Genomic DNA, 129,325 nt, shown 5'->3' with positions numbered 1-129,325 from the left:
AACCACCTAGAATGGTATCCAGGAGGTCTCTCTTCTTACGTCTTGGTGTCTGTCTGCTAGCCCTGTCCAAGCTCATCTGCAGCTGAGACTTGGCCCAGTCTCTAGCGTCGGACACGTTACCACATTCAATATTTAAAACAGACAAAATAGTAGATACATTATATACAATCCTCTGTGTTACCAAGTGGGAGTTTTGAATCATACGCTTCCTTGTGGGTTCTATAATAATTCCATGGTCAGGTGATGGGACTTGCAAGGGGCACTCGGAAAGTTTATGGGGGCCACAGGTAGACAGGGTAATACACCCATCAACATTGGATGGAATGTCTTTGTAATACTGTCTGTCAGTGAAGCTCCTACGGCTCCGGCAGTATATTCCATCGTGGCTACATTTCCACATCCAGATCCAGGAATCGCAGTTGGCACATTGGTCTATTAGGTAAGAATCTGTACCCCAGCAGGACCTGGTGTGCGTTGTATTTAGAGGAATATGCACTAGGACACCGGGGAAGGTATACATATTTTGGGAGTGGTCCCTTGAGTCTTTTTGGGGTTTCAGGTTTCACATCTGTGACGAACTGATAGGAGGGGCGACAGTGAGGCAGTTCCTCACCCTTTACCCATTTTCCAAGTCCCAGACCTCCTCCACCCCGAAGGTCAGGAGTTTCAAGAATGCTCCCAGTATGTTTCTCCCAGTCCCATACACACTCTGAACAGTATGAGACATTTTTACATACAGATATAGGGGTCAGTCTGTTAGACTCCATGCTCCAGGGACATGACGTCTTGTCTGTGGGCAGCCACATTCCTTTGGAGTGATTGTTGTATGGAGTCAGTGTTACCCCTCCCCAGCATTCCTGAGGTCCCTCTCTCTTTGGCAATCGAATGTATTGTCCTTCTTTGAGGCATTGTGTATTTGAAATCCTGCTGACCCTGGGATACCACACATGAATTCCCTGGGTTGCCTGGAACATCAGGGCCAGAAGCGGGACAGGTAGTTTCATCCTAGAGCTGAGGGTTTTTCCAGGACACCTGAAATGAAATAATTTAGACACCGGCTATCCGCCCTCCTGTTGGAAGAAACAGAACATGGTTTATAAGGTTTGATCTGTGTCCAATGTTTCCACCTACTACCTCCCGGGAGATCTAAACATACGCATGTATCACTGGTAAGCAGTACCGTGTGTGGGCCGGTCCATCGTGGTTCGAAACCAGTCCTTTGATGTAGGGTTTTTACTAAGATTGTATCCCCAATTTCTGGAAGACTAAGAGCCGAGGCTGACTCTGAAATTCTCTGATCTTCCAGTTTTTGTTGTTCTTGTGCTATGTCTTTCAGACTTTTCAGCTGTTGGCAGAGCCTAACCAGATATTGGCGCAACCTGTCTCGGAAGGGGCCAGTTTCTCCTTGGGCTGTTAGAATGCCTTCTGGAAGCCTCATGGCCCTACCTGTCATTAATTCAAATGGGGTGAGCTTAGTTATGCGGTTCATGGTAGCTCTGAGCCGCATCATGATGGCAGGCAGGGGTCAACCCAACCCTTGCCAGTTTCTGCAATGGCTTTAGCTAATGCTGTTTTTAGTGTTCTGTTCATGCGCTCCACCATCCCTGAACTCTGTGGATGGTATGGGACATGAAAACGCTGTTTGACCCCAAGCAACTGACAGGCTTGCTTCATCACTTTACCAGTGAAATGGGTGCCCTGATCTGAATCCATTTGAAGGGGGACACCCCAGCGCGGAATTAGTTCCTCTGCTAGAATTCTGGCTGCTGTTTGTGCAGTACAATCCCATGTTGGGAAAGCTTCCACCCACCTTGTGAAATGATCTAGAATTACCAGACAATACGTTTTCCCCTTATCCTTGGGTAGAGGACCCGTAAAATCTATCTGGATATTTTCCCATGGTCCCTGAGGACGTGGTTGGTGTGCTAATTTGATTTTAATAGGTTTCCCAGGGTTATGTTGAGCACACGTTAGACAAGCTTGGCAAAATTTTGCCACATCCCTCCCCATCCCTGGCCACCACCACTCCTGTTTGATCCTGTTAATCATGACTTCTCTCCCCTGGTGGCCAGGTCCATGATAGACATCTAAGAGTCCCCGTCTGATGCTTTTGGGAGCCACGACCCCATTGTTGATCGTGTTTCGCCAGATTCCCTGAGAATCCTGAATAGCTCCTTTAGCTTCCCACTCCTGTTGTTCTGCATTCCCTACTCGTTGTTGCATGTCTCTTATGTTGATTTCCTCAGTCTCTATGGCAGAGGCTAGAGGTATACTCCCAGGTGAGGCAGCTGTTTTAGCGGCTTCATCAGCGTGTGTGTTCCCCTGCTGTATCCAACTGTCTGACTTCTGGTGAGCTTTTACTTTGATAACAGCTACCTCAGAAGGGAGACGGGTTGCTTCAGTCAAAGCCTGGATTATTTCTAGATGTTTAATGGCTCCCCCTCCTGTTGTCAGGAACCCTTGCCGTTCCCACGCTCTCATGTAGTCATGCACTACTCCAAAGGCATAACGACTGTCAGTATATATATTTATTCTTTTTCCTTTTCCTTCCCTCAGTGCTTCAGTCAATGCCACAAGTTCGGCCACTTGTGCTGAGAAAGAGCTGGGTAGAGACCCTTGTCTAAGGATTTTGCCTTCAGGGCTCACGACTGCCCACCCAGAATAGGGAGACCCATTTATATAGAGTCGTGACCCATCGACAAACAAGGTTTGGTCCGGATTGTCTAAGGGTATCTCTTTGACATAATTCTCGGGTTCCTCCTCTAGTGATATTAGACAATCGTGAGGTTCTCCCTGGTCTAGTAATCCCACAGCTGGATTTGTTCCTGTATCTCTGACTATTTTAACTGATTTATCCTTTGGGATGAGCAGAGCTTCCCATTTTGCTCTACGGCTGTCTGAGACCGTCCGTAGTCGTCCGGTATTCAGCAGCTCTACCAGTGTGTGTGGTGTATGGAGGATGATTTCTCCAGACATTGTGACAGGTTCACACACCTGTATAGCCCATGCTGCACAATCTACTGCAGTTAGGCATGAGGGCATTCCTCCTGCTACCACAGGACGGGTGGTTGAGTAATAAGCTACTGGTCTCTTATGGTCCCCATGTTCCTGTGCTACTACAGCACTATAGTGGTTGCTTTCACTATGGCAGTACAGATGGAAAGGTTTCTGAGGATCAGGGAGCCCTAGGGCGGGAGCCCCGGCTAGTGCATTCTTAATTGTAGTGTAAGCTTGCTCTTGTTCTGGTCCCCATTCTATTTTATCAAGTGGGGCTGGGCTGCCCTTTATCAATTGCTGGATTGGGGCAGTGACCTGTGAGAAGTTTGGTACAAAGTTTCTACAGTAGTTTAATAGTCCCATAACCTTCCTTACACCTCGAACATTTGCAGGCCGGGGCATCTCCTTGATAGCTACCTTATGATCACTGGACATGGACTTGTGCCCTTTTGAGATCACGTGCCCTAAGTAATGTACTTCAGTACGACCGATCTGGGCCTTTTTGGGATTTGCCTTCAATCCTGCAGTGCACAAAGCCTCCAATAGGAGTATCAAGGCCCCTGTATGTCCCTTCATGTCCTCGGATGCTAACAAGAGGTCGTCTACGTATTGTAGCACAGTGCTTCGGTAATGGCTCAGGTCAAGGCCTGCAACAACTCTAGCCATTGCCTGGTGAAAAATAGCTGGGCTGTTATGGAATCCCTGTGGTAATCTGGTTCATGTATATTGTCGGTCCCCAAAGGTGAATGCAAACTTATTCTGGCTGGAGGGGTGCAGTGGTATGCTCCAAAAGCCATTGGAAATGTCTAAAACTGTAAATAGTTTATGTTTTGGTCCCAGATTGTTAAGAATAGTTGTGGGGCTAGCTACAATGGGGTGAAGCCGTGGGGTTACTTCATTGAGGGCAGTGTAGTCTATAGTGAGTCTTCAAGAACCATCAGGTTTCTTTACGGGCCACACAGGAGAGTTTGTCGTGGAGTCAACAGGTCGGAGTATGCCCTGCTCTAATAAAGATGCATCTGCCACTCCTGTTTGAGCCTCAGGCTTCAGGGGATATTGTTTGTGTGGCTTGTGCAGTGGGCCTGCGACAACCAAAGGTTCCATGTTCCTACTGAGGGGGGCCGCAGAAGCCACCCAGGCTGTATTCTGTACCAGTTTTCTAGTTACAGTGTTTTTTGTATTGCCGTGAGCATCACGCCATTCTATCCCTAAGCCATTCGCATGTATGACAGCACCAGCTTCCCTAAGCAGATCAATCCCCATAATCGTCCCTTCATTATTGGGGCATACCCAGAAACGTGTAACCAGGTATAAGCCTCTAATTCTAACACTTGAGGTGTACTCAAGTGTGCCACAATAGTTTCCCCCCCCACCCCTGTGATCGGGAGCTGTCTTTTAGTGATGGGGAGGGGTAGGTCTGTGATCGATACTGAAGCTCCTGTGTCCACTAATATGTTGCACTGCTGGCCCCCTAACAGTGCTTTAATGTGGATACGAGGATCAGTACCTAGTCCGGGTTGCGACTTGGTTAGTCCAGTCTCTTCAGAGTCTGGAGATGATTTAGGGAATGCCTTTCGTGGGGGGCCCTGTCCTTCCATTCCCCCTCCTTTTGACCAACACTGTGATTTACTGTGCCCTATCCTTTTGCAATTTAGGCATTTTACTTGGCCTTTTCCTGGGCAGTCTTTCTTGAGATGCCCGTGTTCTCTGCACTGGAAACAGAACAGTTCTCCCCATAGGGGCACTGCCTGTACTGCTGTCACCTTTACACGAGGCTTTATTCTGGATTCCACATCACTTGCCCATCTAATAACATCTCCGTAAGTATCTCCTACTGGAATGCCCATTTCTAACACCTCTTGGTGTTTTTTGCTCAGACCCTCCTTTAATAGTTTTAAAAATATTTGATTATCTCGGGCGGGGTTTGGTAGACCTGAATATTCCCTGAAGGCAACGTACTTCCTATCTCCGTACTCTAGTGCGCTTTCTCCCAGTCGCTGGTTGACTTGCATTATAGCCCCCCAGTTTCCTTGGCCAGCACCCAGAGCAGCAGAAACGGCATTTTTAAACATATTTAATTTCTGGTTCACGGTCTGGTCCGGGACTTCAACCCATGCCCCAGTACGTATATCGACAGGCAGGGTTTCCCATATATCCCGGGGGCATTTTGCTTTTACTAAAACATGCACGTCTCTGAGATGCATAACATGAAGTTCTTGTAATTCCTCAAGTATTTCCCAAAAGTCTGTATTCCCACATGCTGGTTTTAGCCTGGGAAGGTCTGATAATATTGCTTGTTTCTCCCCGGGGATAAATGGTCTGTGGACCCGGGTATTGAGAACTATCATTGCCCCTGTGTTCGTACGGAAGTCGCGTTCCCGAATTTCCACTGGGGCCATCGGTACTCCCACCTGCACGCCCCTGTCTGGATTATACGGAGGCGGGTGACAGTCTCCGGATTGTTCATTTTCGTACTCTAGTGTTTTCCTGTCTAAATCATCCCATTCTAATTCTCCGTCCTCTCTACCTCTCACATTCTTCCCCACCATTGCCGCTAATCGTAGCCCAATCCTGCTTGCCCTTTCTCCTTCTTTCATTAATCGCATCACCTCTTCCTTTAACTCACTTATTTCTTTCTTAAAATGCTCAACTTCATTCTCTTTCTGGCTAAGCATCGCCTGTGACTTTATATTTTTTTCTTGTTTGCTTCTCATTTCGTTTTCCATATTTTCGAAACAACTCAGCAATACTCCTACCGCTTTTTCTGTTCTATTCTTACTTTATTCCACCACTCTCTGTGTTCTCGAACAGAAGCCTCTGGCTTCCATTCTCCTTTACTCATCTTTTCTCTAGTCTTTGAGAATTTCTTTTTAAGGTGATCTAAAACGGATCCCGTTCTATCCGGACAAGATGCCGTGTCCCTGTATATTAATGCTACCTGTGCCGGCAGACTTGCAAATACCCCAGGCGAAACGGTCAGTCACTTCTCGTGACACTAACTCTGGCGCCAGCGTACGGAGTCAATTCTCCGCTTAACATTCAACTCAGCAGTCACGAGAGATCAGACCGTTAACACCCCAGGATTATAATACTGATTATTATTATTATTTTTATTATTATTATAAGCTTTTCCTTAATTTGCCCGCCCGGACTCAGAGGGAATCTTGCTGGCACAATACCGTCACTCAGCTCACCTTGTTCCATTTAGGGACTTTGACTCGCTCCAGGTGGAAAGCGCCCTGGTTTAGAGACCCGCCCCGAGCTCAGAGGAACCACGTCTTGTCTTAGTTTCGAAACCTAGCTCAGAGGAATCGTGTCGTGTCTCGGTTTAGGGATTTTTACCCTGAATCTCACAGAGACGTGTCCTTACTCTTTTCCCTATAAACGATTCTTTATATTCTCCGTTTTCGGTCCTTCCCTTACGGCAACCTAATTGGGTGGTAACATAAAAAATATACTCACCCTGTGTGCCATCTGGGAATTACCAGAGACATGGAGAATCCTTGCCGACTACGCCAAATTGTTGTGGGAAATCCTTCATCCAAGGAGCAGGACACAGTCTTTGTGGATTCAGTTGTTTTATTGAGCTCAATAATGACATCAACGCGTGTCGGGTCTGCCCCGCAGAACAGACAACACTGCAAGGGTTTCCCAGCTCTTATATACAGTATGATCTCAGGAAGATGTTTTGTTTCACTGCTTCATGTGTATTCGTCTTGCCCTTTTGATATGTAGCATGAGTTGACCAGTTGGTCCTGTCCCGAGTCCTGTCCTTTGATGTGTAGCTGTCCTTTGATATGTAGCATGAGTTGACCAGTTAAGTCCTGTCCTTTGATGTGTAGCTGTCCTTTGATATGTAGCATGAGTTGACCAGTTTGTCCTGTCCCAAGTCCTGTCTTTTGATGTGTAGCTGTCTTTGTTGGAGCTGCTTAAGATATGCTAAGACAGCCGACACATTACACAATGTGCTTGATTTAATACAGTAGTGTCGAATACAGATAAATTATATATATATATTTTCCATCAATAATATATATATATAAGTGTTTTATGTTCCACTTCACTTGTGTATGCACTTTGTGTTTGTTAGAGCCATTTTTTTAATTGTTTTTGCAATTAAAGATTAAAGACAGCTGTTGCATTCATCTTTGTCACTTCACTTAATTGTGCATTCTTGATTCATGATTGTGGTGATCATACTGAAAAAGAAAGCATTAAGCAGGCATCTTGATTCTTGCATATGCAAGATGTTTAATTACTAAACTAGGTGTTATCATTGTTTGTGACAATGCTGTATGAATTATAATTACATGCATCATAATTATATACACTGACAATAATTAGCCCCTTGAAGCTGGTCTTTTAAGTGTACATGTATTTATCCAGAAGAAGTGTCAATGTACTCATGGCCAGATGAGTTAAAATCATTACTCTAACCTCTTAGGCTGCATCCTTGATATTTCAGGAAATGTATCAGGACCCAGGATCACCCTTGACATTGGATCTCATCTTCCCTCATCTCTCAGTGATAGACTTATTTCTTTTTGGAGCCTCTACATTTATTTACCAATTACATCTTTTCACACCTTTTCCCCAGGACACTCTTTCTCACCTGCTCTGACCACTGATCGTCCTGTTCTCTCCTGTTCGCCTGTTATTGTCCTTTCTTTCCCACACACCTGAAGAAGGTTTAATCACTTTTCCTTTGCTGGCTGCGTGTGTTCATCGGAATTGAAAAGCAAACTGAATGAATTCCAATTCCATCAGTGAATGGGTCAAGTGTAAACACTCGTGTTCAGCTAGGAATGTTCAAGAACTTGAAGGTACAGAAAGTAGTCATATTCCTGATGATTAGCTTTTTAGGTTTCCCTTCATCTTTCTCGTCTGCTTCAGCCTCCAGAGGAGCCTGCAGCTTCTGTTCCTGCTGGAAAGCAGGCGCTTGCTCTGGGCATCTGGAACACATTTATACACTTTTAACATACCTAAAATGTGAATCAAATATTGCAAACAAAGCTTTGAAAATAAACTAAAGAAGCATTTGAAGTTAATATCTCACCAAGCTGGTTTGTCTTCCCGTTTCCCAAGTACAAAACAACCCAAGGACTCCAACAGTCTCACAGCCAGTTTCATATTCGCCTCATTGAACACGATCTCAATGTAATCCATGATCTGCCCGTTCCTCAGGTGATTCAACATGTCCTTCCTGGACTGGCGAGAGGCCATCCTGATCTCCTCTGGTGTGTCTCGCTTTATTCACACCCTCTTCAAGTGAAGAGGAAGCTTGTCAAAAGCCCCCATATTTTGCACACCAGAGTGTCACGACTACCAACCTGCCCAGACCAGCCCCCAAGAGAACTAATCAGTACCAGCAGCATGGCGATAATTACAAATGCCGCTGCATTATCGATTACCCTTTTAGCCTTCAGTTAGCCTTCCGCTACTTGTTTCGGATTGTTTGTTGCCGTGCCTCCCTCCTACTCCTTCGTCTGCACAGGATCCCTATCTCCTCTTCAGAGTATCCTTACACAGAGGGATCCTTGTGGAATCTCAGTCATGGGTTCCCACTATGGTATTAACAGGAGACACTGGGCACTGATTTGGGCCGAACTGGCCTGTCTCCCAGTAACTCAGCATTACTGTGGAAAACTGCACCTGCTCTCCAGCAGGATGGATTAGAAATGCCCACAGGGATTGGGCACAAAATGATTCTATGATGGCTACTAGAAAACCAACCTTGTGGGATAACTCAGCAATGCACACAAACGGATACTAATACACGACATAAAATGTGCATATAAACATAACAAATCTTAAGAGTGAGGGTTAGCAGAATACAAAATATATATATTCAATAACGAAGAGTAACAAACCAAGAGAGACATTCATTCAGTATACCATTCATTTATACCATTTCGTTAATGAGCTTTAATTACAACTTCTACACTAGATACTCAAAGGCAAGTACATCACTCATAGGAGGTAAATTGATATCAACTGGGGTTGAGGTAACAATTGAATTCTCGAGCTGTAATGTATAATGTTGAATGAACTCATCCAATCTGTGTGGATTCAGATCTCCCGCGGACACAAGGGAACTGGGACAAGCTGTTCCTGCGTCCAATCGGAATCCTCTGGCTCGGTGCCAGGCAGTCCTGTTTCGGCGTGAAGTGGGAGAGAAGGAGGGAGAGATTCCTACTGCGGCGCACTGGCAGTGACTCTCTGAAGACCAGCTAGTTAGTCCTGGCTGAACTAGCAAGAGTTTGTGCACATGAAAAGTGACAGTGGGTCCAAGCAAGACCCACTCTTAAACGGGAAGAAGACCGACCGTAGTTCACTCATTGATCAGGCGAGCATTCTATGGTTACGCACGGGCGACCTCCGGTCTCGACTCTTAGAACAAAGTAAATTCTGGCCGTCACGTGATTGTCCGAGATGAGTCAAATGTCCTGGAGGGGCACCTTCTGGGCCCTGTGCTGCCTTCTTTATCTGGAGGAATGGTCGTTCATTGGTTGAAAGTTTCGCAGGCATTCGAGACCCACATGGGGTTACCCTGCCCTACCAGTTCCTGGCTGATCGAGGTGGAGGATGAGTAACAGTGCTCCCTGACATTAGGGTTGTAAACAACCTAGGGAGACTCTACCAAGGAATCTCCCAGACAGTAAGGCACCAGAGATGACCATTTATTAGGGTGGCTGGAGAATCTCAGCCTTGGGAGTTGTTCCTTATCAGGAAACTCTATCAGATAGAAAAACACCTTAAATCTGAACCAAATGGAATGGCCTCTCACTTTGTGTCCAGCACCACTGAGATGAGGGAGAGAGGGACTGGGAAGGGAGCAGCAAACTTAATTCCTGTATTATTAATAAGCCTTGCCGCTACAACTCTGTGTTGTTGCTTGTTCTGAGTTGCTCTACAGTTTTTCAAGTTCTATTACCGTAACAACCATTAGCATCGAGTCAGCTCATGCAAGCAAAAGGCATCAGTACAATATACTACAGTACAAACATAAAACCAATAATAACATTCCCACATCACATATTACCCTAACACACTCCAGTAATAATGTATTTATTTAATCTACATTATAGAACTGTGTTCACATACCTCACAGTCTCCGGGCAGGTGCTGTTACAGAAGGTGCACTCCTTATCTTAACAGACCTAAGTGTTTACTAGTGAGGAGGAGAGTAAACATACTGTAGGCTGGGCAGGGTGGGAGCAGTCAGGGAGGATCTTTAGAGCTTTGTGTTTCAGTCTAGAGAAGTGGAGTGAATCCACAAAGGGAAGGTGAGTTTTAGAGGTGATATACTCCCTTCTCTAGCTGTTCCATTTACTCTCCCTGCTGACTAACTCATCGGTGTTTGTGATGAGCCCTTGAGAGCAGTATTATCAGCGAACGTGAACATTTTGTGAAATTCAGTCACTTGTATACATTGAATAAAGCACTGAGGAGCACTGGTGCTCTGGGTGAGAGACTGAGTGATGGTATCCTTCAGCTTCACCACTACTTCCTATCAGAGAGGAAGTCCAGTAACCAATTATGCAAATTAAGATTAATACTCATCTCGGCCAGTTTATCAAAAAACTTGAGAGGGATGATCGTGCTAAAATCTGAACTTTTAATTCTGTTAAAAGCAGAACAACAAAGTGGAAGCAAAACAGAACTATAATGAACAAGCAGGATGCAGACATTCGTGGTCGGTGATTCTAGAAATGTACTGAAATACATCATGGAGCCAAAGGAAGACTGCATCATCCACTGACCTGGGTCCAGGCAAACTGACGTGGGTCCTAGTGCTCTTTGCACAGAAAAGTGTCTATGATTTGCTCAATTAACTCCATGATAACAGATGTCGAGGCTACCAGTCTGTAGTCATTGAGGCGGTTCACAATGCATTTCTTAGATTCCACTACTATATAAAGGAACAAGTAATAGGTTTATTCCATGCTGAAACAAGAATAAAGAAAACACAACGTTTTGGCTGTGGAGCCTTCTTCAGGTTTTTTTCTCTTTTTTTTTTAGAAAATAAACTTTGAAAAAGGAATCCCGCGTGAGTCCCTCCTGCGTACCGAGGGACGACCAGTTGTAAAGCCGCCAGTCCCGGACAGTAGTGTGAAACCAGCAACTTTAAGCGACACTAACTTGCTTCCTATTGGCTGTACCTTTCAAAATAAATATACCTTAAAATAAATAGATCTTTCAAAATCCAAATAAAAGTGCCCCTTAAAACATTCTTCTGAAAAATAGAAAAATAACAATCTGTGTATCCTCATAACTGGGTGGAAAGTGATAAACAGACCCACAGCTACTAGGAAATTACCGTTCTTCATTCACTTTTGCTAATTCTTTTGGCGTTTTTATATCACTTCCTCTTTGTAAATTAGCACAGTGCTGTGCAGTGCTAGACAGCGAAAAGTCTCATTCCTGACTCCACATTCCGTTACTTCTGGGCCCTTTAACTTCAGAGTCTCAAGTTCACCCTATTCTTCCTGTTGTCCTCACTGCTAGGACCCTGCTGCTCCCAGACTTCAACACAGAGCCTCCTGCTACTACTCCATCAGGTCACTGTTTCACACACAATCAGTACCTCAGACTCCCAGGTCTGCCTCCAGCCCTGATGTCCTCTTCCCAAAACCACCAGGTTGGGTTACACAAATACACACTACCTACATCACCAAGTCTATTTGGCACTACACACCGTGCCGAGACCCAACACACTGTCCCTTTCTAACACACACTCAAAACCTCTCTTGTGCCTCACTCACGCCCTTAGGTTGTGAATTCACAGCTGCCAGCGCACCTCAAATTGTGTCCTGCCATCACTATGTTACACCATGCAGCCACCAGCACACCTCACTGTGCCCAGCCACCACTGATCTATTTCCCAGAGGGTGCAGCAAGATAGACCCCACTCAATTCCCTGATACCAATGTATTGTTACGGGGAGGGTCCCTCTACCACAAAACCCACTCTGGTCCACACACACTAACTCACTAATCAAATCACAACTCACTCATACAGCGGACAAGACACTCACACACTAGCAGGATGCTGTCCCTTTAAATCTTTAGACGATCTCATAAACCTCTGCTTCTTCTGTCAGTCTCCTCACAGACTGACGTTTTCACTCTCGCAGGCCATTCCTCTCACAATCCCCTCCGGAATTGTTGTTCTTCTCCAGCCCCTCACGGGGTTACTACAGCGGCTAATCAAGACTTTGCTCACTCATACTGTACTGTACATGGCGGCACGCCCTTCTAACATCACCCCGACTAGTAGCATCTCACACCCGCTACTGTCCTGCTTCAGCCTGGCTCTCACAGCAGAGCCTCCACATTTGTTCTCTCACCACTGCAGCCTCAGCAAGGCCAAGTTTCTGCTGGATCTTTCCCCCTTTAAACCACATCTACACCTGCCGTTCATTTACTTAATCATGTCAGGTATGTTTTCCACGGCAATGAGTCTTCTTTAATCCAGGGCTCCGCCCCCCACACCAGACACTCCCTGCATTGTACCACAACATGTTTATGGTAGTTGTAGTTCTTAAGCCAGCGCTATTTCTGGTAACGATCAGAGCCAGTTTTTATACCCGGCTGCCCTTAAAATAGGGTTGCACATAGGGACATAAATGGTGTGTGTCAGAAACAGAGATCTCCAGTGCCCAAATATTGTGAACCCATGGGAGGCATTGCTACTGTTCATCCTTTTCAGAGGGTTGTAGATAAGGGTAAGTGCAATGTACTTGTGGTGGAGGACTACTTTACAAAGTTTGGTAATCTTTATGCTCTTCCTGACCAAAAGTCTACCACAGTAGTTAAATGATATTACCACTATATCAGTGAAACAAAACATACCTACCAGGGCAGGCGGTGTGAGTCTGGTCTGACATGCTAAGAAATTTGGGCATCAAAAAGACACATACGTCACCATATATTGCAAAGTCAGATGACATAGTTGGATGATTTAATATGGCCCCTGTTGTTTTGTTAACAACACCTCAACACATGCTAGTACTGGATATACACCCTACTTCCTCAGACATGACACGAGGCTAGGATACCTTCGAATGTCCACATTGGTCTACCTTCCCTGGGTGATCATTTCCAGAATGCTGAGTTGACTGGAGACTACCTTTGACTTTACGAAATAATTTTATTGCAAGTGATGATGCACAAGTCTGAATGCATCATGAACCCTACAGTATGGGGGTTAAGTATGGCTGAGTATTTGCTTCAGACAGCAAATTCAAACTTGCTCCTCACTGCAGGGGGCTGTACCAGATACAGCATCGCTCGGACCTGGGGGATTGTGAAGCTTCCTATCAGATTCCCTGCACTCTAGGCCCCGATAGCTCTGCTCAGGACGTACACTACAACAAGCTCAGACCATACACATTACCCTTGTCTCCAATGTCTGAGATCGGACCTTTTGACCTTTTATCATCATCTCCCCCGCCCAGCCTGCACTCTTGGATGGGACCCTGCTCAGACATGCCTGTGTCAAATGTCTCAGCAATCAATGATTCAACACAGGACACAACAGCTACTGGACTGTTGGGGCGACAGGCCTGTCACTGGCTGACCTGCCTCATACACTCTTTCAGATTGGCAGATTGGAGGATCTGCGGGCCTCTTAGACTGCCTCACCATTTGAAGGATTTTGTGATTTGATTGTTGACTTCATGTAGGTTTCAAGCAATTTACAGTGTGTCTAAAAATTAGGGTGACTAGATGTCCTCTTTTTCCCGGACATGTCCTCTTTTTTGAGACCTAAAATATCGGTCCGGCGGGAACTTATAAAGTTTTGTTTTGCTTGTTACTCAGACTGTGTAAACAAAAATAAGCCTTCATATTTTCATTTGTTCCATGCATTACCGGTAGATGTTTTGAACTTACTGTACATGCAGCGTATGCAGCATACCTGTAGCTTGGAACTGTGTGTACTGCATAGCAGACATTGCTAGGAAACGCAGAGGGGTTGATTTAAAAAACCATTGCAACTGCATTGTAGTTTGACCTAGTTCACAGCTTGGAGGATTGGGCAGAGCTGTGCTATGATTGAAGACTAGATCATAAGTACAAAAGACGCCCAAACAAAAGGGTAAATTTACAGATGAGTTAAAAAATAAATACCCATGTTTTCAACCTGGACGTGATGAGTGGGAAGCCGAATGTATTATCTGTAGAGCTGGCACGTAGGTGTCAGTAGCAAATAAAAGCGTTAACGACTTAGAAGCCCACGTTCACTTTACAAAGCACAAAACTGCTGTTAACGGAGAGAGCCCGTCAGCAAAAGTGACAGACTATTTTGTAAGACCAGGTAAAACAAAGGATGCTGTAACTGCAGCTGAAGGTGTTTTGGCATTTCACATGGTTAAGCATCACAATTGTTACAGAACAATGGATTGTACACCTGCCTTGATCAAGAAGACATTCCCAGATTCTGACAAGGCCCGAAAATTGTCAGCAATCATTAATGCTGTGTTGAAACTGCACTCTCTTGAAACAGCTCTAAAAGCACTTATAAGATACAGATGCAGCCATTCAAAGTGCGCGGCACAAACACGTACCGCAGGCATTTCCCTACGTCATAATGCGTCATACCGCGGTATGTGATTGGTTGGCCAAAATGACCGACAGGAGCACTCGTGGTGCGTTGGTCGGTCGTGGAAAGATTTAATCATTTAATGTCTTTGCTGTGCACGTTTTAGTATTGAATATTTATATGGAATTTTACCACTGAAGGGAAATTTTAGTAGCTGAGCATAAAAAGAATAGGAGCGTAACGCATCTAAAGTTCATAAACGATATTAATTTGGAACATAAACATTATGTAAACTGTAGAAAAAATACACACCAGTATTCCATTTCTCACTAAACATTTTAAGCATCAAAGTCTTACATGTGGTTATTTTGGAAACGTTTTTACGTGCTCCTTGCTCCTTCTGACCATGTCACTGTACGTTTAAAAGCATACTTTTAGAATTTGATTAATAGGGAATATAATATGGAATTGCATATCTAAAGAAATAACGGTATAACTATATTCATGCACTGTTGCACAAACAGTAGTATAAGACTTTCCATTGAGATGTACTTGTCACATGCCTGCCTTGGTGGTGTAATAGCTTGTGACTGACTTGTAATCCTGACATTGAGTGTTCAAACCCAGGTGTCACCATCAGTTTTCTTTTAACATATAAAAATTTCTTTGAAAAACTAAAATAGCTAATATTATTGCCATTATATTGACATTTTTTATATTTCTAAATATCACATGTTCATACTGTATGTACACAGCGATAGGGCGCAAATTCACGTGATCCCTATTAATAAAGGGTATTAAGGGTATTAAGATCCCTTTAGATCTCCCTTCAGATTTAAAAGGTTATTAATAATATCTTCGGTGTTGCATCTTCCCAGTTTAGCTGATCTTTTGCTGCCCGCGCATGCTTACACAGCTCCCTGGGTAAACTATCATGCTTGACTGAGAAAACTTTAGAGAACTTAACATTTTTATTATCAACAAATTGTAAATACGACGTTTACATTGGCGTTATTAATTTTTCACTTGAGTGTATGGAGGAGTGTCAGCTGTCAATGAGAGCAAACCCCCCCTCTTAGGCTGGGCAAACAATTTTTTTAATTTTTAAAAAAGAAATAAAAAAACAGATATAATGATATAAACATTTACTGCAATACAATACTGATACGTTTTGGCTGTGAAGCCTTCTTCATGTGTGAGGCTGAAACGCTTGGAATTTGTAATTTAGGGTGCTCTGGACGTGTTAAACTTTAATGCAGGAAAAATGTATTTCCCAGAAGCCACAGTAAACTGATTCTTATGGAATGTGTTTTCTTTCTTCTTTTTACAGCATGGAATAAACCTATTACTCTTATTCTATTACCTACAGATGCAGCCATTCAAAATGCGCGGTCGATACCGCATTATTTTCCGGTACGCTGTACGCAGTCTACCGCAAGTTACCGTTAAATACCGCAAGTTACCGGTAAATACCGCTAGCAAAATAATAGTATCCGGAATTTCCGCAAGGTGGAGCTAATAAAGCTCAACCTCTCGTGTTTGAGCTGTAGCCATCAAAGTCTTTAACGAAGATATTACTAATAGTATTAATAATAAATGACCTTGGACAAGCTGTAAACTCAAAGTATTGCCCTGGTCCACATTCTTTTTTTCATTGACCGTCTTTGTAAAAGTAACACCACAGCATTTCGCAATCATGCATTTTTTTCCAATCATGCAAAGTACAGTAATTTTTGAGAATCGATTCACCATGCCTTACACATGCTCATAAAAGAGATTGATTTAGGAACATAAACATATTACTGTATGCAAACTGTACTGAATACAGTATGTATATGTATATTTAATGTCTTAACTGTGCCCATTTAAATATTGAATATTTATATGGAATTTTACCACTGAAGGGAAATCTTAGTGCCTGAGCATAAAAAGAATAGGAGCATACTGCAACGCGTGTGAAGGCCATAAACGATATTAATTTTGGAACATAAACATACAGTATATGGCTGGTCTCAGTACTTTAAAGAAAACATACACGAAACATGGTTTCATTATGACCAGAATCGGTCTTGAGATATTTTTAACTTGATTTACAGTATTTGAGAGGTATGTCTTGACACCGATACTACGTAAATACTGCTCACGTACTGTATATGTTTCTAGGTTTATATTATGCATTTCATACGGTCAAATTACTTTTGAGGAACTGATAAGAAGCGCGAAACGGTATGTCCAGGGCGTTTTAGTTTCGTTTTGTGCGGCGACTGCTTTAACTATATCGCCGTGGATTGATTAGAGATATCAAGTACATACAAGTCAATTTTTAAATGTTGTAGTTTGTCTTGTAAAAATGTTACGAGTACATCATCTGTCAACAATTACACAGGTTCTGTTTCCATATTGCGGATTTTGGTTACGTAATATTATTTTCTAATTTAACGTTGTGAATATATGATTTGGGCAAACAGAGCCGCAAAGAAGTACATTATGGGTTGTTGTTTTTTTTGCAGTTTTATCTAGAACAAGCAGTGCTTAAACCTTTGTCTGATTCTTGTGAAACTATCCACACGACAGTTACCCACAGTAGGAGTTGACTTCAGTGATGTCACTGATGGGATGTTTCTAAAAATCCATCCTCTGTAAAACGTCTTCTCTAGTTGTCCTGCATATGTATTCGCTAATGAAGCTGTGTGTTCTGACCCTGGATCTCTACATTTCTGTATGAACCAGCTTAGAGGGCTAAAGACAGCTTGTGTTTAAATTGAGTGTAAGGTAATTTATGCTTCTAAAGTCATGGTCAGCATTTATTATTGTACTGTGCTGTAAACTTGTTCTGTGCCTAGTCACATTATTTTATAGCGTTTTTATAGTGTTATCAAATCTGGTGGCGCTGTGTGTTAGTTTCCTGACTCCCATGTCACATGGTCTGTGATTGAATCCCATGGAACTACTGTACAGTATCACTATTTTTTAACAAACATTTCTTTGAAAAAATGAAGCGTTTCCCTTGGTCAGAGATTAAATAAAACCTCACTCGCACCAAACAAAATTATATTTCTAAATATCACAACATGATCGAATTTAAGTCTTTTTAATAACAATGAATAGTCACCTATGCGTTACAAAATAAACATTTATATTGATTTGAATCGCGTTTTGATTTAAATCGTAAACGCGTGTTTAAATATATGTGTTTAAAGGCGATTTACTGTATAAAAGCACTGATTCTTATGGAGTGTGTTCCGCCGGGGATTCAAAAAATTTATTTTTTTTAATCGCGTATCTAAGGAAAATTGCAGTATAACTTTGTTAATGCACAAACAGTGGCATGTTACATTATAATTTGGGTGTCTCCCCTTGCCAGAAAGCTCTAAATTGCATTTTGAGTGCGGTTTTTGACTTTTTCTAAATTGCAACCCATAAATAAAGCTGATAAAGCTTAGACTAACTGTATTCTAAACTGTATTACAACGTAAATTGCAAAAATGCACTTGGAATCTGTCCAAGCCCTCCTACGAAAATTATTTAAACTGCGACACTGATCATTCATCTCTAAATAAACTTTATTTTATATAGCGTTTTAGGCGAATAGGTAATTAGATTGCTCATAAACCTAATCGCTTTTTCTACATAAACACAGCGTGATTGCTCTCTGAAAATGCTTTTCCTTTATATTTAGGCTCAGATTTCAACTATAGATCGCATTTTTATAAACTTTCTTGGAAAAATGTATTTTATGTAAACCATGTTTGCTATTAATTCATTTAGGGCTAAAATACGTTCATTGTCTTCCTATCGAGTCGAGTTGACATTAGAAGCTTGCCACTCCCGGACTGTTACACCAACGCATTAGCATGTTAAAGCGACTTAATTGAGGTGCCCAGCTACCAGTTAACACTGTACTTCCTACTTTAAAAATACTTGTGAAACCGGTTTAATTCGTCACAGCCAGCTCTCCTGCAGAGAGGGGGTTGTACTCGTAAAGTAGAAGCAGGCGAGATTTCCAGCGAAAGACACCTCCCCCCCTCAAAAACCCAGTAAGCAGCAAGGCTTTATGTTGAAAATTGAGGTGGATTTTGTTTATGATAAAGAGGAGAAACTGGGATGGGAGGTGGGTTTGGTTTTGCATAAGGGGCGGGATTATGATAATTGGAAGAATTTACGAGAGTATAATGGTTTGATATATTTGATTTTGTATTGTGGTCGTTATCTATGTTTTGGTTGGTATTATGTTTATATGGTTGTTTTTGTTGGTTGGTTGTTATTATGGTTATTAATAATACGATCTATAGTTGAAATCTGAGCCTAAATAAAAAGAAAAAGCAAGTGATTAGGTTTATGAGCAATCTAATTACTTATTCGTTTAAAACGCTATATAAAATAGTTTATTATTAATTTGCTGGACAGAGCGGTGAACATTATTATGCATAAGAGAAAGATAACGATCCTGATCAGTTTAGAAATCTGTGTACGCTGTAAGGTTTTTACTTCTTAAACTTTTAAAATACACGTTTCGAATAGAAAGAAATCCTCTTCCTGGTACAGTCGCATGAAGAGACAGGCGAAACAGCCCTACACAGCCCTGTCGCAGTACACGAATATAATCATATCGTTATTAAATTCTTTAGATACGCGATTCCATATTATATTAGCAGAAAAGCTTAAACTACCACTTTTTCACACGCTATTTCACATGTTAGTTAAATTTAATTTATTTATATATTATATATTTATATCTCTGACCAAGGGAAACGTCTCATTTGTTCAAAGAAATGTTTGTTCACAACGGCGACTGTCAGAAGATAGGACACAGCGGCTCAGACACCCGCTGAATGGAAAAGGGGCACTTTAATGTTCTGTATGGCTAATACTAAAGCCAATACTAATATTCAATACTTTAATATCCTTTTCTGTATGTTTAACAATAGTGGGTACTGGCCTAATTCGTCCCTGCTCCCGTTGTTAGGTGTTAATGTGTTGTTAAGTGTGAATTTGTAGCTGTTTCCCTGGGGTCTGGCTTTTTTTCTGGAAAACCATAACTGGTCTTGTCCAGATTGACTGTCGGCGCCCAGGTCTGACAGTGCTGCTCCAGCAGTGCCAGGTTCTGGCCTAGCCTCTGTTCTGTGGGCGACAGCGGGACCAGGTCGTCTGCACAGAGCAGGAACTCGATTTCCATAATTAATGCAGATCAGTAAATCAAGGGACAAAACAATTATTGCGCCCGGGTCCTCAATGGGCTTTGACGTGCTAATGCGTTGGTTTAACAGTCCGGGTGTGGCAAGCCTCTAATGTCTCCCGACTTTGAAAACCAAGTAATAACTTAACTATATGTGCAAACGTTTCATATGTTGCTGTTGTGGATGCCTGTGGAGTGTATCTTATTTGCCGCATGCCCTCCCCCCCTCTTTCCCTCAATTCAATTCAATTCAAGGTGTTTTATTAGCATGGCAGATGGGTTCAATCAGTGTTGGGTATTTACTTTGCTTTGAGATTCCACTTTTAAAGTTGATATATACATTTTTTACTAAAATAAATTGATATCTTTGTCTTCTAAGCTCTCTGTGTACAGTGGAGCCTCCTGTCCAGCCAGCACATGTCCACAGACATTCACAACAGCGACATATCATAAAACGTTTGTACATATAGTGTGCAAAAATGCACTTTATTTACTAAAAATAAGACAGAGATACTGTATCAATTTATGTTGCATTAGCCTGATTATGATTAAAAAACACATATAATTAAACCCGATTTAAATCAATATAAATGTTTATATTGTATCGCATACTGTCCAGCCTCCATTTCTCTATAAAAATTTACTCTATTACACACACACACAATAGAAGCAGGAAGCAGAAGCATGGACCGTTGTCAGAAGGGAAGAAGGTGACTATTCATTGTTATCAAAAATGACTTAGAATCGATCATGTTGCGATATTTTGAAATATAAAAGTCAATTGATTGTCCATAATATCGCTATTCTATTTTTTTGAAGAAATGTTTGTTAAAAGAAAAGTCCAGCACCAGCTGGATGTGAACACACAACCTGCAAGTTGTTAATCAGGCACGTAGACCAGTAGGCTACAAGACAACTCGCATGAACAGGGAGGCGAAACAGCCCTACACAGCCCTGTTGCAGTACACGAACATAATCATATCGTTATTAAATTCTTTAGATACGCGATTCCATATTATATTAGCGGAAAAGCTTAAAACTACCACTTTTTCACACGCTATTTCACATGCTAGTTAAATACTTCGATGCTTGAAATGTTTAGGGAGAAATTGAATACCGGTGTGTATTTTTCCTTTAAAGTACCGATTCCTGGAATCTGACTGGCTGACACCCTTCTGAAGTGGTTCCATAAAATCTGGAATAAGGAAAAGAAAGCATTGATAAAAAAAGCCTGGATTCTCATGTATCTCATACAAGTATCTTTTAATACAGTCTTTGCTGTGCTCTTGAGGATCCTTGTGATGTTTTGAGCTCTAGTTGAATGATAAGTGTCGCATTTTAAATCATTTTCGTAGTTAGAAATTATGAAACGCCCTGTTAAAAGCAAGGGAGTTTTTATGCCCGTTGAAGTAAAACAAAATGCCTGACAAAGTATGGCTTGGACAGATTCCAAGTGCTTGTACAAATGTGCTAAAGAAATTATACTTTGAGTATACAGCTTGTCCAAAGTCATTCATTATTAATACTATTAGTAATATCTTCGGTAAAGGCTTTGATGCATAAATATTTCTGATAAAGGTAGGTTGTGTACTTTTGTCCAGCTGAGCAATCTTGCTTTCATAAAATATATACGCGATTCAATATTATATTCCCTTTTAATCAAATTCTAAAAGTATGCCTGTTGACTCCGGTATCTCTTTAGTTAACGACTTCGATGATTAAAATGTTTAGGGAGAAATGGAATACTGGTGTGTATTTTTTCTTTAAAGTACCAAGACCAGCCAAATACTGTATGTTTATGTTCCAAAATTAATATCGTTTATGGCCTTCACACGCGTTACAGTATGCTCCTATTTTTTTTATGCTCAGCTACTAAGATTTCCTTTCAGTGGTAAAATTCAATATCTACAACGGGCACAGCAAAGACGTTTACTGTAAGTCTTTCTACGACAGACCAACGGACCACGAGTGCCCCTGTCGGTCAACCAATCACGTACTGCGGTGCCTCGCGTCATCTTGCGTCACAATGCGCGACACCACCTGCAGTACGTGTCTGTAACGCGCACTTTGAATGGCTGCATCTGTATTACCTATTATTTTTATGGAAGCCTGTTTCTGCCAGGGAGTAAAAAAAAACACACACTTTTTCATTGACAAAAAGTAACGCCACACTCTCTTGTTTAAAGCACCACGTCTCTTCCCGTTAAAAAGAGGGGACACTTTACACTTTCACTCTTCAGTTCACAGAGAAATGTCACCAGAGCCCCCCCGCCAAAAGCCCTTTTTTTTTTGCTTACAGTAGTACTTCTCACATTAAGAAAGTTAGGTGTTAGCATAAACTATTAGTAAGAGGCTCTGGTGAAATTTCTCTGTGAACTGAGGAGTTAAAGTGTAAATTGTCTCCTCCTTTTAACGGGAAGAAAGGTGATGCTTTAAACAAGAGAGTGTGGCCTCATGTAGGTTATTGCTGGGAAGAGAGGGAGAGAGTTACAAACTGTAGGTGATTGCATAGGCACAACAAGTGCAGCTGATAAGTATCTCCTACTGCAGCTATGCCTACTAAACACCCTGCAAAGATGCCATCCTGTCACAAACCTATCCTTTTAGAATAGGTCCACCTAGCACTAAAATTCAGAACAGCATGTACCATTAAAGGTGTTGGAGTCTTGATGAATCCCTCCCATTGAAAAATGGTCCAACACCAGTATCAACTCAAGGTAATTGTGGAGTGCTCCCATATACACTTAAATGTCGGGGTACTCCTTTGCAATTATGCTTCAGTTCTGTACCAAGTGCAACACTTTTTGACAGAGAAAAGCCACCAGGTGCTGCTATAACAGACATGCAATAGCTTTTAATAAGGCAAAAATTAACTATTCTATGACACCTAATGTTATAGAGGACTAGAGCCTTACTTTTTATTAGAATGGTTCCCCAAAACACAGGACACTTCAATTGGGTGAACAACAATAGTATCAATGACAATGAAAGGACAGAGTATTCAAACCTACCGTGTTTGTTTTCTACAGCAAATATATACATACAGAGAAAATTTTGGATATATTATGCAGTAGTCTTCTCTTTCACTTGGCATTTCAACTAAAATAAAATGCATTCACTACAAAAGGGATAACATACATTTCCTTTTGTGAATGAAAAGACTGTAGGATAAAGACTTCACAACAAGAAAATGAGAAATTTACATAATAAGAGCAAGTACAGATGCAGCCATTCAAAATGAGCGGTAAAAACCCGCGGTACAGTAACCAACCCGCAGGGCACCATAGGGCACCGCGGTAAGTGATTGGCTGGCCAAAATGACCGACAGGGGCACTCGTGGTGCATTGGTTGGTAGTGAAAAGATTTAATCATTTAATGTCTTTACTGTGCACATTTCAATCCGCTTAGTTTTGAATATTTATATGGAATTTTACCACTAAAGGGAAATTTTAGTAGCTGAGCATAAAAAGAAGAGGAGCATAACGCATCTGAAGGTCATAAACGATATTAATTTAGGAACATAAACATTACTGTATGTACATAAACTGTACTGTGTATGGCTGGTCTTGATAGTTTAAAGAAAAAATACACACCAGTCTTCCATTTCTCCCTAAACATTTTAAGCATGAAAGTTTTATGAAACGGTACCCAAATATGTGATTGCTGTATAGAATGAATTTTAATTTTTAAAAATTATTTAACACGAAAATTAAGCTGTTTACATCTTCTGCCTGAGAACAGTCACCCGTTGCTACCCAACACAGAAACACAGCCACTAACTAGCAAAGAGAGGACATTAGCTAGCCAATATGATATGAAATATGAAATAATAATATGAAATAAATGATTATTTTGTTTATTTCTTTTGCACATTTATTTGAACATTTCCATCGATTGTACAAGCACTTGGAAACTGTCCAATCCCTAGTTCATCAAGCATTTACCGGTCTGGTGCCGGTCTGTGTCTTCTAGGATATAATGCCAGCGAACTCTTGTTTTTATGTCCACTATAACTACGCTGGGCAAACGTTCCGAGGTCAAATTCTTCCAGCACGGGGGTACCTTTAAAGCGGAGACGACGGCACCGACATTTTTTGGCGCCTTCTCTTTAAAGCCCTGGCCAAATATGAAGACAGTACGTACAGTTATAATTCAAACGGAATTAAAAACTACACATCCCAGTTACCATGGTGGTGCTTGTGATCATTGCGTTTAACCAACGAAACAGGGCGAAAAATCAGTCACATGACTTTGGGGCAGAGTTTCAAAAGCTTAACCTATCAGCAACAAAGCGAAATTTACACGATAGGCTACCTCAAACTGTCAGTTACACGACTGTGTATGTCGCTTAAGCCACTCCTATTTGGCATTTTAGTTATGGAGGCGAGAAGACGCCCCCCCCCCCTCTCTGGGTGTCTGATTTGCCGCCATCTTTAACTGTTCGGTGTCCGAATCGGAGTAGCTACGTGTACGAAATAAAGTTAATCCCAACTACAAAACATATATTTTTGTGGTAAGAGGGCGCAAAACATCAGTATTTACTGCTATTAATTACTGTACGATTTATAGTTGAAATCTGAGCCTAGATATAAAGTTAGATATAAAGTTAAAATCTCGACAAAGCAATGTAGGAAATACAGAGAAAATAAATCCTTTCTGACATCTAAAATCAGTTTCGATCAAGGTCTCTAAAACGAACAAGAAAAAGAGGATTTTCGGAGGGCAATTACGCTGTGTTTATATAGAATAACTGATTTATGAGCAATCTAATTTCTTGTTCGTTTAAAACAGTGAAATGTCAGCTGCAAAAGATCGCAGCAGAAACAGCACTCTCTGCCTGTCATAGACGTTCAGGAAAGGCTGAATGAAGTCATGTCAAGTACAATAATTCGGTGATCAATAATAACAGTTGTAGGACAGAATATAAGGAGGATAAGGATTTTGAAGTTGACTCGAAATCTGATAGGTAACCAGTGCAAGGACTTGAAAACAGGTGTAATGCATCCCTGATAGGATTCTTGCTGTCATATTCTGAACATACTGAAGATTGCTCAGTGTGGATTTAATTTCCCCAGTGAACAGGATGTGCATTTATTAATTCTAGAAAAAAAGCCTTTCTTGATTTCTCTAGTTCCCTTTAAAATAAACTATTATTCCACAATGCAGAGTATTACATGGCCAGTATTTACACATGATATTTGTGATTTAAAGAAATTAACACAAGCAGCTTTTGGAGATTAAAGTGTTAGCTGATTTATTGCAGGATAAAAGACTAGAGATGTTGGCAAGAAGAAGATAATTTGGGGAAAGCTGAGGAATACATTTATAACAAGATCACTTCCTAATGGGGTTAGGCATACTTTTGATGAAGATGATGAAGTTAACAGACTATATGTTTACATAGATACTGAAATAAGGATTGTATTTTAGATTATGTGTAGTTGCTGGCATTGAACTGTGTGTTGGATGCACATGAATTGAAGGAATGGGCAAACATAGCTGATGCGGATCCACAGAGCCAGCATATTAAGATGTTTATAATTAGAGGCAATTTGTTTAAATAACTAGGTATGGATACTGATGTGCAAGAGAGGTGGAAAGGCTGTTTCCTTAAGCCAGCACCATAAAATATTTTATTCTCATTGAGATGGTGCCATTTCATAGTGGGTTTCTAACACTGTGTATAGCTCCATCCACACAGTGCCTTTACTTCCATCCATTTCTAATCTCTTTATCCAGTACAGAGGATTTGGAGCCTATCCCAGTAAGCAACGGACACAAGGCAGAATACACCCTGGACATAGCGCCAGTCCATCACAGGACAGACAGACACAAACACACACACACCAGGGTCAGTTTTCCCATAAACCAATTAACTTACCAGTATGTTTTGGAGTGTGAGAGGGAGTCATATCACACATATGGAGAAAAACCATGTAACCCAGAGAGAACATGTAAACCCCACACACACAGGATGGCAGGAATTGAACCTAGGACCCCAGTGCTGCAAGATAGCAATGCTAACCACTTCGCCACCATTATAAATGGATGGATATCTTAGTTATCTTTCTAGTTCACAGGTTTGCATGCATAATTTAATTTTGAAAGCCACTGAGACATCAGGTACTACTGTTGTATTTATGAAAAAGAAACAAAACAAAAAACATACTAACAACTGTGCCATCCTACTCCTTAGTTAATACATTTTATTATTCATAAACAGTTAACGTTGTTAGCAAAATATTTTGAATTATATTTAACCCTATTTTTTCTTTAGTTTTGTATTTAACTTATTATATGATAGTCAGACTTAATGTATATTTGAACAATGAAAATATATTTTTACAAGATGCGGGGGAAAGTGCAACAGCTTATTACAGTGCTAAATTTAATATTATTGATTGCTAATAGTTTATGCTAACACCTAACTTTCTTAATTAGATGTATTTAAAACAGTGAACTAAGTGTAACATACTATTCAGAAATACAATCGAAAATAGTTTTGTGGTGTTTGTATGGATGAAACGTTTCTAAAATGTATAACGTAACAAAATTAAAGACGATTAAAATCTGTAATCTTTCCACTTGTAATGTCATTAGACAGAACAACACGTTTCTGGTTTGTTTTAATTAGTTAGTATTAGTTAGTAGTTAGTAGTTTTAATTTAATTAGTATTGCAATTCGCACTGATTCCCTTGCGAAGATATGGACTTAAGAATATTCGTGCCTGGTCAAAAAATGGCATTAAGCACTTAAAATTAATATGGTTAATAATAGTAAACTGTAACATGCTGTAACAAGATTGGTTAAACTGCGAAGAAAATTCTTTCAGAGAAAATGTTTCAGGTGTGAAGAACATAGATCTCCAATGCAATTTCAACCAAAGCTGTTCCCACACACCCTGCCCCCACTACCATTAGAATATACACAAAGCACTGAAATCTTTCGAGCTAATGATCAGGTGACCCGAGAGAGAGCGAGAGAAACACCAAGGGGTGCGGAACCAGGGAACTATTTACATGGAAACCGGGCAATCTCCCCAGACTGTCCGCCCGTTTCACTGTTACCTGGATACCTCTTTATTTAGAACTCACTAACACTGATTTTTAGTTTAGAAGGATTCAAGTAGGGTTTTAGATGAAAGGCAGCAACCTTAATCAAGCCCAAATCATAATTGAACCCATTCAAAGCCTACATTACATTTTAGCGTTTCATTCTGAGCAGAAGACCCTCACACCTGAAGAAGGCTTGCGTTTTCTCTCTTCTCTTTTAAGCATGTGTACAATGTGTAATACAATTACAATGTGTAATTACAATGCTGTAATACAATTTGAATCGTATGAGGGGGAGGTGTCTTTCGCTGGAAATCTCGCCTGCTTCTACTTTACGAGTACAACCCCCTCTCTGCCGGAGTGCTGGCTGTGACGAATTAAACCGGTTTCACAGGTTTCAATCACAGACCATGTGACATGGGAGTCAGGAAACTAACACACAGCGCCACCGGATTTGATAACACTATAAAAACGCTATAAAATAATGTGACTAGGCACAGAACAAGTTTACAGCACAGTACAATAATAAAGGTGGGTAGCTGCGTCAGCATGCGTAGGCTGCAAAGGAACAAGTAATAGGTTTATTCCATGCTGAAAAAAAGAAGAAAGAGAACACAACGTTTCGGCCGTGGAGCCTTCTTCAGGTGTGAGCTCACACCTGAAGAAGGCTCCACGGCCGAAACGTTGTGTTCTCTTTCTTCTTTTTTTCAGCATGGAATAAACCTATTACTTGTTCCTGTACAATAATAAATGCTGACCATGACTTTAGAAGCATAAATTGCCTTACACTCAATTTAAACACAAGCTGTCTTTAGCCCTTTAAGCTGGTTCATACAGAAATGTAGAGATCCAGGCTCAGAACACACAGCTTCATTAGCGAATACATATGCAGGACAACTAGAGAAGACGTTTTACAGAGGATGGATTTTTAGAAACATCCCATCAGTGACATCACTGAAGTCAACTCCTAGGTACTGTAACTGTCGTGTGGATAGTTTCACAAGAATCAGACAAAGGTTTAAGCATCGCTTGTTCTAGATAAAACTGCACAAAAAACAACAACAACCCATAATGTACTTCTTTGCGGCTCTGTTTGCCCAAATCATATATTCACAACGTGAAATCTAGAAAATAATATTACGTAACCAAAATCCACAATATGGAAACAGAACCTGTGTAATTGTTGATAGATGATGTACTCGTAACATTTTTTCAAGACGAACTACAACATTTAAAAAATGACTTGTATGTACTTGATATCTCTAATCAATCCACGGGTCCCAGCACAAAACGAAACTAAAACGCATACCGTTTCGCGCTTCTTATTAGTTGCTCAAAAGTAATTTGACCGTGTGAAATGCATAATATAAACCTAGAAACATATACGTGAGCAGTACTTAAGCACTGTAGTATCGGTGTTAAGACATACCTCTCAAATATTGTAAATCAAGTTAAAAATATCTCAAGACCGATTCTGGTCATAATGAAACCATGTTTTGTGTATGTTTTCTTTAAAGTACCGAGACCAGCCATATACTGTATGTTTATGTTCCAAAATTAATATCGTTTATGGCCTTCACACGCGTTGCAGTATGCTCCTATTCTTTTTATGCTCAGCTACTAAGATTTCCCTTCAGTGGTAAAATTAGATATGAATATTCAATACTTAAACGGGCACAGTTAAGACATTAAATATACATATACATACTGTATACAGTACAGTTTTCATACGGTAATATGTTTATGTTCCTAAATCAATCTCTTTTATGAGCATGTGTAAGGCATGGTGAATCGATTCTCAAAAATTACTGTACTTTGCATGATTGGAAACAAATGCGTGATTGCGAAATGCTGTGGTGTTACTTTTACAAAGACGGTCAATGAAAAAAAGAATGTTGACCAGGGCAATACTTTGAGTTTACACTTACAGCTTGTCCAAGGTCATTCATTATTAATACTATTAGTAATATCTTCGTTAAAGACTTTGATGGCCACAGCTCAAACATGAGAGGTTGAGCTTTATTAGCTCCACCTTGCGGAAATTCCGGATACTATTATTTTGCTTGTCGTATTATAGGAGAATTTACGGTAACTCGCGGTATTTACCGGTAGCTTGCGGTAGACTGCGTACAGCGTACCGCAAAATAATGCGGTATCGCCCGCGCATTTTGAATGGCTGCATCTGTACATATCTCTGCACTCTACTAAAGTAAAGACTACATAATCCAATAGTATCCCTCCATCAACCCAATTCAACAGACACAAGGCAGGGTTTAACCTGGAGAGTATACCAGTCCATCCAAGGGCACTCATAGACATACACATTCTCATATTGGACAACATTCCAGTGTGTTTTTGGCAATACCAGTATGTATTTAGAGTGTGGGAGGAAACTTACACAAACATGGGGAGAACATCCAAACTGTATGCAGAGAGACCCCCAGGTGCAGAATTGAACACAGGGCCCTATTGCAACAAGGCAGCAATACTAACCACTGCACCACCATGTTACCCCTAATCTATTACTGTCTAATTATCCAACCTTTTCCTGCATGTGATTCATAGCAGTTTTCACAGAGATAAATAACACTAAGTATTTTTTAAATTACTTCTGTTTCAGAACAGCCCAATGAAAAATGCAAGCTTCTAAGAAGGTGTTCACTATATTTAAATAGAATTAATTCCAACAGAAAACTGTTTGAGATCTAAATACTGTATGTGTAAAAACTAAAGGTCTTGTTAGCAGGATTGCTCACATAAAAGTGCTTTGCAGATCATTCTAGAAGTAAACAACAACCAGGTTTACCCACACAACCCAAAGCAGTCACTAAAAAGATAAACATGTTCTTGGTTTTCCAAATGCTACTCAGCTGGCAATTATTTTCACAGGTGAAAACCAATGACACAAAATGTGCTCTCTCTCAAGACTCCTTAGGCTTGAACAAAGAAAATCTACCTCCTTTTTAAGTTTGGGCCACACTAACTGCTATTACATCTGATAACGATATTCACATGGAATCAACAACATGCTGTTGCTGTTCCTGAGATGTTAATTGTAGCAATAGGTATGGAGTGTAAGGTCTTTAAAGGTGTGGTGCAGTTTACTGTATATACTGAACCTGAATTAAATCAACTGAAGGAAAAAAAGGAAATGAAAAAAGGCACTGCACCACAATGCTTGCCAGCTACAGTACTATATATACAGAGATTACTCTATGCCTATAACCATTATAGCTATACATCATCTTCAAGAGGTGAGAAAGGTCAGGACAGTGCAACACTGGGACTTGGCAGAATTGATCTGTAATAGTCTGGAAAGCAGTAGGGTACTGATCCATCTTCTAATCTGTGTCTGGGTTACCTTTTGTAGCGAGTTCAATGACAGTGGCCCAGTGGTGGTGATGTAATTAATAAATCTTTAATAACCAGTGAAGAAAGATACAAGATATGAAGAAGGGGTTAATTAAGTCCTTTCTGCATGAAGATTAGACTTCTAAGGCTGGAGTTCATGGCAAGAAAGGGATAACTGATAAAGATTCCAGATGCAGCTAGGGAACCCCCAGGGAAGGTAATCTAACTCACCATTTGGCCAGAATCCGTAAACTGTCCAAACACCATGACCCCCCCCCCGCCCTTTACCATAATAAGGAGCGACGTCAGACGCGGCAGGAAAACCCTATATAAACTGAAAGTTTGAACAATACTTTGGTTTTGTTGTCTCTTGCGGGAAACAAGACTTCGGCTTTATTGTTCCTTGCATGCAATAAACTCATCTGTTTAACTTCATCTCGGGATTCAGAACTTATTCCTTCTGTTACAACACCAGTGAACTCCAGGAAACCCTCAATGTCCTTTTTGAACTTTGGAAGACAGTGGCTTCTTGAAATGTTAAGCATCGTCAGGGCTTAAGGTAGAGACAACCACCTGAGATTCCCCTGTGAGGTGGGGTCTTGCCCAAAGAGATTTACAGATCAAGAGAAATGCTTCAGGGAAGTCTTCTAGATCCACTAGGAGATGGGAGATGATCAATCCTGCTTATGCCCTGCTCCCACACTCAAGCTGCTTGCCATTTCTACTGAGTTGTGTATTTCCAGCATTCTGCAATTCACTTCCAGTGTCGCACCCCAAGAGTTATCAGGTAACCTACAGGTAACCCTTTCTCATGTCATCATGTTTTTGAACATTCATGAAAAAGTTGCCAGCTGTGGATATGTGACCTAAAAACATCCATATGGCTTTATTTATGGGTTGCAATTTAAAAAAAGTCCAAAACTGCACTCAGAATGCAAGAGTGCCTTAAGCGCTTTCTGGCAAGAGGAGACACCCAAATTAATAATGTAACAAAACCGACTAAAATAACAAGCTTATAAACTAAACACTAGAATTAAAACGTGTCATTTTCTAGGGAATGTTCAAGGCAGTGTGGTTCTCTCTGTTATTGTTTTTTTTTTCACTTAACATGATGGAGTGTTCTTGAAGAGGTTGGTAGAAAAAGATAAAGAATAATACAGATGGAGGTGCAGCGTTACTGAGTTAAGGAGAGCTGACAAACATCTCCTGCTGCAGCTCTGCCTAATCAATATCCCAGAAAGACACTGTCCTGTCCCAGAGGGATTTCACAAAAATTCTCAATCTTAACATTACATTTATTGAACACTGACTACAAATTTATTTTTTTATTTTACAAAATGCCCTTGAAAAGGTGTCCACATACCCATAAAAATTAAGATAAAAAATTTGAATCTGGCTATGACAACTGCTTGCATTTGTACTATATGGAATTCTCTTTGTTATATTTGAGGAAAAAATAATTTATTCAGTTGGAATTAGCAAGCTAATTCCAACAAAGCAAGCTCTCATAATGAGAATAAACAGCCACCTGAGGATAGTAAATTAAGTGCATGTATTATATAAAAACCTATGTAATCTATCTACTTCCTTTTCTTATTACAATGGAATATTTCCACCCTTTAGTAACAGATAAGAGCTGTTACAATTGCTGTTAAAAGCCACACCTTCATGCATATTGCAAGCAGAATATCTTTTCCTGAACTGATAATAGCGTTGATTGATGTGGTATTGATGGATATCTATAAATATTGAGAACAAGTGACCATGCAAATTTTACCAAGCAAAGTGAAATATACTGTAGTATAAACTGAGTTGCTTTCCGTTTAGGATAACGACCAGAGTCCCTTATCATAAAATGGGATTTCTAACCATTACCAATTTTGAATACTGTAAATTTTTACTAGAACCTATTAGTCCTACTGTATCATTATAGAAAAGCACATATTCAATTTGGGAAATTTGGTTTCAAAAGTCCTCATATCAACGATGCCTATACTGTTTTCCTCTACAGTACTGTATGTTAATCTATCATTCTGTCCATCGAAAACCTGTTTATGTGACCATTCAGAACACTTGGCTGTTTTCTTCCTAGCACAATTTATGAGCACTGTGTGATTAAATTAATTCTCATTACATTATCATTCTCACTGTGCATAACAAGGAAGATTAATAAACATAAAGTTGTTTAATGACAATCTATTGTATATCTCATGGCTAAATAGTCAAGTCTAGCCAAAAGACGAAACATCAACTTTATTCAAACTTCAACGAAAGTATTAATGATTTTTAATTACCATACTTTTAAACATAAAGCAAGCTTCATTAGCAGATGAAATACAAAAACAAAAGCTGTGTTTCCAACTTTCAATGAAATTCACTGCCTGACTGAGGGACCTTACGGAGATGGGTACATTTATTCTGAAATCATGTAAACCATTATTGTTACACACAGACAGAAGCCACTAAACTAATCGGTATTTTTGTGCACCTAAATAAAATTAGTTTTGACAAGCAAAAGGCTTGGAATACTTATGCAATCTTGACTTTCCCATTTTTTCTTTTCTGTTAATTACCTATTTACATCTATCTTTTTATTTTTTTGCTTTGAATGTGTGGAGTAAGTTGTGTATGTAAAAATATTAATTGCTACTTCAAAGCCATGATTGCAAGCTTTAAAGTACCATAATGTGAAAACAAGGTCTGAATAATTTTGTAAGAAACTAGATGATTTGTCAGTGTTATCAACTTTGGCAAAATTAATTTCAGTCTTGTGAAATGAATAATGGAATAGATGAAAGGTGAACACTGTTCTGTATTCTCACGTTGCAGTGGCTCATCAGTATCTTTTATTCTAAATTTTTATGTACATAAGAGGTGGTAAATAAGAGGCGGCTATTTGGCTCACTTGGTAGTTAGTAGTTACTTAAAATACAAGATTCTCATACATTTTTAGTGCCCTTAACATACTACATACCATATCCAAAAAAAAAAAAAAACATTTTTAGACTCACTGATTTAATTCACTCTTGACAAATTTGCTTGTTATACCAATACTCACATTGGCTTAATATGGTCTAAATGAAATGTATTCTTTGATTAAATAGACTGTACAACAAAACTGTGGGATAAAGCACAATAGCAATGATTTTTTAAAGCAAACCTTACTGTGAAGCTTTTGTATAGACACTGACTAAAGAAATGCAAAATTACCAGATTCTTGTTGCCTTAAATACAAGCCATTCACAATACCTCATATTTAAAATTCTTTACTTGATACAGTAATAAGTCTTTTTTTGGGGTTTGTCTATGCTTATGCATATGAATCATTTGGTTACAATAACATGGATATCAGGCGTGCTTATGTGTCTTATGAGTTATATCCCTTTTCACATTTTTTCCTTTTCTTCCTTTCATTCTATATATACTGTATGTGTAATATTTCATCATCACAGAGAAAGACAGAATGTCTTTCATCCATTCACATGACATGCAAATAGCAACAGGAGACTGTGAAATTCCATATTGCCATCTTTTGGAAAACCTCCCAATTATCTCAAATGCAAGTGTGTCATCCCTCGGGAAAAAGTCTGCCAACTCCCCTTTGTGTCAGCATGCCAGCTGAAGATTATATGATTTGACAGAACTTTTAACACCCAATGATTTAAAAAGGCAGCCATTTCTAACCTCATTTCCATTGCTTTCCAACAGGGCACTCATCTTTAGGCAGGAAATAACACCTGAGCCTGCTGACATAAAAAGTGTTGTTTTTTTAAAGTGGTGACCCTCCCCCAATGTCTTGCAGCTTTCACCAGAGCCTCTTACTAATAGTTTATGCTAACACCTAACTTTCTTAATGCGAGAAGTACTACTGTAAGCAAAAAAAAAGGGTTTTTGGAGGGGGGGCAGTATTTCTTGCGTTGTACAGCTTTTCAGTAAATATATTTAATGCTTACGCCTGACATTAGAGGTGCTTGCCTGCGCGGTGATTTTCCCTCTGAATAGCTAATAAATAGGCAGTGAAAACATTTGTCTGTCTTTCCGTGGGGGGAAGGGGGACTGTCTTTGACTGGAAGGTACGCCTATTCTACTCTGAGAATGCCCGTGGTCTTTTCACTGATAAAAATGTCGTAACAAAAACTACAGTATGCTTAAGTATGCTTAAGAGTTGTTAAACTGGTTTTTATCTATTTTTCGGCACAGCCTGCCGGCCGTCAATTGGTCACCGCGCAGGTGGGCACCTCTAATGTCAGGAGTAAGTGTTAAATATATTTAGATCTTTGAATTAATATCGTTATTGATTTCTTTAGCATCACAACATTGTCCAATAATAGTTCAGGTGGGTAGCTGCGTCAGTATGCATAGGCTGCAAAGGAACAAGTAATAGGTTTATTCCATGCTGAAAAAAAGAAGAAAGAGAACACAACGTTTCGGCCGTGGAGCCTTCTTCAGGTGTGGCACCACCATGCTTTTTGACCACGCTCGAATATTCTTCTGTCCATATCTTTGGAAGGGAAATACAGAAAGCCTTCAAATCAAATGCATTTTAAAGACCACGACATGTGAAAGTGTTCACAGCCTCCACATAAAACTATCAGTGAGCTAATTCTCTTTTTTTAAACATCCGTTTTTTCATTGATGCGTAATTACGCACTAACTGGAACCCGGGGGGACCGCTGTGTACACATGTTCACAACGCAAGAAATACTGCCCCCCCTCCAAAAACCCTTTTTTTTTTGCTTACAGTAGTACTTCTCGCTTTAAGAAAGTGTTAGCATAAACTATTAGTAAGAGGCTCTGGTGAAATTTCTCTGTGAACCGAAGAGTTAAAGTGTCTCCTCTTTTTAACGGGAAGAGACATGGTGCTTTAAACAAGAGAGTGTGGCATTTCTTTTTGTCAATTTAAAAATTGTGTGTGTTTTTTTACTCCCTGGAGGAAATGGGCTTCCATAAGAATCAAGTAATAGGCTTATTCCATGCTGAAAAAAAGGAGAAAGAAAACACATTTAACAGGATTCAGTTTACTGTAGCTTCTGGGAAATACACTTTTCCTGCATTAAAGTTTAATCCGTCCAGAGCGCCCTACATTACAAACTCCAAGCGTTTCACCCTCACACGTGAAGAAGGATTCACAGCCGAAACGTAGCAGTATTGTATTGCAGTAAATGTTTATATCATTATATCTGTTTTTTATTTCTTTTTAAAAATTAAAAAATCGTTTGCCCAGCCTAAGAGGGGGGGTTTGCTCTCATTGACAGCTGACACTCCTCCATACACTCAAGTGGTAAATTAATAACGCCAATGTAAACGTTGTATTTACAATTTGTTGATAATAAAAATGTTAAGCTCTCTAAAGCTTTCTCAGTCAAGTATGATAGTTTACTCAGGGAGCTGTGTAAGCATGCGTAGGCAGCAAAAGATCAGCTAAACTGGGAAGATGCAACACCGAAGATATTATTAATAACCTTTTAAATCTGAAGGGAGATCTAAAGGGATCTTAATACCCTTAATACCCTTTATTAATAGGGTCACGTGAATTTGCGCCCTACCACTGTGTACATACAGTACGAACATGTGATATTTAGAAATATAAAAAATGTCAATATAATGGCAATAATATTAGCTATTTTAGTTTTTCAAAGAAATTTTTATTTGTTAAAAGAAAACTGATGGCAACAGCTGGGTTTGAATACTCAACCGCAGGATTACATGTCAGTTACTTAAGCAATCACGCTACCGAGACAGTCAGGTGACAAGCACATCTCAATGGAAAGTCTTATACAGTACTACTGTTTGTGCAACAGTACATGAATATAGTTATACCGTTATTTCTTTAGATATGCAATTCCATATTATATTACCTATTAATCAAATTCTAAAAGTATGCTTTTAAACGTACAGTGACATGGTCAGAAGGAGCAAGGAGCACGTAAAAACGTTTCCGAAATAACCACATGTAAGACTTTGATGCTTAAAATGTTTAGGGAGAAATGGAATACTGGTGTTTACTTTTTCTTAAAAATACCAAGACCAGCCATATTCAGTACAGTTTACATACAGTAATATGTTTATGTTCCTAAATTAATATCTTTTATGAGCATGTGAAAGGCATGGTGAATCAGAGATTCTCAATAATTACTTTGAATGATTGGAAACCAATGCATGATTGGATCAATGAAATGCTGTGGTGTTACATTTTGTTAATGAAAAATTAAAGTATTTTCGTTTACAAAGACGGTTACAAAGAATGTGGACCAGGGTAATACTTTGAGTTTACAGCTTGTCCAGGGTCATTCATTATTAATACTATTAGTAATATCTTCAGTAAAGACTTTGATGGCGACAGCTCAAACGCTGTACAGGAGAGGTTGAGCTTTATTAGCTCCAACTGGCGGAAATTCTGGATACTATTATTTTACTTGTGGTATCATGCAGCATTATGCGGGATTATACGGTAACCCTTGTTATACTGCGACAAGCGCACCGCGTTTTAACGCTGTATCACCCGCTTGTTTTGAATGGCTGCATCTGTATACCTTATTGTGGCATTGCAACTGATGGCAGCAATCACAGAGCAGTCAAAATATTCCCAGTTATAGTTCAGTATTTTGATTGGAAGAAAGAAATGGTGCTCAAACTAAATTAATCTAATTCAAAAACACACCCAATGAGACAGCTGAGTCGATTGCTCAAGACAGGGCAGTCAAGGCAATGTATTGCATTTACTGGCGGCAACTACAATACGGTGTTTGGAGGGGTCAGGCGTGATGAAGGAGGAAGCAATGTATTTGCAAATATAAAGAGTTTGTTGCAGAACAAAACTTTGATTGGTATGGGTTGCCCAGCCAACGTGTTCATCATGGAGTAGACACATTGGATGTCGACATTGAGAGCACCATCTTCAAAATTTACCAATACTGTGTGCACAGAGAATCTCAAGGAGTCCTGTGCCTTTGGTAATATTGAATACAGAAGGCTCCTCTCTCACAGCAAGACGCGATGGCTGTCATTGTTCTCAGATATTGAGAGGCTGCCACAAATGTTTCCAGCACTAAAGGCATTTTTTTCTGTTACAAGAAAAAGCACCATATGTGATCAGGATTTGTTTTGAAAATGACTTCGGTGACATTTACCTCTGGCACATGCATTCATTCACGCATGTATTCCAATCACACATTCAAGAGATGGAAAGAGATGGCAATTCAGTTGTGGAACAGAAAAAAAACTTGAACCAAGTGCACAACACGATTCTTGAACGCAAGAAACACGATTTCATATCTCTTAAAGTGAAGGGATAACTGGCACAAATGCACAAGGATGGACATGATAACATATGTGACCATTTCTGTGATCAGGTTCAATGTCTGTATACAGTAGTTCACACCTGGAATATCTGGAAAAGTGGAGAAGCCCCATGGAGGATTTTTCTTCTTTAATGTGGATGGATCTGTGTCAGGTACCAGATTGGAACGACATGGAAGCCTGTATCAAGGGTGTGCCAATTGATGATGGGCTTTGATCAGATCAGCAATCTAAGGAAATTCGTAGAAAACTGTAACAATAATGAAGAATGCAAAGATCTGCAAGCACACCAGAAGTGGACCCAATATTTTGAGAGGTCTAAAAGCTTTGAGTGTTATTCAGAGCTGCCAAAAATTGCACAGTTCTTTTATCGCCATTTCCTCCCACAATGCAAATGTAGAGAGAGTTTTCTCCCTGATGCCAGTGGACAAAAGAAAGAATCAACTGTCTGTTGAGTCACTAAAGGGAATTCTATGTGTGGAATACAATTTCTTGCAAGGAGTTTCATACTTACATGACGACCGATCAATCCCTGCTGGCAAAGATGCGAACTTCAAGCATGTATGCCAGGGAACATCAGCAGGAATGAAAAAAGCGTGTGGATCGAAAAGGTTTTCGTGTGTGTGGGGGGCTATTTTTATGCCCATGAGAAATAACACTGTTTAACTTTTCATTATATTTAAAAATGTTTCATTAAAATTGATCGTTTTTGGAACCAATGAGGACTTCTCCTAAGTTATGATATCTTCATTTTTTCCTCAGATGTTAAGACTTTTAAGTTATAGGTTAAAATAGGGCTATATTTTTGTTTTTTCTTTGTTTGCCATTATGGAAGAGAAATAGCAGCCCTGCAACTGTTTAAACGTTTGCTAAGAAGTCTAATAAAAAGTAAAGAATTTAAATTGATTTTTTAATTAGAAATAGTAATAAAGATTCATTACTTTGGAGGCATTTGTCGATTATCCCCCCATCCTCTTTTTGAAAATCAAAATATGGTCATCCTACAGTATATAACTTAATGTGACTTTGTTAATAATGTTCTTTTTATGTTCTATGAGTCTAAAACAACGCAATGAGAATTACTGTACATGTTTCTACTGATGAGTCTGTGTACTGTTATGCTGTGTTCACAGGAAATTGACTTTTTTGTTCATCGTCTTTTATTGTTTATTTTTGGTTTCGTGAAACGAGCAGTTTGTTTTGCTAAGGGTAAGTATGTAAGACCGTAACTGTAAGGGAAAATGAGTATCTGCTGTTTCTGTGGTAACTGTAGCCTTATGCTACTATTATGAAAATAGTAGTTCAAGTGGTTGTGTTATGATGGAGTAGCAGTAAAAGTTAATGTCTGTTTTGAACACCAGTCTCCTAGCTGTTCTCGCCCTGATCCAGTCCTCAGTGGGTATCATTGCTTCAGGTAGCTCATACACGCTTACACTGCTTAATCTAAGATTGTTTTTAACATCTCGGCATCCTTTCCTACTGAGTGGTACTGTATATAAACACAAACTGTCGTTCGTGCACCCTTATACAACAAAAATCCATAACTGGCATTTTTTAAGTGCAAGGTCCCGAACAAGCCATTACATTTTATTTCAGTTTCGAATGATTGAGACTAGCACGGAGGTATCACTCAATTTACTTAGAACGGGACAACTCAGTTAAGGTTAACGTTCTATTTTGTCCCCCCTGTTTACTTTCAAACTGCCAGTTCATTCCCGTAGTTCTGCCGTAATTAATCGAAGAATGTAACAACGGCGAATTAGAAGTAAACGTTCCAAAAGCGTTTTTTTTTTGCTTTCATTTTCTAACTTTCTGCTTTTGCTGTAACAATTCTGTGATACACATCTCTAATAGCTCTTAAAAAGTTTTTGCTTAGATTCAGAAGGACAAAAGCTACTGTATGGAAGCCCATTTCCGCCAGGGAGTAAAAACAAATGCGCTATGGTATCTCACAATTGTGACTTAAAATCTCAGAATTACGACTTCATATCTCGCAATTGTGTCTTTTTTATCTCAGAATTACGACTTGTTCTCAGACTTTGTTCTCAGAATTACGACCTTTTATCTCACTTTTGTGACTTCGAAATAGCCTTTCATAGAAATAGATTTCTTTGTCTGGTCTTTTGTTATATTCATAAATCGTACAGGGATCTATAGGCCTGAACACTTGTATTGTCAAGTGACCTGATAAAAATCAAATTAATGTAGGTCTACAATACTTTTGCTCATAATAATTTCTACACGTTTTGCAAGATGGACACCATTATAGAGGACTTATTTTGTCGTGGCTATACAAACCATGAAGTTTTGGTGTTATTGGAGGAATCACACAATGTAAACCTGAGTCAGATAAACCAGAGGTCACCTCATTCATCGGATGCCCCAGACATGCTGGATGGCTGGCATAATAACGGATAGAGAAACTGTCCATCAGTTACCGCGCCTTATGGATGGGCGAGGAGTAGATCTGCATGCGCAAAATTTCCTGAGACACTGGCAGTATTACAGCCACAGACCAAACTATGTGTGGCATATTGATAGGTATGACAAATTAAAACTGTATATGGCTTCTCGAGAAAAATGATCTGGTTAGAAGCATACAAAAACCAATAATGACCCACGAATTCTTGCAGGTTATTTTATAGATGCTGTTACTGGAATTACTGGAATAATCACACAATAAGGCTGACCCACAACCCTCGCGCTCCCAGTGGACGACCTTCAGTAATGCATGCTGTCCCCAGTCTATATGGTGCACAGAACTACTTGCAGGCAGTTGACCAAATTAAAGTTGATATCTGTCGAGAAGACCGTTGTGTAAAGGACTACCCCTGCGAAGAGGATGTCTTCCATCTTTGTGTTGAACTGATGGCTGAACAGAACCTTGCAATGCCAGACGATGTGTTTGAAATCACTGACCTTTACTTAAGACTACGTGAAATGGTCCTCAATGGGCTGGGTCTTAAATAGGAATAGGAGAATAGCGGACTTTGCACTCTCTGGATAAGATAAGATGCTTATAAATGTGGGATCTGGGTACAACGATGTTTTGTTTTTTTCAAATGACACAGCAGATGTTACCACTTTTAATGTGTTGTCTTTAGATCCGATTTAACATTGAGTGTGAAATAGGATGAAACAAGGAACAAATGAAAGTAAATGTAAACAATCTTTAATGGACTATAGATAATGTTCACACATAAAACTAACCCAACCTTAATTTTGACAGTAACATTATCTAACAATATATGAAATGTTTGACGATAACATTACCTCACCTCTCTCATTTCCTTTCACCAAATGCAATGAAAATAGAGCACAGATTATATTCACTAATCGCAAGGTATTTGAACTCATTGAATTGGAACTCATCTGCAATCATGATGTTTCATAAAAAAAAGAATCTGACAAAATCCCAAAATCCCCAAATAGCCAAACTAGTCAAACACTGAAATATTACTTTCCAAAATTTTGTTAATTTCACACCTGAAGTCAGGATAGCTATCATAATGAATAGACACTCTCAAATAACAACCACATGTATGTGCCATAGGTCTTCTCTCAAATCCTTGCATATCCGTTGTAGGCATCCTCTCACGAGGCACCAGTAAATGTAAGGGTTTTGTGAATTTACTGGGACAATTATTAATTGTAGCAGTAAGTCACAAAATGATTCTTTTGATGGTATTAGAATCAACCTTGCTGAATAACTCAGATAACGCACACACACTGCTACTAATACATGGGAAAACATTTATTAATACATAAAATGTGCATATAAACATAACAGATCTTATCGTGAGGGCTAGCAGATTACAAAAGGCATATATCCAGTCAAGAAGAGTTACAAATACCAAGAGGGACATACGTTCAGTATATCATTCATTTAGACCGTTTCGTAAATGAACTTGGATTAAAACTTTTACACTGTATACTCAAAAGCAAGTACATCACTCATAGGAATTAAATTGATATCAACTGGGGTTGAGGTAACAATTGAATTCTCGAGCTGTAATGCAGAATGTTGAATACTCATCCAATCTGTTTGGATTCAGATCTTCCACGGACAAAGAAGCAGTGGCAGGCTTGTTGCTGTCCAATTGGTGCTCTCTTTTGAAGGTCACGAGGTCCTTAGACGTTGTTGTCTTCAAACCAAAACAGGATTAAGTGATGTCCCTTGTATCATTAGAACATTAACCTTAAATCTCCACATTACTCCTCGAGAATTCATACAGGAACCAGCTTTGGAAACAAACATGATAAATAACATCTGGAGTGTGTATAAGCAAGGTAGGAGACATTATCTCAGTCTAGGCTTTACACATCAGGAAGTTCACTGTTAATACCTGATACCTCTGTAGTAGGCAGCTATTTGAGAAAAAGTCACTTCCTTTCTTTGACATGCTACCTTTGACTCATTCATGCTACCCAGAGTACATCTTGATGTGAGAGTATAACATCCAGAGTACACCTTGCCAGTCATGATCCAGCTACCCAGCAGCAGTGTTCCCCGCCCCCCTGATGAACCACAACACTGTGTTTGGTACCTACCAGGGTGGTTTGGAGGTTTGTTCTATTAAAAGCAACCTAAACTACCTGCACCTCTTCAGGGCTTACTGTTTATTGGATTACTATCCAATTCATTTGTGTGGCCCCTGAAGGCATTCACGACCTCATGTTTGGTCTTATATTGTCTGGTTCTAGACCGTACAGGTTTCGTGATTTTGCTGAGATTAATTGTAGCAGTAATCACGCGGTAGTTCGTTATGGCTTTTAGAAAATCAATCGTCAGAACAACAACGCACACACATGGATTCAATACACAAAAATACATTTATTAAACATAAATTGTGCACCAAACATATATCAGTCTGCCTGGATACAGGCGGCAGACCTTACTGTAACGGTTATCAATATACAAGGTATATAATCTCAAAGAGATACACAACAGAGAATATATTTCAATATATAGTTTGGCTATACTAAATCGCTAATCAGTGTTATTACCCACTGTTACACTAGACTCAGAGGTAAATACATTACTCATGAATTAAATTGATAACAACTTGTTAAGGTAATAATTAAATTCTTGAGACACAAGGTAGAACATGGGGTTTACTTATCCACTGTATGGATTTGGATTTCCCGGCACAAACACCAAACCAGCTGACAGGTTCTGTTGCAACCTCTGTTCCAGTGGTTGTCCAATAGGCGTTGTCCCGGCGTCCTCTGGCTACCAGCCAACCAATCGAGGTGCAGCTCGGAGTAGGATGGGAGGAGGAATCTAACTGCAGCGCGCAGGGCAGTCGTTGCTCCAGAGGGGTCTACCAGCAGTTCGGCTGACTAGTAGAAAGTCTCTATGCACAGAGTGTGACTGCGGGTCCTCGCAAGTCACTCTTTTGCACGGGAAGAAACTGGTTTGTTCCCGGTCCAGCGCTGCTTCTGAATAAGCTATTCAGGTTGTCGACAAGGGTCCAACTGTAGGCTGTCATTGATCAAGAGAAGCATTCACATTGGTTTTGTCAGAATTCTGAGTACGTACGGGATCCTTGGCCTCGCGCTTAGAACAAAGTCCAAGTCCCAGTGCAGACAACACCGGTTGTCATGAGATTGTTTCTGAGGGTGCGTGAAAATGGCCAAGGAGAGCCCCGACCTGAGCTTGCGCTACCTTTTTGACCAAGACACAGATGTGTGCTGATTGGTTGAGAGTTTGGTGTGCATAGGAGACCCACATGGTGTTACCACGCCCTGCCAGTCCCTGATTGGTTGATCAAGGTGAGAGATGAGTCACTTACTCACGACACTTAGGAATGCAGTCCAGATGTTCATCTGGCACTCCCTAGACAAATAGGCGCCAGGGATGACCATTGACCATGATAGCCAGGCTTAGCTAAGTGCATCCCCAATTGGGAGCTGTTTCTTATCAAAAGAAAACACCTTAATTCAGCCTGCATGAATAGCTTCTCTGTGGCTTCACCACAGAGATGAAAAGAGAGATGGGGCCTCATTCAGGAAAGCACAGCAATGCTTAATTCTGTCTTATTAACAAGCATTGCCGCTTCACAACCTTGCGGGATAACTCAGACAACGCACACACACGGATACTAATACACGGGAATACATTTATTAATACATAACATGTGCATATAAACATAACAGATCTTATCGTAAGGGCTAGCAGATTACAAAAGGCATATATTCAGTCAGAGTTACAAATACCAATAGGGACATACGTTCAGAATATTATTCATTTAGACCGTTTCGTAAATGAACTTGGATTGCAACTTCTACACTAGATACCCAAAAGCAAGTACATCACTCATAGGAATTAAATTGATATCAACTGGGGTTGAGGTAACAATTGTATTCTCGAGCTGTAATGCAGAATGTTGAATACTCATCCAAGCTGTGTGGATTCAGATCTCCGGCGGACAAAGAAGCAGTGGCAGGCTTCTTGCTGTCCAATCGGCGCTCTCTGGTTCTGTGCCAGGCAGTGCTGCTGCGGCGTGTGACATGGTGGGAGAGATTCCGGCTGTGATGCGCTGCTGATGCTCTCTGAAGACCAGCTAGTTAGAGTTGGCTGAAACTATCAAAGTTTGTACACAGGAGAAAAGTGACTGTGGGTCACAGATGTGTAGCTGTATTGTTGGAGCTGCTTAAGATATGTTAAGACAGCCGACACATTACACAATGTGCTTGAATTAAATTGTTGTGTTGAATACAGATAAATAATATAGATATTTTCCATCAATAATATATATAAGCATGTTTTATGTTCTACTTCAGTCCCTCCTGTTAACCACCTGGCGATAGGCCCGGTAGGTTACCTATTACCCTCTACGTACACATCAGCAGAGCCCGTCGACTCATTTGACCTGACGTTTTGGGTATTTGCACTCCTCTTACAGCCTTAGCCATTCCCTATTGGAAGGACCTGAGCTTGGGAGTTTTAGATTTGATTTCCTGAACTCTGTTGAAGAACTGGTGGTGTGGGTGAGGGGTCAGTGGTAAAACCCTAGTTCCTCGTATCTGACTAGAAGGCCAATTAATATTTCATGAATAGTAATAAATGATGCTAGTCGCAGGAACTAGCACTGAGGCTCCTGATGTGGCAACTGCCCAATGTCTCACCAATTGTGTCAAGAGCTATATACACACCAATCATCACAGAGTCTGCCAACCTCATCACTATTCCATGCTCCAGACTGACTTTTAATTTCCTCTTCTTGAATGATTACTGGACACTGCAGGCTAAACCACCTCTCCTAGTTCTCTATCTTCAGTCAGCTCTGCACTCCACCAGGGTTTAAATGACAATAACCCTCTAGTGTGAAGGAGCCTGACACTTGTGGGCAGAACGTGGATTCCAGTGGCACCAAGCAGCACAGACTTTGCAGGCACACCATGCCTCGACAGCGAGAAAAACAGCACTGGGTTGGCGACCTCTGTACAGGTAGTGAGAGGACTAAGAGGTAATGATTGGCTCAGAAGAGGTTATATCAGAACTGGTATTATTTAACATATAAGCAGTGCCACAAGAGAATGTAATCTAATGGACTGACTCAGTGCATTACTTACTGAGTGGTCACCTGTGCTATTCCACAGACTATATTTTATAACCTCTATGGTCCTTGTGATAAACTCTGCTTTCCTAGATAAGCTTAATTACTAAAATATTACGCGGAGCTATCTGAGGAAGGGTATACCAGTAAAGGATTCATAATGGCTTCCACATTTCCACACCATTGCACAAATCACCACCAATTCACTACTAAATTAACTACTTTAATTTAATGTTTAACTTAGTCCAATTGGTTTCACACTCTCCAAAAGCTTGACTTGTCATTGCTCAAATGCAATGTAAATAATCCATTTACTTCGGAATTAATGTAAAACTCAATTTCAGACACTAGACTAGACTTCAACATAAAGCACTTTCCTTGGTATCTTATAACAAAGAATATCATCAGGCGCCTCTGCAATAACAGGATATTGCACAGGCCTCCGATGTGCACAAAATAAAATACAACACTTATACCTATATTTACATTAACCATCTGTCAGGTTATTCCCCCCCCCTCATAGTTCAGTCCAGTTTCCCAGATAAATGGGGCATCTCTGTCCATCCTGAAGATTGGGATCCACAGTTCAGAAAAGAACAATAAATCCTTCATGTTAACTTGAGGTCGTTGGGGTGATAACTTGGTGGTCCACTAGGTCAAGTCCATCTCGGAACCCAAAAGGCCAGGTTATTTTATCAATCCGGTCCCTCCTGTTGGGAGTTGAACACACCCAGGCCTCAAGCAGATTAATTAGAGTTGCATTTTACGACTGATTAGGTAACGGAAGCAAGGCCTTCACTCTTCGAGCTCTCAGATATTATAATACCTGTAATGAGATTTTTTTAGAAAGCAGCTACTGGCCCTCCTGTTGAAGAAATAGAATGTTAATAACAGAGTTTTTTATCAATTTTCCTCTCTACTTTCAACTTTTTTTTTCTCACAAGATGTCCAAACAAACACGGATCGTTTTTCATTTAGACTTCATGTTGATCTGGATAGAAATCCTTCCAAATGGACTAGATGCATGCTTTTCCCTTGTCTCCTCTCTGAAGAAATTATGATTGGTTGCCATTTACCTTTCAGCTCTGATCAGCCAGGGCCTACTGCTTTGTGCTCCTTCTGTGAGGTCACAGGGCTCGTGGCATCAAATTCCATCACTTAACAGGCCAGATTTTTATGACTCTGTCAACTCCTCAGAGTTCCTGTATCTTTCTGCTGAGAATCTCTCCAGATTCCCTTCTCTCCAGGTGTTACACCCTGCTGCTTCCATTCTGTTTCCTCTCTGAGTGAAGCTCTCTGTTGGATGTCTTGAATATTTAAATTTCCTATTTGGGAAGACCCTGTCACTTCAGATACCAAAAGGGCCATTACCTTAGCTTATCCCTTCATGACCTTAATTATATAGACATTCGTCTGTTACTCCCAGACTTGTATATTCCAATACGATTCAATACATAGTATGGCTATTTCATCCAGAAGAAATCTATATGATGTCAAAAAATTCCTTAATCTCATTCTTGCTACAAAGTGCTGCCTTTATCTGCCTTTTTTAATGATGACAAAGAGTGAGACCTAAAGGTGTTAGGTCTTAGCAGCTTTGTTCTCCCTCTGGATTGCCTTAGGGCTCTGTGTTGTCCCACACCCTATACATTCTGCATTCAATCAACTGTAGAATCCCTTTTGAGAACACATTGTTAAATTTGCTGTGACTCTGTCATTGTCAGTCTTCTCCTGGACATAGACGACTACAGCTTTCAGACATCTAAGTCAAACATATAGAGGAAGACCACATAGTCATAACTGCCAAGACCACCCTGTACACAGTGCTGCAAACACCCTTACTCATGCCTCCGTCACACCTCAACTAGATTACTGTAATAAGTTTACAGTGGGTCTCTCTATTCACCTTCTAAGTAAACCATATGGATAAAACTCCACTGTGTGACTCCTAACACATTTAAGGCACTGTGACCACATCGCCCCAACTGTGGCATCTCTGCACTGGCTCTCCATTGTTCAGCACATTGACTTAAATTTGTTAACTTTTACCCTCTGCAGTCTTATACTCTGAACCCTGCAATGCTTTACATTTTAATTACTAACTGTAAAATAAGCAGGGCCTAACTCTCTGCTAAGGCACATCTTTTAATAGTTTCTTTAGTATTTTTTTTTTCCAAGACGTGAATTTAGCCACCTTGTTCCACCGCTCTGAAGCTCACTCCCTGCCTATCTGAGAACTATAAACTCTTTATGAGGTCTTACTTCTAAAGTGAAAACCAGGGGTCCTAATCTTATTTTCATCTGTTCCCTTTTGTTTTTTACTGCTTTATCTATCTCAGCTTTGCAGGGGATCTGGAGCTCATCCCTGTCCAACACCCTGAATGAGACACCAGTCCACCACAAGGCACACACAGATACGGGGCTCTGTACACACTCACACCTAGGTCAAACTTTCCCTTTTTTTTTTTAGATACCATTTGACCCACTCGCATGTCTAGACTGCGGGAGGAATCCAGAGCGTAGGAACAGAACCCACACAAATACGGGGAGAAGATATGAACAGCACGCCATTAATTGAACCCAAGGCTAAGCTGTATGAGGCACAAATGCTAATTACTGTGAGATTTTGCTCTCCTCATGTATTTCAGCTTTGTTTCAACTAAATTTGTATAGCTAATTTTTTATACAAATACTATCTCACTCATTTATATATCTGAGTCATTTAGGTCTACCTGTACTCTGTTGGTATTTGTATTTATACATTTTAGATGTTCTTATATTTTTCTGTTCACCTGAGTTGCTTCTTGATTTATTTTAATCAAGTCTCTAATGTCTAGCCAGTCCAGCTGGCTAAAAACATTCACATAGTCTTATTTGAAACATGCAGTCACACACTAAGATTTTTCACCTACACACGCGCGCACACACATACACAGGCCGGCACACAAATTAATAAAAACACACGTACACATCTATAGTGTTTTTGCATTAAATTTGGAAATTGGAATTTGGAAATTGTTGGATCATGTGTCGTATTTCACGAACATTTTAGTTACAATTTTTAATTATAGTTTTAGCGTAAACATGGTATACATGTTACTTTTACATGTATCTGTTTTAACAGCTGTGTAACTTTTAAAACACAGCATCACGTATTCCATTTTGTTTGTTTTTCTTTCAACAAGCAATGTTTGTTACTTCCAATCGGGTTGATCCATTTTTTTATCGTACTTTTGAGCACACGTTCTGTGCTATTGTGTGCTGTATTATTCTTTCTCGCCTCACCAGGGTTACGCGGTGGAAGGCGGAAGGTTATTCTTCACATTTTATATCACATATCCAAACTTACACTTCTGTCCTCTCCACACCACACATTCTTCTCCGCCATCGCTACCTCTCGCAGCCCATCACTACCTTCTTTTTTTACCCGTTTTATTAGTCGCACAACCCGTTCTTTTAACTTTGCTTTTTTAAAGATGTTTGACTTCTTTTCTTGATTTAGCAAAGCTAAACAACATTCTTATGGATTCCCCTTCCATATTCTCATAACCCAACAACACTACTATTGCCATTCTTTTCATACTTCAATCCCAATACACAACTCATTTTTCCATGTTCCCTTTACCATCTTTTCTTTAGTCCTTACAATACTCCTCTAGTGGTCTAGAACCGACCCTGTTTTATCTGGACTAGATACCATCTCCAGATCTCTCAGTGCTGCCAGCGGAGCTGCCGGCACACTTACAAGTACCCTTGTGAAGCAGTCAATCAGTGAATATGAGTCTGGTGTTAGCATACAGGACCAACTCCTCGCTTAACGCTCAGCAGTCACTGGTGATTAAATTGCTAGCACAACTGGTCTATAATCATATTATTAATATAATATTAACTTTAGCTTCCTTAGGGGGTGCCCGCCCGGACTCAGAGGGAATCTTGCTGGCACAATACCGTCGCTCAGCTCACCTTGTTCCGTTTAGGGACTTTGACTCGCCCCAGGTGGAAAGCGCCCTGGTTTAGAGACCCGCCCCGAGCTCAGAGGAACCAAGTCTTGTCTTGGTTTCGAAACCAAGCTCAGAGGAATCATGTCTTGTCTCAGTTTAGGGATTTTTACCCTGAATCTCACAGAGACGTGACCTTACTCTTTTCCCTATAAACGATTCTTTATATTCTCTGTTTCCGGTCCTTCCCTTACGGCAACCTAATTGGGTGGTAACGTATAAAATATACTCACCCTGTGTGCCGTCTGGGAATTACCGGAGACCTGGAGAATCCTTGCCGACTACGCCAAATTGTTGTGGGAAATCCTTCATCCAAGGAGCAGGACACAGTCTTTGTGGATTCAGTTGTTTTATTGAGCTCAATAATGACATCAACGTGCGTTGGGTCTGCCCCGCAGGACAGACAAACTGCAAAGGTTTCCCAGCTCTTATATACAGTATGATCTCAGGAAGTTGTTTTGTTTCAGCTTCATGTGTATTTGTCTTGCCCTTTGATATGTAGCATTAGTTGACCGGTTGGTCCTGTCTCAAGTCCTGTCCTTTGATGTGTAGCTATTCTTTGATATATAGCATGAGATGACCGGTTGGTCCTGTCTCAAGTCCTGTCCTTTGATGTGTAGCTGTAATTGTTGGAGCTGCTTAAGATATGTTAAGATGGGTTCGATTTCCGGCCAATGCAGTGGCTTTGGCAGCGAGCGGCTCCATCACTTGCATCCCCTTTCAACTCACAACTGAAAACCCACTGAAGCTTAGAAGCTGTGAGCCAGGTCAGTACCCGGATGAGGGTGACCTACAGGGAAAAGCAAAGCTTACAGCTGGAAGCGGTGTTAATGGAGCCAGCGGTGGGGCGCTCACCCTGAGGTCTGTGCGGGTCCCAATGCCCCAGTATAGTGATGGAGACGCTGTGTGGTAAAAAGGCGCCGTCTTTTGGATGAGATGTAAAACCGAGGTCATAGCTCTCTGTGGTCATTAAAAGTGACCACCAAAACCTTTGACAAAAGCTCTTGCTAATTGATGGTCTTCAATAATGCTTCTCCTTTAGGTACATTTGAAATCAGCTGAAAAATGCTGTGAAATGGGGGGGCACTTCAGGCTAGTGTAGGATTTGGGTTACAAGAACCATTAAACAGCACGAGAAAGCCCGTACACTGAATCGCAGGGCTTTCTATTCAAAGGACAAAAGAAACGTCTCTGAATTCCATTTTTTGCAGCACAGAGAGGACAGCGGGAATGAGGCCTGTTAGCTCAGTTGGTTAGAGCGTGGTGCTAATAACGCCAAGGTCACGGGTTAGATCCCCGTTAAGACCAGGCAGTCTCCTCCTCTCTTGCCAAAACCCGTTGCTTTCTTGCTGTGGTGAGATTGGTGGTAATGCAAAGACGCCACATACTACCGACAGACGAGAGTGTTGTGGGAGAAGAGAGAAGTGATGGAAGATTGAAGAATGTCCTAGGTGGAGCCAAGATGAAGTGTCACAATTTCCTAGGGTAGGATTTCAAATGTTTAAGATGGTAAAAATAACCGGAAGTGATCCCCCAGTCCGGCGCAGTCTGACGTACTTCTGTCATATAAAGTGAAACTAGATGTCGAACTGGAGCCTCACCATTTGCATAAGTGAGGCTCCAGTTATACATCTAGTTTCACTTTAAATGACAAAACTGAAGAGACTTAAAGGAGCTGGAGAGGATTTCTTACAACTTTTGAGCCGGCACAGTTTTCGAAAACGTTTTCTTCACGCTGCACTATACAACACAGACAGCCAAGAGTCTCCAAAACAAAACGAATTGACAGATAGGAGAAAAGTCCCACTCGTCCTAAAGTTCCTAAAATCCAGCACTGAGCGTAAACAAATTGTTCAAGTAGCGTGGGAATGCTACCCCTAATGCTAGCTGGAGTTTGAGCGTCTGGTTCAGAGTTTGCTCAAGAGTTTACCTTTCACAGATGCGCAAAGATGAATGTTGAGGGTGCACGCTTCAAGGCGCCTTACAGTGCAGGGAGTGATTAGAGACGATTCGTGACGTGTGCTCGTTCCCATATACCGTACGCCCCGGGTTGCAGTGCTAGGATGACGTCCAATACCGCTTTGGCACGTAACGGGATTATATTCAAGTGCAGGACGTGAGGGTTTTATTTTGTTCGTTTTGTTCTGCTCTGCTTTGCTTTGTTTTGCTTTCCATGGCGTTCGTAAGAGCGTCAATAAAACGGCGATTCCTGCGTCTAACACGAATGTAAGAGCTATTTCAAGTGCGGCTTCTAAAATGCTTGTAGACATTTGTCTGTTGTTGATTGTTTTTTTGTGTCTAACAAAGTGCCATTTTCCTGTCCGGACGGGGAGACTTTATCATTCCCACATGAAGCAACCCTTAAGTCCTCTGAAGCGTGTCTGTCTGCGAGGTTTGTATTTTGGAAAGGTTTTTTTTTTTAACGGAGAACGACTTTGAAAAAGATTTCCGCCGGCGTCTCGCGATCCGTGTGAGATTGTAGCAAGAACATGGTGCGGCTTCTTAAATGCTTGTGGACATTTGTCTGTTGTTGATTGTTTCTTTGTGTCTAACAAAGTGCCATTTTCCTGTCCGGACGGGGAGACTTTATCATTCCCACATGAAGCCACCCTTAAGTACTCTGAGGCGTGTCTGTCTGCAAGGCTTGTATTTTGGAAAGGTTTTTTTTTTTAATGGAGAACGACTTTGAAAAAGGTTTCCGCCGGCGCCTCGCGATCCATGTGAGATTGTAGCAAGAACGCAACAACGGCGGCGCTCGCTGTAGTTGTGGCCGAGTGTTTAAGGCGATGGACTAGAAATCCATTGGGGTCTCCCCGCGCAGGTTCGAATCCTGCCGACTACGGTGTCCTCCTCACGTCGTCGTGTGCCGGCGCAAGCAAGGAAAAGTGCCTTTCTGCTTTTCCTGGTGGTTTTAAAACGCGAGATCGCTTGTACCCGCTGCCTTGGAAAGAAATGTCTACATGTTTACTTGCACATTGTCTATTGTTTGTTTGTACATTGTCTTGATGCACTGTTTGCACTTTGTCTTGTTTTTTACACTTGTTTTACAATCGAGAGACCTTCTGTAAGTAAGAATTCCATTGTACCAGTACCATATGGCAATAAAGTTCAAGTTCAAATGCTTCAGCGTCCGCAAACGGCATTTTGCAACTGGAAGCAGATGGCGACGCTTTTTGCGGTCGCGTGTCTTGTGCCCCATTTCTGGCCTTTAACATCGAATCAATAAAGCTGTTAGAACCGACACCATAGGTGCTTTTCTTACAACTTTTGATCTGACTCAGTTTCGGAATGCAATTCCTGAACACTGCGAGAGACAACCTACAGATGCAGCCATTCAAAATGAGCGGTAAAAACCCGTGGTACAGTAACCAACCCGCAGGGCATCGTAGGGCACCGCGGTAAGTGATTGGCTGGCCAAAATGACCGACAGGGGCACTCGTGGTGCATTGGTTGGTAGTGAAAAGATTTAATCATTTAATGTCTTTACTGTGCACATTTCAATCCGCTTAGTTTTGAATATTTATATGGAATTTTACCACTAAAGGGAAATTTTAGTAGCTGAGCATAAAAAGAAGAGGAGCATAACGCATCTGAAGGTCATAAACGATATTAATTTAGGAACATAAACATTACTGTATGTACATAAACTGTACTGTGTATGGCTGGTCTTGATAGTTTAAAGAAAAAATACACACCAGTCTTCCATTTCTCCCTAAACATTTTAAGCATGAAAGTTTTATGAAACGGTACCCAAATATGTGATTGCTGTATAGAATGAATTTTAATTTTTAAAAATTATTTAACACGAAAATTAAGCTGTTTACATCTTCCGCCTGAGAACAGTCACCCGTTGCTTCCCAACGCAGAAACACAGCCACTAACTAGCAAAGAGAGGACATTAGCTAGCCAATATGATAAAGAAATAAATGATTATTTTGTTTATTTCTTTTGCACATTTATTTGAACATTTCCATCGATTGTACAAGCACTTGGAAACTGTCCAATCCCTAGTTCATCAAGCATTTACCGGTCTGGTGCCGGTCTGTGTCTTCTAGGATATAATGCCAGCGAACTCTTGTTTTTATGTCCACTATACCTACGCTGGGCAAACGTTCCGAGGTCAAATTCTTCCAGCACGGGGGTACCTTTAAAGCGGAGACGACGGCACCGAAATTTTTTGGCGCGCCTTCTCTTTAAAGCCCTGGCCAAATATGAAGACAGTACGTACAGTTATAATTCAAACGGAATTAAAAACTACACATCCCAGTTACCATGGTGGTGCTTGTGATCATTGCGTTTAACCAACGAAACAGGGCGAAAAATCAGTCACATGACTTTGGGGCAGAGTTTCGAAAGCTTAACCTATCAGCAACAAAGCGAAATTTACACGATAGGCTACCTCAAACTGTCAGTTACACGACTGTGTATGTCGCTTAAGCCACTCCTATTTGGCATTTTAGTTATGGAGGCGAGAAGACGCCCCCCCCCCCCCTCTGGGTGTCTGATTTGCCGCCATCTTTAACTGTTCGGTGTCCGAATCGGAGTAGCTACGCGTACGAAATAAAGTTAATCCCAACTACAAAACATATATTTTTGTGGTAAGAGGGCACAAAACATCAGTATTTACTGCTATTAATTACTGTACGATTTATAGTTGAAATCTGAGCCTAGATATAAAGTTAGATATAAAGTTAAAATCTCGACAAAGCAATGTAGGAAATACAGAGAAAATAAATCCTTTCTGACATCTAAAATCAGTTTCGATCAAGGTCTCTAAAACGAACAAGAAAAAGAGGATTATCGGAGGGCAATTACGCTGTGTTTATATAGAATAACTGATTTATGAGCAATCTAATTTCTTGTTCGTTTAAAACAGTGAAATGTCAGCTGCAAAAGATCGCACCAGAAACAGCACTCTCTCTGCTTGTCATAGACGTTCAGGAAAGGCTGAATGAAGTCATGTCAAGTACAATAATTCGGTGATCAATAATAACAGTTGTAGGACAGTATATAAGGAGGATAAGGATTTTGAAGTTGACTCGAAATCTGATAGGTAACCAGTGCAAGGACTTGAAAACAGGTGTAATGCATCCCTGATAGGATTCTTGCTGTCATATTCTGAACATATTGAAGATTGCTCAGTGTGGATTTAATTTCCCCAGTGAACAGGATGTGCATTTATTGATTCTAGAAAAAAAGCCTTTCTTGATTTCTCTAGTTCACTTTAAAATAAACTATTATTCCACAATGCAGAGTATTACATGGCCAGTATTTACACATGATATTTGTGATTTAAAGAAATTAACACAAGCAGCTTTTGGAGATTTCAGTGTTGGCTGAGTTATTGCAGGATAAAAGACTAGAGATGTTGGCAAGAAGAAGATAATTTGGGGAAAGCTGAGGAATACACTTATAACAAGAACACTTCCTATTGGGGTTAGGCATACTTTTGATGAAGTTAACAGACTATATGTTTACATAGATACTGAAATAAGGATTGTATTTTAGATTATGTGTAGTTGCTGGCATTGAACTGTGTGTTGGATGCACATGAATTGAAGGAATGGGCAAACATGGGCTGATGCGGATCCACAGAGCCAGCATATTAAGATGTTTATAATTAGAGGCAATTTGTTTAAATAACTAGGTATGGATACTGATGTGCAAGAGAGGTGGAAAGGCTGTTTCCTTAAGCCAGCACTATAAAATATTTTATTCTCAGTGAGATGCTGCCATTTCATCGTGGGTTTCTAACACTGTGTATAGTTCCATCCACACAGTGCCTTTACTTCCATCCATTTCTAATCTCTTTATCCAGTACAGAGGATTTGGAGCCTATCCCAGTAAGCAACGGACACAAGGCAGAATACACCCTGGACGTAGCGCCAGTCCATCACAGGACAGACAGACACAAACACACACACACCAGGGCCAGTTTTCCCATAAACCAATTAACTTACCAGTATGTTTTGGAGTGCGAGAGGGAGTCATATCACACATATGGAGAAAAACCATGTAACCCAGAGAGAACATGTAAACCCCACACACACAGGATGGCAGGAATTGAACCTAGGACCCCAGTGCTGCAAGATAGCAATGCTAACCACTTCGCCACCATTATAAATGGATGGATATCTTAGTTATCTTTCTAGTTCACAGGTTTGCATGCATAATTTAATTTTGAAAGCCACTGAGACATCAGGTACTACTGTTGTATTTATGAAAAAGAAACAAAACAAAAAACATACTAACAACTGTGCCATCCTACTCCTTAGTTAATACATTTTATTATTCATAAACAGTTAACATTGTTAGCAAAATATTTTGAATTATATTTAACCCTATTTTTTCTTTAGTTTTGTATTTAACTTATTATATGATAGTCAGACTTAATGTATATTTGAACAATGAAAATATATTTTTACAAGATGCGGGGGAAAGTGCAACAGCTTATTACAGTGCTAAATTTAATATTATTGATTGCTAATAGTTTATGCTAACACCTAACTTTCTTAATTAGATGTATTTAAAACTGTGAACTAAGTGTAACATAGTATTCAGAAATACAATCGATAATAGTTTTGTGGTGTTTGTATGGATGAAACGTTTCTAAAATGTATAACGTAACAAAATTAAAGACGATTAAAATCTGTAATCTTTCCACTTGTAATGTCATTAGACAGAACAACACGTTTCTGGTTTGTTTTAATTAGTATTAGTTAGTAGTTAGTAGTTTTAATTTAATTAGTTTTGCAATTCGCACTGATTCCCTTGCGAAGATATGGACTTAAGAATATTCGTGCCTGGTCAAAAAATGGCATTAAGCACTTAAAATTAATATGGTTAATAATAGTAAACTGTAACATGCTGTAACAAGATCGGTTAAACTGCGAAGAAAATGCTTTCAGAGAAAATGTTTCAGGTGTGAAGAACATAGATCTCCAATGCAATTTCAACCAAACCTGTTCCCACACACCCTGCCCCCACTACCATTAGAATATACACAAAGCACTGAAATCTTTCGAGCTAATGATCAGGTGACCCGAGAGAGAGCGAGAGAAACACCAAGGGGTGCGGAACCAGGGAACTATTTACATGGAAAACGGGCGATCTCCCCAGACTGTCTGCCCGTTTCACTGTTACCTGGATACCTCTTTATTTAGAACTCACTAACACTGATTTTTAGTTTAGAAGGATTCAAGTTGGGTTTTAGATGAAAGGCAGCGACCTTAATCAAGCCCAAATCATAATTGAACCCATTCAGAGCCTACATTACATTTTAGCGTTTCATTCTGAGCAGAAGACCCTCACACCTGAAGAAGGCTTGCGTTTTCTCTCTTCTCTTTTAAGCATGTGTACAATGTGTAATACAATTACAATGTGTAATTACAATGCTGTAATACAATTTGAATCGTATGAGGGTGGGGGGGAGGTGTCTTTCGCTGGAAATCTCGCCTGCTTCTACTTTACGAGTACAACCCCCTCTCTGCCGGAGTGCTGGCTGTGACGAATTAAACCGGTTTCACAGGTTTCAATCACAGACCATGTGACATGGGAGTCAGGAAACTAACACACAGCGCCACCGGATTTGATAACACTATAAAAACGCTATAAAATAATGTGACTAGGCACAGAACAAGTTTACAGCACAGTACAATAATAAATGCTGACCATGACTTTAGAAGCATAAATTGCCTTACACTCAATTTAAACACAAGCTGTCTTTAGCCCTCTAAGCTGGTTCATACAGAAATGTAGAGATCCAGGCTCAGAACACACAGCTTCATTAGCGAAAACATATGCAGGACAACTAGAGAAGACGTTTTACAGAGGATGGATTTTTAGAAACATCTCATCAGTGACATCACTGAAGTCAACTCCTAGGTACTGTAACTGTCGTGTGGATAGTTTCACAAGAATCAGACAAAGGTTTAAGCATCGCTTGTTCTAGATAAAACTGCAAAAAAAAACAACAACAACCCATAATGTACTTCTTTGCGGCTCTGTTTGCCCAAATCATATATTCACAACGTGAAATCTAGAAAATAATATTACGTAACCAAAATCCGCAATATGGAAACAGAACCTGTGTAATTGTTGATAGATGATGTACTCGTAACATTTTTTCAAGACGAACTACAACATTTAAAAAATGACTTGTATGTACTTGATATCTCTAATCAATCCACGGGTCCCAGCACAAAAACGAAACTAAAACGCATACCGTTTCGCGCTTCTTATTAGTTGCTCAAAAGTAATTTGACCGTATGAAATGCATAATATAAACCTAGAAACATATATGTGAGCAGTACTTAAGCACTGTAGTATCGGTGTTAAGACATACCTCTCAAATACTGTAAATCAAGTTAAAAATATCTCAAGACCGATTCTGGTCATAATGAAACCATGTTTCGTGTATGTTTTCTTTAAAGTACCAAGACCAGCCATATACTGTATGTTTATGTTCCAAAATTAATATCGTTTATGGCCTTCACACGCGTTGCAGTATGCTCCTATTCTTTTTATGCTCAGCTACTAAGATTTCCCTTCAGTGGTAAAATTAGATATGAATATTCAATACTTAAACGGGCACAGTTAAGACATTAAATATACATATACATACTGTATACAGTACAGTTTTCATACGGTAAAATGTTTATGTTCCTAAATCAATCTCTTTTATGAGCATGTGAAAGGCATGGTGAATCGATTCTCAAAAATTACTGTACTTTGCATGATTGGAAACAAATGCGTGATTGCGAAATGCTGTAGTGTTACTTTTACAAAGACGGTCGATGAAAAAAAGAATGTTGACCAGGGCAATACTTTGAGTTTACACTTACAGCTTGTCCAAGGTCATTCATTATTAATACTATTAGTAATATCTTCGTTAAAGACTTTGATGGCCACAGCTCAAACATGAGAGGTTGAGCTTTATTAGCTCCACCTTGCGGAAATTCCGGATACTATTATTTTGCTTGTCGTATTATAGGAGAATTTACGGTAACTCGCGGTATTTACCGGTAGCTTGCGGTAGACTGCGTACAGCGTACCGCAAAATAATGCGGTATCGCCCGTGCATTTTGAATGGCTGCATCTGTAGGCTGCCAAAAGTCTCCGAAACCAAATTTTGATAGCAGAAAATTCTCACTCGTCCAGAAGTTCCCTTGGGACCCAACATCCAGCACAGAGTGGTAAAAAAGCGTCTTTTTTAGAGACCCTTACAGCGTGCATTGGTGGTTCAGTGGTCGAATTCTCGCCTGCCACGCGGGAGGCCCGGGTTCGATTCCCGGCCAATGCAGTGGCTTTTGCAGCGAGCGGCTCCATCACTTGCATCCCCTTTCAACTCGCAACTGAAAACCCTCTGAAGCTTAGAAGCTGTGAGCCAGGTCAGTACCCGGATGAGGGTGACCTACAGGGAAAAGCAAAGCTTACAGCTGGAAGCGGTGTTAATGGAGCCAGCGGTGGGGCACTCACCCTGAGGTCTGTGCGGGTCCCAATGCGCCAGTATAGTGACGGAGACGCTGTGTGGTAAAAAGGCGCCGTCTTTTGGATGTAAATCCGAGGTCATAGCTCTCTGTGGTCATTAAAAGTGACCACCAAAACCTTTGACAAAAGCTCTTGGTAATTGATGGTCTTCAATAATGCTTCTCCTTTAGGTACATTTGAAATCAGCTGAAAAATGCTGTGAAATGGGGGGGCACTTCAGGCCAGTGTAGGATTTGGGATACAAGAACCATTAAACAGCACGTGAAAGCCCGTACACTGAATCGCAGGGCTTTCTATTCAAAGAAGGACAAAAGAAATTTCTCTGAATTCCATTTTTTGCAGCACAGCGAAGACAGCGGGCACGAGGCCTGTTAGCTCAGTTGGTTAGAGCGTGGTGCTAATAACGCCAAGGTCGCGGGTTCGATCCCCGTTCGGGCCAGGCAGTCTCCTCCTCTCTTGCCAAAACCCGTTACTGTGGTGAGATTGGTGGTTTTGCAAAGACGCCACATACTGCCGACAGACGAGAGTGTTGCGGGAGAAGAGAGAAGTGATGGAAGATTGAAGAGTGTCCTAGGTGGAGCCAAGATGAAGTGTCACAATTGCCTAGCGGAGGATTCCAAATGTTTAAGATGGTAAAAATAACCGGAAGTGATCCCCCAGTCCAGCGCAGTCTGACGTACTTCTGTCATATAAAGTGAAACTAGATGTCGAACTGGAGCCTCACCATTTGCATAAGTGAGGCTCCAGTTATACATCTAGTTTCACTTTAAATGACAAAACTGAAGAGACTTAAAAGAGCTGGAGAGGATTTCTTACAACTTTTGAGCCGGCACAGTTTTCGAAAACGTTTTCTTCACGCTGCACTGTACAACACAGACAGCCAAGAGTCTCCAAAACAAAACGAATTGACAGATAGGAGAAAAGTCCCACTCGTCCTAAAGTTCCCAAAATCCAGAACTGAGCGTAAACAAAGTGTTCAAGTAGCGTGGGAATGCTACCCCTAATCCTAGCTGGAGTTTGAGCGTCTGGTTCAGAGTTTGCTCAAGAGTTTACCTTTCACAGATGCGCAAAGATGAATGTTGAGGGTGCACGCTTCAACGCGCCTTACAGTGCAGGGAGTGATTAGAGACTATTCGTGACGTGTGCTCGTTCCCATATACCGTACGCCCCGGGTTGCAGTGCTAGGATGACGTCCAATACCGCTTCGGCACGTAACGGCATTATATTCAAGTGCAGGACATGAGGGTTTTATTTTGTTCGTTTTGTTCTGCTCTGCTCTGCTTTGCTTTGTTTTGCTTTCCATGGCGTTCGTAAGAGGGTCAATAAAAAGGCGATTCCTGCGTCTAACACGAATGTAAGAGCTATTTCAAGTGCGGCTTCTAAAATGCTTGAAGACATTTGTCTGTTGTTGATTGTTTTTTTGGGTCTAACAAAGTGCCATTTTCCTGTCCGGACGGGGAGACTATATCATTCCCACATGAAGCAACCCTTAATTCCTCTGAGGCGTGTCTGTCTGCAAGGCTTGTATTTTGTAAAGTTTTTTTTTTTAATGGAGATCGACTTTGAAAAAGGTTTCCGCCGGAGCCTCGCGATCCATGTGAGATTGTAGCAAGAACGCAACAACGGCGGCGCTCGCTGTAGTTGTGGCCGAGTGTTTAAGGCGATGGACTAGAAATCCATTGGGGTCTCCCCGCGCAGGTTCGAATCCTGCCGACTACGGTGTCCTCCTCACGTCGTCGTGTGCCGGCGCAAGCAAGGAAAAGTGCCTTTCTGCTTTTCCTGGTGGTTTTAAAACGCGAGATCGCTTGTACCCGCTGCCTTGGAAAGAAATGTCTACATGTTTACTTGCACATTGTCTATTGTTTGTTTGTACATTGTCTTAATGCACTGTTTGCACTTTGTCTTGTTTTTTACACTTGTTTTACAATCGAGAGACCTTCTGTAAGTAAGAATTCCATTGTACCAGTACCGGTTACATATGGCAATAAAGTTCAAGTTCAAATGCTTCAGCGTCCGCAAACGGCATTTTGCAGCTGGAAGCAGATGGCGACGCTTTTTGCGGTCGTGTGTCTTGTGCCCCATTTCCGGCCTTTAACATCGAATCAATAAAGCTGTTAGAACCGACACCATAGGTGCTTTTCTTACAACTTTTGATCTGACTCAGTTTCGGAATGCAATTCCTGAACACTGCGAGAGACAACCTACAGATGCAGCCATTCAAAATGAGCGGTAAAAACCCGTGGTACAGTAACCAACCCGCAGGGCATCGTAGGGCACCGCGGTAAGTGATTGGCTGGCCAAAATGACCGACAGGGGCACTCGTGGTGCATTGGTTGGTAGTGAAAAGATTTAATCATTTAATGTCTTTACTGTGCACATTTCAATCCGCTTAGTTTTGAATATTTATATGTAATTTTACCACTAAAGGGAAATTTTAGTAGCTGAGCATAAAAAGAAGAGGAGCATAACGCATCTGAAGGTCATAAACGATATTAATTTAGGAACATAAACATTACTGTATGTACATAAACTGTACTGTGTATGGCTGGTCTTGATAGTTTAAAGAAAAAATACACACCAGTCTTCCATTTCTCCCTAAACATTTTAAGCATGAAAGTTTTATGAAACGGTACCCAAATATGTGATTGCTGTATAGAATGAATTTTAATTTTTAAAAATTATTTAACACGAAAATTAAGCTGTTTACATCTTCCGCCTGAGAACAGTCACCCGTTGCTTCCCAACGCAGAAACACAGCCACTAACTAGCAAAGAGAGGACATTAGCTAGCCAATATGATAAAGAAATAAATGATTATTTTGTTTATTTCTTTTGCACATTTATTTGAACATTTCCATCGATTGTACAAGCACTCGGAAACTGTCCAATCCCTAGTTCATCAAGCATTTACCGGTCTGGTGCCGGTCTGTGTCTTCTAGGATATAATGCCAGCGAACTCTTGTTTTTATGTCCACTATACCTACGCTGGGCAAACGTTCCGAGGTCAAATTCTTCCAGCACGGGGGTACCTTTAAAGCGGAGACGACGGCACCGAAATTTTTTGGCGCGCCTTCTCTTTAAAGCCCTGGCCAAATATGAAGACAGTACGTACAGTTATAATTCAAACGGAATTAAAAACTACACATCCCAGTTACCATGGTGGTGCTTGTGATCATTGCGTTTAACCAACGAAACAGGGCGAAAAATCAGTCACATGACTTTGGGGCAGAGTTTCGAAAGCTTAACCTATCAGCAACAAAGCGAAATTTACACGATAGGCTACCTCAAACTGTCAGTTACACGACTGTGTATGTCGCTTAAGCCACTCCTATTTGGCATTTTAGTTATGGAGGCGAGAAGACGCCCCCCCCCCCCCTCTGGGTGTCTGATTTGCCGCCATCTTTAACTGTTCGGTGTCCGAATCGGAGTAGCTACGCGTACGAAATAAAGTTAATCCCAACTACAAAACATATATTTTTGTGGTAAGAGGGCGCAAAACATCAGTATTTACTGCTATTAATTACTGTACGATTTATAGTTGAAATCTGAGCCTAGATATAAAGTTAGATATGAAGTTAAAATCTCGACAAAGCAATGTAGGAAATACAGAGAAAATAAATCCTTTCTGACATCTAAAATCAGTTTCGATCAAGGTCTCTAAACGAACAAGAAAAAGAGGATTTTCGGAGGGCAATTACGCTGTGTTTATATAGAATAACTGATTTATGAGCAATCTAATTTCTTGTTCGTTTAAAACAGTGAAATGTCAGCTGCAAAAGATCGCACCAGAAACAGCACTCTCTCTGCTTGTCATAGACGTTCAGGAAAGGCTGAATGAAGTCATGTCAAGTACAATAATTCGGTGATCAATAATAACAGTTGTAGGACAGTATATAAGGAGGATAAGGATTTTGAAGTTGACTCGAAATCTGATAGGTAACCAGTGCAAGGACTTGAAAACAGGTGTAATGCATCCCTGATAGGATTCTTGCTGTCATATTCTGAACATATTGAAGATTGCTCAGTGTGGATTTAATTTCCCCAGTGAACAGGATGTGCATTTATTGATTCTAGAAAAAAAGCCATTCTTGATTTCTCTAGTTCACTTTAAAATAAACTATTATTCCACAATGCAGAGTATTACATGGCCAGTATTTACACATGATATTTGTGATTTAAAGAAATTAACACAAGCAGCTTTTGGAGATTTAAGTGTTGGCTGAGTTATTGCAGGATAAAAGACTAGAGATGTTGGCAAGAAGAAGATAATTTGGGGAAAGCTGAGGAATACACTTATAACAAGAACACTTCCTATTGGGGTTAGGCATACTTTTGATGAAGATGAAGTTAACAGACTATATGTTTACATAGATACTGAAATAAGGATTGTATTTTAGATTATGTGTAGTTGCTGGCATTGAACTGTGTGTTGGATGCACATGAATTGAAGGAATGGGCAAACATGGGCTGATGCGGATCCACAGAGCCAGCATATTAAGATGTTTATAATTAGAGGCAATTTGTTTAAATAACTAGGTATGGATACTGATGTGCAAGAGAGGTGGAAAGGCTGTTTCCTTAAGCCAGCACTATAAAATATTTTATTCTCAGTGAGATGCTGCCATTTCATCGTGGGTTTCTAACACTGTGTATAGTTCCATCCACACAGTGCCTTTACTTCCATCCATTTCTAATCTCTTTATCCAGTACAGAGGATTTGGAGCCTATCCCAGTAAGCAACGGACACAAGGCAGAATACACCCTGGACGTAGCGCCAGTCCATCACAGGACAGACAGACACAAACACACACACACCAGGGCCAGTTTTCCCATAAACCAATTAACTTACCAGTATGTTTTGGAGTGCGAGAGGGAGTCATATCACACATATGGAGAAAAGCCATGTAACCCAGAGAGAACATGTAAACCCCACACACACAGGATGGCAGGAATTGAACCTAGGACCCCAGTGCTGCAAGATAGCAATGCTAACCACTTCGCCACCATTATAAATGGATGGATAGCTTAGTTATCTTTCTAGTTCACAGGTTTGCATGCATAATTTAATTTTGAAAGCCACTGAGACATCAGGTACTACTGTTGTATTTATGAAAAAGAAACAAAACAAAAAACATACTAACTGTGCCATCCTACTCCTTAGTTAATACATTTTATTATTCATAAACAGTTAACATTGTTAGCAAAATATTTTGAATTATATTTAACCCTATTTTTTCTTTAGTTTTGTATTTAACTTATTATATGATAGTCAGACTTAATGTATATTTGAACAATGAAAATATATTTTTACAAGATGCGGGGGAAAGTGCAACAGCTTATTACAGTGCTAAATTTAATATTATTGATTGCTAATAGTTTATGCTAACACCTAACTTTCTTAATTAGATGTATTTAAAACAGTGAACTAAGTGTAACATACTATTCAGAAATACAATCGAAAATAGTTTTGTGGTGTTTGTATGGATGAAACGTTTCTAAAATGTATAACGTAACAAAATTAAAGACGATTAAAATCTGTAATCTTTCCACTTGTAATGTCATTAGACAGAACAACACGTTTCTGGTTTGTTTTAATTAGTATTAGTTAGTAGTTAGTAGTTTTAATTTAATTAGTTTTGCAATTCGCACTGATTCCCTTGCGAAGATATGGACTTAAGAATATTCGTGCCTGGTCAAAAAATGGCATTAAGCACTTAAAATTAATATGGTTAATAATAGTAAACTGTAACATGCTGTAACAAGATCGGTTAAACTGCGAAGAAAATGCTTTCAGAGAAAATGTTTCAGGTGTGAAGAACATAGATCTCCAATGCAATTTCAACCAAACCTGTTCCCACACACCCTGCCCCCACTACCATTAGAATATACACAAAGCACTGAAATCTTTCGAGCTAATGATCAGGTGACCCGAGAGAGAGCGAGAGAAACACCAAGGGGTGCGGAACCAGGGAACTATTTACATGGAAAACGGGCGATCTCCCCAGACTGTCCGCCCGTTTCACTGTTACCTGGATACCTCTTTATTTAGAACTCACTAACACTGATTTTTAGTTTAGAAGGATTCAAGTAGGGTTTTAGATGAAAGGCAGCGACCTTAATCAAGCCCAAATCATAATTGAACCCATTCAGAGCCTACATTACATTTTAGCGTTTCATTCTGAGCAGAAGACCCTCACACCTGAAGAAGGCTTGCGTTTTCTCTCTTCTCTTTTAAGCATGTGTACAATGTGTAATACAATTACAATGCTGTAATACAATTTGAATCGTATGAGGGTGGGGGGGAGGTGTCTTTCGCTGGAAATCTCGCCTGCTTCTACTTTACGAGTACAACCCCCTCTCTGCCGGAGTGCTGGCTGTGACGAATTAAACCGGTTTCACAGGTTTCAATCACAGACCATGTGACATGGGAGTCAGGAAACTAACACACAGCGCCACCGGATTTGATAACACTATAAAAACGCTATAAAATAATGTGACTAGGCACAGAACAAGTTTACAGCACAGTACAATAATAAATGCTGACCATGACTTTAGAAGCATAAATTGCCTTACACTCAATTTAAACACAAGCTGTCTTTAGCCCTCTAAGCTGGTTCATACAGAAATGTAGAGATCCAGGCTCAGAACACACAGCTTCATTAGCGAAAACATATGCAGGACAACTAGAGAAGACGTTTTACAGAGGATGGATTTTTAGAAACATCCCATCAGTGACATCACTGAAGTCAACTCCTAGGTACTGTAACTGTCGTGTGGATAGTTTCACAAGAATCAGACAAAGGTTTAAGCATCGCTTGTTCTAGATAAAACTGCAAAAAAAAACAACAACAACCCATAATGTACTTCTTTGCGGCTCTGTTTGCCCAAATCATATATTCACAACGTGAAATCTAGAAAATAATATTACGTAACCAAAATCCGCAATATGGAAACAGAACCTGTGTAATTGTTGATAGATGATGTACTCGTAACATTTTTTCAAGACGAACTACAACATTTAAAAAATGACTTGTATGTACTTGATACAGATGCAGCCATTCAAAATGCGCGGGCGATACCGCATTATTTTGCGGTACGCTGTACGCAGTCTACCGCAAGCTACCGGTAAATACCGCGAGTTACCGTAAATTCTCCTATAATACGACAAGCAAAATAATAGTATCCGGAATTTCCGCAAGGTGGAGCTAATAAAGCTCAACCTCTCATGTTTGAGCTGTGGCCATCAAAGTCTTTAACGAAGATATTACTAATAGTATTAATAATGAATGACCTTGGACAAGCTGTAAGTGTAAACTCAAAGTATTGCCCTGGTCAACATTTTTTTTTTCATTGACCATCTTTGTAAAAGTAACACCACAGCATTTCGCAATCACGCATTTGTTTCCAATCATGAAAAGTACAGTGATTCATCATGCCTTTCACATGCTCATAAAAGAGATTGATTTAGGAACATAAACATATTACCGTATGCAAACTGTACTGTATACAGTATGTATATGTATATTTAATGTCTTAACTGTGCCCGTTTAAGTATTGACTATTCATATCTAATTTTACCACTGAAGGGAAATCTTAGTAGCTGAGCATAAAAAGAATAGGAGCATACTGCAACGCGTGTGAAGGCTATAAACGATATTAATTTTGGAACATAAACATACAGCATATGGCTGGTCTCGGTACTTTAAAGAAAACATACACGAAACATGGTTTCATTATGACCAGAATCTGTCTTGAGATATTTTTAACTTGATTTACAGTATTTGAGAGGTATGTCTTAACACCGATACTACAGTGCTTAAGTACTGCTCACGTATATGTTTCTAGGTTTATATTATGCATTTCATAAGGTCAAATTACTTTTGAGCAACTAATAAGAAGCGCGAAACGGTATGCGTTTTAGTTTCGTTTCGTGCTGGGACCCGTGGATTGATTAGAGATATCAAGTACATACAAGTCATTTTTTAAATGTTGTAGTTCGTCTTGAAAAAATGTTACGAGTACATCATCTATCAACAATTACACAGGTTCTGTTTCCATATTGCGGATTTTGGTTACGTAATATTATTTTCTAGATTTCTCGTTGTGAATATATGATTTGGGCAAACAGAGCCGCAAAGAAGTACATTATGGGTTGTTGTTTTTTTTATGCAGTTTTATCTAGAACAAGCGATGCTTAAACCTTTGTCTGATTCTTGTGAAACTATCCACACGACAGTTACAGTACCTAGGAGTTGACTTCAGTGATGTCACTGATGGGATGTTTCTAAAAATCCATCCTCTGTAAAACGTCTTCTCTAGTTGTCCTGCATATGTATTCGCTAATGAAGCTGTGTGTTCTGAGCCTGGATCTCTACATTTCTGTATGAACCAGCTTAGAGGGCTAAAGACAGCTTGTGTTTAAATTGAGTGTAAGGCAATTTATGCTTCTAAAGTCATGGTCAGCATTTATTATTGAACTGTGCTGTAAACTTGTTCTGTGCCAAGTCACATTATTTTATAGCGTTTTTATAGCGTTATCAAATCCGGTGGAGTTTCCTGACTCCCATGTCACATGGTCTGTGATTGAAACTTGTAAAACCGGTTTAATTCGTCACAGCCAGCACTCCAGTTGTAAAGTAGAAGCAGGCGAGATTTCCAGCGAAAAACACCTCCCCCTTCTTCAGGTGTGAGGGTCTTCTGCTCAGAATGAAACGCTAAAATGTAATGTAGGCTCTGAATGGGTTCAATTGTGATTTGGGCTTGATTAAGGTCGCTGCCTTTCATCTAAAACCCTACTTGAATCCTTCTAAACTAAAAATCAGTGTTTGTGAGTTCTAAATAAAGAGGTATCCAGGTAACAGTGAAACGGGCGGACAGTCTGGGGAGATCGCCCGTTTTCCATGTAAATAGTTCCCTGGTTCCGCACCCCTTGGTGTTTCTCTCGCTCTCTCTCTCGGGTCACCTGATCATTAGCTCGAAAGATTTCAGTGCTTTGTGTATATTCTAATGGTAGTGGGGGCAGGGTGTGTGGGAACAGGTTTGGTTGAAATTGCATTGGAGATCTATGTTCTTCACACCTGAAACATTTTCTCTGAAAGCATTTTCTTCGCAGTTTAACCGATCTTGTTACAGCATGTTACAGTTTACTATTATTAACCATATTAATTTTAAGTGCTTAATGTAAAATCTTGTAAAAATATATTTTCATTGTTCAAATATACATTAAGTCTGACTATCATATAATAAGTTAAATACAAAACTAAAGAAAAAATAGGGTTAAATATAATTCAAAATATTTTGCTAACAATGTTAACTGTTTATGAATAATAAAATGTATTAGCTAAGGAGTAGGATGGCACAGTTGTTAGTATGTTTTTTGTTTTGTTTCTTTTTCATAAATACAACAGTAGTACCTGATGTCTCAGTGGCTTTCAAAATTAAATTATGCATGCAAACCTGTGAACTAGAAAGATAACTAAGATATCCATCCATTTATAATGGTGGCGAAGTGGTTAGCATTGCTATCTTGCAGCACTGGGGTCCTAGGTTCAATTCCTGCCATCCTGTGTGTGTGGGGTTTACATGTTCTCTCTGGGTTACATGGTTTTTCTCCATATGTGTGATATGACTCCCTCTCGCACTCCAAAACATACTGGTAAGTTAATTGGTTTATGGGAAAACTGGCCCTGGTGTGTGTGTGTTTGTGTCTGTCTGTCCTGTGATGGACTGGCGCTATGTCCAGGGTGTATTCTGCCTTGTGTCCGTTGCTTCCTTAAAATCTAAAATATGAGCTCTACTTGCCACTTACAGTACCAACAGTACCAGCTAACTTTAGTAGTGACATTTTCATGGATCTTTTTAACAATAAAATTTACAACATCAGACTTCAGACACAATTAAACAGGCCTCAAAAAAGTCTGGTACAAACATTTTCAGCATGGAATAAACCGTTACTTTAATGGTATAAACCTTAAATGGATTCATATTCTCAATACGATTTGGTGCTCAGTAACATGACTTAGAAAATGACAGAAGACATACGTATCATGCTTATCCTTCTATTTTTCATAATCGTAAACTCCTTAAGGCAGTTACATTTTCTCTGTTCTGACCTGGAGTTACAGAGAAATTTAAATTCTAATAAGAGATTTGTAATGAGGAAAGTCATACCAATCACTCATACAGTACCAGGATTTGCAATTACAATACAAATACTTTCTTTCTGTATGTGTTTATTTTGCAGTTTGAGTCTATGGCATTCCTTTGGGGGTCTATACTCCAAGGCATGACTTTTTTATGTATAAACATCAGTATTTACTGCTATTAATTACTGTACGATTTATAGTTGAAATCTGAGCCTAGATATAAAGTTAGATATAAAGTTAAAATCTCGACAAAGCAATGTAGGAAATACAGAGAAAATAAATCCTTTCTGACATCTAAAATCAGTTTCGATCAAGGTCTCTAAAACGAACAAGAAAAAGAAGATTTTCGGAGGGCAATTACGCTGTGTTTATATAGAATAAGTGATTTATGAGCAATCTAATTTCTTGTTCGTTTAAAACAGTGAAATGTCAGCTGTAAAAGATCGCACCAGAAACAGCACTCTCTCTGCCTGTCATAGACGTTCAGGAAAGGCTGAATGAAGTCATGTCAAGTACAATAATTCGGAGATCAATAATAACAGTTGTAGGACAGTATATAAGGAGGATAAGGATTTTGAAGTTGACTCGAAATCTGATAGGTAACCAGTGCAAGGACTTGAAAACAGGTGTAATGCATCCCTGATAGGATTCTTGCTGTCATATTCTGAACATATTGAAGATTGCTCAGTGTGGATTTAATTTCCTCAGTGAACAGGATGTGCATTTATTAATTCTAGAAAAAAACTCGATTTCTCTAGTTCTTAGTTTCTCTAGTTCCCTTTAAAATAAACTATTATTCCACAATGCAGAGTATTACATGGCCAGTATTTACACATGATATTTGTGATTTAAAGAAATTAACACAAGCAGCTTTTGGAGATTTAAGTGTTGGCTGAGTTATTGCAGGATAAAAGACTAGAGATGTTGGCAAGAAGAAGATAGTTTGGGGAAAGCTGAGGAATACACTTATAACAAGAACACTTCCTAATGGGGTTAGGCATACTTTTGATGAAGATGATGAAGTTAACAGACTATATGTTTACATAGATACTGAAATAAGGATTGTATTTTAGATTATGTGTAGTTGCTGGCATTGAACTGTGTTGGATGCACATGAATTGAGGGAATGGGCAAACATAGCTGATGCGGATCCACAGAGCCAGCATATTAAGATGTTTATAATTATAGGCAATTTGTTTAAATAACTAGGTATGGATACTGATGTGCAAGAGAGGTGGAAAGGCTGTTTCCTTAAGATATAAAATATTTTAATAAAATAATAAAATGTTTTATTCTCAGTGAGATGCTGCCATTTCATAGTGGGTTTCTAACACTGTGTATAGTTCCATCCACACAGTGCCTTTACTTCCATCCATTTCTAATCTCTTTATCCAGTACAGAGGATTTGGAGCCTATCCCAGTAAGCGACGGACACAAGGCAGAATACACCCTGGACATAGCGCCAGTCCATCACAGGACAGACAGACACAAACACACACACACCAAGGCCAGTTTAAATCTAACCTCAGAACCTTTCTTTTCAGAAGACTTAGTGTCTGTATCTGCTTCATTTTCTAATTTTGGTAGCACCTCTAACTGCTTGTCTTTCTTATATGCATTTACTTTGTAATCTGTGGTCCTTTCATCTGTTTTTACATCTACTGTATTGCTTTGAGATGCCACCTTTAATGGTGATATATCAAATAAAGTTTTTTATTATTGTTATAGGGAAACATGATCAGATTGTCCCTGGTTCAGAAAAAAAGATCTAAAGTATACTAGTTTGTCACTCTTCTAATTCCCTTTGCTAAATGACTTTTCATACTAATCTGATCAATCTAACTGCCAGTTTTCTGTGCTTTCTCTATCCTGCTAGATTTGCAATTATTCTGAAAATTTTCATCTTGAAATAACTCATTTCTAAATACCTTTTTCACTGTTAACATCTTGCAGCAACTCTGCGACAAAATATACACTCTGACAGTTCATCCTGCTACCAACATTAAATAGAACAAATCTTAAGATTTCTATATTTATGTCTTTATTTAGTGATTTCATTAGTGACAAAGGCTAAACTTTCTTGGAAAAATGTCTTTTATGTGTTGCGGAAAAAACTGACTTGCTTTAACAAAATATGTTTACAAATCCTTTCACCTGGCATTTTCGTAGTTAGAAATTATGGAACGCTCTGTTAAAAGCAAGGGAGTTTTTATGTCCGTTGCAGTTCTTTTGCAACATGAATATAATTATATCGTTATTAATTTCTTGAGATACGCGATTCCATATTATATTCCCTTTTAATCAAATTCTAAAAGTATGCTTGTTGACTCCGGTATCGTGTTAGTTAAAGACTTCGATGCTTAAAATGTTTAGGGAGAAATGGAATACTGGTGTGTATTTTTTTCTTTAAAGTACCAAGACCAGCCATATACTGTATGTTTATGTTCCAAAATTAATATCGTTTATGGCCTTCACACGCGTTGCAGTATGCTCCTATTCTTTTTATGCTCAGGCACTAAGTAAAAGGAGATGCTTCATATTGCTTGACTAATTTTAAAAACTAAGTTAGAAATGCAGACGCTCCCTCGGTGCGCTGCTCTGGTGCGCCGGCTCTTACACAGTGCCTGTCTGCCGTAAGCGTTACAATATACATACCCAACACTGCTTGTACCCATCTGTCATGCAAATAAAACACCTTGAATTGAATTGAATTGAGGGGAGAAGGGGGGGATACTAAAGCCAATACTGGCTCAATGGGCTTTGACGTGCTAATGCGTTGGTTTAACAGTCCGGGTGTGGCAGGCTTCCAATGTCAACTCGATTGGAAGACAATGAACGTATTTTAGCCCTAAATGAATTAATAGCAAACATGGTTTACATAAAATACATTTTTCCAAGAAAGTTTATAATAATACGATCTATAGTTGAAATCTGAGCCTACTTTAAAAATAAAGGAAAAGCATTTTCAGAGAGCAATCACGCTGTGTTTATGTAGAAAAAGCGATTAGGTTTATGAGCAATCTAATTACCTAATCGCTTAAAACGCTATATAAAATAAAGTTTATTTAGAGATGAATGATCAATGTGGTAGTTTAAATAATGTGAGTCAGGAAACTAACACAGCGCCACCGGATTTAATAACGCAATAAAAACGCTATAAAATAATGTGACACAGTACAGCACAGTACAATAATATTGACCATGACTTTAGAAGCATAAATTACCTTACACTCAATTTAAACACAAGCTGTCTTTCTGTATGAACCTCTAAGCTGGTTCATACAGAAAATGTAGAAATGCATTAGCCTGATTATGATTAAAAACACATAATTAAACACGCGTTTGCGATTTAAATCAGAACACGATTTAAATCAATATAAATGTTTATATTGTAACGCATACTGTCCAGCCTCCATTTCTCTATAAAAATTTACTGTTGCACACACACACACAATAGAAGCGGGAACCGCTGTCAGAAGGGAAGATATGTTCAAAATATCGCAAATATCGATCATGTTGCGATATTTTGAAATATAAAAGTCAACTGATTGTCCATAATATCGCTTACCTATTTTTTCGAAGAAATGTTTGTTAAAATAAAAGTTCAGCACCAGCTGGATTCGAACACACAACCTACCAGTTGGTAGTCACGCACCTAGACCAGTAGGCTACAAGAGAACTCACATGATCAGGCAGGCGAAACAGCCCTACACAGCCCTGCCGCAGTACACGGATATAATCATACCGTTATTAAATTCTTTAGATACGCGATTCCATATTATATTCCCTTTTAATCAAATTCTAAAAGTATGCTTGTTGACTCCGGTATCACGTTAGTTAAAGACTTCGAAGCTTACAATGTTTAGGGAGAAATGGAATAACGGTGTGTATTTTTTTCTTTAAAGTACCAAGACCAGCTATATACTGTATGTTTACGTTCCAAAATTAATATCGTTTATGGCCTTCACACGCGTTACAGTATGCTCCTATTCTTTTTATGCTCAGCTACTAAGATTTCCCTTCAGTGGTAAAATTCAATATCTACAACGGGCACAGTAAAGACGTTTACAGTAAGTCTTTCTACGACAGACCAACGGACCACGAGTGCCCCTGTCGGTCAACCAATCACGCACCGCGGTATGCCGTGTCATCATACCTGCGGTATCTGTACCGCGGTGTCTGTGCCGCGCACTTTGAATGGCTGCATCTGTATCTCTAATCAATCCACGGGTCCCAGCACAAAAACGAAACTAAAACGCATACCGTTTCGCGCTTCTTATTAGTTGCTCAAAAGTAATTTGACCGTATGAAATGCATAATATAAACCTAGAAACATATACGTGAGCAGTACTTAAGCACTGTAGTATCGGTGTTAAGACATACCTCTCAAATACTGTAAATCAAGTTAAAAATATCTCAAGACAGATTCTGGTCATAATGAAACCATGTTTCGTGTATGTTTTCTTTAAAGTACCAAGACCAGCCATATACTGTATGTTTATGTTCCAAAATTAATATCGTTTATGGCCTTCACACGCGTTGCAGTATGCTCCTATTCTTTTTATGCTCAGCTACTAAGATTTCCCTTCAGTGGTAAAATTAGATATGAATAGTCAATACTTAAACGGGCACAGTTAAGACATTAAATATACATATACATACTGTATACAGTACAGTTTGCATACGGTAATATGTTTATGTTCCTAAATCAATCTCTTTTATGAGCATGTGAAAGGCATGGTGAATCACTGTACTTTTCATGATTGGAAACAAATGCGTGATTGCGAAATGCTGTGGTGTTACTTTTACAAAGACGGTCGATGAAAAAAAGAATGTTGACCAGGGCAATACTTTGAGTTTACACTTACAGCTTGTCCAAGGTCATTCATTATTAATACTATTAGTAATATCTTCGTTAAAGACTTTGATGGCCACAGCTCAAACATGAGAGGTTGAGCTTTATTAGCTCCACCTTGCGGAAATTCCGGATACTATTATTTTGCTTGTCGTATTATAGGAGAATTTACGGTAACTCGCGGTATTTACCGGTAGCTTGCGGTAGACTGCGTACAGCGTACCGCAAAATAATGCGGTATCGCCCGTGCATTTTGAATGGCTGCATCTGTAGGCTGCCAAAAGTCTCCGAAACCAAATTTTGATAGCAGAAAATTCTCACTCGTCCAGAAGTTCCCTTGGGACCCAACATCCAGCACAGAGTGGTAAAAAAGCGTCTTTTTTAGAGACCCTTACAGCGTGCATTGGTGGTTCAGTGGTCGAATTCTCGCCTGCCACGCGGGAGGCCCGGGTTCGATTCCCGGCCAATGCAGTGGCTTTTGCAGCGAGCGGCTCCATCACTTGCATCCCCTTTCAACTCGCAACTGAAAACCCTCTGAAGCTTAGAAGCTGTGAGCCAGGTCAGTACCCGGATGAGGGTGACCTACAGGGAAAAGCAAAGCTTACAGCTGGAAGCGGTGTTAATGGAGCCAGCGGTGGGGCACTCACCCTGAGGTCTGTGCGGGTCCCAATGCCCCAGTATAGTGACGGAGACGCTGTGTGGTAAAAAGGCGCCGTCTTTTGGATGAGATGTAAATCCGAGGTCATAGCTCTCTGTGGTCATTAAAAGTGACCACCAAAACCTTTGACAAAAGCTCTTGGTAATTGATGGTCTTCAATAATGCTTCTCCTTTAGGTACATTTGAAATCAGCTGAAAAATGCTGTGAAATGGGGGGGCACTTCAGGCCAGTGTAGGATTTGGGATACAAGAACCATTAAACAGCACGAGAAAGCCCGTACACTGAATCGCAGGGCTTTCTATTCAAAGAAGGACAAAAGAAATTTCTCTGAATTCCATTTTTTGCAGCACAGCGAAGACAGCGGGCACAAGGCCTGTTAGCTCAGTTGGTTAGAGCGTGGTGCTAATAACGCCAAGGTCGCGGGTTCGATCCCCGTTCGGGCCAGGCAGTCTCCTCCGCTCTTGCCAAAACCCGTTACTGTGGTGAGATTGGTGGTTTTGCAAAGACGCCACATACTGCCGACAGACGAGAGTGTTGCGGGAGAAGAGAGAAGTGATGGAAGATTGAAGAGTGTCCTAGGTGGAGCTAAGATGAAGTGTCACAATTGCCTAGCGGAGGATTCCAAATGTTTAAGATGGTAAAAATAACCGGAAGTGATCCCCCAGTCCAGCGCAGTCTGACGTACTTCTGTCATATAAAGTGAAACTAGATGTCGAACTGGAGCCTCACCATTTGCATAAGTGAGGCTCCATTTATACATCTAGTTTCACTTTAAATGACAAAACTGAAGAGACTTAAAAGAGCTGGAGAGGATTTCTTACAACTTTTGAGCCGGCACAGTTTTCGAAAACGTTTTCTTCACGCTGCACTGTACAACACAGACAGCCAAGAGTCTCCAAAACAAAACGAATTGACAGATAGGAGAAAAGTCCCACTCGTCCTAAAGTTCCCAAAATCCAGAACTGAGCGTAAACAAAGTGTTCAAGTACCGTGGGAATGCTACCCCTAATCCTAGCTGGAGTTTGAGCGTCTGGTTCAGAGTTTGCTCAAGAGTTTACCTTTCACAGATGCGCAAAGATGAATGTTGAGGGTGCACGCTTCAAGGCGCCTTACAGTGCAGGGAGTGATTAGAGACTATTCGTGACGTGTGCTCGTTCCCATATACCGTACGCCCCGGGTTGCAGTGCTAGGATGACGTCCAATACCGCTTCGGCACGTAACGGCATTATATTCAAGTGCAGGACGTGAGGGTTTTATTTTGTTCGTTTTGTTCTGCTCTGCTTTGCTTTGTTTTGCTTTCCATGGCGTTCGTAAGAGGGTCAATAAAAAGGCGATTCCTGCGTCTAACACGAATGTGAGAGCTATTTCAAGTGCGGCTTCTAAAATGCTTGTAGACATTTGTCTGTTGTTGATTGTTTTTTTGGGTCTAACAAAGTGCCATTTTCCTGTCCGGACGGGGAGACTATATCATTCCCACATGAAGCAACCCTTAATTCCTCTGAGGCGTGTCTGTCTGCAAGGCTTGTATTTTGGAAAGGTTTTTTTTTTAATGGAGATCGACTTTGAAAAAGGTTTCCGCCGGCGCCTCGCGATCCATGTGAGATTGTAGCAAGAACGCAACAACGGCGGCGCTCGCTGTAGTTGTGGCCGAGTGTTTAAGGCGATGGACTAGAAATCCATTGGGGTCTCCCCGCGCAGGTTCGAATCCTGCCGACTACGGTGTCCTCCTCACGTCGTCGTGTGCCGGCGCAAGCAAGGAAAAGTGCCTTTCTGCTTTTCCTGGTGGTTTTAAAACGCGAGATCGCTTGTACCCGCTGCCTTGGAAAGAAATGTCTACATGTTTACTTGCACATTGTCTATTGTTTGTTTGTACATTGTCTTGATGCACTGTTTGCACTTTGTCTTGTTTTTTACACTTGTTTTACAATCGAGAGACCTTCTGTAAGTAAGAATTCCATTGTACCAGTACCGGTTACATATGGCAATAAAGTTCAAGTTCAAATGCTTCAGCGTCCGCAAACGGCATTTTGCAGCTGGAAGCAGATGGCGACGCTTTTTGCGGTCGCGTATCTTGTGCCCCATTTCCGGCCTTTAACATTGAATCAATAAAGCTGTTAGAACCGACCCCATAGGTGCTTTTCTTACAACTTTTGATCTGACTCAGTTTCGGAATGCAATTCCTGAACACTGCGAGAGACAACCTACAGATGCAGCCATTCAAAATGAGCGGTAAAAACCCGTGGTACAGTAACCAACCCGCAGGGCATCGTAGGGCACCGCGGTAAGTGATTGGCTGGCCAAAATGACCGACAGGGGCACTCGTGGTGCATTGGTTGGTAGTGAAAAGATTTAATCATTTAATGTCTTTACTGTGCACATTTCAATCCGCTTAGTTTTGAATATTTATATGGAATTTTACCACTAAAGGGAAATTTTAGTAGCTGAGCATAAAAAGAAGAGGAGCATAACGCATCTGAAGGTCATAAACGATATTAATTTAGGAACATAAACATTACTGTATGTACATAAACTGTACTGTGTATGGCTGGTCTTGATAGTTTAAAGAAAAAATACACACCAGTCTTCCATTTCTCCCTAAACATTTTAAGCATGAAAGTTTTATGAAACGGTACCCAAATATGTGATTGCTGTATAGAATGAATTTTAATTTTTAAAAATTATTTAACACGAAAATTAAGCTGTTTACATCTTCCGCCTGAGAACAGTCCGTTGCTTCCCAACGCAGAAACACAGCCACTAACTAGCAAAGAGAGGACATTAGCTAGCCAATATGATAAAGAAATAAATGATTATTTTGTTTATTTCTTTTGCACATTTATTTGAACATTTCCATCGATTGTACAAGCACTTGGAAACTGTCCAATCCCTAGTTCATCAAGCATTTACCGGTCTGGTGCCGGTCTGTGTCTTCTAGGATATAATGCCAGCGAACTCTTGTTTTTATGTCCACTATACCTACGCTGGGCAAACGTTCCGAGGTCAAATTCTTCCAGCACGGGGGTACCTTTAAAGCGGAGACGACGGCACCGAAATTTTTTGGCGCACCTTCTCTTTAAAGCCCTGGCCAAATATGAAGACAGTACGTACAGTTATAATTCAAACGGAATTAAAAACTACACATCCCAGTTACCATGGTGGTGCTTGTGATCATTGCGTTTAACCAACGAAACAGGGCGAAAAATCAGTCACATGACTTTGGGGCAGAGTTTCGAAAGCTTAACCTATCAGCAACAAAGCGAAATTTACACGATAGGCTACTTCAAACTGTCAGTTACACGACTGTGTATGTCGCTTAAGCCACTCCTATTTGGCATTTTAGTTATGGAGGCGAGAAGACGCCCCCCCCCCCCCGCTCTGGGTGTCTGATTTGCCGCCATCTTTAACTGTTCGGTGTCCGAATCGGAGTAGCTACGCGTACGAAATAAAGTTAATCCCAACTACAAAACATATATTTTTGTGGTAAGAGGGCGCAAAACATCAGTATTTACTGCTATTAATTACTGTACGATTTATAGTTGAAATCTGAGCCTAGATATAAAGTTAGATATAAAGTTAAAATCTCGACAAAGCAATGTAGGAAATACAGAGAAAATAAATCCTTTCTGACATCTAAAATCAGTTTCGATCAAGGTCTCTAAAACGAACAAGAAAAAGAGGATTTTCGGAGGGCAATTACGCTGTGTTTATATAGAATAACTGATTTATGAGCAATCTAATTTCTTGTTCGTTTAAAACAGTGAAATGTCAGCTGCAAAAGATCGCACCAGAAACAGCACTCTCTCTGCTTGTCATAGACGTTCAGGAAAGGCTGAATGAAGTCATGTCAAGTACAATAATTCGGTGATCAATAATAACAGTTGTAGGACAGTATATAAGGAGGATAAGGATTTTGAAGTTGACTCGAAATCTGATAGGTAACCAGTGCAAGGACTTGAAAACAGGTGTAATGCATCCCTGATAGGATTCTTGCTGTCATATTCTGAACATATTGAAGATTGCTCAGTGTGGATTTAATTTCCCCAGTGAACAGGATGTGCATTTATTGATTCTAGAAAAAAAGCCTTTCTTGATTTCTCTAGTTCACTTTAAAATAAACTATTATTCCACAATGCAGAGTATTACATGGCCAGTATTTACACATGATATTTGTGATTTAAAGAAATTAACACAAGCAGCTTTTGGAGATTTAAGTGTTGGCTGAGTTATTGCAGGATAAAAGACTAGAGATGTTGGCAAGAAGAAGATAATTTGGGGAAAGCTGAGGAATACACTTATAACAAGAACACTTCCTATTGGGGTTAGGCATACTTTTGATGAAGATGAAGTTAACAGACTATATGTTTACATAGATACTGAAATAAGGATTGTATTTTAGATTATGTGTAGTTGCTGGCATTGAACTGTGTGTTGGATGCACATGAATTGAAGGAATGGGCAAACATAGCTGATGCGGATCCACAGAGCCAGCATATTAAGATGTTTATAATTAGAGGCAATTTGTTTAAATAACTAGGTATGGATACTGATGTGCAAGAGAGGTGGAAAGGCTGTTTCCTTAAGCCAGCACTATAAAATATTTTATTCTCAGTGAGATGCTGCCATTTCATCGTGGGTTTCTAACACTGTGTATAGTTCCATCCACACAGTGCCTTTACTTCCATCCATTTCTAATCTCTTTATCCAGTACAGAGGATTTGGAGCCTATCCCAGTAAGCAACGGACACAAGGCAGAATACACCCTGGACGTAGCGCCAGTCCATCACAGGACAGACAGACACAAACACACACACACCAGGGCCAGTTTTCCCATAAACCAATTAACTTACCAGTATGTTTTGGAGTGCGAGAGGGAGTCATATCACACATATGGAGAAAAACCATGTAACCCAGAGAGAACATGTAAACCCCACACACACAGGATGGCAGGAATTGAACCTAGGACCCCAGTGCTGCAAGATAGCAATGCTAACCACTTCGCCACCATTATAAATGGATGGATATCTTAGTTATCTTTCTAGTTCACAGGTTTGCATGCATAATTTAATTTTGAAAGCCACTGAGACATCAGGTACTACTGTTGTATTTATGAAAAAGAAACAAAACAAAAAACATACTAACAACTGTGCCATCCTACTCCTTAGTTAATACATTTTATTATTCATAAACAGTTAACATTGTTAGCAAAATATTTTGAATTATATTTAACCCTATTTTTTCTTTAGTTTTGTATTTAACTTATTATATGATAGTCAGACTTAATGTATATTTGAACAATGAAAATATATTTTTACAAGATGCGGGGGAAAGTGCAACAGCTTATTACAGTGCTAAATTTAATATTATTGATTGCTAATAGTTTATGCTAACACCTAACTTTCTTAATTAGATGTATTTAAAACAGTGAACTAAGTGTAACATACTATTCAGAAATACAATCGAAAATAGTTTTGTGGTGTTTGTATGGATGAAACGTTTCTAAAATGTATAACGTAACAAAATTAAAGACGATTAAAATCTGTAATCTTTCCACTTGTAATGTCATTAGACAGAACAACACGTTTCTGGTTTGTTTTAATTAGTATTAGTTAGTAGTTAGTAGTTTTAATTTAATTAGTTTTGCAATTCGCACTGATTCCCTTGCGAAGATATGGACTTAAGAATATTCGTGCCTGGTCAAAAAATGGCATTAAGCACTTAAAATTAATATGGTTAATAATAGTAAACTGTAACATGCTGTAACAAGATCGGTTAAACTGCGAAGAAAATGCTTTCAGAGAAAATGTTTCAGGTGTGAAGAACATAGATCTCCAATGCAATTTCAACCAAACCTGTTCCCACACACCCTGCCCCCACTACCATTAGAATATACACAAAGCACTGAAATCTTTCGAGCTAATGATCAGGTGACCCGAGAGAGAGCGAGAGAAACACCAAGGGGTGCGGAACCAGGGAACTATTTACATGGAAAACGGGCGATCTCCCCAGACTGTCCGCCCGTTTCACTGTTACCTGGATACCTCTTTATTTAGAACTCACTAACACTGATTTTTAGTTTAGAAGGATTCAAGTAGGGTTTTAGATGAAAGGCAGCGACCTTAATCAAGCCCAAATCATAATTGAACCCATTCAGAGCCTACATTACATTTTAGCGTTTCATTCTGAGCAGAAGACCCTCACACCTGAAGAAGGCTTGCGTTTTCTCTCTTCTCTTTTAAGCATGTGTACAATGTGTAATACAATTACAATGTGTAATTACAATGCTGTAATACAATTTGAATCGTATGAGGGTGGGGGGGAGGTGTCTTTCGCTGGAAATCTCGCCTGCTTCTACTTTACGAGTACAACCCCCTCTCTGCCGGAGTGCTGGCTGTGACGAATTAAACCGGTTTCACAGGTTTCAATCACAGACCATGTGACATGGGAGTCAGGAAACTAACACACAGCGCCACCGGATTTGATAACACTATAAAAACGCTATAAAATAATGTGACTAGGCACAGAACAAGTTTACAGCACAGTACAATAATAAATGCTGACCATGACTTTAGAAGCATAAATTGCCTTACACTCAATTTAAACACAAGCTGTCTTTAGCCCTCTAAGCTGGTTCATACAGAAATGTAGAGATCCAGGCTCAGAACACACAGCTTCATTAGCGAAAACATATGCAGGACAACTAGAGAAGACGTTTTACAGAGGATGGATTTTTAGAAACATCCCATCAGTGACATCACTGAAGTCAACTCCTAGGTACTGTAACTGTCGTGTGGATAGTTTCACAAGAATCAGACAAAGGTTTAAGCATCGCTTGTTCTAGATAAAACTGCAAAAAAAAACAACAACCCATAATGTACTTCTTTGCGGCTCTGTTTGCCCAAATCATATATTCACAACGTGAAATCTAGAAAATAATATTACGTAACCAAAATCCGCAATATGGAAACAGAACCTGTGTAATTGTTGATAGATGATGTACTCGTAACATTTTTTCAAGACGAACTACAACATTTAAAAAATGACTTGTATGTACTTGATATCTCTAATCAATCCACGGGTCCCAGCACAAAAACGAAACTAAAACGAATACCGTTTCGCGCTTCTTATTAGTTGCTCAAAAGTAATTTGACCGTATGAAATGCATAATATAAACCTAGAAACATATATGTGAGCAGTACTTAAGCACTGTAGTATCGGTGTTAAGACATACCTCTCAAATACTGTAAATCAAGTTAAAAATATCTCAAGACCGATTCTGGTCATAATGAAACCATGTTTCGTGTATGTTTTCTTTAAAGTACCAAGACCAGCCATATACTGTATGTTTATGTTCCAAAATTAATATCGTTTATGGCCTTCACACGCGTTGCAGTATGCTCCTATTCTTTTTATGCTCAGCTACTAAGATTTCCCTTCAGTGGTAAAATTAGATATGAATATTCAATACTTAAACGGGCACAGTTAAGACATTAAATATACATATACATACTGTATACAGTACAGTTTTCATACGGTAATATGTTTATGTTCCTAAATCAATCTCTTTTATGAGCATGTGAAAGGCATGGTGAATCGATTCTCAAAAATTACTGTACTTTGCATGATTGGAAACAAATGCGTGATTGCGAAATGCTGTAGTGTTACTTTTACAAAGACGGTCGATGAAAAAAAGAATGTTGACCAGGGCAATACTTTGAGTTTACACTTACAGCTTGTCCAAGGTCATTCATTATTAATACTATTAGTAATATCTTCGTTAAAGACTTTGATGGCCACAGCTCAAACATGAGAGGTTGAGCTTTATTAGCTCCACCTTGCGGAAATTCCGGATACTATTATTTTGCTTGTCGTATTATAGGAGAATTTACGGTAACTCGCGGTATTTACCGGTAGCTTGCGGTAGACTGCGTACAGCGTACCGCAAAATAATGCGGTATCGCCCGTGCATTTTGAATGGCTGCATCTGTAGGCTGCCAAAAGTCTCCGAAACCAAATTTTGATAGCAGAAAATTCTCACTCGTCCAGAAGTTCCCTTGGGACCCAACATCCAGCACAGAGTGGTAAAAAAGCGTCTTTTTTGGAGACCCTTACAGCGTGCATTGGTGGTTCAGTGGTAGAATTCTCGCCTGCCACGCGGGAGGCCTGGGTTCGATTCCCGGCCAATGCAGTGGCTTTTGCAGCGAGCGGCTCCATCACTTGCATCCCCTTTCAACTCGCAACTGAAAACCCTCTGAAGCTTAGAAGCTGTGAGCCAGGTCAGTACCCGGATGAGGGTGACCTACAGGGAAAAGCAAAGCTTACAGCTGGAAGCGGTGTTAATGGAGCCAGCGGTGGGGCACTCACCCTGAGGTCTGTGCGGGTCCCAATGCCCCAGTATAGTGACGGAGACGCTGTGTGGTAAAAAGGCGCCGTCTTTTGGATGAGATGTAAATCCGAGGTCATAGCTCTCTGTGGTCATTAAAAGTGACCACCAAAACCTTTGACAAAAGCTCTTGGTAATTGATGGTCTTCAATAATGCTTCTCCTTTAGGTACATTTGAAATCAGCTGAAAAATGCTGTGAAATGGGGGGGCACTTCAGGCCAGTGTAGGATTTGGGATACAAGAACCATTAAACAGCACGAGAAAGCCCGTACACTGAATCGCAGGGCTTTCTATTCAAAGAAGGACAAAAGAAATTTCTCTGAATTCCATTTTTTGCAGCACAGCGAAGACAGCGGGCACGAGGCCTGTTAGCTCAGTTGGTTAGAGCGTGGTGCTAGTAACGCCAAGGTCGCGGGTTCGATCCCCGTTCGGGCCAGGCAGTCTCCTCCGCTCTTGCCAAAACCCGTTACTGTGGTGAGATTGGTGGTTTTGCAAAGACGCCACATACTGCCGACAGACGAGAGTGTTGCTGGAGAAGAGAGAAGTGATGGAAGATTGAAGAGTGTCCTAGGTGGAGCTAAGATGAAGTGTCACAATTGCCTAGCGGAGGATTTCAAATGTTTAAGATGGTAAAAATAACCGGAAGTGATCCCCCAGTCCAGCGCAGTCTGACGTACTTCTGTCATATAAAGTGAAACTAGATGTCGAACTGGAGCCTCACCATTTGCATAAGTGAGGCTCCATTTATACATCTAGTTTCACTTTAAATGACAAAACTGAAGAGACTTAAAAGAGCTGGAGAGGATTTCTTACAACTTTTGAGCCGGCACAGTTTTCGAAAACGTTTTCTTCACGCTGCACTGTACAACACAGACAGCCAAGAGTCTCCAAAACAAAACGAATTGACAGATAGGAGAAAAGTCCCACTCGTCCTAAAGTTCCCAAAATCCAGCACTGAGGGTAAACAAAGTGTTCAAGTAGCATGGGAATGCTACCCCTAATCCTAGCTGGAGTTTGAGCGTCTGGTTCAGAGTTTGCTCAAGAGTTTACCTTTCACAGATGTGCAAAGATGAATGTTGAGGGTGCACGCTTCAAGGCGCCTTACAGTGTAGGGAGTGATTAGAGACGATTCGTGACGTGTGCTCGTTCCCATATACCGTACGCCCCGGGTTGCAGTGCTAGGATGACGTCCAATACCGCTTCGGCACGTAACGGCATTATATTCAAGTGCAGGACGTGAGGGTTTTATTTTGTTCGTTTTGTTCTGCTCTGCTTTGCTTTGTTTTGCTTTCCATGGCGTTCGTAAGAGCGTCAATAAAAAGGCGATTCCTGCGTCTAACACGAATGTAAGAGCTATTTCAAGTGCGGCTTCTAAAATGCTTGTAGACATTTGTCTGTTGTTGATTGTTTTTTTGTGTCTAACAAAGTGCCATTTTCCTGTCCGGACGGGGAGACTTTATCATTCCCACATGAAGCCACCCTTAAGTCCTCTGAGGCGTGTCTGTCTGCAAGGCTTGTATTTTGGAAAGGTTTTTTTTTTTAATGGAGAACGACTTTGAAAAAGGTTTCCGCCGACGCCTCGCGATCCATGTGAGATTGTAGTAAGAACGCAGCAATAACAGTGCTTGCTGTAGTCGTGGCCGAGTGGTTAAGGCGATGGACTCGAAATCCATTGGGGACTCCCTGCGCAGGTTCAAATCCTGCCGACTACGGCGTCTGCCGCACGTTGTAGTGTGCCTGCGCGGCAGAGGCGAAGTGCCGCTTCTCCTTTTCTGGTACTATAAAAGCGCTAAATCGCTTGGACCCGCTGCCATGGAAATCAATTCTTCAGATAACCACACGTTTTGCGTTCGCACGTCTGGTGCTCTACTTATGCCTTTGAAAACCGGATCAATAAAGCTCAAAGAACCGACACGATAGGTGCTCGTAAAGCACGCAGTAAAGAACTCTTATCAGCGAGGGTTTCAGTGGGTTAACTGAGGAGAAGGCGTGATCGCTAATTGTTGAGTTTTTATTTGGTGTTAGAAACACTCTTACTGTGCATGAAGTGCAACAAATGTAGCCACAGAAATTGCATCGCGCTTTCATTTATGCTATTGCAGACACCAACGTTGCCTAGATAGAAAACCGATAAAGCCGTGGGTTTGCTTGCCGGTCTGAAGGATCTCTCTTCGAATCTCTATCATTTGTCAATGGAAGTAAAAGGCGCTGCAATCTGATACGTTCACATTCAAACCCGCAGCTGTTGTTCGACTTTATTTCTTGACTAATTACAACTGAGTGTCGCATGAGCAGTTACGTAAACTTGTCTGCTATATTTGAACACAAATGCCGTTCTTCAATTAAAACTAACAGTACATTGTCAGGGACATTCAGTTATATACAAACAAGAGACAGACAAGAGAATATTTCTACCTTTCATGTGGACTACGTGTTGACTTACTGATCGGAATAATTGAAATGTTCGGGTTCATAGCCGATGCAGTGCGTGCTAATTAGAACAGCAACGCTGGGCTCTCAGCACCGTACTGAGCCCAGGTGCAGTTCATTTACATGAAGGAAATCTCGTACTGGGTACGATTACACCCACATACAGTAAGTAGCACAGGCTACTTAGGGAGTAGCCGGATGCGTTTAAAAGTGACCCGAGCCAGGCAGGAGTCAAACCTACAATCTCCTGATCCGTAGTCAGACGCGTTATCCATTGCGCCACTGGCGTCACACTGCACGATTGTAACCCAGTGAGCTCAGCACTGTAACTTAACATTACATTACCCCCGGTCCATTCTTTTCCAAAAGTGAGAAACACCTGTTTTCTACATTCTGTCTGTTTAAAACCATATCTCTTTAAACCAAACCAAGAGTTTGTCCTTTGCACTGATATTCTGATTCATTTCGATTTCAAAGAAAAAAAAAACACTTTCTTCCAAAGCATCATAAAATTGTCCCTTCTTCCAGACTCTACTTCTCTCTTGTAGTAGTACAGCAGACCTTTCCAGGTGAGCAGATCACAGAGTCCGAAATGAGCTTCCTCCATCCAGCAAAGTACCTGAACATGACTCTGTCATCATAAAAGCACCCCTGTAGTAAAGCAATTAAATCCGAAATCAAGAGGGCAATTGCCTACTGAAGTTCAAGAAGTCATCAATTTTAACCTAGCAACACATTAAAGGCTGCATCTATACAAGTACGATCCTAGAAATGCTCACCAGATTACGTTTTAAGAAGGAACTGTGGCTCAGGTTCCGCTGAGATCTAAACTCGGATGGCAGGATTCAGAGTCCAGAGTTTGGACGGGTGGCGCACAGAGGGTCCATATACTGTAGATCCCTCAGTGATCTTCCGTGTGTTCAAACCGCCAGCGTGTGACTCCCCTGTCCCCGTGACCTCATTGCTCTGCTCTCGCCTCTGTGCAGCCGAGCCCGACTCATGGTAAAGTGGAAAAAAAATGCCCTCAACGTGTGATTTACTCTGGAGCGAGGACAGATGTCACCTTCTTATCATTGAAGAGGATGTACGTGATGTGGCGACTAGGTTCAATTTTTTATCCTCTTTAAAAGATTAAGGACTGGGTGAGCCTGATTTACTACCCTTTCAGCTAAGAACCCGACGTGCGGACCGTTTAAGCTGCGTAGACTCGGTCGTTTAACTCTTCTCCATTAGCAGGGTTAAGGTTAAAGAAAAAACATTGCTGACTTCTTTTTTGTTTTCCAGCCGCGAGCGCTGATTAGCAAGGTTTGCATTTCATGTTTTGCAAGTTGCATTCTAAGAAAAACAAGTCGTTCAAGACAGGAAATGAATACTTGCATTTAATTAAGTCTAGCCGTAGGCAGTTGTCCATAATGACCAGTCCTGTTCGAGAAGACAGAACAAAAAAAGGCACCGCTGGGATTCGGACCCGGGATCTCCTGTTTACTAGGCAGGCGCTTTAGCCATCTAAGCCACAGCGCACCAGGAGCGCTGTCCTTTTGCAGCCACTTGGACACACAACTCAGACACATCTGCATTCGCTGTGCGCTCCGCCTGCTCGCTGAGCAAGTTGCCACCTTTACATACAATAGCAACATCGACACCAAGAGAAAGGATGACAAATGGCTTTTAACTGGAACTTTTCATGTCCAAGGAGCTCAATGTGCTTTCCGTGTACAACAGGGCCACTGAACTCCACACCGGCCACTGAAGCACAGCAGTGGCTTGCTGGCTTGACATCTCCCAAGGAAGATGTTGAAATTGCATGTGGAACAGGAAAATGACCCTCGAGTACGAGGGAAAAAAAAGAAAAAGAAAATCTGGAGCGCGCCAACTCATGTCCGGACAGCCCGGTTTCCTCGGCGAGGTGGCCGAGTGGTTAAGGCGATGGACTGCTAATCCATTGTGCTCTGTACGCATGGGTTCGAATCCCATCCTCGTCGCTCTCCATGTCTGACGCGTGTGCCTGTTCAAAGTCGGCCCTCGGTATTAGAGCAGTACGTTTTCCAGCGGTGGCTGAACATTGTATAGTAGGCTAACGTCGGTATCAGTAGTGCAGTGACAGAAACAGTATTTACGTGCTGCTGCTGCCAAGTGGCTCTGGGTTGAGACCGCGTTTTCACTTGCAACACAAACGGAGAAAGCGTTTTCTGACAGTCTCTCGAGAGACTGCGCTAGGTGTTTAGAGATAGACTTTGTCAGTTCCCCCTGGGATGATGGCCTCTCAAATAGTTTGTGATTCCTCTAGACGTTTATACAGTAGAAGCATGGCTCGTGGCTTAAATTCAAGCTGACCAAGACTAAGGAAACGAGTTAGAGGTCTGATGCAGAACTGCGAATTCAGTGAACGGGAACACTACAGTACATTGCACTGTATGTGTGAGGAAAGCTTCCCCCTTCAGTCCCTTGTCGACCGAACAGAGAACTGTAAAGGATACCGCCGAGAAACTTTAGGATGCTGGTTGGAATCCAGCTCCAAAGAAGCCCCTTTGGGTGTTATGTCATCAAAAAGTAAGAACAACGAATCTCCCTTTGATCAAAAGCGCAACAAAACTGTTTTCCGTGGAGCAGGTTTCAGACCCGTAGACCTGTTTTATTTGTAGGGCAGGCGCATTCCCAAACGCGAATCTCCTGTTTTAGAAATGCTTTGGGCGGCGTGAAGTGAAAATAAGAAATGAACTCCAGATGCACATGGAAGCAATAAAGTGTTTCATCCGAGCTGTTTCAAAGACTGCTCAAGAGCTTTCCTTTCACAGAGGCGCAACGATTAATGATGGCGGTGCACCCTTCAATGCGCCTTACAACTCTAGGGAGTGATTGAGACGATTCGTAGCGTGTGCTCATTTCCCTATATTCCCCGTGCTGCAGTGGAAGGATGACGTACGTTACTGCTTCGACACGTAACAGCATTATATTCAACTGCAGGAGCTGAGGGCTTTCGTAAGCGCGTAAATCAAAGGCAATTCCTGCGTCTAAAACTAATGTAAATGCTTTTCAAAGTGCAGTGTGGTGCAGCTTGCAAAATCCTTGTCCACATTTGTGGTTTGTTGATGTTTTTTTCTGTCTGCCAAAGTTGCATTTTGACATCCGGACGGGGAGACTTTATCCTTTGAACGTGAAGCCACCCTTAAACCCTCGGAGGCGTGTCTGTCTGCCGGCACGTATTTTGTCAAAGGTATTTTTTTTAACGGGGAGCGACTCTGAAAAGGTTTCCCCAGCCACCTCGCACTCGTGTTAGATTATAGGAGGAATGCGGCGGCCGCAAGCTCGCCGTAGTCGTGGCCGAGTGGTTAAGGCGATGGACTCGAAATCCATTGGGGACTCCCCGCGCAGGTTCAAATCCTGCCGACTACGGCGTCTGCCGCACGTTGTAGTGTGCCTGCGCGGCAGAGGCGAAGTGCCGCTTCTCCTTTTCTGGTACTATAAAAGCGCTAAATCGCTTGGACCCGCTGCCATGGAAATCAATTCTTCAGATAACCACACATTTTGCGTTCGCACGTCTGGTGCTCTACTTATGCCTTTGAAAACCGGATCAATAAAGCTCAAAGAACCGACACGATAGGTGCTCGTAAAGCACGCAATAAAGAACTCTTATCAGCGAGGGTTTCAGTGGGTTAACTGAGGAGAAGGCGTGATCGCTAATTGTTGAGTTTTTATTTGGTGTTAGAAACACTCTTACTGTGCATGAAGTGCAACAAATGTAGCCACAGAAATTGCATCGCGCTTTCATTTATGCTATTGCAGACACCAACGTTGCCTAGATAGAAAACCGATAAAGCCGTGGGTTTGCTTGCCGGTCTGAAGGATCTCTCTTCGACTCTCTATCATTTGTCAATGGAAGTAAAAGGCGCTGCAATCTGATACGTTCACATTCAAACGCAGCTGTTGTTCGACTTTATTTCTTGACTAATTACAACTGAGTGTCGCATGAGCAGTTACGTAAACTTGTCTGCTATATTTGAACACAAATGCCGTTCTTCAATTAAAACTAACAGTACATTGTCAGGGACATTCAGTTATATACAAACAAGAGACAGACAAGAGAATATTTCTACCTTTCATGTGGACTACGTGTTGACTTACTGATCGGAATAATTGAAATGTTCGGGTTCATAGCCGATGCAGTGCGTGCTAATTAGAACAGCAACGCTGGGCTCTCAGCACCGTACTGAGCCCAGGTGCAGTTCATTTACATGAAGGAAATCTCGTACTGGGTACGATTACACCCACATACAGTAAGTAGCACAGGCTACTTAGGGAGTAGCCGGATGCGTTTAAAAGTGACCCGAGCCAGGCAGGAGTCGAACCTACAATCTCCTGATCCGTAGTCAGACGCGTTATCCATTGCGCCACTGGCGTCACACTGCACGACTGTAACCCAGTGAGCTCAGCACTGTAACTTGTAAAACATTACCCCCGGTCCATTCTTTTCCAAAAGTGAGAAACACCTGTTTTCTACATTCTGTCTGTTTAAAACCATATCTCTTTAAACCAAACCAAGAGTTTGTCCTTTGCACTGATTTTCTGATTCATTTCGATTTCAAAGAAAAAAAAAACACTTTCTTCCAAAGCATCATAAAATTGTCCCTTCTTCCAGACTCTACTTCTCTCTTGTAGTAGTACAGCAGACCTTTCCAGGTGAGCAGATCACAGAGTCCGAAATGAGCTTCCTCCATCCAGCAAAGTACCTGAACATGACTCTGTCATCATAAAAGCACCCCTGTAGTAAAGCAATTAAATCCGAAATCAAGAGGGCAATTGCCTACTGAAGTTCAAGAAGTCATCAATTTTAACCTAGCAACACATTAAAGGCTGCATCTATACAAGTACGATTCTAGAAATGCTCACCAGATTACGTTTTAAGAAGGAACTGCGGCTCAGGTTCCGCCGAGATCTAAACTCGGATGGCAGGATTCAGAGTCCAGAGTTTGGACGGGTGGCGCACAGAGGGTCCATATACTGTAGATCCCTCAGTGATCTTCCGCGTGTTCAAACCGCCAGCGTGTGACTCCCCTGTCCCCGTGACCTCATTGCTCTGCTCTCGCCTCTGTGCAGCCGAGCCCGACTCATGGTAAAGTGGAAAAAAAATGCCCTCAACGTGTGATTTACTCTGGAGCGAGGACAGATGTCACCTTCTTATCATTGAAGAGGATGTATGTGATGTGGCGACTAGGTTCAATTTTTTATCCTCTTTAAAAGATTAAGGACTGGGTGAGCCTGATTTACCACCCTTTCAGCTAAGAACCCGACGTGCGGACCGTTTAAGCTGCGTAGACTCGGTCGTTTAACTCTTCTCCATTAGCAGGGTTAAGGTTAAAGAAAAAACATTGCTGACTTCTTTTTTGTTTTCCAGCCGCGAGCGCTGATTAGCAAGGTTTGCATTTCATGTTTTGCAAGTTGCATTCTAAGAAAAACAAGTCGTTCAAGACAGGAAATGAATACTTGCATTTAATTAAGTCTAGCCGTAGGCGGTTGTCCATAATGACCAGTCCTGTTCGAGAAGACAGAACAAAAAAAGGCACCGCTGGGATTCGGACCCGGGATCTCCTGTTTACTAAGCAGGCGCTTTAACCAACTAAGCCACAGCGCGCCAGGAGCGCTGTCCTTTTGCAGCCACTTGGACACACAACTCAGACACATCTGCATTCGCTGTGCGCTCCGCCTGCTCGCTGAGCAAGTTGCCACCTTTACATTCAATAGCAACATCGACACCAAGAGAAAGGATGACAAATGGCTTTTAACTGGAACTTTTCATGTCCAAGGAGCTCAATGTGCTTTCCGTGTACAACAGGGCCACTGAACTCCACACCGGCCACTGAAGCACAGCAGTGGCTTGCTGGCTTGACATCTCCCAAGGAAGATGTTGAAATTGCATGTGGAACAGGAAAATGACCCTCGAGTACGAGGGAAAAAAAAGAAAAAGAAAATCTGGAGCGCGCCAACTCATGTCCGGACAGCCCGGTTTCCTCGGCGAGGTGGCCGAGTGGTTAAGGCGATGGACTGCTAATCCATTGTGCTCTGCACGCATGGGTTCGAATCCCCTCCTCGTCGCTCTCCATGTCTGACGCGTGTGCCTGTTCAAAGTCGGCCCTCGGTACTAGAGCAGTACGTTTTCCAGCGGTGGCTGAACATGGTATAGTAGGCTAACGTCGGTATCAGTAGTGCAGTGACAGAAACAGTATTTACGTGCTGCTGCTGCCAAGTGGCTCTGGGTTGAGCCCGCGTTTTCACTTACTTGCAACACAAACGGAGAAAGCGTTTTCTGACAGTCTCTCGAGAGACTGCGCTAGGTGTTTAGAGATAGACTTTGTCAGTTCCCCCTGGGATGATGGCCTCTCAAATAGTTTGTGATTCCTCTAGACGTTTATACAGTAGAAGCATGGCTCGTGGCTTAAATTCAAGCTGACCAAGACTAAGGAAACGAGTTAGAGGTCTGATGCAGAACTGCGAATTCAGTGAACGGGAACACTACAGTACATTGCACTGTATGTGTGAGGAAAGCTGCCCCCTTCAGTCCCTTGTCGACCGAACAGAGAACTGTAAAGGATACCGCCAAGAAACTTTAGGATGCTGGTTGGAATCCAGCTCCAAAGAAGCCCCTTTGGGTGTTATGTCATCAAAAAGTAAGAACAACGAATCTCCCTTTGATCAAAAGCGCAACAAAACTGTTTTCCGTGGAGCAGGTTTCAGACCCGTAGACCTGTTTTATTTGTAGGGCAGGCGCATTCCCAAACGCGAATCTCCTGTTTTAGAATTGCTTTGGGCGGCGTGAAGTGAAAATAAGAAATGAACTCCAGATGCACATGGAAGCAATCAAGTGTTTCATCCGAGCTGTTTCAAAGACTGCTCAAGAGCTTTCCTTTCACAGAGGCGCAACGATTAATGATGGCGGTGCACCCTTCAATGCGCCTTACAACTCTAGGGAGTGATTGAGACGATTCGTAGCGTGTGCTCATTTCCCTATATTCCCCGTGCTGCAGTGGAAGGATGACGTACGTTACTGCTTCGACACGTAACAGCATTATATTCAACTGCAGGAGCTGAGGGCTTTCGTAAGCGCGTAAATCAAAGGCAATTCCTGCGTCTAACACTAATGTAAATGCTTTTCAAAGTGCAGTGTGGTGCAGCTTGTAAAATCCTTGTCCACATTTGTGGTTTGTTGATGTTTTTTTCTGTCTGCCAAAGTTGCATTTTGACATCCGGACGGGGAGACTTTATCCTTTGAACGTGAAGCCACCCTTAAACCCTCGGAGGCGTGTCTGTCTGCCGGCACGTATTTTGTCAAAGGTATTTTTTTTTAACGGGGAGCGACTCTGAAAAGGTTTCCCCAGCCACCTCGCACTCGTGTTAGATTATAGGAGGAATGCGGCGGCCGCAAGCTCGCCGTAGTCGTGGCCGAGTGGTTAAGGCGATGGACTTGAAATCCATTGGGGACTCCCCGCGCAGGTTCAAATCCTGCCGACTACGGCGTCTGCCGCACGTTGTAGTGTGCCTGCGCGGCAGAGGCGAAGTGCCGCTTCTCCTTTTCTGGTACTATAAAAGCGCTAAATCGCTTGGACCCGCTGCCATGGAAATCAATTCTTCAGATAACCACACATTTTGCGTTCGCACGTCTGGTGCTCTACTTATGCCTTTGAAAACCGGATCAATAAAGCTCAAAGAACCGACACGATAGGTGCTCGTAAAGCACGCAGTAAAGAACTCTTATCAGCGAGGGTTTCAGTGGGTTAACTGAGGAGAAGGCGTGATCGCTAATTGTTGAGTTTTTATTTGGTGTTAGAAACACTCTTACTGTGCATGAAGTGCAACAAATGTAGCCACAGAAATTGCATCGCGCTTTCATTTATGCTATTGCAGACACCAACGTTGCCTAGATAGAAAACCGATAAAGCCGTGGGTTTGCTTGCCGGTCTGAAGGATCTCTCTTCGAATCTCTATCATTTGTCAATGGAAGTAAAAGGCGCTGCAATCTGATACGTTCACATTCAAACCCGCAGCTGTTGTTCGACTTTATTTCTTGACTAATTACAACTGAGTGTCGCATGAGCAGTTACGTAAACTTGTCTGCTATATTTGAACACAAATGCCGTTCTTCAATTAAAACTAACAGTACATTGTCAGGGACATTCAGTTATATACAAACAAGAGACAGACAAGAGAATATTTCTACCTTTCATGTGGACTACGTGTTGACTTACTGATCGGAATAATTGAAATGTTCGGGTTCATAGCCGATGCAGTGCGTGCTAATTAGAACAGCAACGCTGGGCTCTCAGCACCGTACTGAGCCCAGGTGCAGTTCATTTACATGAAGGAAATCTCGTACTGGGTACGATTACACCCACATACAGTAAGTAGCACAGGCTACTTAGGGAGTAGCCGGATGCGTTTAAAAGTGACCCGAGCCAGGCAGGAGTCGAACCTACAATCTCCTGATCCGTAGTCAGACGCGTTATCCATTGCGCCACTGGCGTCACACTGCATGACTGTAACCCAGTGAGCTCAGCACTGTAACTTGTAAAACATTACCCCCGGTCCATTCTTTTCCAAAAGTGAGAAACACCTGTTTTCTACATTCTGTCTGTTTAAAACCATATCTCTTTAAACCAAACCAAGAGTTTGTCCTTTGCACTGATTTTCTGATTCATTTCGATTTCAAAGAAAAAAAAAACACTTTCTTCCAAAGCATCATAAAATTGTCCCTTCTTCCAGACTCTACTTCTCTCTTGTAGTAGTACAGCAGACCTTTCCAGGTGAGCAGATCACAGAGTCCGAAATGAGCTTCCTCCATCCAGCAAAGTACCTGAACATGACTCTGTCATCATAAAAGCACCCCTGTAGTAAAGCAATTAAATCCGAAATCAAGAGGGCAATTGCCTACTGAAGTTCAAGAAGTCATCAATTTTAACCTAGCAACACATTAAAGGCTGCATCTATACAAGTACGATTCTAGAAATGCTCACCAGATTACGTTTTAAGAAGGAACTGCGGCTCAGGTTCCGCCGAGATCTAAACTCGGATGGCAGGATTCAGAGTCCAGAGTTTGGACGGGTGGCGCACAGAGGGTCCATATACTGTAGATCCCTCAGTGATCTTCCGCGTGTTCAAACCGCCAGCGTGTGACTCCCCTGTCCCCGTGACCTCATTGCTCTGCTCTCGCCTCTGTGCAGCCGAGCCCGACTCATGGTAAAGTGGAAAAAAAATGCCCTCAACGTGTGATTTACTCTGGAGCGAGGACAGATGTCACCTTCTTATCATTGAAGAGGATGTATGTGATGTGGCGACTAGGTTCAATTTTTTATCCTCTTTAAAAGATTAAGGACTGGGTGAGCCTGATTTACCACCCTTTCAGCTAAGAACCCGACGTGCGGACCGTTTAAGCTGCGTAGACTCGGTCGTTTAACTCTTCTCCATTAGCAGGGTTAAGGTTAAAGAAAAAACATTGCTGACTTCTTTTTTGTTTTCCAGCCGCGAGCGCTGATTAGCAAGGTTTGCATTTCATGTTTTGCAAGTTGCATTCTAAGAAAAACAAGTTGTTCAAGACAGGAAATGAATACTTGCATTTAATTAAGTCTAGCCGTAGGCGGTTGTCCATAATGACCAGTCCTGTTCGAGAAGACAGAACAAAAAAAGGCACCGCTGGGATTCGGACCCGGGATCTCCTGTTTACTAAGCAGGCGCTTTAACCAACTAAGCCACAGCGCGCCAGGAGCGCTGTCCTTTTGCAGCCACTTGGACACACAACTCAGACACATCTGCATTCGCTGTGCGCTCCGCCTGCTCGCTGAGCAAGTTGCCACCTTTACATTCAATAGCAACATCGACACCAAGAGAAAGGATGACAAATGGCTTTTAACTGGAACTTTTCATGTCCAAGGAGCTCAATGTGCTTTCCGTGTACAACAGGGCCACTGAACTCCACACCGGCCACTGAAGCACAGCAGTGGCTTGCTGGCTTGACATCTCCCAAGGAAGATGTTGAAATTGCATGTGGAACAGGAAAATGACCCTCGAGTACGAGGGAAAAAAAAGAAAAAGAAAATCTGGAGCGCGCCAACTCATGTCCGGACAGCCCGGTTTCCTCGGCGAGGTGGCCGAGTGGTTAAGGCGATGGACTGCTAATCCATTGTGCTCTGCACGCATGGGTTCGAATCCCCTCCTCGTCGCTCTCCATGTCTGACGCGTGTGCCTGTTCAAAGTCGGCCCTCGGTACTAGAGCAGTACGTTTTCCAGCGGTGGCTGAACATGGTATAGTAGGCTAACGTCGGTATCAGTAGTGCAGTGACAGAAACAGTATTTACGTGCTGCTGCTGCCAAGTGGCTCTGGGTTGAGCCCGCGTTTTCACTTACTTGCAACACAAACGGAGAAAGCGTTTTCTGACAGTCTCTCGAGAGACTGCGCTAGGTGTTTAGAGATAGACTTTGTCAGTTCCCCCTGGGATGATGGCCTCTCAAATAGTTTGTGATTCCTCTAGACGTTTATACAGTAGAAGCATGGCTCGTGGCTTAAATTCAAGCTGACCAAGACTAAGGAAACGAGTTAGAGGTCTGATGCAGAACTGCGAATTCAGTGAACGGGAACACTACAGTACATTGCACTGTATGTGTGAGGAAAGCTGCCCCCTTCAGTCCCTTGTCGACCGAACAGAGAACTGTAAAGGATACCGCCAAGAAACTTTAGGATGCTGGTTGGAATCCAGCTCCAAAGAAGCCCCTTTGGGTGTTATGTCATCAAAAAGTAAGAACAACGAATCTCCCTTTGATCAAAAGCGCAACAAAACTGTTTTCCGTGGAGCAGGTTTCAGACCCGTAGACCTGTTTTATTTGTAGGGCAGGCGCATTCCCAAACGCGAATCTCCTGTTTTAGAAATGCTTTGGGCGGCGTGAAGTGAAAATAAGAAATGAACTCCAGATGCACATGGAAGCAATAAAGTGTTTCATCCGAGCTGTTTCAAAGACTGCTCAAGAGCTTTCCTTTCACAGAGGCGCAACGATTAATGATGGCGGTGCACCCTTCAATGCGCCTTACAACTCTAGGGAGTGATTGAGACGATTCGTAGCGTGTGCTCATTTCCCTATATTCCCCGTGCTGCAGTGGAAGGATGACGTACGTTACTGCTTCGACACGTAACAGCATTATATTCAACTGCAGGAGCTGAGGGCTTTCGTAAGCGCGTAAATCAAAGGCAATTCCTGCGTCTAACACTAATGTAAATGCTTTTCAAAGTGCAGTGTGGTGCAGCTTGTAAAATCCTTGTCCACATTTGTGGTTTGTTGATGTTTTTTTCTGTCTGCCAAAGTTGCATTTTGACATCCGGACGGGGAGACTTTATCCTTTGAACGTGAAGCCACCCTTAAACCCTCGGAGGCGTGTCTGTCTGCCGGCACGTATTTTGTCAAAGGTATTTTTTTTTAACGGGGAGCGACTCTGAAAAGGTTTCCCCAGCCACCTCGCACTCGTGTTAGATTATAGGAGGAATGCGGCGGCCGCAAGCTCGCCGTAGTCGTGGCCGAGTGGTTAAGGCGATGGACTTGAAATCCATTGGGGACTCCCCGCGCAGGTTCAAATCCTGCCGACTACGGCGTCTGCCGCACGTTGTAGTGTGCCTGCGCGGCAGAGGCGAAGTGCCGCTTCTCCTTTTCTGGTACTATAAAAGCTCTAAATCGCTTGGACCCGCTGCCATGGAAATCAATTCTTCAGATAACCACACATTTTGCGTTCGCACGTCTGGTGCTCTACTTATGCCTTTGAAAACCGGATCAATAAAGCTCAAAGAACCGACACGATAGGTGCTCGTAAAGCACGCAGTAAAGAACTCTTATCAGCGAGGGTTTCAGTGGGTTAACTGAGGAGAAGGCGTGATCGCTAATTGTTGAGTTTTTATTTGGTGTTAGAAACACTCTTACTGTGCATGAAGTGCAACAAATGTAGCCACAGAAATTGCATCGCGCTTTCATTTATGCTATTGCAGACACCAACGTTGCCTAGATAGAAAACCGATAAAGCCGTGGGTTTGCTTGCCGGTCTGAAGGATCTCTCTTCGAATCTCTATCATTTGTCAATGGAAGTAAAAGGCGCTGCAATCTGATACGTTCACATTCAAACCCGCAGCTGTTGTTCGACTTTATTTCTTGACTAATTACAACTGAGTGTCGCATGAGCAGTTACGTAAACTTGTCTGCTATATTTGAACACAAATGCCGTTCTTCAATTAAAACTAACAGTACATTGTCAGGGACATTCAGTTATATACAAACAAGAGACAGACAAGAGAATATTTCTACCTTTCATGTGGACTACGTGTTGACTTACTGATCGGAATAATTGAAATGTTCGGGTTCATAGCCGATGCAGTGCGTGCTAATTAGAACAGCAACGCTGGGCTCTCAGCACCGTACTGAGCCCAGGTGCAGTTCATTTACATGAAGGAAATCTCGTACTGGGTACGATTACACCCACATACAGTAAGTAGCACAGGCTACTTAGGGAGTAGCCGGATGCGTTTAAAAGTGACCCGAGCCAGGCAGGAGTCAAACCTACAATCTCCTGATCCGTAGTCAGACGCGTTATCCATTGCGCCACTGGCGTCACACTGCACGGCTGTAACCCAGTGAGCTCAGCACTGTAACTTGTAAAACATTACCCCCGGTCCATTCTTTTCCAAAAGTGAGAAACACCTGTTTTCTACATTCTGTCTGTTTAAAACCATATCTCTTTAAACCAAACCAAGAGTTTGTCCTTTGCACTGATTTTCTGATTCATTTCGATTTCAAAGAAAAAAAAAACACTTTCTTCCAAAGCATCATAAAATTGTCCCTTCTTCCAGACTCTACTTCTCTCTTGTAGTAGTACAGCAGACCTTTCCAGGTGAGCAGATCACAGAGTCCGAAATGAGCTTCCTCCATCCAGCAAAGTACCTGAACATGACTCTGTCATCATAAAAGCACCCCTGTAGTAAAGCAATTAAATCCGAAATCAAGAGGGCAATTGCCTACTGAAGTTCAAGAAGTCATCAATTTTAACCTAGCAACACATTAAAGGCTGCATCTATACAAGTACGATTCTAGAAATGCTCACCAGATTACGTTTTAAGAAGGAACTGCGGCTCAGGTTCCGCCGAGATCTAAACTCGGATGGCAGGATTCAGAGTCCAGAGTTTGGACGGGTGGCGCACAGAGGGTCCATATACTGTAGATCCCTCAGTGATCTTCCGCGTGTTCAAACCGCCAGCGTGTGACTCCCCTGTCCCCGTGACCTCATTGCTCTGCTCTCGCCTCTGTGCAGCCGAGCCCGACTCATGGTAAAGTGGAAAAAAAATGCCCTCAACGTGTGATTTACTCTGGAGCGAGGACAGATGTCACCTTCTTATCATTGAAGAGGATGTATGTGATGTGGCGACTAGGTTCAATTTTTTATCCTCTTTAAAAGATTAAGGACTGGGTGAGCCTGATTTACCACCCTTTCAGCTAAGAACCCGACGTGCGGACCGTTTAAGCTGCGTAGACTCGGTCGTTTAACTCTTCTCCATTAGCAGGGTTAAGGTTAAAGAAAAAACATTGCTGACTTCTTTTTTGTTTTCCAGCCGCGAGCGCTGATTAGCAAGGTTTGCATTTCATGTTTTGCAAGTTGCATTCTAAGAAAAACAAGTCGTTCAAGACAGGAAATGAATACTTGCATTTAATTAAGTCTAGCCGTAGGCGGTTGTCCATAATGACCAGTCCTGTTCGAGAAGACAGAACAAAAAAAGGCACCGCTGGGATTCGGACCCGGGATCTCCTGTTTACTAAGCAGGCGCTTTAACCAACTAAGCCACAGCGCGCCAGGAGCGCTGTCCTTTTGCAGCCACTTGGACACACAACTCAGACACATCTGCATTCGCTGTGCGCTCCGCCTGCTCGCTGAGCAAGTTGCCACCTTTACATTCAATAGCAACATCGACACCAAGAGAAAGGATGACAAATGGCTTTTAACTGGAACTTTTCATGTCCAAGGAGCTCAATGTGCTTTCCGTGTACAACAGGGCCACTGAACTCCACACCGGCCACTGAAGCACAGCAGTGGCTTGCTGGCTTGACATCTCCCAAGGAAGATGTTGAAATTGCATGTGGAACAGGAAAATGACCCTCGAGTACAAGGGAAAAAAAAGAAAAAGAAAATCTGGAGCGCGCCAACTCATGTCCGGACAGCCCGGTTTCCTCGGCGAGGTGGCCGAGTGGTTAAGGCGATGGACTGCTAATCAATTGTGCTCTGCACGCATGGGTTCGAATCCCCTCCTCGTCGCTCTCCATGTCTGACGCGTGTGCCTGTTCAAAGTCGGCCCTCGGTACTAGAGCAGTACGTTTTCCAGCGGTGGCTGAACATGGTATAGTAGGCTAACGTCGGTATCAGTAGTGCAGTGACAGAAACAGTATTTACGTGCTGCTGCTGCCAAGTGGCTCTGGGTTGAGCCCGCGTTTTCACTTACTTGCAACACAAACGGAGAAAGCGTTTTCTGACAGTCTCTCGAGAGACTGCGCTAGGTGTTTAGAGATAGACTTTGTCAGTTCCCCCTGGGATGATGGCCTCTCAAATAGTTTGTGATTCCTCTAGACGTTTATACAGTAGAAGCATGGCTCGTGGCTTAAATTCAAGCTGACCAAGACTAAGGAAACGAGTTAGAGGTCTGATGCAGAACTGCGAATTCAGTGAACGGGAACACTACAGTACATTGCACTGTATGTGTGAGGAAAGCTGCCCCCTTCAGTCCCTTGTCGACCGAACAGAGAACTGTAAAGGATACCGCCAAGAAACTTTAGGATGCTGGTTGGAATCCAGCTCCAAAGAAGCCCCTTTGGGTGTTATGTCATCAAAAAGTAAGAACAACGAATCTCCCTTTGATCAAAAGCGCAACAAAACTGTTTTCCGTGGAGCAGGTTTCAGACCCGTAGACCTGTTTTATTTGTAGGGCAGGCGCATTCCCAAACGCGAATCTCCTGTTTTAGAAATGCTTTGGGCGGCGTGAAGTGAAAATAAGAAATGAACTCCAGATGCACATGGAAGCAATAAAGTGTTTCATCCGAGCTGTTTCAAAGACTGCTCAAGAGCTTTCCTTTCACAGAGGCGCAACGATTAATGATGGCGGTGCACCCTTCAATGCGCCTTACAACTCTAGGGAGTGATTGAGACGATTCGTAGCGTGTGCTCATTTCCCTATATTCCCCGTGCTGCAGTGGAAGGATGACGTACGTTACTGCTTCGACACGTAACAGCATTATATTCAACTGCAGGAGCTGAGGGCTTTCGTAAGCGCGTAAATCAAAGGCAATTCCTGCGTCTAACACTAATGTAAATGCTTTTCAAAGTGCAGTGTGGTGCAGCTTGTAAAATCCTTGTCCACATTTGTGGTTTGTTGATGTTTTTTTCTGTCTGCCAAAGTTGCATTTTGACATCCGGACGGGGAGACTTTATCCTTTGAACGTGAAGCCACCCTTAAACCCTCGGAGGCGTGTCTGTCTGCCGGCACGTATTTTGTCAAAGGTATTTTTTTTTAACGGGGAGCGACTCTGAAAAGGTTTCCCCAGCCACCTCGCACTCGTGTTAGATTATAGGAGGAATGCGGCGGCCGCAAGCTCGCCGTAGTCGTGGCCGAGTGGTTAAGGCGATGGACTTGAAATCCATTGGGGACTCCCCGCGCAGGTTCAAATCCTGCCGACTACGGCGTCTGCCGCACGTTGTAGTGTGCCTGCGCGGCAGAGGCGAAGTGCCGCTTCTCCTTTTCTGGTACTATAAAAGCGCTAAATCGCTTGGACCCGCTGCCATGGAAATCAATTCTTCAGATAACCACACATTTTGCGTTCGCACGTCTGGTGCTCTACTTATGCCTTTGAAAACCGGATCAATAAAGCTCAAAGAACCGACACGATAGGTGCTCGTAAAGCACGCAGTAAAGAACTCTTATCAGCGAGGGTTTCAGTGGGTTAACTGAGGAGAAGGCGTGATCGCTAATTGTTGAGTTTTTATTTGGTGTTAGAAACACTCTTACTGTGCATGAAGTGCAACAAATGTAGCCACAGAAATTGCATCGCGCTTTCATTTATGCTATTGCAGACACCAACGTTGCCTAGATAGAAAACCGATAAAGCCGTGGGTTTGCTTGCCGGTCTGAAGGATCTCTCTTCGAATCTCTATCATTTGTCAATGGAAGTAAAAGGCGCTGCAATCTGATACGTTCACATTCAAACCCGCAGCTGTTGTTCGACTTTATTTCTTGACTAATTACAACTGAGTGTCGCATGAGCAGTTACGTAAACTTGTCTGCTATATTTGAACACAAATGCCGTTCTTCAATTAAAACTAACAGTACATTGTCAGGGACATTCAGTTATATACAAACAAGAGACAGACAAGAGAATATTTCTACCTTTCATGTGGACTACGTGTTGACTTACTGATCGGAATAATTGAAATGTTCGGGTTCATAGCCGATGCAGTGCGTGCTAATTAGAACAGCAACGCTGGGCTCTCAGCACCGTACTGAGCCCAGGTGCAGTTCATTTACATGAAGGAAATCTCGTACTGGGTACGATTACACCCACATACAGTAAGTAGCACAGGCTACTTAGGGAGTAGCCGGATGCGTTTAAAAGTGACCCGAGCCAGGCAGGAGTCGAACCTACAATCTCCTGATCCGTAGTCAGACGCGTTATCCATTGCGCCACTGGCGTCACACTGCACGACTGTAACCCAGTGAGCTCAGCACTGTAACTTGTAAAACATTACCCCCGGTCCATTCTTTTCCAAAAGTGAGAAACACCTGTTTTCTACATTCTGTCTGTTTAAAACCATATCTCTTTAAACCAAACCAAGAGTTTGTCCTTTGCACTGATTTTCTGATTCATTTCGATTTCAAAGAAAAAAAAAACACTTTCTTCCAAAGCATCATAAAATTGTCCCTTCTTCCAGACTCTACTTCTCTCTTGTAGTAGTACAGCAGACCTTTCCAGGTGAGCAGATCACAGAGTCCGAAATGAGCTTCCTCCATCCAGCAAAGTACCTGAACATGACTCTGTCATCATAAAAGCACCCCTGTAGTAAAGCAATTAAATCCGAAATCAAGAGGGCAATTGCCTACTGAAGTTCAAGAAGTCATCAATTTTAACCTAGCAACACATTAAAGGCTGCATCTATACAAGTACGATTCTAGAAATGCTCACCAGATTACGTTTTAAGAAGGAACTGCGGCTCAGGTTCCGCCGAGATCTAAACTCGGATGGCAGGATTCAGAGTCCAGAGTTTGGACGGGTGGCGCACAGAGGGTCCATATACTGTAGATCCCTCAGTGATCTTCCGCGTGTTCAAACCGCCAGCGTGTGACTCCCCTGTCCCCGTGACCTCATTGCTCTGCTCTCGCCTCTGTGCAGCCGAGCCCGACTCATGGTAAAGTGGAAAAAAAATGCCCTCAACGTGTGATTTACTCTGGAGCGAGGACAGATGTCACCTTCTTATCATTGAAGAGGATGTATGTGATGTGGCGACTAGGTTCAATTTTTTATCCTCTTTAAAAGATTAAGGACTGGGTGAGCCTGATTTACCACCCTTTCAGCTAAGAACCCGACGTGCGGACCGTTTAAGCTGCGTAGACTCGGTCGTTTAACTCTTCTCCATTAGCAGGGTTAAGGTTAAAGAAAAAACATTGCTGACTTCTTTTTTGTTTTCCAGCCGCGAGCGCTGATTAGCAAGGTTTGCATTTCATGTTTTGCAAGTTGCATTCTAAGAAAAACAAGTCGTTCAAGACAGGAAATGAATACTTGCATTTAATTAAGTCTAGCCGTAGGCGGTTGTCCATAATGACCAGTCCTGTTCGAGAAGACAGAACAAAAAAAGGCACCGCTGGGATTCGGACCCGGGATCTCCTGTTTACTAAGCAGGCGCTTTAACCAACTAAGCCACAGCGCGCCAGGAGCGCTGTCCTTTTGCAGCCACTTGGACACACAACTCAGACACATCTGCATTCGCTGTGCGCTCCGCCTGCTCGCTGAGCAAGTTGCCACCTTTACATTCAATAGCAACATCGACACCAAGAGAAAGGATGACAAATGGCTTTTAACTGGAACTTTTCATGTCCAAGGAGCTCAATGTGCTTTCCGTGTACAACAGGGCCACTGAACTCCACACCGGCCACTGAAGCACAGCAGTGGCTTGCTGGCTTGACATCTCCCAAGGAAGATGTTGAAATTGCATGTGGAACAGGAAAATGACCCTCGAGTACGAGGGAAAAAAAAGAAAAAGAAAATCTGGAGCGCGCCAACTCATGTCCGGACAGCCCGGTTTCCTCGGCGAGGTGGCCGAGTGGTTAAGGCGATGGACTGCTAATCCATTGTGCTCTGCACGCATGGGTTCGAATCCCCTCCTCGTCGCTCTCCATGTCTGACGCGTGTGCCTGTTCAAAGTCGGCCCTCGGTACTAGAGCAGTACGTTTTCCAGCGGTGGCTGAACATGGTATAGTAGGCTAACGTCGGTATCAGTAGTGCAGTGACAGAAACAGTATTTACGTGCTGCTGCTGCCAAGTGGCTCTGGGTTGAGCCCGCGTTTTCACTTACTTGCAACACAAACGGAGAAAGCGTTTTCTGACAGTCTCTCGAGAGACTGCGCTAGGTGTTTAGAGATAGACTTTGTCAGTTCCCCCTGGGATGATGGCCTCTCAAATAGTTTGTGATTCCTCTAGACGTTTATACAGTAGAAGCATGGCTCGTGGCTTAAATTCAAGCTGACCAAGACTAAGGAAACGAGTTAGAGGTCTGATGCAGAACTGCGAATTCAGTGAACGGGAACACTACAGTACATTGCACCGTATGTGTGAGGAAAGCTGCCCCCTTCAGTCCCTTGTCGACCGAACAGAGAACTGTAAAGGATACCGCCAAGAAACTTTAGGATGCTGGTTGGAATCCAGCTCCAAAGAAGCCCCTTTGGGTGTTATGTCATCAAAAAGTAAGAACAACGAATCTCCCTTTGATCAAAAGCGCAACAAAACTGTTTTCCGTGGAGCAGGTTTCAGACCCGTAGACCTGTTTTATTTGTAGGGCAGGCGCATTCCCAAACGCGAATCTCCTGTTTTAGAAATGCTTTGGGCGGCGTGAAGTGAAAATAAGAAATGAACTCCAGATGCACATGGAAGCAATCAAGTGTTTCATCCGAGCTGTTTCAAAGACTGCTCAAGAGCTTTCCTTTCACAGAGGCGCAACGATTAATGATGGCGGTGCACCCTTCAATGCGCCTTACAACTCTAGGGAGTGATTGAGACGATTCGTAGCGTGTGCTCATTTCCCTATATTCCCCGTGCTGCAGTGGAAGGATGACGTACGTTACTGCTTCGACACGTAACAGCATTATATTCAACTGCAGGAGCTGAGGGCTTTCGTAAGCGCGTAAATCAAAGGCAATTCCTGCGTCTAACACTAATGTAAATGCTTTTCAAAGTGCAGTGTGGTGCAGCTTGTAAAATCCTTGTCCACATTTGTGGTTTGTTGATGTTTTTTTCTGTCTGCCAAAGTTGCATTTTGACATCCGGACGGGGAGACTTTATCCTTTGAACGTGAAGCCACCCTTAAACCCTCGGAGGCGTGTCTGTCTGCCGGCACGTATTTTGTCAAAGGTATTTTTTTTTAACGGGGAGCGACTCTGAAAAGGTTTCCCCAGCCACCTCGCACTCGTGTTAGATTATAGGAGGAATGCGGCGGCCGCAAGCTCGCCGTAGTCGTGGCCGAGTGGTTAAGGCGATGGACTTGAAATCCATTGGGGACTCCCCGCGCAGGTTCAAATCCTGCCGCCTACGGCGTCTGCCGCACGTTGTAGTGTGCCTGCGCGGCAGAGGCGAAGTGCCGCTTCTCCTTTTCTGGTACTATAAAAGCGCTAAATCGCTTGGACCCGCTGCCATGGAAATCAATTCTTCAGATAACCACACATTTTGCGTTCGCACGTCTGGTGCTCTACTTATGCCTTTGAAAACCGGATCAATAAAGCTCAAAGAACCGACACGATAGGTGCTCGTAAAGCACGCAGTAAAGAACTCTTATCAGCGAGGGTTTCAGTGGGTTAACTGAGGAGAAGGCGTGATCGCTAATTGTTGAGTTTTTATTTGGTGTTAGAAACACTCTTACTGTGCATGAAGTGCAACAAATGTAGCCACAGAAATTGCATCGCGCTTTCATTTATGCTATTGCAGACACCAACGTTGCCTAGATAGAAAACCGATAAAGCCGTGGGTTTGCTTGCCGGTCTGAAGGATCTCTCTTCGAATCTCTATCATTTGTCAATGGAAGTAAAAGGCGCTGCAATCTGATACGTTCACATTCAAACCCGCAGCTGTTGTTCGACTTTATTTCTTGACTAATTACAACTGAGTGTCGCATGAGCAGTTACGTAAACTTGTCTGCTATATTTGAACACAAATGCCGTTCTTCAATTAAAACTAACAGTACATTGTCAGGGACATTCAGTTATATACAAACAAGAGACAGACAAGAGAATATTTCTACCTTTCATGTGGACTACGTGTTGACTTACTGATCGGAATAATTGAAATGTTCGGGTTCATAGCCGATGCAGTGCGTGCTAATTAGAACAGCAACGCTGGGCTCTCAGCACCGTACTGAGCCCAGGTGCAGTTCATTTACATGAAGGAAATCTCGTACTGGGTACGATTACACCCACATACAGTAAGTAGCACAGGCTACTTAGGGAGTAGCCGGATGCGTTTAAAAGTGACCCGAGCCAGGCAGGAGTCGAACCTACAATCTCCTGATCCGTAGTCAGACGCGTTATCCATTGCGCCACTGGCGTCACACTGCACGACTGTAACCCAGTGAGCTCAGCACTGTAACTTGTAAAACATTACCCCCGGTCCATTCTTTTCCAAAAGTGAGAAACACCTGTTTTCTACATTCTGTCTGTTTAAAACCATATCTCTTTAAACCAAACCAAGAGTTTGTCCTTTGCACTGATTTTCTGATTCATTTCGATTTCAAAGAAAAAAAAAACACTTTCTTCCAAAGCATCATAAAATTGTCCCTTCTTCCAGACTCTACTTCTCTCTTGTAGTAGTACAGCAGACCTTTCCAGGTGAGCAGATCACAGAGTCCGAAATGAGCTTCCTCCATCCAGCAAAGTACCTGAACATGACTCTGTCATCATAAAAGCACCCCTGTAGTAAAGCAATTAAATCCGAAATCAAGAGGGCAATTGCCTACTGAAGTTCAAGAAGTCATCAATTTTAACCTAGCAACACATTAAAGGCTGCATCTATACAAGTACGATTCTAGAAATGCTCACCAGATTACGTTTTAAGAAGGAACTGCGGCTCAGGTTCCGCCGAGATCTAAACTCGGATGGCAGGATTCAGAGTCCAGAGTTTGGACGGGTGGCGCACAGAGGGTCCATATACTGTAGATCCCTCAGTGATCTTCCGCGTGTTCAAACCGCCAGCGTGTGACTCCCCTGTCCCCGTGACCTCATTGCTCTGCTCTCGCCTCTGTGCAGCCGAGCCCGACTCATGGTAAAGTGGAAAAAAAATGCCCTCAACGTGTGATTTACTCTGGAGCGAGGACAGATGTCACCTTCTTATCATTGAAGAGGATGTATGTGATGTGGCGACTAGGTTCAATTTTTTATCCTCTTTAAAAGATTAAGGACTGGGTGAGCCTGATTTACCACCCTTTCAGCTAAGAACCCGACGTGCGGACCGTTTAAGCTGCGTAGACTCGGTCGTTTAACTCTTCTCCATTAGCAGGGTTAAGGTTAAAGAAAAAACATTGCTGACTTCTTTTTTGTTTTCCAGCCGCGAGCGCTGATTAGCAAGGTTTGCATTTCATGTTTTGCAAGTTGCATTCTAAGAAAAACAAGTCGTTCAAGACAGGAAATGAATACTTGCATTTAATTAAGTCTAGCCGTAGGCGGTTGTCCATAATGACCAGTCCTGTTCGAGAAGACAGAACAAAAAAAGGCACCGCTGGGATTCGGACCCGGGATCTCCTGTTTACTAAGCAGGCGCTTTAACCAACTAAGCCACAGCGCGCCAGGAGCGCTGTCCTTTTGCAGCCACTTGGACACACAACTCAGACACATCTGCATTCGCTGTGCGCTCCGCCTGCTCGCTGAGCAAGTTGCCACCTTTACATTCAATAGCAACATCGACACCAAGAGAAAGGATGACAAATGGCTTTTAACTGGAACTTTTCATGTCCAAGGAGCTCAATGTGCTTTCCGTGTACAACAGGGCCACTGAACTCCACACCGGCCACTGAAGCACAGCAGTGGCTTGCTGGCTTGACATCTCCCAAGGAAGATGTTGAAATTGCATGTGGAACAGGAAAATGACCCTCGAGTACGAGGGAAAAAAAAGAAAAAGAAAATCTGGAGCGCGCCAACTCATGTCCGGACAGCCCGGTTTCCTCGGCGAGGTGGCCGAGTGGTTAAGGCGATGGACTGCTAATCCATTGTGCTCTGCACGCATGGGTTCGAATCCCCTCCTCGTCGCTCTCCATGTCTGACGCGTGTGCCTGTTCAAAGTCGGCCCTCGGTACTAGAGCAGTACGTTTTCCAGCGGTGGCTGAACATGGTATAGTAGGCTAACGTCGGTATCAGTAGTGCAGTGACAGAAACAGTATTTACGTGCTGCTGCTGCCAAGTGGCTCTGGGTTGAGCCCGCGTTTTCACTTACTTGCAACACAAACGGAGAAAGCGTTTTCTGACAGTCTCTCGAGAGACTGCGCTAGGTGTTTAGAGATAGACTTTGTCAGTTCCCCCTGGGATGATGGCCTCTCATATAGTTTGTGATTCCTCTAGACGTTTATACAGTAGAAGCATGGCTCGTGGCTTAAATTCAAGCTGACCAAGACTAAGGAAACGAGTTAGAGGTCTGATGCAGAACTGCGAATTCAGTGAACGGGAACACTACAGTACATTGCACCGTATGTGTGAGGAAAGCTGCCCCCTTCAGTCCCTTGTCGACCGAACAGAGAACTGTAAAGGATACCGCCAAGAAACTTTAGGATGCTGGTTGGAATCCAGCTCCAAAGAAGCCCCTTTGGGTGTTATGTCATCAAAAAGTAAGAACAACGAATCTCCCTTTGATCAAAAGCGCAACAAAACTGTTTTCCGTGGAGCAGGTTTCAGACCCGTAGACCTGTTTTATTTGTAGGGCAGGCGCATTCCCAAACGCGAATCTCCTGTTTTAGAAATGCTTTGGGCGGCGTGAAGTGAAAATAAGAAATGAACTCCAGATGCACATGGAAGCAATCAAGTGTTTCATCCGAGCTGTTTCAAAGACTGCTCAAGAGCTTTCCTTTCACAGAGGCGCAACGATTAATGATGGCGGTGCACCCTTCAATGCGCCTTACAACTCTAGGGAGTGATTGAGACGATTCGTAGCGTGTGCTCATTTCCCTATATTCCCCGTGCTGCAGTGGAAGGATGACGTACGTTACTGCTTCGACACGTAACAGCATTATATTCAACTGCAGGAGCTGAGGGCTTTCGTAAGCGCGTAAATCAAAGGCAATTCCTGCGTCTAACACTAATGTAAATGCTTTTCAAAGTGCAGTGTGGTGCAGCTTGTAAAATCCTTGTCCACATTTGTGGTTTGTTGATGTTTTTTTCTGTCTGCCAAAGTTGCATTTTGACATCCGGACGGGGAGACTTTATCCTTTGAACGTGAAGCCACCCTTAAACCCTCGGAGGCGTGTCTGTCTGCCGGCACGTATTTTGTCAAAGGTATTTTTTTTTAACGGGGAGCGACTCTGAAAAGGTTTCCCCAGCCACCTCGCACTCGTGTTAGATTATAGGAGGAATGCGGCGGCCACAAGCTCGCCGTAGTCGTGGCCGAGTGGTTAAGGCGATGGACTTGAAATCCATTGGGGACTCCCCGCGCAGGTTCAAATCCTGCCGACTACGGCGTCTGCCGCACGTTGTAGTGTGCCTGCGCGGCAGAGGCGAAGTGCCGCTTCTCCTTTTCTGGTACTATAAAAGCGCTAAATCGCTTGGACCCGCTGCCATGGAAATCAATTCTTCAGATAACCACACATTTTGCGTTCGCACGTCTGGTGCTCTACTTATGCCTTTGAAAACCGGATCAATAAAGCTCAAAGAACCGACACGATAGGTGCTCGTAAAGCACGCAGTAAAGAACTCTTATCAGCGAGGGTTTCAGTGGGTTAACTGAGGAGAAGGCGTGATCGCTAATTGTTGAGTTTTTATTTGGTGTTAGAAACACTCTTACTGTGCATGAAGTGCAACAAATGTAGCCACAGAAATTGCATCGCGCTTTCATTTATGCTATTGCAGACACCAACGTTGCCTAGATAGAAAACCGATAAAGCCGTGGGTTTGCTTGCCGGTCTGAAGGATCTCTCTTCGAATCTCTATCATTTGTCAATGGAAGTAAAAGGCGCTGCAATCTGATACGTTCACATTCAAACCCGCAGCTGTTGTTCGACTTTATTTCTTGACTAATTACAACTGAGTGTCGCATGAGCAGTTACGTAAACTTGTCTGCTATATTTGAACACAAATGCCGTTCTTCAATTAAAACTAACAGTACATTGTCAGGGACATTCAGTTATATACAAACAAGAGACAGACAAGAGAATATTTCTACCTTTCATGTGGACTACGTGTTGACTTACTGATCGGAATAATTGAAATGTTCGGGTTCATAGCCGATGCAGTGCGTGCTAATTAGAACAGCAACGCTGGGCTCTCAGCACCGTACTGAGCCCAGGTGCAGTTCATTTACATGAAGGAAATCTCGTACTGGGTACGATTACACCCACATACAGTAAGTAGCACAGGCTACTTAGGGAGTAGCCGGATGCGTTTAAAAGTGACCCGAGCCAGGCAGGAGTCGAACCTACAATCTCCTGATCCGTAGTCAGACGCGTTATCCATTGCGCCACTGGCGTCACACTGCACGACTGTAACCCAGTGAGCTCAGCACTGTAACTTGTAAAACATTACCCCCGGTCCATTCTTTTCCAAAAGTGAGAAACACCTGTTTTCTACATTCTGTCTGTTTAAAACCATATCTCTTTAAACCAAACCAAGAGTTTGTCCTTTGCACTGATTTTCTGATTCATTTCGATTTCAAAGAAAAAAAAAACACTTTCTTCCAAAGCATCATAAAATTGTCCCTTCTTCCAGACTCTACTTCTCTCTTGTAGTAGTACAGCAGACCTTTCCAGGTGAGCAGATCACAGAGTCCGAAATGAGCTTCCTCCATCCAGCAAAGTACCTGAACATGACTCTGTCATCATAAAAGCACCCCTGTAGTAAAGCAATTAAATCCGAAATCAAGAGGGCAATTGCCTACTGAAGTTCAAGAAGTCATCAATTTTAACCTAGCAACACATTAAAGGCTGCATCTATACAAGTACGATTCTAGAAATGCTCACCAGATTACGTTTTAAGAAGGAACTGCGGCTCAGGTTCCGCCGAGATCTAAACTCGGATGGCAGGATTCAGAGTCCAGAGTTTGGACGGGTGGTGCACAGAGGGTCCATATACTGTAGATCCCTCAGTGATCTTCCGCGTGTTCAAACCGCCAGCGTGTGACTCCCCTGTCCCCGTGACCTCATTGCTCTGCTCTCGCCTCTGTGCAGCCGAGCCCGACTCATGGTAAAGTGGAAAAAAAATGCCCTCAACGTGTGATTTACTCTGGAGCGAGGACAGATGTCACCTTCTTATCATTGAAGAGGATGTATGTGATGTGGCGACTAGGTTCAATTTTTTATCCTCTTTAAAAGATTAAGGACTGGGTGAGCCTGATTTACCACCCTTTCAGCTAAGAACCCGACGTGCGGACCGTTTAAGCTGCGTAGACTCGGTCGTTTAACTCTTCTCCATTAGCAGGGTTAAGGTTAAAGAAAAAACATTGCTGACTTCTTTTTTGTTTTCCAGCCGCGAGCGCTGATTAGCAAGGTTTGTATTTCATGTTTTGCAAGTTGCATTCTAAGAAAAACAAGTCGTTCAAGACAGGAAATTAATACTTGCATTTAATTAAGTCTAGCTGTAGGCGGTTGTCCATAATGACCAGTTCTGTTCGAGAAGACAGAACAAAAAAAGGTACCGCTGGGATTCAGACCCAGGATCTCCTGTTTGCTAGACAGGCGCTTTAACCAACCAAGCCTCGGCGCCCCGGGAGCCTTGTCCTTTTGCAGCCACTTGGACATACCACTCAGACACATCTGCATTCGTTGTGCGCTCCGCCTGCTCGCTGAGCAAGTTGCCACCTTTACATACAATAGCAACATCGACACCAAGAAAAAGGATGACAAATGGCTTTTATCTGGAACTTTTCATGTCCAAGGAGCTCAATGTGCTTTCCTTGTACAACAGGGCCACTGAACTCCACACCGGCCACTGAAGGACAGCAGTGGCTTGGTGGCTTGAGATCTCCCAAGGCAAATATTGAAATCGCATGTGGAATAGGAAAATGACCCTCGAGTACGAGGGAAAAAAAAAGAAAAAGATTATCAGGAGCGCTCCAACTCATTTCTGGAAAGCTCCATTTCTTGACGAGGTGGCCGAGTGGTTAAGGCGATGGGCTGTTGATTGCTTGTGTTCTGCATGCCTGGGTTCAAATCCCATTTTTGTTGCTCTCCATGTCACTTGGTAATTATTAAATCTTCGATCACTTCTCTCTTCTCCCCCAACACTCTCGTCTGTAGTCATTTTGTCATTTAAAGTGAAACTAGGTGTATAACTGGATCCTCACTTACGCAAATGGTGAGGCTCCAGTTCGACATCTAGTTTCACTTTATATGACAGAAGGACGTTAGACTGTGCCGGACTGGCAGATAACTTCCTGTTATTTTTACTATCTTAAACATTTGAAATCCTCCCCTATGCAATAGTGACACTTCATCTTGGCTCCACCTAGGACACTCTTAAATCTTCCATCACTTCTCTCTTCTCCCACAACACTCTCGTCTGTCAGCAGTATGTGGTGTCTTTGCATTACAACCAATCTCACCATGGAAAGATAGCAAAAGGTTTTGGCGAGAGAGGAGGAGATGGCCTGGCCCGCACGGGGATCAATCCCACGACTTTGGCGTTTTTAGTACCACACTCAAGCCAACTGAGATAACCAGCCTCGTGAGAGGTGTCATTACAACTTAGGTGTAATCTTGATGCATCTCAAGGGGGTACAATTTTCAACTTACGGAGCCCGAGTACATTAAGCCATACTGAGTCTACGTGAACAAGATCAGTAACGGGCTCAGTCAGGCCCAATCAACAGCCCTCAATCTGAGCTTTAACCTCTGCCTGTTACTCCTCACGATCAATATTTCTGAAAGATTCTGAAAGGCTTTCTGAATGCCGGTTTTTATTGTGGTTTTGCCCAGCAGGGAGTGTCTTGCCAGAGAAGAGAAATACAAGCGCTATACCCGACAGGCTGACACACTAACTACCGGCTCCAATAACCTTAACTAAAGCAAGAGAACCAGTTCCTGCTCGCGGAAAAGCTTTCATAATTAAAGAGCTCAAGCATTGGCTGGAGACGCTGTGTCTGAGCTCAGTGTTTATAAAAAAAAAAGGACGGTCCTGTGCCTGTGGCTGTAAAGTTGCCGGTTCAAATCGCACGGCTGGCAGAGGAATCCTACTCCGTTGGGCTCCAGGACCGCTGTGCAATGGCTGACCCTCTGCTTTGTTCCCAAGCTTCTCTCCCTATCATGTGTGTCTCATGGAGAGCATGGGGTATGCGAAAAGACACATTCCTAATACAAGAAAGTGTGTATGGCCAATAAAGTGATTTTATTTTACATAGGACGGCACTCAGCGGCTGCAGGTGCGGCTCATGCAGAACGCACGTCTCCTGTCTCCCAACCCTTCCGCCTCACCATACTGCCTTCATGGTCCACTGCGGAAAAAAAAATCCCCTTTTCTACCTTCATACGTCCCTCTTAAACCACAGAAACACAGAAAACTCCGGGAAGTTTCTGAGTCAGCTCTGGGTCTCTCTGCTCGAGGTCACAAGCAGGAACAGTAATCGCGCTGAAAGCAAGTAGTCATTCCTGTTCGTAGACAACAATGTGTACAAATACATTTCCCGAGTCATAAAACCTAATAAAATCCATGTAAGCCTCCCTGCACATACCAACCAGTCATGTTCAGGTACTTTTCTAATATATCTAAATAGGTTTGCCACAGCTGTTACAGCAAAGAGACTTTTCCCGACTTTTATTTTGTACGTCTCGTTAAGTCTCACAAAACACAAACAACACTCACCGTAATCAGTACTGTGGATATTCCTGAATTTTACACCGTTTTTTTTTATTAAATCATATGAATCCCAATCAGTAACCCATTGTAAGTATCTTCCCATTGACAATTCCTGAGCTTTATAACCATGTAGTATTTTTTTTACCTTGTTTTAATATTTATTATTGTTTTATTATTTATGCATTTTACAGAGTTTTTTTTTACATATTCTGAGAATTTTATTGTAATTGTAAAATAGGACTATTGATACTCCTGGATTTTAAACCTGTATTTATTCCGACTTTAATCTCTCAACCAGAAGACGAGGCGGGAGCTTATTTGATTTTAAATTGAATGATTTGTGGGGAAAATGTACATTAATTTCCTAGTATCTATCACCAGTGGGAAATGTGGCATTTCTTGTTGAATTGCAGACATTATTGGAAGGCCTTCAGACTGGTATAGTAGTGATTGGAAGAGATTTAATTTACATATTTATTAAATCAGACAGGAACAGCATCAAATCTAAAATGGCAGAACCCTCTAGATTACTGGAACATTTTATGCGTATTGATAATCTACAACATGTTTGGTGGTTACTGTGTCCTGCTACACACCCTTTCATAATGTGCACAAATCTGTCCCACATCTTCTATTAGTTTGTAAGGAATATTCTGAAATCTTGGATTACAAGATCAAGGCAGAAAAAAAAAGACAATTAGGAAGAAAGATACAATGTATTGAAAATTAAATATGTTTTAAAGGATGAAATGGGATTAAATGCCTAAAATGTCAGATAAACCCTTATCAAATACAATTAATATATTAAGATATATTACATTCTTAAATAATGTGAGGTATAATTTTCAGAGATGGAATAATCTATCTGTAATTTTTTTTTTAGAATAATATGGTTACCTAACTGTTTTTGTTCTTTTTTCAATGATCCCAGTAACTCTTCTGAAAACATTTTTCAGAGCAGCTTCTTCAGTTATCACTGATTTTATGTGGTCTTAATGATCTCATAGTTTAAGATTGTAGCGGCAATGCTTGTTAATAAGACAAAATTAAGTGTTGCTTATCACCATCTTCAACTCCAGTGTCGGATGGTTGAGAAAAATGCCCTGACCCCCCATTCCCCATTGGCCTTTATCGCCTGAAAAGGGGACCTACCTACATACTAGACTATCAGTAGGGCTGGCCATAACTCTCTCATCCACTGCAGCTGAAGCATGTGAGGCAGTAACGCTCTCATCCACTGCAGGTTAAGCCCTGTGAGTGAGATCCAATTCCCTACAGTTCCAGAAATTTGAGACGTCTTTCTGAGGAGAAGAAGAGACTTCTTTCTGTCTACCAATCAGGTCAGCCATGATTAACTAAAAAACAACAACAATTTGGTCATTGTATAATTATGCAAAGGAACAAGTAAGTTTATTCCATGCTGAAAAGAGAAGAGCAAAAACACAGTGTTTGGCTGTGAAGCCTTCTTCAGGTGTATAATTATGTCCATGTTTTTTTCTACTTTCAGTTCATGCACCTATTAAACTTGTAAAGATGGGAAATGAACAGGGAACACCCGTGTGTGACTGGGATAGTACTCCTGATGCCCTGTGGCCCAATTGGATGGCTGACATCTCTGACAGCAAGTCTGTGGCTGAGCTCTCAATTCCTGGGACACATAACACCATGGCTTTCTATGGAGGCGCCTTGGTTGAATGTCAGAGATGGCCTCTCTCTCAGCAATATAAGGCTGGCATACGATTCGTTGACATTCGATGCCGACATATTGAAAACAATCTCACCATCCACCATGATGTAGTTTATCAGCCAGCAATTCTGGGGGATGTGTTTCGAGACACCATTGCGTTCCTGAAAGAAAACACAGGAGAAGCGATTCTCATGCGCATAAAAAAAGAATACGATGAAACAGGCTGCACTCACCCTTTAGACGAAACTCTGAAAAACAAAATTGAGGCATATGGCCAATCAAATTTCTGGGTGAAAAACCAAATCCCAACCCTTGGTGAAGCACGTGGAAAGATAGTTATTATACAAAACTATCCCTGTGCTTCTGTTGGCATTAACTATTGGTCATTAGATATTGCAGATGATTACCATGTTCCAACAATTTTTCACACCCCACAGAAGTGGTCAGGAGTGAAGGACCACCTAGAAAAGGCAAGGTATGGCAATCGCTCACAGATCTTTCTGACCTTTGCTTCAGGGTCGAGTGGTGGGGCATACCCTAATGCTGTTGCTGATAGAGTCAATCCTGGAGCTTTACTACTACTTAAATGGATTTGGAGACCAAACAATTCGTTGGGGAATCATAGTCATGGACTTCCCAGCTTCAATACTTGTCCACAAGATAATTCAAAGCAATAAATAACTATTAGAACAAAGAAGTGCAAAAGTAATAAAGGAATCACTGCTGTCTGATCCCCCTGTTTGTTTTTATGCTTTGCTCTAGATTTATAGACAATACAGTTGAAAATGCTGCAATACAGAAGTAAAGGCTTGTAAATCTGAGTTGAACTATCTATCTGATTTAGTTCTGGCTATGTTAACATAGATAAAGTAAAAAAGCACCCAATATCTACTTAATAATTGTTCTTAATAAGTGTTCTTGATAACAAGATTGCATCTGAAGAAAATCTATCTTTTAACAGAAAACCTTCTGAAACAGTGGTATTCATACAAATTTGACCGTTCCTTGTGTTGTGGGAAATCCTTCATCCAAGGAGCAGGACACAGTCTTTGTGGATTCAGTTGTTTTATTGAGCTCAATAATGACATCAACGCGTGTCGGGTCTGCCCCGCAGAACAGACAACATTGCAAGGGTTTCCCAGCTCTTATATACAGTATGATCTCAGGAAGATGTTTTGTTTCACTGCTTCATGTGTATTCGTCTTGCCCTTTTGATATGTAGCATGAGTTGACCAGTTGGTCCTGTCCCGAGTCCTGTCCTTTGATGTGTAGCTGTCCTTTGATATGTAGCATGAGTTGACCAGTTAAGTCCTGTCCTTTGATGTGTAGCTGTCCTTTGATATGTAGCATGAGTAGACCAGTTAAGTCCTGTCCTTTGATGTGTAGCTGTCCTTTGATATGTAGCATGAGTTGACCAGTTTGTCCTGTCCCAAGTCCTGTCTTTTGATGTGTAGCTGCCTTTGTTGGAGCTGCTTAAGATATGCTAAGACAGCCGACACATTACACAATGTGCTTGATTTAATACAGTAGTGTCGAATACAGATAAATTATATATATATATTTTCCATCAATAATATATATATATAAGTGTTTTATGTTCCACTTCAGTCCCTCCTGTTAACCACCCAGTGAAAGCCTGGGTAGGTTATAAGGCATAGCTTGTTTGAGATATCGATTGGTTGGCAGTGTTAGGTAGGAAGACTGAGGTACGGGCAGAGGCGAAGGTAAAGTGTAACTTCTTGTTAACCTTTTGCATAATACAACACAAACAATTATTATATACCACCAGTAAAATTAATACTCCACAAATTCCCCACACAAACCAGTGCCAGAGTAAAACCTTTTGTTTACCGTATGTTCCAAGGCCCATGCCGTTTGTTGAGCTGCATTAATGGCAATCTTAGCATGTTGTGTGAGGCCTTGGATTAAAAGGGTGTCCTTTTGTATTGTCTGTATCATCTCTTGTAAATGTTTAGAGTTGGCCTCTGTGAGGGTATCTTCCCACCATGGACCGATAACTTGGTGGTTAGCGAATGGTTGAACATGTAGTTCTCCCATTGTGAGGGAGTCCAGTATTTCAATACAGAAGGAGTGGTTAGTCGCAGGGCAGTGTAGATGTCCATAAAGAAAGCTTGTTTGGCTGCTGATTATACACCACTGTGTTCCACCGACTTGCCACATGCCTTCACCCTCGGCTAGTGGTATCCAGTCCCATGTTGCCGTTTCATTGAGATGGAACGGTCTCATTGTAGAACAGGTACATAGCACCCATGAGGGACTCTCATGACAGCAGTCGGAGGTCGACATGTAGGTGATGTTAGGGGTCTGTCTGATGTACCCCTTTCTGCCCAATCGCAATACGTGATCACCTATTACTCTGCCCATAGACTGGAATCGGGAGACCGCAAAAGTCATACTTGGGAGATATTGTGGCCAGATTAGGTCAAAGGTGACGGTCCCAGGTAAAGAAGGTTTGTTTAGGACCAACCTGGCAGTTATTAATTCATCGTAATGGGGTGATTGAGCTTCAGGTGAGTTGAACCATTCTGAGACTATAGCTCGCACGTCTTGTAAAGCATGGTAGGGAACTTGGCCAAGCTTAAGTTCCATCAGATCCTGATTGACACTAGAGACTAAATCTCGAGCATAATCTAAGCAGGCCTGACGGTGATTGATATACCTGGAATGCTGATAGACTGTGGTGGCTAAACTAAGCACCGATTTGGACTGGAGTGTTAGGGCGGGTAATGTAGAGTCACCACCATTTGCTAATTCCTGGATGCCCTGTGCAGCGGCTTTGGCAACCCATTCAGAATAACCCTTTTCACTCCACAGAGCAAAAGAGTTACTGATAGAATTTGCAGTACCAAAACCACCTAGAATGGTATCCAGGAGGTCTCTCTTCTTACGTCTTGGTGTCTGTCTGCTAGCCCTGTCCAAGCTCATCTGCAGCTGAGACTTGGCCCAGTCTCTAGCGTCGGACACGTTACCACATTCAATATTTAAAACAGACAAAATAGTAGATACATTATATACAATCCTCTGTGTTACCAAGTGGGAGTTTTGAATCATACGCTTCCTTGTGGGTTCTATAATAATTCCATGGTCAGGTGATGGGACTTGCAAGGGGCACTCGGAAAGTTTATGGGGGCCACAGGTAGACAGGGTAATACACCCATCAACATTGGATGGAATGTCTTTGTAATACTGTCTGTCAGTGAAGCTCCTACGGCTCCGGCAGTATATTCCATCGTGGCTACATTTCCACATCCAGATCCAGGAATCGCAGTTGGCACATTGGTCTATTAGGTAAGAATCTGTACCCCAGCAGGACCTGGTGTGCGTTGTATTTAGAGGAATATGCACTAGGACACCGGGGAAGGTATACATATTTTGGGAGTGGTCCCTTGAGTCTTTTTGGGGTTTCAGGTTTCACATCTGTGACGAACTGATAGGAGGGGCGACAGTGAGGCAGTTCCTCACCCTTTACCCATTTTCCAAGTCCCAGACCTCCTCCACCCCGAAGGTCAGGAGTTTCAAGAATGCTCCCAGTATGTTTCTCCCAGTCCCATACACACTCTGAACAGTATGAGACATTTTTACATACAGATATAGGGGTCAGTCTGTTAGACTCCATGCTCCAGGGACATGACGTCTTGTCTGTGGGCAGCCACATTCCTTTGGAGTGATTGTTGTATGGAGTCAGTGTTACCCCTCCCCAGCATTCCTGAGGTCCCTCTCTCTTTGGCAATCGAATGTATTGTCCTTCTTTGAGGCATTGTGTATTTGAAATCCTGCTGACCCTGGGATACCACACATGAATTCCCTGGGTTGCCTGGAACATCAGGGCCAGAAGCGGGACAGGTAGTTTCATCCTAGAGCTGAGGGTTTTTCCAGGACACCTGAAATGAAATAATTTAGACACCGGCTATCCGCCCTCCTGTTGGAAGAAACAGAACATGGTTTATAAGGTTTGATCTGTGTCCAATGTTTCCACCTACTACCTCCCGGGAGATCTAAACATACGCATGTATCACTGGTAAGCAGTACCGTGTGTGGGCCGGTCCATCGTGGTTCGAAACCAGTCCTTTGATGTAGGGTTTTTACTAAGATTGTATCCCCAATTTCTGGAAGACTAAGAGCCGAGGCTGACTCTGAAATTCTCTGATCTTCCAGTTTTTGTTGTTCTTGTGCTATGTCTTTCAGACTTTTCAGCTGTTGGCAGAGCCTAACCAGATATTGGCGCAACCTGTCTCGGAAGGGGCCAGTTTCTCCTTGGGCTGTTAGAATGCCTTCTGGAAGCCTCATGGCCCTACCTGTCATTAATTCAAATGGGGTGAGCTTAGTTATGCGGTTCATGGTAGCTCTGAGCCGCATCATGATGGCAGGCAGGGGTCAACCCAACCCTTGCCAGTTTCTGCAATGGCTTTAGCTAATGCTGTTTTTAGTGTTCTGTTCATGCGCTCCACCATCCCTGAACTCTGTGGATGGTATGGGACATGAAAACGCTGTTTGACCCCAAGCAACTGACAGGCTTGCTTCATCACTTTACCAGTGAAATGGGTGCCCTGATCTGAATCCATTTGAAGGGGGACACCCCAGCGCGGAATTAGTTCCTCTGCTAGAATTCTGGCTGCTGTTTGTGCAGTACAATCCCATGTTGGGAAAGCTTCCACCCACCTTGTGAAATGATCTAGAATTACCAGACAATACGTTTTCCCCTTATCCTTGGGTAGAGGACCCGTAAAATCTATCTGGATATTTTCCCATGGTCCCTGAGGACGTGGTTGGTGTGCTAATTTGATTTTAATAGGTTTCCCAGGGTTATGTTGAGCACACGTTAGACAAGCTTGGCAAAATTTTGCCACATCCCTCCCCATCCCTGGCCACCACCACTCCTGTTTGATCCTGTTAATCATGACTTCTCTCCCCTGGTGGCCAGGTCCATGATAGACATCTAAGAGTCCCCGTCTGATGCTTTTGGGAGCCACGACCCCATTGTTGATCGTGTTTCGCCAGATTCCCTGAGAATCCTGAATAGCTCCTTTAGCTTCCCACTCCTGTTGTTCTGCATTCCCTACTCGTTGTTGCATGTCTCTTATGTTGATTTCCTCAGTCTCTATGGCAGAGGCTAGAGGTATACTCCCAGGTGAGGCAGCTGTTTTAGCGGCTTCATCAGCGTGTGTGTTCCCCTGCTGTATCCAACTGTCTGACTTCTGGTGAGCTTTTACTTTGATAACAGCTACCTCAGAAGGGAGACGGGTTGCTTCAGTCAAAGCCTGGATTATTTCTAGATGTTTAATGGCTCCCCCTCCTGTTGTCAGGAACCCTTGCCGTTCCCACGCTCTCATGTAGTCATGCACTACTCCAAAGGCATAACGACTGTCAGTATATATATTTATTCTTTTTCCTTTTCCTTCCCTCAGTGCTTCAGTCAATGCCACAAGTTCGGCCACTTGTGCTGAGAAAGAGCTGGGTAGAGACCCTTGTCTAAGGATTTTGCCTTCAGGGCTCACGACTGCCCACCCAGAATAGGGAGACCCATTTATATAGAGTCGTGACCCATCGACAAACAAGGTTTGGTCCGGATTGTCTAAGGGTATCTCTTTGACATAATTCTCGGGTTCCTCCTCTAGTGATATTAGACAATCGTGAGGTTCTCCCTGGTCTAGTAATCCCACAGCTGGATTTGTTCCTGTAACTCTGACTATTTTAACTGATTTATCCTTTGGGATGAGCAGAGCTTCCCATTTTGCTCTACGGCTGTCTGAGACCGTCCGTAGTCGTCCGGTATTCAGCAGCTCTACCAGTGTGTGTGGTGTATGGAGGATGATTTCTCCAGACATTGTGACAGGTTCACACACCTGTATAGCCCATGCTGCACAATCTACTGCAGTTAGGCATGAGGGCATTCCTCCTGCTACCACAGGACGGGTGGTTGAGTAATAAGCTACTGGTCTCTTATGGTCCCCATGTTCCTGTGCTACTACAGCACTATAGTGGTTGCTTTCACTATGGCAGTACAGATGGAAAGGTTTCTGAGGATCAGGGAGCCCTAGGGCGGGAGCCCCGGCTAGTGCATTCTTAATTGTAGTGTAAGCTTGCTCTTGTTCTGGTCCCCATTCTATTTTATCAAGTGGGGCTGGGCTGCCCTTTATCAATTGCTGGATTGGGGCAGTGACCTGTGAGAAGTTTGGTACAAAGTTTCTACAGTAGTTTAATAGTCCCATAACCTTCCTTACACCTCGAACATTTGCAGGCCGGGGCATCTCCTTGATAGCTACCTTATGATCACTGGACATGGACTTGTGCCCTTTTGAGATCACGTGCCCTAAGTAATGTACTTCAGTACGACCGATCTGGGCCTTTTTGGGATTTGCCTTCAATCCTGCAGTGCACAAAGCCTCCAATAGGAGTATCAAGGCCCCTGTATGTCCCTTCATGTCCTCGGATGCTAACAAGAGGTCGTCTACGTATTGTAGCACAGTGCTTCGGTAATGGCTCAGGTCAAGGCCTGCAACAACTCTAGCCATTGCCTGGTGAAAAATAGCTGGGCTGTTATGGAATCCCTGTGGTAATCTGGTTCATGTATATTGTCGGTCCCCAAAGGTGAATGCAAACTTATTCTGGCTGGAGGGGTGCAGTGGTATGCTCCAAAAGCCATTGGAAATGTCTAAAACTGTAAATAGTTTATGTTTTGGTCCCAGATTGTTAAGAATAGTTGTGGGGCTAGCTACAATGGGGTGAAGCCGTGGGGTTACTTCATTGAGGGCAGTGTAGTCTATAGTGAGTCTTCAAGAACCATCAGGTTTCTTTACGGGCCACACAGGAGAGTTTGTCGTGGACTCAACAGGTCGGAGTATGCCCTGCTCTAATAAAGATGCATCTGCCACTCCTGTTTGAGCCTCAGGCTTCAGGGGATATTGTTTGTGTGGCTTGTGCAGTGGGCCTGCGACAACCAAAGGTTCCATGTTCCTACTGAGGGGGGCCGCAGAAGCCACCCAGGCCGTATTCTGTACCAGTTTTCTAGTTACAGTGTTTTTTGTATTGCCGTGAGCATCACGCCATTCTATCCCTAAGCCATTCGCATGTATGACAGCACCAGCTTCCCTAAGCAGATCAATCCCCATAATCGTCCCTTCATTATTGGGGCATACCCAGAAACGTGTAACCAGGTATAAGCCTCTAATTCTAACACTTGAGGTGTACTCAAGTGTGCCACAATAGTTTCCCCCCCCACCCCTGTGATCGGGAGCTGTCTTTTAGTGATGGGGAGGGGTAGGTCTGTGATCGATACTGAAGCTCCTGTGTCCACTAATATGTTGCACTGCTGGCCCCCTAACAGTGCTTTAATGTGGATACGAGGATCAGTACCTAGTCCGGGTTGCGACTTGGTTAGTCCAGTCTCTTCAGAGTCTGGAGATGATTTAGGGAATGCCTTTCGTGGGGGGCCCTGTCCTTCCATTCCCCCTCCTTTTGACCAACACTGTGATTTACTGTGCCCTATCCTTTTGCAATTTAGGCATTTTACTTGGCCTTTTCCTGGGCAGTCTTTCTTGAGATGCCCGTGTTCTCTGCACTGGAAACAGAACAGTTCTCCCCATAGGGGCACTGCCTGTACTGCTGTCACCTTTACACGAGGCTTTATTCTGGATTCCACATCACTTGCCCATCTAATAACATCTCCGTAAGTATCTCCTACTGGAATGCCCATTTCTAACACCTCTTGGTGTTTTTTGCTCAGACCCTCCTTTAATAGTTTTAAAAATATTTGATTATCTCGGGCGGGGTTTGGTAGACCTGAATATTCCCTGAAGGCAACGTACTTCCTATCTCCGTACTCTAGTGCGCTTTCTCCCAGTCGCTGGTTGACTTGCATTATAGCCCCCCAGTTTCCTTGGCCAGCACCCAGAGCAGCAGAAACGGCATTTTTAAACATATTTAATTTCTGGTTCACGGTCTGGTCCGGGACTTCAACCCATGCCCCAGTACGTATATCGACAGGCAGGGTTTCCCATATATCCCGGGGGCATTTTGCTTTTACTAAAACATGCACGTCTCTGAGATGCATAACATGAAGTTCTTGTAATTCCTCAAGTATTTCCCAAAAGTCTGTATTCCCACATGCTGGTTTTAGCCTGGGAAGGTCTGATAATATTGCTTGTTTCTCCCCGGGGATAAATGGTCTGTGGACCCGGGTATTGAGAACTATCATTGCCCCTGTGTTCGTACGGAAGTCGCGTTCCCGAATTTCCACTGGGGCCATCGGTACTCCCACCTGCACGCCCCTGTCTGGATTATACGGAGGCGGGTGACAGTCTCCGGATTGTTCATTTTCGTACTCTAGTGTTTTCCTGTCTAAATCATCCCATTCTAATTCTCCGTCCTCTCTACCTCTCACATTCTTCCCCACCATTGCCGCTAATCGTAGCCCAATCCTGCTTGCCCTTTCTCCTTCTTTCATTAATCGCATCACCTCTTCCTTTAACTCACTTATTTCTTTCTTAAAATGCTCAACTTCATTCTCTTTCTGGCTAAGCATCGCCTGTGACTTTATATTTTTTTCTTGTTTGCTTCTCATTTCGTTTTCCATATTTTCGAAACAACTCAGCAATACTCCTACCGCTTTTTCTGTTCTATTCTTACTTTATTCCACCACTCTCTGTGTTCTCGAACAGAAGCCTCTGGCTTCCATTCTCCTTTACTCATCTTTTCTCTAGTCTTTGAGAATTTCTTTTTAAGGTGATCTAAAACGGATCCCGTTCTATCCGGACAAGATGCCGTGTCCCTGTATATTAATGCTACCTGTGCCGGCAGACTTGCAAATACCCCAGGCGAAACGGTCAGTCACTTCTCGTGACACTAACTCTGGCGCCAGCGTACGGAGTCAATTCTCCGCTTAACATTCAACTCAGCAGTCACGAGAGATCAGACCGTTAACACCCCAGGATTATAATACTGATTATTATTATTATTTTTATTATTATTATAAGCTTTTCCTTAATTTGCCCGCCCGGACTCAGAGGGAATCTTGCTGGCACAATACCGTCACTCAGCTCACCTTGTTCCATTTAGGGACTTTGACTCGCTCCAGGTGGAAAGCGCCCTGGTTTAGAGACCCGCCCCGAGCTCAGAGGAACCACGTCTTGTCTTAGTTTCGAAACCTAGCTCAGAGGAATCGTGTCGTGTCTCGGTTTAGGGATTTTTACCCTGAATCTCACAGAGACGTGTCCTTACTCTTTTCCCTATAAACGATTCTTTATATTCTCCGTTTTCGGTCCTTCCCTTACGGCAACCTAATTGGGTGGTAACATAAAAAATATACTCACCCTGTGTGCCATCTGGGAATTACCAGAGACATGGAGAATCCTTGCCGACTACGCCAAATTGTTGTGGGAAATCCTTCATCCAAGGAGCAGGACACAGTCTTTGTGGATTCAGTTGTTTTATTGAGCTCAATAATGACATCAACGCGTGTCGGGTCTGCCCCGCAGAACAGACAACACTGCAAGGGTTTCCCAGCTCTTATATACAGTATGATCTCAGGAAGATGTTTTGTTTCACTGCTTCATGTGTATTCGTCTTGCCCTTTTGATATGTAGCATGAGTTGACCAGTTGGTCCTGTCCCGAGTCCTGTCCTTTGATGTGTAGCTGTCCTTTGATATGTAGCATGAGTTGACCAGTTAAGTCCTGTCCTTTGATGTGTAGCTGTCCTTTGATATGTAGCATGAGTTGACCAGTTTGTCCTGTCCCAAGTCCTGTCTTTTGATGTGTAGCTGTCTTTGTTGGAGCTGCTTAAGATATGCTAAGACAGCCGACACATTACACAATGTGCTTGATTTAATACAGTAGTGTCGAATACAGATAAATTATATATATATATTTTCCATCAATAATATATATATATAAGTGTTTTATGTTCCACTTCACTTGTGTATGCACTTTGTGTTTGTTAGAGCCATTTTTTTAATTGTTTTTGCAATTAAAGATTAAAGACAGCTGTTGCATTCATCTTTGTCACTTCACTTAATTGTGCATTCTTGATTCATGATTGTGGTGATCATACTGAAAAAGAAAGCATTAAGCAGGCATCTTGATTCTTGCATATGCAAGATGTTTAATTACTAAACTAGGTGTTATCATTGTTTGTGACAATGCTGTATGAATTATAATTACATGCATCATAATTATATACACTGACAATAATTAGCCCCTTGAAGCTGGTCTTTTAAGTGTACATGTATTTATCCAGAAGAAGTGTCAATGTACTCATGGCCAGATGAGTTAAAATCATTACTCTAACCTCTTAGGCTGCATCCTTGATATTTCAGGAAATGTATCAGGACCCAGGATCACCCTTGACATTGGATCTCATCTTCCCTCATCTCTCAGTGATAGACTTATTTCTTTTTGGAGCCTCTACATTTATTTACCAATTACATCTTTTCACACCTTTTCCCCAGGACACTCTTTCTCACCTGCTCTGACCACTGATCGTCCTGTTCTCTCCTGTTCGCCTGTTATTGTCCTTTCTTTCCCACACACCTGAAGAAGGTTTAATCACTTTTCCTTTGCTGGCTGCGTGTGTTCATCGGAATTGAAAAGCAAACTGAATGAATTCCAATTCCATCAGTGAATGGGTCAAGTGTAAACACTCGTGTTCAGCTAGGAATGTTCAAGAACTTGAAGGTACAGAAAGTAGTCATATTCCTGATGATTAGCTTTTTAGGTTTCCCTTCATCTTTCTCGTCTGCTTCAGCCTCCAGAGGAGCCTGCAGCTTCTGTTCCTGCTGGAAAGCAGGCGCTTGCTCTGGGCATCTGGAACACATTTATACACTTTTAACATACCTAAAATGTGAATCAAATATTGCAAACAAAGCTTTGAAAATAAACTAAAGAAGCATTTGAAGTTAATATCTCACCAAGCTGGTTTGTCTTCCCGTTTCCCAAGTACAAAACAACCCAAGGACTCCAACAGTCTCACAGCCAGTTTCATATTCGCCTCATTGAACACGATCTCAATGTAATCCATGATCTGCCCGTTCCTCAGGTGATTCAACATGTCCTTCCTGGACTGGCGAGAGGCCATCCTGATCTCCTCTGGTGTGTCTCGCTTTATTCACACCCTCTTCAAGTGAAGAGGAAGCTTGTCAAAAGCCCCCATATTTTGCACACCAGAGTGTCACGACTACCAACCTGCCCAGACCAGCCCCCAAGAGAACTAATCAGTACCAGCAGCATGGCGATAATTACAAATGCTGCTGCATTATCGATTACCCTTTTAGCCTTCAGTTAGCCTTCCGCTACTTGTTTCGGATTGTTTGTTGCCGTGCCTCCCTCCTACTCCTTCGTCTGCACAGGATCCCTATCTCCTCTTCAGAGTATCCTTACACAGAGGGATCCTTGTGGAATCTCAGTCATGGGTTCCCACTATGGTATTAACAGGAGACACTGGGCACTGATTTGGGCCGAACTGGCCTGTCTCCCAGTAACTCAGCATTACTGTGGAAAACTGCACCTGCTCTCCAGCAGGATGGATTAGAAATGCCCACAGGGATTGGGCACAAAATGATTCTATGATGGCTACTAGAAAACCAACCTTGTGGGATAACTCAGCAATGCACACAAACGGATACTAATACACGACATAAAATGTGCATATAAACATAACAAATCTTAAGAGTGAGGGTTAGCAGAATACAAAATATATATATTCAATAACGAAGAGTAACAAACCAAGAGAGACATTCATTCAGTATACCATTCATTTATACCATTTCGTTAATGAGCTTTAATTACAACTTCTACACTAGATACTCAAAGGCAAGTACATCACTCATAGGAGGTAAATTGATATCAACTGGGGTTGAGGTAACAATTGAATTCTCGAGCTGTAATGTATAATGTTGAATGAACTCATCCAATCTGTGTGGATTCAGATCTCCCGCGGACACAAGGGAACTGGGACAAGCTGTTCCTGCGTCCAATCGGAATCCTCTGGCTCGGTGCCAGGCAGTCCTGTTTCGGCGTGAAGTGGGAGAGAAGGAGGGAGAGATTCCTACTGCGGCGCACTGGCAGTGACTCTCTGAAGACCAGCTAGTTAGTCCTGGCTGAACTAGCAAGAGTTTGTGCACATGAAAAGTGACAGTGGGTCCAAGCAAGACCCACTCTTAAACGGGAAGAAGACCGACCGTAGTTCACTCATTGATCAGGCGAGCATTCTATGGTTACGCACGGGCGACCTCCGGTCTCGACTCTTAGAACAAAGTAAATTCTGGCCGTCACGTGATTGTCCGAGATGAGTCAAATGTCCTGGAGGGGCACCTTCTGGGCCCTGTGCTGCCTTCTTTATCTGGAGGAATGGTCGTTCATTGGTTGAAAGTTTCGCAGGCATTCGAGACCCACATGGGGTTACCCTGCCCTACCAGTTCCTGGCTGATCGAGGTGGAGGATGAGTAACAGTGCTCCCTGACATTAGGGTTGTAAACAACCTAGGGAGACTCTACCAAGGAATCTCCCAGACAGTAAGGCACCAGAGATGACCATTTATTAGGGTGGCTGGAGAATCTCAGCCTTGGGAGTTGTTCCTTATCAGGAAACTCTATCAGATAGAAAAACACCTTAAATCTGAACCAAATGGAATGGCCTCTCACTTTGTGTCCAGCACCACTGAGATGAGGGAGAGAGGGACTGGGAAGGGAGCAGCAAACTTAATTCCTGTATTATTAATAAGCCTTGCCGCTACAACTCTGTGTTGTTGCTTGTTCTGAGTTGCTCTACAGTTTTTCAAGTTCTATTACCGTAACAACCATTAGCATCGAGTCAGCTCATGCAAGCAAAAGGCATCAGTACAATATACTACAGTACAAACATAAAACCAATAATAACATTCCCACATCACATATTACCCTAACACACTCCAGTAATAATGTATTTATTTAATCTACATTATAGAACTGTGTTCACATACCTCACAGTCTCCGGGCAGGTGCTGTTACAGAAGGTGCACTCCTTATCTTAACAGACCTAAGTGTTTACTAGTGAGGAGGAGAGTAAACATACTGTAGGCTGGGCAGGGTGGGAGCAGTCAGGGAGGATCTTTAGAGCTTTGTGTTTCAGTCTAGAGAAGTGGAGTGAATCCACAAAGGGAAGGTGAGTTTTAGAGGTGATATACTCCCTTCTCTAGCTGTTCCATTTACTCTCCCTGCTGACTAACTCATCGGTGTTTGTGATGAGCCCTTGAGAGCAGTATTATCAGCGAACGTGAACATTTTGTGAAATTCAGTCACTTGTATACATTGAATAAAGCACTGAGGAGCACTGGTGCTCTGGGTGAGAGACTGAGTGATGGTATCCTTCAGCTTCACCACTACTTCCTATCAGAGAGGAAGTCCAGTAACCAATTATGCAAATTAAGATTAATACTCATCTCGGCCAGTTTATCAAAAAACTTGAGAGGGATGATCGTGCTAAAATCTGAACTTTTAATTCTGTTAAAAGCAGAACAACACAGTGGAAGCAAAACAGAACTATAATGAACAAGCAGGATGCAGACATTCGTGGTCGGTGATTCTAGAAATGTACTGAAATACATCATGGAGCCAAAGGAAGACTGCATCATCCACTGACCTGGGTCCAGGCAAACTGACGTGGGTCCTAGTGCTCTTTGCACAGAAAAGTGTCTATGATTTGCTCAATTAACTCCATGATAACAGATGTCGAGGCTACCAGTCTGTAGTCATTGAGGCGGTTCACAATGCATTTCTTAGATTCCACTACTATATAAAGGAACAAGTAATAGGTTTATTCCATGCTGAAACAAGAATAAAGAAAACACAACGTTTTGGCTGTGGAGCCTTCTTCAGGTTTTTTTCTTTTTTTTTTAGAAAATAAACTTTGAAAAAGGAATCCCGCGTGAGTCCCTCCTGCGTACCGAGGGACGACCAGTTGTAAAGCCGCCAGTCCCGGACAGTAGTGTGAAACCAGCAACTTTAAGCGACACTAACTTGCTTCCTATTGGCTGTACCTTTCAAAATAAATATACCTTAAAATAAATAGATCTTTCAAAATCCAAATAAAAGTGCCCCTTAAAACATTCTTCTGAAAAATAGAAAAATAACAATCTGTGTATCCTCATAACTGGGTGGAAAGTGATAAACAGACCCACAGCTACTAGGAAATTACCGTTCTTCATTCACTTTTGCTAATTCTTTTGGCGTTTTTATATCACTTCCTCTTTGTAAATTAGCACAGTGCTGTGCAGTGCTAGACAGCGAAAAGTCTCATTCCTGACTCCACATTCCGTTACTTCTGGGCCCTTTAACTTCAGAGTCTCAAGTTCACCCTATTCTTCCTGTTGTCCTCACTGCTAGGACCCTGCTGCTCCCAGACTTCAACACAGAGCCTC

General features: G+C 42.0%; 17 non-coding genes across 17 annotated transcripts; all 17 read left to right on the top strand.

The window, feature by feature from the left end:
• The first annotated feature begins 58,834 nt into the window (after window positions 1–58,834).
• Window positions 58,835–58,908, top strand: trnai-aau (transfer RNA isoleucine (anticodon AAU)). Its single transcript has one exon. It is a non-coding gene; the product is annotated as a tRNA-Ile (tRNA).
• A 15,589-nt stretch (window positions 58,909–74,497) lies between these two features.
• trnai-aau (transfer RNA isoleucine (anticodon AAU)) lies at window positions 74,498–74,571 on the top strand. Its single transcript has one exon. It is a non-coding gene; the product is annotated as a tRNA-Ile (tRNA).
• A 7,670-nt stretch (window positions 74,572–82,241) lies between these two features.
• trnag-gcc (transfer RNA glycine (anticodon GCC)) lies at window positions 82,242–82,312 on the top strand. The gene has a single exon. It is a non-coding gene; the product is annotated as a tRNA-Gly (tRNA).
• A 558-nt stretch (window positions 82,313–82,870) lies between these two features.
• trnat-agu (transfer RNA threonine (anticodon AGU)) lies at window positions 82,871–82,944 on the top strand. Its single transcript has one exon. It is a non-coding gene; the product is annotated as a tRNA-Thr (tRNA).
• A 1,194-nt stretch (window positions 82,945–84,138) lies between these two features.
• On the top strand, window positions 84,139–84,220 carry trnas-cga (transfer RNA serine (anticodon CGA)). The gene has a single exon. It is a non-coding gene; the product is annotated as a tRNA-Ser (tRNA).
• A 2,618-nt stretch (window positions 84,221–86,838) lies between these two features.
• Window positions 86,839–86,920, top strand: trnas-gcu (transfer RNA serine (anticodon GCU)). Its single transcript has one exon. It is a non-coding gene; the product is annotated as a tRNA-Ser (tRNA).
• A 1,329-nt stretch (window positions 86,921–88,249) lies between these two features.
• On the top strand, window positions 88,250–88,331 carry trnas-cga (transfer RNA serine (anticodon CGA)). Its single transcript has one exon. It is a non-coding gene; the product is annotated as a tRNA-Ser (tRNA).
• A 2,615-nt stretch (window positions 88,332–90,946) lies between these two features.
• trnas-gcu (transfer RNA serine (anticodon GCU)) lies at window positions 90,947–91,028 on the top strand. Its single transcript has one exon. It is a non-coding gene; the product is annotated as a tRNA-Ser (tRNA).
• Window positions 91,029–92,362: 1,334 nt separating this feature from the next.
• trnas-uga (transfer RNA serine (anticodon UGA)) lies at window positions 92,363–92,444 on the top strand. Its single transcript has one exon. It is a non-coding gene; the product is annotated as a tRNA-Ser (tRNA).
• A 2,617-nt stretch (window positions 92,445–95,061) lies between these two features.
• On the top strand, window positions 95,062–95,143 carry trnas-gcu (transfer RNA serine (anticodon GCU)). Its single transcript has one exon. It is a non-coding gene; the product is annotated as a tRNA-Ser (tRNA).
• Window positions 95,144–96,477: 1,334 nt separating this feature from the next.
• trnas-uga (transfer RNA serine (anticodon UGA)) lies at window positions 96,478–96,559 on the top strand. Its single transcript has one exon. It is a non-coding gene; the product is annotated as a tRNA-Ser (tRNA).
• A 2,617-nt stretch (window positions 96,560–99,176) lies between these two features.
• Window positions 99,177–99,258, top strand: trnas-gcu (transfer RNA serine (anticodon GCU)). Its single transcript has one exon. It is a non-coding gene; the product is annotated as a tRNA-Ser (tRNA).
• Window positions 99,259–100,592: 1,334 nt separating this feature from the next.
• On the top strand, window positions 100,593–100,674 carry trnas-uga (transfer RNA serine (anticodon UGA)). The gene has a single exon. It is a non-coding gene; the product is annotated as a tRNA-Ser (tRNA).
• A 2,617-nt stretch (window positions 100,675–103,291) lies between these two features.
• On the top strand, window positions 103,292–103,373 carry trnas-gcu (transfer RNA serine (anticodon GCU)). Its single transcript has one exon. It is a non-coding gene; the product is annotated as a tRNA-Ser (tRNA).
• Window positions 103,374–104,707: 1,334 nt separating this feature from the next.
• On the top strand, window positions 104,708–104,789 carry trnas-uga (transfer RNA serine (anticodon UGA)). Its single transcript has one exon. It is a non-coding gene; the product is annotated as a tRNA-Ser (tRNA).
• A 2,617-nt stretch (window positions 104,790–107,406) lies between these two features.
• On the top strand, window positions 107,407–107,488 carry trnas-gcu (transfer RNA serine (anticodon GCU)). Its single transcript has one exon. It is a non-coding gene; the product is annotated as a tRNA-Ser (tRNA).
• Window positions 107,489–108,822: 1,334 nt separating this feature from the next.
• trnas-uga (transfer RNA serine (anticodon UGA)) lies at window positions 108,823–108,904 on the top strand. Its single transcript has one exon. It is a non-coding gene; the product is annotated as a tRNA-Ser (tRNA).
• Window positions 108,905–129,325: the final 20,421 nt, after the last annotated feature.

This window comes from Atractosteus spatula, chromosome 27 (assembly GCF_055471065.1).
Source record: "Atractosteus spatula isolate fAtrSpa1 chromosome 27, fAtrSpa1.hap1, whole genome shotgun sequence".
NCBI lineage: Eukaryota > Metazoa > Chordata > Actinopteri > Semionotiformes > Lepisosteidae > Atractosteus > Atractosteus spatula.
Note: the sequence above shows the minus strand (reverse complement) of the source record. Positions and strands in the feature narration are given on the sequence as shown.